Here is a 144179-nt window from a genome sequence, read left to right as displayed (position 1 = left end):
GTTGAGAGGAAACCCATAGTAGAACCAAGCACATCTACAGGTGAATTTATACCTACTAACATACAGAGGTTCTATTGGATTCTATCAAGAGGATAATAGATTGTAATGCCTTAGCATTTAAGGCTATTGATAACACAATACCTATCTTGAAAATGATTGCACCTACCTGTAAGATAGATCACATTAATGATTCTTTAAGTAAATTGGACACATTGTCCAAATTCATTACTAGAAAAGGGCATAACTAGAGATAAGGTGAATGAGGATACTATAAAGGAAAGAGTAGATAAAGAGAAAGGAGAATTCTTTGAGAAAACCATCAAAAACTGTAATGAGCATATGGATTCATTACTACCGGTACTCAACTCAACAATTTTGGAGTATAAGGAGCTATATAGAGAAGCAGGTAAACCTCACTGTTTGACAGAGGATATAGATGAGGAAATCAAGAAGACACATAAAGAAATCGATGATATTGCAGATAATTTGATAGGTTCTTCAGAATTTATCTCAGGTTTTGAGCAGGAAATGGCGGTCTTTGAGGAGAAGTTAGAGAAACTTGAGAAAGAGAAAGTAAGGATAAGGTCAAAAGCCCAGGAATTCAAAAGTAAACTTGGTACAAAATTGGATTGTCTCATTACTCAGCAGGTTGAGCTATCAAAGGCAACAATTCAAGGAGAACGATCACCGAAGCAGCAAATGCACTATCTAACCGACATGATCCAACAGATTGAGACCATTCTCTCCGAGAATAACAAATTCATGCAAAGCCTTAATCTAATTTTGGCAGACATTTTTCAAATTGTAACCAACTGGTTACAGCCGATGAGGTAGTATTTTTGTATTCTTTGATTCTTTTTGACATCCTTTGCCATTGATGTCAAAGGGGGAGTAGTATAAAGAAAAATAAGGAATAATATGGAGAAAATAAATGCACAAAGGAGATCACTTGCTCAGGGGGAGCACACTTCTTTTTGGATTCCATTTTTGGATAATAGGTTTTGATTTTTCTCATGAGTGTTGCCATCAATGCCAAAGGGGGGATTGTTGGCATTCTAAACTCTAATGAGAATAGTTGATGTTGTCATTGATGGCAACCAAGTGGAAACCAACTGACAACGGGTTTCTACACATATACCAGCATCACAGACATCATACACTGGTAGGCACTTTCATCGACATCCAGATCACACTGGAAATGAAGTATACCGACACTTAGACCGACATGGGATAAAGTTTTGCTTATATGAATTATATTGTAAATGTAATTAATTATTTGTAAGCCGACTTGGTATATTGTAAAGACTCATATATATGAGATCTCATAGGTCATTTTGTATGATGGGAACATAGTAATGAATAGGAAATTATTGTATGAGATGATATAGTAGACATCGAAGGTTTTGGTTAAGGTATCTGACCGAGCTTAAACCGGTACTGAACCAGGAATTTGAGATGCTATTTTGAGCAGTACATTGTATTAGATTTAATTATCCATGTTGTAGTCAGTGAGACTCTTTTGAGCAGCGCGCTCCAGGCAGTTGGCCTTCCTGCATGTGCAGGCCCCTATTGTAAGTAGTATTTATTCATATTGGCCAATGAGTAAATATTGTGGGTCACAAATCCCACCAAGGTTTTTCCCACATCGGGTTTCCTCGTTAAAATATCTTGTGTTATGGTGTGCATTTATGTCGTCTCTGTCATTTCTATTTACTACACTATTTATTGTTTACCGATACATTATTTTGGGTTGCAAAGTTATAAATAAGTTCAAATATTTAACTAACCGGTTAGACACTGATTCACCCCCCCTCTCAGTGTCTTTGGGACTATCATTGAATCTAACACATGTCTTTATTATTCATCAATCATGTGCTCTTTCAAAGATAATAAGTAAGCACACAATAAAATTAAGATGATGTTCTTTGCTAATTCTTTGATAAATGTTGCTATAATACTATTAGAAACTAGAACCTTACGATACTAGTCATTATAAATAAAATAAGAATTACATAGACATAGGTTCAACACATTAGATAACATGTTCACGAGGAAAACTCTTCTCAGTCAAAAAACTATAAAACACTTACAAAGTGTTTATAAAATTATGGAGAAAACATGAGATGTCACTTTTACATGGCTGATAATACCTCATGTGCATAGTAATAGAATTCACTATAAATTTTTGAATTACCTTGCATCTCAATGAGAGAGAAGCTCCTTGAGTATATGAGAAGGAATGGAAAAATATCTAAGAGGTATTAGTCACACATATTCAAAACTATCTTTTATAATTAATTAATAATATTATAAACTTTACTTAAATGGTATATCCTTTATAAAGCATAAGTTATATTAGAGGTTTTATAACCTTTTATAGAACAATATATAAATGTTATAAGGGTATGATCTCTAATATGATTATGCTCTAATAGATACTCATAAATATTTCATCAATAAAAAATTAGCATGCTCTTAGATGATATTTCTCCATTTTTTAAAATTAGAATGAATGTCCTATAGTACAACAACCAAATACATGAATCAACATAACATACTTTAAGCCAACTCACATTGACTAATGAAGTGGTTGTAGGGAAATAATTTGAATTTTGAATTTTCAAAGTTTGGGGATCGAGTTCACAACTATAGAAGTGACCTAGGTCGAAATTGTGACATCTATAATCTAGATTGATGAATAATATGTCTAGGGATTATGATCAAATATGCACGCCAAATATGTGTTGTCATGAATTGAAATTGCACAATAATATGTTACTTGTAAGTTAATTAATTTACTTCGGTCATTCTAATCATTTAGTAGACCTAAAACACAAGGAAAAGGACATGAATATGCAATTTTGACCATTGTAAAAAAATAAAGAGGATCTGAGACTATATAAGAGTAGTTTCTATTTAAAATTAATGAATGGCTTCACAATTAAAGGTTGATGAGATTATATATATATATATATATATATATATATATATATATATATATATATAAATATATATATATAAGTGTAGTCACACAAATCTGTCCATTTTAATTAAATGAATATTTCGTATTTATTTGATTAAAAATCCACTAGCCATCAATTAATTAAATAAATATTTAATTAATTCATCCCCAAACATTCTTCTATTAATTAAATAAATTACTCAATTTATTTTAATTAATTCATTAAATCAAATTTCAATCAATTAAATAAATAAAATCAATTTATTTAATTAAAATCCCCCTTTTAAATAAATTAACATTTATTTAAATCATTTTAAACCCCCCCCAACTTGCATTTTCCTACCAATGCAACTTGCACACATTTATTGAAATAAATGAATTTTTATTTTAAAATCCTACTTTCCCTCACCCACCAAATCCACTTGCAAACCTAATCCCCTTCTAGATTCTTCTAACCCCTTCCTAATTAGCCTAATCCATCCCCTAATTATTGTCACATTCCTAAGCAAAGTGGAGTCACTTCTCAAAGACTCCAAAGTCTTTGAAAAACATTTAATGCTTTGTGTGTTTAACAAATTAACCCCCAAAGTCTTCCAAGACCACTAATGGCTCTTACATGACCATTTATGTCTCTTACATAACCATTTATGGTTATTTCAATATTGTCTCCCCAAACATTTATTGTTTGACCATATTCATCCATTTCACATTTGCACAAGAATTTATCCATTGGATAAAAGCTTTATTCTTTGAATAAAGAGTTTATTCATTCAACCAACCTTGACTCAAAATCCCAAAGTCATGTCAGGCATTTAATGTTTATTCCCTCTCCTCTCAACCTATCTCACATTGACACTTGTCATCCTGGGATTGGGTTGAAAGCCCTCACATGGATTTGAAATCATTCAATCCTGACCCTTGTTGAGATTACTCAATCTCAACCATCCATTGCTCCATTTTTCCTATAAATAGAGCCCATTCCTTCATACTCCAGATCCTGAAAACTTGTAAGCATTTAGACTATAGCCATTTTAGAGAGCATTTAGCATAGCATAACTAAATCTTGTCTTTTTGGTTAAAATATATCATTTTAGCATAAAATAGCTTTTCATTTCATGTTTGGAGCTATACTACAATCTCAATCCTCCATAAGCATCCATAGTGCAAAAAGCTGCTGAGAGCTACACTATTTTGGAACTTGGAGAGGAGAGGAACAAGGGAGAAAGGAGCTAATATCATGTTAAGAGATAGTTGGAGATATCTCATTGTCTTACTTCTTTAGTTAGATTCATTAGCATGTTTTTAGTGTCTCCTTTGGAATGCCTTCATAGATTTAGTTTTTGATTGACTAACTCTAACGTTTTGTATGTTTTTGTGTTATTTGATCTTAGACTAACCTTGTGCCATTTAGGAGGGCATCATTTGGTGAACCCGACGTGAATCGAACACGCAACCTTCTGATCATTTTTTTTGAAATTAACATTTTGCTTGTTGAAATTGCCACACAGGTCGCGCTTCGGCGCTATTGAACGCATTTTAGCGTTGTTGCAATGATTTCTTTTAGCGCTATTGACCCTAAGATAGCGCTATTGAAAAGGTTTCAGCGCTATTGACAACATTCCAGCGCTATTGTCACAGTTTCAGCGCTATTGACACACTTCCAGCGCCTTTGTCTTCTCGGATTTTTCTCTTCTTTCAGCGCTACCGTTTAAATTAGCGCTTCTGCTCACGCAGACTAGCGCTATTGTATGAATCAGCGCTTCTGCAAAAACACAGAATAGCGCTATTGCGACAGAGTGTCGCCCAAATTGACTTGTAACCAAAAAATCAGAATTTAGGCTTGTGGAAGCCCCCCCTTTGAGCATTGATTTTATTAACTTGTTTCTTTTCTTTGTGCAGGTTAACAACCCAACAAAAATCACAAAAATTTTCATTTAAAGTGCTTAAAAAGAACTTAAAAACACAAAAACAGTTTTTCATTGTTTTCTAGTTAGGCCTCATTTTCTTTGGTGCTTAAAATTAACAAACACAAAATTTGATTTCATTGCATCAATTGGGACCTAAAATTTACAATCCACATTTCAAAAATTTGGTGCAAATAAAACTAACAAACCACTTGTTTTTGATTTATTTTTGACAAACAAATTTTCCTTCAAAGCAAAACGTGTTTTTCATTAAGTTGACCAGGATTTTCAAAATTCTAGATTACAAAACACATTGCCTTTGAAGTTAAAAAGAACACCATGGCTGTTGGAGCAACATCTCCAAATAGTTAGATCATCTTTACAAATGTTGGATTAAAAAGAACAAGTGAATTTCGTGTTTGGCACGCTTGTGCACAAAAGTCAGTCGAGTGGACCTACTTCTAACACACACTATCCTCTCCCTTGGCTCTCGTGGTCCTAGGTGCAAGAGAAAAGTGTTAGTAACGCTCACATTTTATCTTTTTAAGAGAGGCCTGCCAAGGGATCGATACTCTTGGGAATGACCTCGAGCGGTAAATCCTTCGAGCCGCTATAGAAATCAGGTGAGAGCGAAAGCTGTAGCCTTGGGTATAGCTGTTCCTACAGTGTAACTGGCTGAAAGGACAAATGGGCCCCACCACCAGTTACAAGGCTCTTAAGTGAGTCACTGCAGAATGAACTTATGTCCAAAGCCATCGAACATGACTAAACACCTTTAAGTAGTAGCCTATCTGTTCTATTGATTGAGGATATTTGAGGTATAATTTAGTGCAAGAGCATAGAAGGTTTTGCTCCCAAGATACTCACCATACATATTTCCTTGAGTAGAAACATAGCTTTTTGAAAGGTCACTTGTGGCTTGATAAAAGTGGTGACTCCCCCATCATAGGGATCATCTATTTGTTATGCTCGTGCAAGACTTAGTATATCACATCCTTACCTGCCACGACGGGATTCATAAGGTATGTAGTACCAAAGTCGAAGAAATATCAAGATGTGGGCTAAATTTATCACAACTGGCCATTTGACCATAGGGATAAAGAGTGTTTGAAGTGTGTTCGTTTTACAGACCTAGTGCAAATTGAGCCGACTTCAGGCTTTGAAAATACACCTTAAAATAAATCTAAAGGGAGGGTCAAAAACAAGTCCAAGGATTGGGTTAATCTAGACCCATACTCATTTGTGCCTTTGAGGCTACAATCTTGTGTTTGTGTGCTTGCTTTGTTTTCTTGTCAAAAGAAAAATCAGAAAATCAATCCCAAAAACAAAGTATTCATCCAACATCTGTCAACACAACCAAAAATACCAAAAACAAAGTGCAAACAACACAGAGTCACAACTTTTATGACCATTCTTCACATCTTGCGAAAGAAGAAGTGTCATCAGAATATTACCTTGAAAAGAAGACCATTAAGCTCAAAGGCTTTAATCAAAAGGAGGAAATTCTTCTATATCAATCGACAAATCTTTGTCTCCCATAGAGTCTTTCTACATCGCATGCGTCTATACCTTCAAGGTAAAACAAACGAGTTTGATTCAGAATCATTGAACAACAGAGCTTTTATGCAATATAGAGCTCTGAGTTATCACAAAAATCAAGGAGGGAAGATTAATCCCAACTTCTTCCCAAACATCTGTATCACCTACAACACAGCTCGAGAAGTGCCACCAACGCCTGAAAGGGAAGAGATAGAGTTTGTCCCATTTGTAACACAAAGTTTTTATTGAAGTTGAAAACATTTTCATCCATCATCTCACTCATACATCATCACTTCATCATCAATCCATCCCAAAACTCTCAAAACACTAAGAGGTTCTTGTCCCAAGATTCCTTTTTAGATATTGCTTGAAATCAAACACATCACATCACTTTTTAGATTGTTTCTACATCTAGGATAAGCTCATCCTAAGAGACACATCTACGCAGGTTAAAACTAGTTCATGAGTGAATCCTCTCATTACTAGGTAGTTAAATCTGTAACACATCTCAGATTTCTCTGCACCTTATCACATCCAATCTTATCAAAACAAGCAAGCAATTTAAAGAAAGAATTTTGGTTACATCTACCTTAGAGTGCTAGAGACCTACATACCACCAATCCACTAAATCATCCATCCTTCATCAAACAACTCATCATCATCTTCAATCAACTTCAAAAACAAACTTGCAAACAAAATGGCTCAAACCCGATCACGATCAAGGCAACGAGAAATAGAAATTGAGGAAGAAGAGGACAACCTCAATGAATTTCAAGAAGCACTTGGAGGAAATGGGAATGATGAAAACCCAGGTACACCCACTCCTTCAACAATCGAAAGGGTTCAGCATAATCCTCATTTTAACAGATTATTTGATGAAATACTAAGGAGCAACGCAGATGCTCACTTCTTAAAACTCGCTCAAGAAGGAGCCAAACTCCCCTCAGACTTTGATCTTGCCCAATTAAGACAAGCATCAGAAAGACAAAGTCGCCATGAGGAGGAAAGGCGTAGAGATCCCATCAGATATAACATCCCTCGAGGTAACCCACCGCCTCCTCCTCCTAATGAAATGGAGATGTTGCGGCAACAAGTTGAGAATCTCGCCCAACAACTTCATAGTGGTGTTAAGACCAATCAATTCTCACTTAACGACATCTGTCCCTATCCATTTGATAGGAATCTTTATATGCCACCCTTTCCACGCGGGTTCGAAACACCAAAATTCAAAAAATATAGAGGAAAGGGAGATCCCCGCGATCATGTCCGAGAATTTCATTCCGCTTGTCTTGAAGTCGCATATGAAGACACATACCTAATGCGCCTTTTTCCCCAAAGTTTGTGAGGAACAACCACATCATGGTTTTCCCGACTACCAGGTGGCATAAGAACATTTGAGGAACTCATCCAGAAGTTCCTATCTCATTACTCTTATAATATTGAACGCGACATCACCATGGCTGATCTATGCAACACCAAACAAAAACCAGGTGAATTATTCTCAGTATTCCTGCAACGATGGCGCCAAATGTCTAGCAGACGTTCTCTTCAGTTACCTGAACGAGAACTAGTGGAAATTTTCATTTCCAACTTAAACGAAGAAATGGAATTTCACCTGGATGTCAAAGATACAGATTCTTTTAACGATATGATCACCAAAGGTATAAAATGTGAAAGGGCACTCATCAAAAAAGGACTCATCAAAATCTTTAATGAACCCAAAGATGGTCCTCGCCCGCGCTTCAATAGCGATAAACCGAACTTCTGGAACAAGAATAAGAATATTGTCAACGATGGAGTTGTGGATGCTCGGACTGTCCAAAATGCACAACCTGTGGTTCGGTTTGCAGGACAAAATCCTCCACCTCAAAATAACACAAATGTTCTTCCTAATCAAGGTCGCATCACATCTCATGATGAACCAAGACCCCATCCACAAAAACAAAAACGCACATACACTCCCTTAGGGGAACCCATTGAAACAGTGATGCGACAACTCATTTCTCAGAATTTGATCACTCTACCTAAGTTATCAAATTATGAGCCCCAAGTCAAACCAGCATGGTGGAAGGATACTGAACATTGTGAGTTCCATCAAGGAAGAGGACACAAGACAAGTAATTGTCACCGATTGAAAGATCTCATTCAGGATCTTATTGACCGAGGAGAAATTGAAATTGAAGGGCATGACCCAAAAACAACCAATAATGATCATCAGATGTTCAAAAATCCACTTCCATCGCAAGATCAAAGGGGTCCTTCCACGTCCAGACGAGGTCCTGATACCACTGATTATACGCAAGCTACGTATAATTACACTGTCAATCACCTGTATGATGCCAGTGAACAAATTGCAACCATAACCTTCAAAAATCCCACCTCAAATTGCAATGTTGTTACACGTCGTGGCAAGGTCACCATAAAGGCAGCTCCACAAGGCACCACCTCCATCCCAAAGCAGTACAATCTTGTGGAACAATTAGACAAAACGCCTGCGCTTATATCCATTTTAGAGCTATTGCGCCTATCACCATCTCATAAAACTATCTTGGATCAAGCACTCCAAGAGGCGTCAGTCCCTGCAAACTTGAATACAGACCAATTTCAAGCCATGGTTGGAACTCTAAAGTCATCACCTTGTCTCACTTTTTCCGAAAGTGACAACTCTTCTTTCCAACAACCTCATAATGCTTCGTTACACATTGAAGGCTTTATCAACCAACACAGGATCAAGCGAGTCTTGATAGATAATGGAGCAGGCCTAAACATTTGCACACTACAGTTGGTCACAGCATTGGGATATGCAATAGAATCAGTGGATCCTCGCAAGAAGATCACCATCAAGGCCTATGATGATGCAGAGCGTTCATCCAAAGGAGCTGTGGTACTACCAATCCGAGTAGGCCCCGTGGTAAAGCACATCATTTGTCAGGTTCTAGACCTTCCTCTGCCATATAATCTATTATTAGGGAGACCTTGGATACATGCCATGCAAGCTGTTCCATCTACCTACCATCAATGTATCAAGTTCCCACATAACGGTGTAGAGATCACAATCCTGGGCGATGCAAATCCCTTTGCATTTTGCCATAATATCAGCCATCAACCAGAAATTACTGTTCCTAATAATAGGGAAGCCATTTCCTCCACATCATATGTAAGTCTCGCCTCTCTTGCCAGTTCGAACACCCCTATACCCAAGCAATAAAAGCTAAAAATGAAAGTAGCAGAGGAAGGTCCTGGAGAATACAACTTGAGTCAGCTCTTTTGTGTGGGACAAATGCCCACTTCTCCTCGAACACATGGTAAGCCACAGCAGTTACTCCAGCAACCACTAATCATACCAGCATGTGCCTTGACACCATTCGTCCTTGGAAAGAGTCAAGAGGAAGAGACACAAGATGAGGACCTAGCGGACTGGATCTATAAAGATCCCATCACCACTGATAAACCGCGAGTTACACTTCCTACAGAACAGTATGGCAAAGGCCTCCTCATTATGCAAAGAATGGGATATGATGGTTAGAGTGCTTTGGGATACTGCAAACAAGGACGACATGAACCTCTGCTACCAGAATTTAAGCCCAAAGGTAATACAGGCCTTGGCTTTGAAAAAGAGATCCTTCCTAAACTCAGACTCAAAGGAAAACCCAGCAAACCATTTTGCCCACCTACTGCAAAGAGGACACCTTTCATAATCAAAGCACCATCAAGCACTATCCCCACTGCCCCATCGAGGCTCACAACTCCACCATCTACAATACCAATCATCCCACCAATCAAACCAGTAATCCCATTCGCAACAACCATTACATCCATAGTACCATTAGCAGCAGCAACTGTATCAGAATCCGCAGCAGCATCTATGGTACCAGCAGTTCCTACAGAAGCCACTGAGTCAACACTGCCGATACTTCCTGTGCCAAATTCTTTTATCCCCATCAAACTTCCTGAAGCACCGATCACTACAAAGATACATAAACCAATCACACCTGCCGTGTTTAATTCTAAAGACATCCCAGTATGGTATAGCAATCGGATGCTGGAGAGTGATTCAGAGACCGACTCACATGAGTGGGAATTTGATTCTGTACAGCTTAACACTTCAGATGAGGAAGACACATCACCACCTCTGCCACGCAAAGACATTCCTGTTTACGGAGAAGCACAGATAAAGACCACTTGGGTACCTGAGCTGGAAACATCTTCCACAGACCCTACGTCTCATCCTACGCCTGATTCTGACAGGGAGAGTACCAGCAACGACCTTCACCACACTGTCTTAACCCTCACTGATACCTCTAACGAACTTAATCTAATCGATGAAGTAATGCCCATTATCCACCCTGAACTCATCGAATGGAACCAACCAAATCCCCCATGTCTTGACCTCTTCCAAAACGATGAGTCTATCATTGACTTTTTGGAATTACGGGATAATCTACCAAGCGGGGATCACAAAGTTGGATTCGCCATTGAACTTAATAGCGCAGCATACTTCGGGGCGGATGCCAAACCTTTCAGCTGCAAAAATATAACAATGAAACATGGATCTTCCAGTGAAAACCACACTGTGGCACTGTTTGATCCCACAAAAGTAAAAAGAAAGAGCGTATCCAAAGGTGAAAACTTCTTTGAGGCACCTGAGGATGAAGGGTTTGACATTCTCCCTGCTAATGCACAACAGGAACGATCAACGATTCTCATCGAGGAAACCAAAGAATACAATGTGGGGACTCCTGAAAACCCTCGTATCATACATCTGGCATCTCTTCTCACTCCAGCGGAACAGCCTCAATTCATAGAATTCTTCCAGAAGCGTCAGATCAACTTCGCATGGTCATATGCGGACATGCCTGGGCTTGATCCTGATTTAGTCATGCATCACCTCACCGTCGCAGAAGGAGCCAAACCTGTCAAGCAAAAGCTTCGTAAGATGCATCCTCAGATTGCAGTGCTAGTCAAAACAGAACTCAAGAAACTCCTAGATGTTGGTTTCATTAGACCAATTGATTATGCAGAATGGATCTCCAATATTGTGCTTGTCGGCAAGCCAAAAGGGGGCATCCGCATTTGTACAGACTTCAGAGACCTGAATAAGGCATGTCCTAAGGATGACTTCCCCCTTCCAAATATCGACATCATAGTGGATCTAACAACAGGACATGCGATGCTTTCACTCATGGATGGCTTTTCCGGCTACAATCAGATAAAGATCGCACCAGAGGATCAACATAAGACAACCTTCACATGTCCATGGGGCACATACTGCTGGAATGTAATGCCTTTTGGTCTAAAGAATGCAGGAGCGACCTATCAGAGAGCAATGACCACCATCTTCCATGACATGATGCATACTATGATGGAAGATTATGTGGATGATTTACTAGCAAAATCACTTACTAGAGAAGGACATCTCCGCATCTTAGATAAAATCTTTGATAGACTGGAACAATACCATGTTCGACTCAACCCAAAGAAATGTGTCTTTGGAGTGACCTCCGGGAAGCTTCTAGGATACATTGTCTCAAGCAAAGGCATTGAGGTCGATCCAGCAAAGGTAAAAGCTATCATGGACATGCCACCTCCAAAGAATATCAGTCAGCTAAGGACACTACAAGGACGACTTCAATCCATCCGAAGATTCATTGCACAATTGGCTGATAAGTGTCACCCATTCACACACCTGCTACACAAGAACATACGCTTTCAATGGGATGACAGATGCCAGCAAGCATTTCAGGCACTTAAAGACTATCTCATGAATCCACCCTTGTTGATGCCACCAGATCCAAGTAGACCGTTGTTACTTTATATCTCAGCAACAAGTACAGCACTGGGTGTGCTACTGGCACAACATAATGCAGAAGGTAAAGAGTGTGTTGTATACTACATCTCTCGCACACTAGTTGGCTATGAACTCAGTTACACACCTATCGAGCGAGCTTGCCTAGCAGTAATCTTAGTAGCCACTAAATTGCGACACTATCTGTTGACACACAAGGTACAACTCATTGCAAAGATTGATCCACTCAAGTACTTACTCAGCAAAGCAGCATTGACAGGTCGCTTGGCCAAATGGGTAATGATTCTAAGTGAATTTGACATCGAGTATGTGGATCGTAAAGCTATCAAAGGTCAGGTTATTGCAGATCAGTTGGCCGATGCACCACTCATAGGCGATCATCCCCTCATTTCTAATTTTCCAGATGAAGAGATATTCATGATCACAGAAGTACAACCATGGAAACTATATTTTGATGGTTCATACACTAGGCACGGCTCAGGGGCAGGCATTTTGTTTATCACACCTCAAGGTGATAGCATCCCAAAGTCTTACAGGCTCACATTTCCATGCACCAACAATATAGCAGAGTATGAGGCCTTGATCATAGGACTCAGATTAGCCATACAATGGAAATTACAAGAACTACAAGTATATGGCGACTCACAACTGGTCATTCGACAAGCAACTGATGAATATCAGACCAAAGATGATAAACTCATGCCATACAAGCAAATGGTGGACACTCTAAAGACATCATTTACTACTATCACTTTTGAGTAGATACCCAGAGATCAGAATCGAGCTGCTGACGCTATGGCTACCATCGCATCTCTCCTAGATCTTCCACAAAATTCAACACACTACGAGTTCTTGGTAGAACAGCTTTGGATCCCCGCTTATGATATCCCTGAATCTGAAATGATATGTCGCCTTGTTGGTTCCGAATCCCCATGGTACGGTGAGTTCTACACCTATCTCCGTGATCATACCCTTCCTCCCAACCAATCAAATAACCAACGAAAAACCTTCATTCGCCAAACTGCTCGATATACCATTATTGCCGAAACCCTATACCGACGCGGTCTTGATGGTACTCTCCTTCGATGTCTGGAACAGGATGAGATAACAAAGGTTTTGGAAGAGGTACATGAAGGAATTTGCGGGACTCACTCAAGTGGTCCATCACTAGCCAAGAAGATCATGCGAGCTGGATACTATTGGCCATCTATGGAAAAGGATTCCTACTACTTTGTCAGGAAATGCAAGAAATGTCAAGTTCATGGTGACCTGATACATGCACCAGCACAGGAACTACAACCAATCACAACACCATGGCCTTTTTGTCAATGGGGCCTCGACCTTGTGGGTAAAATCCATCCATCTTCATCCAATGGCCATAAATTCATTATTACCGCCACTGAATATTTCACAAAGTGGATCGAAGCTGTTCCACTTACCCACGTCACCGGCAAGCAGATCGCCTCATTCATCCTCAACTACATCATCTGCCGGTATGGTGTGCCCATGTCCATCATCACAGATAACGGTCTTCCTTTCAAAAATCAGGATGTTCGCGAACTTTGTGAGAAATTTCATATCCAACACCGCTTTTCCACTCCCTATTACCCACAAGGCAATGGTCAGGCCGAAGCATCCAATAAAAACATATTAAGGATCCTCAAGAAAATAGTCAATGATGCCGGTCGTGATTGGAATGTTCAACTAAATCCAGCATTATGGGCATATCGAACTAGCATTCGAACCCCTACAGGTGCAACTCCTTATTCATTGGTCTATGGTGCAGAAGCTATCTTACCTATTGAGGTTGAGATACCATCATTACGATTTTCCTTGCATAATCTCATCGATGATGAAGCATACAGAGTCTCACGTCTTCAGGACTTGGAGTTACTTGATGAGAAGTGGCAAGCTGCATACAATCATCTCAAAGCCTATCAGCAGCGCATGAGTAGAAGCTACAATCACCGAGTTAGATCTCGTACATTTGAGGTAGGTGATCTTGTTCTATGAGAGAATCCTCGCAACCAACCAAACAGAGAACATCAAGGCAAGTTTGAATCAAACTGGCTAGGCCCATATGTTGTCACTGCTGTATTCAGGTCCGGGGCATATCAGTTGGCTACATCAGAAGGCGAACCGCTTGCAGATCCAATCAATAGCATGCACCTCAAACGGTTTTATACCTAAGCTGTACAAAGCATCAGGCTCCCCTACATATCAGAAAAATACCAAAAACATTCAGAAAATGTCCTGAAGAAAATACAAAAACATTCAAAAAAGTAAAGAAAAATCATGCATCCAAACGGTGAACAAACACTCCGGTGGCACCTTGGGTAAGTACGATGGTGAAAACCTGGCAAACAGGCACCACTCGTAAAGGCAATGGCTCCAGTATCTTTCAGGCTCGTTGCGATCACATTCATGCACACATACATCCATCCATCCCAACCATGGCTTGATATTTGATCTGCAATTAAGAAAGCACTCCATGCGTCTAACATCCCACCTTTTCATAAATCATGTCCAACTTGGGGGCAATGCCCTTACAATCTAGATGATGGAAGTGGATTCTACATTACTGGTGATTCATTGGCAAAAACATTCAAAAATGTCTCGCAAAATACAAAAACATTCAAAAATGTCTCGCAAAATACAAAAACATTCAAAAATGTCTCGCAAAATCCAAAAACATTCAAAAATGACTCACAAAATACCAAAAACATTCAAAACAATTCAAAATCCAAAAACATCGACAAAACCATTGAAAAATCACACAAAAACATGGCAACCCCTTGTACATACTCATCCATGCAGATACCAAAAACAAGCATTGACAAAATACTCACACGACGACCATTTATCAAATCAAACCACACATTCAACATCAACACTCAAAACTATCTTCAACAAGGATGCATCCTTCCTTACCAAAACAAAGACAAGATGACGTTTTCTTTGACAAGAAAATTATGTTAAGCTATCAAATACTTGGTTGATTTGTGAGTACAATCGTTCGTTTATCTGTATCGGGATCTTTTAGCATTGTTTTGTATCGTTTGCGCATTACTTCCGATGAAGTTCTGGGGCATGTACTAATGGTGTCTACGTGGGAAGTTCACTAAGCTACTTGATCTTATGCCAAATGCAGTCATAGATCACTACGGCTTGCTGACTACAGCGTATACCTCGACCATATGGACATGAACCATTACCAAGGATCCTTATTCTTTATTCTTTATATATATATACTGTTTGGTTGCAGGTACAATGCTCATTATTTGGTTCCTCTTCCTCCAGATTGGATAAAGGTTTTTATTTCTTAGTACGGTATGTACTTGTCTCAGGATCTGATCAAGTCTAAGATCAAGGAGGACGATCCAAGTCATGCATGAAAGGAGATGATCCTTGTCTGTTCCGCAAGCAATACTCTGGTTGACTTGACCCTTATATCAAGTCGTTTGTATTAACTTGCTATATTAAAATCCATGAAAGAAATACTCAGGTCATCTTGAATCATTGTGTCAAGATGCTTGTATTCTCTTCCAACATTTTAAAGCTCAATGATGAAAATAGAGCACTATGGATCGTCATTTCATCTCATCTGTTTATATATTGCATTCCGTTGCATATCACCCATCCGTTCACTTATTCATATAGAGGTTTTATATGCAAAAATGAGAAAATTAAGCTAGTCTTGGATACAATCATGACCGAGTACTCTGATACATCATCAGTGCATCATGCAAAGTCTTAAAAACCTTGCATTCCTCATGGCAATATCATCATTGCATTTAGGTGCATCTTGCATTATGTCCATTCATGTCATTTTTAAACTTAAAACATTGCATATAGTTCATTATTGACATTAGTTTTCATTAAAAATCTTTTTCATCATTGCATCAATCATAAATAATTAGATTCATTCATGGGATCAAATTGTCTTTGGTTGTTTTAAATCATTTACTAAACATTTCATCCAGTATAAATTATCCATTATCATCTTATCAACTTATTATTATTACACACATCCATTTATCCATTTAGTTACAAAGTGCATTCATTCATTCATTAATAAGCATCTTATTATGTTCATTTTAGGATTCATTTCACATTACATTCATTATCATTACATTTAAGGTGCAGTTATTATATCCATTAGTTATTGTATCATCCCATTTATCATTTGTACTTACAAAACATATTTAAAAGCATTTAGATTCATAAGACCATCTGTTTACAAAACATTGATTCATTTACCACATTATCATATAAACATTTGTACTTTACATTTGTTTATCCATTTACATTCATTTACCACATTATCATATACACATGTGCACTTTACATTTTGTTTATCCATATTACATTCATCTAAAAACACATCTAGATGCATATTCATACATAACATCATTCATTCAAACATCATCACATAAATCATCTTATCATTGCATCGCAATAGGAAACATCAAAAATCCTGTTCATACATCATAGCATAAGCATATATCATCATGGCATTCCATACATAAAGCATTACATCACAAATCAAATACATCATATATATGTAAACCTGCATTCATATGTCAGTATCTCACATCATAAATCATCATAAAAACATGCATAAAAGAAACATCTCGTATACATCTAAGCAATAAATCATCATCATGCATAAACATCCATCCATCATCACATGCATAATCATCACAATATGGGATCTCCTCATATATATCATCTCATATATCAGAGTACAATGAAGTCTACAAAATCGGCTACCAAAGAGCCATCCAAGATACAGTCCAAAAAAATAGACAATGATACAATACATGTATGCAAAAATGCTCTCTCAAATGCCACTCTGGCCAGATGCTGTACCACCACCACCCCTACCTACTCCACCACTGGTACCTGCACCACCTGATCCATCTCTCCGTGGAGGCCTCATCGAACCCCCACTCCCTCCTGCATCCCCTGATCTCTCCTGCCGTAGAGGACCCATCACACCTCCACTGCTCTGCATCCTCTGTGATCGCTCGGATCTGGCCTGCCGCATCTGTGAATAGCTGAGAGCTCGCTGGCTAATCGGTACCACCTGCTCATATAACCCCCGCCAGTACTCTATCTCCGCCTGAGCTCGCCGCATCTCCCTCATAATCTCCCCTGAAGGCCCTTGTGCACCAGTCTGCACTCTCTCCTGCAGCTTCGCCAATCTCTCCACCGCAGTATCTCTCTCCCGCAGCACCACTGTCAGCTCTGACTCACGTGCAAATAGCTGCACATCCCTAGCTGCTATCTCCTCCTCTAATCTCTCCACCCGGGTCTGCAAATAACCTATCATATACTCCCGCAGATCCCCAGTAGCTCCCTCCCCCATGTCCATGGTTGCCGCACCTGTATCACCCCCTCCACTAGCTCCCTCCCCTGCACCACCCTCCCCTGCACCTGTAGCCATCGGGATCTCTCTCTCCATCACCCGTCCCGGCACCTGTCTCTCCACATGATAAGAGGTCCTCCCAATGAGGAATCGGGTCATGAAGCAATACGGTAGTGCCTCCGCATCATCCTCCCATGGCTCACACTCCAAGTATGGCCGCCAGATCACCGCATCCAGGTCATCCAATGCCCGCCGCCACCACTCTAACTTCCCCAAGTGGGGCTGGCTCATCATACCACTATACATAAACATATAGGGCTGGTCCACGGCTCGGAATCTCAGACTCACTGGTCGAGTCACTGGTAAGTGCTCCCATGCCCACACATGCAGCATCGTCATGCCCACTGCTAGAGACCCCCACCCTCTGTACACTACCTCGTGTAACTCCTGATACATGTGCGCTAACACGCATGGCCCCCAGGCATATCGGGTCCCCTCAGTCACCATCATCTCTATCACCTGTCCCCATCCCACCGCCAATCCATGTGACCGCCTGTCGGGACACAGAAGTCCTCCGACAATCCCTGACAATACTGCTGGAAGGGGCTCATATAGTGCCGCTATATCCTCCCATGCGATCGAGCCATCATCGATGTATACATCCTCATCAAATATCCGCTGACAAGACACCATCCCCCAGGATCTATCATATGTCACCAGCTGCCCCCGAATCGGAATCTGAAGGATACGCCACACGTCCTCCAATGTCACCGTCATCTCTCCCTAGGCCAGATGGAACGTGCACGTCTCACTGTGCCATCGCTCTGCCAATGCTGTGATCAGGCCGTGATTCGTAGAGGCCAGTAGCCGCAATACAATCAATCTCTATCTGCGTCAATCGATCCCGCAATCCCTGTGTCGCGGGGTGGCGCTCGCGTAACTGCAACACGCGCAGATTCTCCTGCACATCAACATTCATCTAACCACCATCAGTTGTTTTGTTATCAAACTTTCTTAAAGTTTAAACCTAGACTATCATCAGATACTTTGATCAAGTATCTTCGGGTCTCAACAGGTAAGCAATCATGGCCGCCTAGACTTCAACGGGCATTTATTCTAACAAATGACCTAAGTCTCATCGGGCTGCTATGGTTCAAAACAACTCCCACTGCACCTCGCCATCCATCAATCGTTAGTCATCCGGAGATTTATTTTGTCCGAAACTGGGGCATCTCGTTATCCTAAGGCAAAAGCGTTATTTTATCTACAATAGCGCTAGTTATATACAATAGCGCTACAACAACATCAATAGCGCTCAAACCTCTCTACAATAGCGCTAAAAAACCAAAAGCGCTAAAAACGCTATACAATAGCGCTATTAAGGGCCAATAGCGCTCAATTAACCCTACGATAGCGCTAATTTGCCAAATGCGCTAAAACTTGCCTACAAAAGCGCTAATTAATAGCAAAAGCGCTCAAACTAGCTTACAAAAGCGCTATTGCGGCACAATAGCGCTAATTCATGGAGCAAAAGCGCTAAAAACCTAGTTCCAGCGCTCTTGCTCCGACTTGACTTGGACCCAGCTAAAAACATATTAAAAATGCATGAAAAGAAAGTTTTCGAATTTGCGTACCGCTGGTCCATAGTCGGCTGGGCGCTGGAATCGTCGCACTCACTCAAATCGGTGCTCGGTGATCGGAAACGGCATCGTAGCTCCTCCTTGCTCCTCCAAATGTCGCTGTCAGAGCTCAAGTTTTCAACTGATCGCGGTCACAAATGATCCTATTTTCACCCCTTTCACCCCATTTATACCCCCCGCTGTCACCGTAACTTCGCCCCGCTCATAGCCGTGGTCCCCGTGAACTTCCCGAGCCCTCCATTTCTCTATGTTTCCCCCGTTTTCTTCTATTTTTCCCCAGTATGCCTAACTTCTTCTCTTCTACCACCCTGCCAATTTTCATTCTTTTTCGAGAGATCGCCCGATTTTTCGAAATTTATCGGCCCATCTCTCGAGGGGGCATACCACCCATAAAAATAACATTTTATGGGGCATTTCTTCACACCTATTTTTTTTTCTTTGAAACGATGCGATAAACCGTACCGTCTCAAAGAGGGGCAAATGTAGTCACACAAATCTGTCCATTTTAATTAAATGAATATTTCGTATTTATTTGATTAAAAATCCACTAGCCATCAATTAATTAAATAAATATTTAATTAATTCATCCCCAAACATTCTTCTATTAATTAAATAAATTACTCAATTTATTTTAATTAATTCATTAAATCAAATTTCAATCAATTAAATAAATAAAATAAATTTATTTAATTAAAATCCCCCTTTTAAATAAATTAACATTTATTTAAATCATTTTAAACCCCCCCCCACTTGCATTTTCCTACCAATGCAACTTGCACACATTTATTGAAATAAATGAATTTTTATTTTAAAATCCTACTTTCCCTCACCCACCAAATCCACTTGCAAACCTAATCCCCTTCTAGATTCTTCTAACCCCTTCCTAATTAGCCTAATCCATCCCCTAATTATTGTCACATTCCTAAGCAAAGTGGAGTCACTTCTCAAAGACTCCAAAGTCTTTGAAAAACATTTAATGCTTTGTGTGTTCAACAAATTAACCCCCAAAGTCTTCCAAGACCACTAATGGCTCTTACATGACCATTTATGTCTCTTACATAACCATTTATGGTTATTTCAATCTTGTCTCCCCAAACATTTATTGTTTGACCATATTCATCCATTTCACATTTGCACAAGAATTTATCCATTGGATAAAAGCTTTATTCTTTGAATAAAGAGTTTATTCATTCAACCAACCTTGACTCAAAATCCCAAAGTCATGTCAGGCATTTAATGTTTATTCCCTCTCCTCTCAACCTATCTCACATTGACACTTGTCATCCTGGGATTGGGTTGAAAGCCCTCACATGGATTTGAAATCATTCAATCCTGACCCTTGTTGAGATTACTCAATCTCAACCATCCATTGCTCCATTTTTCCTATAAATAGAGCCCATTCCTTCATACTCCAGATCCTGAAAACTTGTAAGCATTTAGACTATAGCCATTTTAGAGAGCATTTAGCATAGCATAACTAAATCTTGTCTTTTTGGTTAAAATATATCATTTTAGCATAAAATAGCTTTTCATTTCATGTTTGGAGCTATACTACAATCTCAATCCTCCATAAGCATTCATAGTGCAAAAAGCTGCTGAGAGCTACACTATTTTGGAACTTGGAGAGGAGAGGAACAAGGGAGAAAGGAGCTAATATCATGTTAAGAGATAGTTGGAGATATCTCATTGTCTTACTTCTTTAGTTAGATTCATTAGCATGTTTTTAGTGTCTCCTTTGGAATGCCTTCATAGATTTAGTTTTTGATTGACTAACTCTAACGTTTTGTATGTTTTTGTGTTATTTGATCTTAGACTAACCTTGTGCCATTTAGGAGGGCATCAATAAGTAATCTTTTCTTGTTATCGATTAATGGGTCTTTTTCCCTCGCTTTTGACTAAAGTTTTGAACCAGTGAGATCATATTAGGGGACCCCATACTCGTTATTACAATTTTGTTGAAGCATTAACACTTCTTAAATTTGACTCTTACTAAAGTATACATACTCCTTATGCTTGCCTACCCATGCAACCCTTATCTCTCTAGTTTCTCCTTATCTCTCCACTTCAACAAACATATCACCTTATATCTCCAATTATGGACCTCCACTGCACCTTGTCTCCTTATCACTTTGTTTTTGCTCCCTTGTCACTTCATTGTTCTCACCTTATCACTCCATATTTGTTCTGACTCAACATCTGACATTGCAAGGCCACATTGATCTCTTTGCAATCTGCTTGAAGCCTTAACACTTTGTTGTCCTCCTTAGTTCGTGGTGGAAGTCAACCTCAAAGATCTACAAGGTCCGAACCCATTTTTTTATGCATCGAGCATGATATAAATGTGAGACAACTGAGTGGAATATCCTAAAATAAAAGTTGGAAGAGAAAATGTATCTTTTTTTATGCATCGAGCATGATATAAATGAAATGACATTATATTATGGAAGCATTACACTTGAACTAGCTACTTAAACTATAGTAGTTGCCTATGTCTACTATAATCAAAGAATAAAATGCTCGAAAAAGAGAGTTTTTAAAATCAAAATCCATATAAGGACAATAAACCTTTAGAAGTATAAAAAATAATTGATATTTAATTTAAAACTAAAATGTACTAATTTTTTTTTCAACAATATCTCACTTCTTTACTATGTTTTTAACTCTTAAAATCCCATATCATATTTTGATCTAATGAATATATTTTATTTTTTTGTTCTCTTTAATTGAAATATTTTTTTTTTTGGTTTAAGGTAAGTAGTTCCAATGGGGGAACTCCCATCATATAAGAATTCAAAAAATAATAATGCATGCCCTTACCAACAAGGGTGCAACACAGAAGATGCACAAAGTTGTGAAAACCACTCTTAAATATCTATTTTAAACTATGACATTACATAACAAAAGAACTAGCTACAACTCAAAATTGAGTTTCCACCAAATCACCAAATACTAGATTTAATCCCCCATCTTAACATATCTCAATGTCATTGGATGTTCAAATCTAGAGGGAATCAATTTTTTCCTCTTTACCTTTGTCCATCCCTTAGTTGTGTGAGATAGTTTTTGATCATTATTGTTATCCTTCTTTGTAGAAACTCCATTGGAAACTCTAATTGAAGTCATTGATGACTTTGGTCACACGATATCTAATTTCTCCGACAATGATGGGTTTGAAGAGTTTGTGGGAAAAGGAGAGGACACAACAACCTCAGAACCTGAAACATGCAAACTCTTATGAATAGGACCAAATGATTCTATAGGAGAGGGAGATAAGGGAGTAGGATTCCCATCCAACTAAACATGCGAGGAAGAAGATTTTTTTGACGTAGTTAGAGTGATGGCATAATGGTTAGACTTAGCTCCCATCCACCAAAAGGGTTGAGTTGGAACATCATTACCTCACTCTAAACTTTGTCTCTCATTTCATTTGGATGTGACATGGGAAGTTGAGAAACACTTTCTATATCTAAATGTGATTTTTTCATAATATACACACTCTCTCCAACATCTATTACCAGCATTTAGTGAATTCTCAATTAGCAGGCCTTGGGATAAATTGAATTCCACATATAGCCAAGCACAAATAGAGATTTCATAGTTGATAGTTTCTTTGGAAGTGCTATGATACTTCCAAAGTACATTAGTAATAGCCTATAAAAAATCAATTTTCCAAAATTGTAGGGGGAAGTAGGGGAGTCTTACCTAGAGGTATGTTTAAGAAAAATTCTTTGTTTGGGGATCAAAGGAGGGGAACCAAGGCTTGATGCATACAAAAATCCCTTCAAAAAACCAAGGGCCAGTATTGAAAATTAGTTCCTTATCTTCCAGATATTCAAACTCAAAGATGAAAACCCCCTTTGCATAGGGATAGATGCTAATTTGATCTTCCATATATTACTTCCAATTGTTGCTTATCCAAGTGTGTAGATCACACAGTTTTGGCCAAACCTTAAGAAATGTGTGAATTAATGCATGATCCTATTGGTACTATTCTTTGTCACAGGAAACCCCATGTAAACTAATTTTTGGAACAAAATTTTAATGACAGATAGAGAAAGGAGGACTTCATGGATTGTTGGTGTAAACAAATGAGGAATTAGAGGGGGAAGCACATGACATCATCCTCCAACCATTAGCATGAGAACCTAAACCAAGCACAACTTTAAAATCTAGCCTAGAAGAAATCTACCATTTTGACAGATTCATATTGATGTTAGGGCATGAAACAAAGGGAACTATGCCCACCTCCACAACCCCATCCAAATAGAGAGTAGAAGACGATCCTTGGAAACCCTTTTACGAAACCATAATAGTAGATGAATTCCAGATGAGAGCAACTTAATCAACATATTGTGACCCCAAAGAAAAAGCATTATCATTAATCAAATCGTGCAATAAACCCTTGTTGTCACCACCGAAATTCACAATACCCTACAAAGGCAATGAGAGAGAGGGGACACAATCTCCATCCCATGTATCTGAGCCATCACAAGTATCACTTTGGATCACATTGTTTAAATTATTTGAAACCCTATTTTTCATTATCATAAAGAGCGAAAAGAAAAGAAATTTCTAGATTATTTAGTAATAAATTCAATCAACCTTTGTACAACATTAATTGAAACAATTCTAACAACATAATAATATTTGGTTTTTACATAAAACTATTTTTCAAAATATAAACTAACTCTTATCAACTAACACTTATCAAGGTTCTAAATGAGCCCACCAAGGGTCAAGTATTGCTAAGAACAAGACCCCGACACTATAAGGGATGAGGCCAAGATCGTTCCGCGAGCGGATTTTGGTGGAATGGATACCCCTAAGACCTTAATGGCTCTTAGCTGAAGGGGACCCCCTATGGGATATCTCCAAAAAAAAAGAACAAAAACTCTCTAAATGAGCCCACCAAAGATCAAGTCTCATTGAGTGCAAGGCCCAATACCATTAGGGATGAGGTCGAGACTGTGTCTCAGATGAATTTTGGTGGAATGGATACCCCTTAGACCTTGACTCTTTGATGAAGGGGACCCCCTATGGAATATATTTAAAAAAACAAAAAACCCAAAAATGCTTGTACTCATAAAAAAAAACACACACCTTTATACTCTTAAAAATTAAATAAATTTACTATTTAAAATTGTTTTATTAAAAAAAATTTATTAGTCGATAAGCTATATTATGTAAGAAACTTTGATCGGAAAGTTGTCTCATGCTTGCAAATGATTTCAGATCCACTGATAAACCATTTTCAATTTCATCTTTGTCGTGCCTAAAAGAAAACACAATTCCTTGAAATTGAAGCCTTGAATTTTAATCTACACACTTTTTGAGAGGTTTCTCATTTTTTACGCTAGTTTTTTGTCATGTTGGAGCATGTACAGTTTGCACTATTGGTAGTTTTATAGAGAGGATCCAACTCATAGATAAGAAAGGAAAGAAATCGCACAGAGGTGCAACTAGAAATTGCACCTTGGTGTGCAATGGGAACATTGAAGAGGTGTGGAATGCCAGCTATGAAAAAAAATAGTTCATTTTTTGCATACATGTGTGCAATACACGAGCTCAATTGGTAGGTCATTTAGTATATAATATTGTTTGTGCAGTATAGGTCTCAATGGAGAAGTGATAGCTTAAAAACAACTATGCATCCACGTACAAGTATCCTGAAGCAGGGGCATCAAATAATGCATATTGCTATTTTTGTCATTTTTGAGTGTTTAGGAGTGTTTGGGTCTAATAAGGTTGTAAAAGGTCATTTAGGGTAATTTCATTCTAGTTTGGAAGGATTTTAGGTCTAAATGGTCCAACTTTGTTAATATGCAAAACTTGTTAATGTTACTCAAAAAAGTTGACAAGCAACTTTGGCAAAAAGTGTCAAAACAGTGTTTTGTTAACAAACTAATCCAAAAGTGGTTGGGAATAGTTGGAATGATTGAAAATTTATAAATTTGGATCCCAAACTCATTTGGAGGGTTTGGTGGACATTTGAATGAAGATTTTAAATCATTTTGGAGCAAATTCTTTGTGTTTTCCTATAATAGTCCTATTCTTATATGTTGTACAAAATTGTTACGACATATATCAGTCTGAAATTGATTGATTAAGATTTCCCTTTGTCTTAACTTTCAGATGCAATTTATTTAAGTAATTTTCATTTTTATTTGTAGAAGTTATGATATTTTTTGTAAAAAATAGTTAGAAACCCTAGCTAGGGTTAACTATGAGAAAAAATAAGCCATAACTCCAACATCCACTAGTGAAAAATAATGAAACTTGGTGGTTTGGACTGTTTTGGAATAATCTTTTATGTCTCCAATTTTCAAGTTTAGAAAATAATTCTTTCATTGTGATTCGATTGATAGTCTCCTTGACTATGTGACTAGTTGGACACAAAAAGAGCTCAGTGAGGACAGTTTGACAATAAGACTCAAGAGTTTGGTTCATGGGCATTGTGGAGTGATCTATGGGGTGGACATATAATCATAAAAAAATGTTCAAATATCCTCAATGATGGTTGGGTTTGGTGTGTCCCTTTGGCCCTTAAGAGGACAGTCATAATGCTAGACAAGGGTGTGTGAGCAGTCATGCTATTGGGTGTTGTTTGGGCATTGAAATTTTTTTTGTTCGAAACAAACAGTGTTGGGAGATGTTCTTGATATTAATCTCAATGGTTGTGTGTCAACCTATCAAAAGGTTTTTCCTCCTTCATGAGTCAAGTGAACAAAAAGACATCAACTTACCTTGTTGTCCCTATCCTTAGGCGTTGAACAATTGGAGATCCCTTTGAAGTGCCTTGTGTGAGGGTGTTTTGGAACAACCTGAGATCCATTTGTGAGGTGTGGCATAAGGGTGTGTTCAAAAGTGCCCAATTCTCAAATAGGTCCATTGATAGTAGCCTAAAGATGGAAGCTTGGAGGTGTCTTGAGGGGTTAATTGGCCAAATGAAGAACACTTTCATAATGATCAGACCTTGAAACCACACCCGTCCATCAAATTGGTATTAGAGTAGGGAAGATTCGACAGAGTTAATAAAATAATACAAAGTAAGTTAAGTGGATACAAGTTGAAATGCATCCAAGGGTAAATGTTGAAAGATCAATGGATAGGATAGCTAGGGAGATGAGAGAATCTCTTTCCCAAGAGTTGAGGGTGATGAGAGAAAGCCTTGATGCAAGGCTTATAATAGTGGAGATTAATCAGAGAAGAGGAGTGGTCACAAGAGATTTGAGTGATCAGGAAGAAGGAGTGGGTGAAAACAATCCACCACAAGAAGCACCTTAGGAAGAGAGAGATGTTGAAGGGGAAATGATGGAAAGATCGCTAAAGGCAGTCAAGAGTGAGGGTTCCAAGGTGAAGATGGAACTTCCAGTGTATGTAGGTAGTTTGAACAATGAAGAACTTCTTGATTGGATAAAAGAGTTGGATAAATACTTTGAATTTGAGGAGGTACTTAAAGATCAATAGGTGAAGTTGGCAAGAACAAAGTTGAAAGGCCATGCATCCCTTTGGTAGGGTTATGTGCAAGAAGAGAGAAGGAAGAAAGGCAAAACAAATATCACCTCTTGGGACATGATGGTTGTAAAGTTGAAAAGTAAATTTCTACCTAGTGACTATGTCATTCAATTGTATAGGCAACTATAAAACTTGAAAAAAAAGGACATGGATGTAAAGACCTATACAGAAGAATTTTACAAATTGATTATTAGATCAGGCCACATGGAGGATGACGTTGATAAGGTTGCAAGATACCTTAATAGACTGAAATATAGCCTACAAGATGAGTTGAGTCTTACAAGCCCTATGACTCTTGAATAATGCTATCAATTAACCATGAAGGCAGAAGAAAAGTTAGAAACCCTGACTAGGGTTAACAATGAGAAAAAATAAGCCATAACTCCAACATCCAGTGGTGAAAAATCATGAAACTTGGTGGTTTGGATTGTTTTAGCATAATCTTTGATGTCTCCAATTTGTAGGTTTAGAAAATAAGACTTTCATTGTGATTTCCTTGATAGACTCCTTGACTATGTGACTGGGTAGACACAAAAAGAGTAATGAGGACAGTTTGACAACAAGACTCAAGAGTTTGGTTCTTGGGCATTATGGAGCGATCTAGAGGGTGGACATATGATCATACAAACATGTTCGAAAAACATGTAGACACTCCAAATTTGATGCAATATGGAGTGGCATGTATGTCATCACCAGCTGCAAGGAGGCTAACTCTTTCCATCTATCCAGACTTAGTGGTGAAGCCCTTCCCATTGTAGTCAATGGAATCCACCTAAAAGCTTGGTCTTAGGGCATTTTCAAGCCCTTGTAATTAGTTATTCTAGTTTTTAGCTTTCCGAGAAGTGCATGAGCATAGGCTATTCCTCCCTAGAGTGGAATTTTTTTTTATCTTTTGCAGATTGTAGAGGAAAGTTATCCATCTTGTTGCAAACCTTTTTGACTCTATGCCCTATGGATGCTCAAGGCCACTAATCTATATGCTAAGCAGGCTTGCATCCCCCTGAGCCGCCAAAAATGTTGACATTTTTTGTGTCAACTTAGCCATGCAAACAACCTTTTTGAGATACCCTTTAATGGCTAAACCATCATGCTATTTCTAGTGGCTTAAACCCTAAGCTCTTAAGGCTTCTTTCCATAGTCATTTTTTAGCCTAGCTTCTAATCTTGCATTAACCAGCTCAGGTATTCATATCACTTAAACGCCACTAACTGGAGTGTTCGTTGTTCATCCCAGAATCAACCCCACCCTATCTTACCTACTACCTACATAGATCACAAGTTCACAGTGGTCAAGGTTAACCGTCACCTAACCTTGATATGATGTGATGGACCACTAAGGATTATCGTTAGTTTTTGGCCACAAGGTTTGTAGTGGTCAAGAACAAAAGCTATTTCAGGTTGTGACGCTATGATGATTGTTGGTGGTTAGGTCAGATTCTAGGGTGCATAGTTTGCAGTGGTTAGGAACGAAGGTTGTTCCAAGTTGTGATATTGTGATGGGATTAGTGATGGTCGCTAGATGCTTAATCATAGTTTCACAACGGTCAGTGACGTGGATTATTTTGGGATATGATCTTGCGATTAGTGACTAATGGTTAAATGGATGTCAAGTTGCATCATCACGACTTCTATGTAGTCATTTGGAATGGGTTGTGAACCTGCAATGATGGGTTCAACTAAGGTGGTGGGGCTGATAGAATTTCACATGCAATGACAGTTGTCTGATTTCACTTAAGGGCGAGATCGACGACTATGTTTTAATCTCTCATTTAGGGCTTTTGGGGGGTCTTCTAGGCACATCTCAACCATCTGATTTCCTGTGAGGGGAGGATCCAACAATTATAATTCAAACTTGAGAGTGATCGTTGACATTCAAATAGGTGCCCATGGTGGTTGTCGACTTAAGGGTCGAAAATTAGTTTCTAACTTGGTAGATGACCTAATTCTGATAGGATTGCACTCCAACCACTTTTGGATACTGCAGGACGATCACCATTACTGTTTCTAGCCATTTTAGACGTTTCCTAAGGTCGCCTATGCCCATTTATTGCATACAATTGATATTCTTGCTTGCAAAGTGCATTTTGACGCATCATGGTTCAGATTGTGGGGATTTTTTGTGATTTTCTATCTCCATTGATTGTAGTCCCCGCTTGGGAATTTACTCTAGCATGCAACAATCATATCCAATCTAATTTCTTTTCCTCTATAACCTAACCCTAGTCAGTTAGGTTTTTGAACCCAATGTTCTATCTAGTTATGCTTGATCTATAAAGGCAATTTTGTAACATATTGTAGGGGTCTTCTCCCTTTTCTCTTATAAAATTATATGATTTCTACAACTATAATTGCCTTTCCTTCATGTTAATAAATTATATGTTTTACCTTATATTTGTTGTCAAATACATTGTGTGTTATTCACCTTTTTATTTACCTTATCTATTTTTTTCAAAATTACAAATTGTGTTAAATGTGCTTATGTGTGTTGTCTAAGGATATCTCTCCATCCCTCTCAACATCATATTAGGATTTGTTTGGAGATAACTAATAGATTGGGATTTGTGTATGTCCTTGTGTGGTTTATTGACGTCTTGTGCATTAATAGGCGGGGAAAGAAACATATTTAAATAAAACATTCAATTTTTTTTTTGTATTATTCACATAGACTAAAAACTAACTTAGAAAGCAACATTTATTTAATTTTTTTATAATGATAATAAAAATTTAAACATTAAATATTGATCTATAACTTAAATAATAAGTAACAATTTTAAACATTTATATATAGTCACATAATATTTAAAAAAAATAAAATAAAATCATGTTTTTATTCAAATACATTAGAGAGCCTCGTATAAATTTAAATTAAAAGAAAAACTTGACATATAGTTTAAAAATATCTCTCAATTTTTAAAAATAAATATATTTGAAATTAATCTATATATGAGTTCTCGCAACTAACTCGTTGCCATCCCCTCTTACAAATGTTTTTATTATTTCTCAATTTTATCAATATAATTTTAAGACATAATTATTTTATATTCTAAACAATAGTATAATTATACAAACAATCTATCCATATAAATTTTCAACCCTTCTTTTTGTTTATTGAATATTTTATGAATTATTAATAAATATTAAATTCACTCTTTTTATTATTTTAAAATTTTATCCAGTAAAATTACATACATTTTAACTAAACATTTAAAAATATAAATAATCCTTTCCTAATGCCTATAGAAATTCACTTTGCAAAATTGAGGGATACATATTTCCAAAATAAATTACTTAATAAAATAATTTTAGGAATGATAACTATTGTGAAGGCAGCTTCGAAAATGCCACGGTAAAAAATAAATATTCTTAAATAAATGTCAACAGTTAATGCAAAATCGATTTTTAAACACAGCGTGCCAAAGCCACAAAGAGAAAGAACGAAGCCTGGAGATTTCTACTTTTCCTCAAGACATTACCCACTTGTTTGCTACCAATACCAGTGCTCAAAACATGTGTAATGTAAGTTCCCCTATTTTCTACTTACCCTCTTTGGCTTTTCTGTGCTATGTTGTTTGAATCTGTTGGCTGATAAATATTATGTGTCTTTTTTCATGTAAGAAGAATTTGACTTTATAATTGCATCTCTTTGAAATTTTCTAAAGCCTTTTCAACACATCCATTTTCTCTGTAAATCTTGTGATCATTGGGCAAGAATATCAGGTCCTGGAGATTTGAAACCCATTTCCGTTGAGTTCATTCCCATTTTTTAATTTGTTCATATTCTGGTTCTTTAAGTGCAGGAGACAATGACTGAGATTTGTGAGGGCATCACAGAATTGAAGCATTTAGTGTTAGTGGATTCACTCACAAAATAATTTTATTCTATAGGCTATTAATAACATGTACGATTTTTTGCCGATAGGCTATATATTGTGGGCTTTGCTCACTGGAATTGTCTCACGCCTGAGAAAAATCCCTGCCCTGAAAAAATTTCCGAGCGATCGCCTCACGTCTGATAACAAATTTTGAATAGCCTTTAATACACGTCTGAATGTAGCCCCAAATCTTGTTAACTGTCAATCCATTGAAGAAACAACTGCAGGGAGATTTCTTTTCGTTCATCTGATTTCAGGAAAAAATTGCTATGGTTGGGTTTCCTAAAATTTCCCAGCAAACTACATATTTATTTTTATCTACATCATTGGCACAAATCTTAAGGTAAATCACTTGCCATGATTTTAGTGACTATAATTTTTTCATAATATGTACATGGTTAGATTATGCAGCCCTAAAATCTCATTTTGGTTATTGCTCATCTCAATTTATTTATTTATTGCTGCGGTAGTGTTTCGTAATTTTTCCTGCACACTGCCCATTAATTCTCTTCAACATCAGCCTATTACAATTTGTGCAGAGTCTTTAGGTAAGTTACTCACCATCATCTCAGTGAATTATTTTTTCAGAATTTGTATGATTTTTTAACTATTTTTCAGATTCTGAAGCGCAGTTGATTTTAGCGCCTTTTACAAATAAATCCGATCATGGCCTTGTTAGAATTTTGAGATTTTTTCCACAGGTTCTTATTTTCCGAACCTTTATTTGGAAGCATAGACAAGCCCTGTCAACTGTTTGACATGATACCTTGAAGAGATGTGTTCTCATGGACTGCAATGATTGAAGGATAGGCACATAATGGATTTGCGAAAAAAGCTTTAGAGACTTTCACACAAGTGCAATTGGCAGATATAAAGCCAACTTCCATTACCTTTGACAGCGTCCTCCCTGCATGTGCCAAAATGGGAGCTTTGGAACAGGGCATGTACATCCATCAAAGTGTATGGTCTAGAAGAATTTTATCAGCTGTTGTAGTTGGAGTTGCCCTGATATGCATGTACGCAAAATGTGGAAGCATTGGCCTGTGAATTGTTTGACAAAATGCCTCACTGAAATTTTGATAAGGCACATGAATTGTTTAACAAAATGCCTCAAAGAAATGTGATTATATGGAATGTCATAAATGTGTGAAATGCACAAAATGGGTTTGGTGAAAAAGCTCTAGAAACTTTCAAGCAAATGCCATTGGCAGTTGTAAATCCAAATTCCACAACCTTTGCCAGCATCCTCTTTGCCTGCTCCCAAAATGGGAGCTTTAGAACAGGGTATGGACATCCATAAAAGCTCAAAGAAACATCATAAGCCAGCTACCCATATCCCTAGCATATAAACAATACATATCAGCTTGGGGTAAAATGTCTGCGATCACCTTTTTATCTCCTGAGAAAGAACACAACCTTTTCTAGCATCCTACCCGCCTTCGCCAAAATGGCAGCTTAGGGACAGGGTATGGACATCCATCAAAGCATAAAGGATAGAGGACTTTTGTCAGATGTACTTGCCACTGCCCCGGTTGACATGCTTTCAAAATATGAAAGCGTAGAAAAAGCACATGACCTGTTTGAGAAAATGCCTCAAAGAAATGTTGTCTCCTGGAATGCCAGGATCGAAGGATATGTACATCACTATATTTCTGGTTTCTACTTACACTATGTATTTGTGGTGCAGCCATGGAGAATGAGAGCCAGGAGGATGCTGTTGTCATGAAATGTTGGAAAGTTGTGTGTATAGTATTTCTTTCTCGCAATGAAAACACAAACAAGTGTCGGATTTGGTGGATTCCTTGCAACCTCTCTGCCTCTTTTCCTTTGTCACACTATTTGCTCTTCTTTACCTGCTAAAACATCTGTATCACATTGGAATACAAAAGCTTCTCTTCACTGCTTTTTCTTCATACCTTTTTCGGTCATTGTTATAGGGGTCTTTCTACTTTCGGTCTGCTGAAACTCTCATCTGTCACATTCCTTTGGTTTCTGAGAGATGTGATTTTCAGAACAGCATTTAGAATAAGAATCATAACTGAGCACTCTCAGTGGTGTGATTGCCTGGTTTAGTATGTGTTAACTAATTATAATTTTGCTATTGCGATATGAAGTTTATAAAATTGGTAAGCAGTCTGGGGATTAAATTTGGAAAACATTAAAAGCAATAATGTTATTTATATTTAATTTGGTTTTTAATATTTTTAATGCCCAAAATAATAATTAGAAGTAGTTGACAGATTGATAGGTTCATAAATGTTAAACAGTGACATAATTTCTCAGGTTTGAAAAGGTTCCTTGCTGTTTGAGCATCTTTTCTTGTAGGTCTGACTTCTTTTGAGCAAAAAAACAAGCTGTGATCAATGTATAGCTTCCTGCATGTTTGTGTCTTATTTCACTTAGAATTTTACCTGTATCCTCTTCTTTATCTAGAACACAATTGCCATTTGATGTTTATTATTGTGACCTACATCTTTGGACATTCCACATTCATTTTCTGGAATGTGCTAATTTATTAACTGTTAGAACCTGTCAACATTGCTTTTATATCTCTGTCATGGTAATGGTGTTTGTTTTGTAGCTACATATTTGTCTAAATTTCACATTACTTGTCAAAAGTATTTGAGATAGATCATAAGGTGATGTGTTTCAAGTGCTTAGGTATCACGGATTTTTTAATTTAATTTTCAATATGTGGGGCTTGGGAGGGATTGCGTTGTACTTTTTCATCTAAATGGTATTGAAACATTAATTATATTCACAAGCAAATCTGCAACGATAATGTCTACAGTAGCACTTTCGCAAAATCCGTGCCAGCTCTCTTTTTCAGTATTAATTATCTTTGTTCACCCAAGAGTGTTAAGAGGGAGGCTGTAGGATTCATGATTTTGAAGAATAGCAAAGCTCCCCAGTCTTGTTCTTTGGACATTGTTTCTATCTCGTTTATGATTGTAGACGATTCTCTATATCTCACTCCCCAAGTAGATGTAATAAATGCTTAAAAGAGAAGCTATTTCATGTGTTGTTCTTCTGTGAAGAGAGTAGGATAATTATGTGCTTTTGCCGATTGAATAAGAAAGGCTGTCAGTAGTGAATACATCCATGGTATCACCTTTATTGTCTAAAGCAGATTGTGAACCTGCCCAACATTTTAATTAATGGCATCTCATTTGCATTACCAGCTCCAGTGACGCAAGCAGGTCCAGGGAAAAATTAAATATCAATTTCACAACCACTTCCCATTGTACAACAATTTATGCCAGCTATTTTTGCTATTGCAAATTCAAATATTCCATTGAAAAGTGTATACAAAGGATACTTATATTTGGTTTCAATAATGACTACTTCATACAGAAGATGTGGGATGTAAATTTTGTAAAGGAAGTCAGATACAATATTGCGGTTCATTGTTTCAGAATAAAATTAATGTTCACAATTACTAATATATGCTTGCTATACAGTATGAGCTCTCATTTTGCACTGGTAAAATTTTACCAAAATGTCTTTATAAATGAAACTCATTTTTGGCCAGGTTTTGTTGAATGTTCCTTACAGATGAGTATAAACCTCCAATGGTATTGTTGAGAAACAATCGCTATTGGGCCTCTACAACTAGTGACCCATTAAGTGTTAAAGTTGTCGACTCAAATCCTTTTCAACTTAACGTTAAGATAAAGACCATAATATTATTTATCTAGATGCTAGATACAATATCCTTTTGTGGGAAACCAATTTTGATTTTACTTGATGTTTTTCAGGCTATCACATGGAGGTGATATAAGGATTTAAATATGGATGTCTTCCAAACATTCTAATTATGTAATTATAATGCAAAGAATAATAATATTTTCACATGGACAATTGCAAAATTACTTATTTGTAAGTGGTCAATTTGAACATGACAAATTCAGTTTTCATAACTTTCTTTTAATGTAAATTATACGTTCGAATTTTAATTGTGATAATTGGAAATAAGATATTTTGTATAATTTAGTGTAATTATTTAGAGAAGATTGTACCCTCCTATATATTATTTAGAGTATTATCAAACTTTTTCATTTTCTCTTTAGTTTTAGTAGAAAATCTGGAATTTTCTGGCAAACTTTCAAAATTTATACATCATTGGTGTGAGGTTTTATAAAGATAGTGATTCTTATGGTATCATTCACAATTTTATTTTTAGATCCTATTATTTTAAAAGTATATTGTAATTTATTCCTTGTATTTTTAATTTGTTTATATTATTTAAATTTTTTTTTTAAATAGAAAAAGGAATTAAAGAAAAATACTATAATCCTGAATGAACATAATTACTTTGATGGTTTTGAATTAGAATCAATTATATTAATTTGTTTTCAAATGGAAAAAAGAATTAAAGAAAAAATTAGCATAATTCTAAATGAAAATAATTACTTTGATGGTTTTGAGATAGAATCATGTTTTATTTGACCTAGACAATATAAGGGATAAGGTTAGACAAAAATAGATATTCCTAGATCCTTTAACTCTGTCAAAAATTTCAACCTAGATCAATTTAATTATTTAATTTGAAAAGGAAAAATCAATTTCACTACTTGTAATAGTTCTCATACAAAACTTAATTTTTTTTTTATATTATTTAATTTTTTTTTTTTTTCCTCTATAAGATGCATACAAAGAGGTAAAACTAATGCAAGAAGAGGGAGATCTATTCTCAAAATTGAATATAAGCTTCCCACCATAATGTGTTTTAATCTATCATAAGTACTTATGAAACTCATTTAGTGAACATCATTTCTAGATTTTATTTTATTATCCAACTTGTTTTTACTATTATTTATTAATGATTATTTTAAAGAAAAAAGGACATGGAGGATGTTGGCAAAGGTTGTAGAATTTGTCTTTATGAGCACCAATTGCAATTGCTTGAGAGTTTCTAAAGTCTTTTTATCAAATATTTAAAATCATTGATTCCTTTATGTTATACAATATTTTTTAAGTTTTTTTACAAATTTTATCCAAAACTTACCATTGCCAATCATGCAAGCCAATATGTCTTTCGTATATCTTTCAATTTTTAAACGATATTAGAAAAAATGTTTAATTGAATTATCTTATTTTATTAAACAAAAATATTTTTCTTAATAAAATAATGCACTTTTACTTAGTATTTGTTTATTTATGCTAAAATATGTATAACTATCATATATGAATATATATTAATGTATAATAATATTAATATATAACAAATTTTATTACCTTACAAGACAAAAATATTTTTCTTAATAAAATAATGCACTTTTACTTAGTATTTGTTTATTTATGCTAAAATATGTATAACTATCATATATGAATATATATTAATGTATAATAATATTAATATATAACAAATTTTATTACCTTACAAGATTTATTTGAGCATATTATTTGATAGCTCAAAATGATAGTTGTATGTATTAATATAATATGTATACATTTTCTATTTTTTATTGATATATCATGTACAATAACTCAACAACACTTTGCCGAAATATATATTATTATAAACTTAACCATTACACCTCTTATTAGTGCAAGTGCTAGTCATATTAAAAAAAAATATAATATTTTACCGCGTGAGGCAACTTTTCCAGCAGACTGATTATCCATGGTATACCTATTTTATCTACAAACAATTTTAACGATAACTAATTTCCTTCCACCATCAATCTAAACGAACTACCTAGCAATTCCGAGATAGAAGCAAAGTATCTGTAAAGTCCCATGCTAATCACTGTAACGAATGAGGTGCCTTGGTGTGTCATTCAAGCTCGAGGTCAATTAGGAAAGCCCTTTTAACTGAAGGAATTTCAAACCCTCTGAGTTGATCGCTGAATTTTATTTAACTTCGATCTCTATTGATTTAAAGATTCAAATTATCATGCAGCTTGATGGGATTGAATCACGGCTTTTGGATTCCAATTTTACCATCTTTATTGTGATGAATAGGTGTTGGAGTTAGGGGTTGTTGCTGAAACTATAAGCTAATGATAGCAATTTAAAGATGGCAGCCGCACGGGAAAAAATATTTTATGAGATTTGCCACCATGCTCAGAAGTCTCCTCAAGTTCTCGACGCTGATATTCAACAGGTTTGTTGGTTTTAATGCCTTGCCATAGTTTATTTTGCTAATTTAAGTAATTATGCTGTAGGGATTTCTTTCTCATCGAAATAAATTTGTTGAAATCTCGAAAAGTTTTGTGATTACATAGTTTCAGGGAAGAAGTGCATCGAAGCAGATTTCATATGAATTTTTAGAAACATCATAAGTTTGATGAGTGCAAAGCCTTAGTAAAAATGTAATGTAGAAGCAGATTCCTTTTGCATCAAATAAATTTCTGGAAACATCATAAAGTCTGGTGACTAAAAAGCTTTAGGGAAAAATAAACTAGAAGTACTTTTTTTTTGTAACAAAATAAATTTCTAGAAACATAAATTTTGGTGAGGAGAAAGCTTTAGGAAAAAACAATCATTCGCTTCCAAATAAATTTCTGGAAACATTATAAAGTTTGATGAGTATAAAGCTTTAGGAAAAACAATGCAGAAGCAGATTTCTTTTGCATTGATCAATTTCTAGAAACATCATTAAGTTTGATGAGTGCAAAGCTTTAGAAAAGAACAATGTAGAAGCAGATCTCATTTGCCTCGATATAAATATCTAGAAGTATCATAAAGTTTGATGAGTACAAAGCTTTAGGGAAAAACAATGTAGAAGCAGAATTCTTCTGCCTAAAAATAATTTTTTAGAAACATCGTCAAATTTGATGATAATAATGCTTCAGGGAAAAACTATGTAGAAGCAGATTTCTTTTATATCAAAATAAATTTCTAGAAGCATCATAAAGTTTGATGAGAACAAAGTTCTTGGTAAAATCTGTGTAAAATATTTTTGCTTTAACAATTTGGATCTCGGTGATCCATCTTCTTTGTACTCATTGTTTCATAGACTGAAAGTTGGATGTTCTTAAAACATAAAGTTTGTTATTTTGACAAGGACTTTCTGTTCGCTTTCTATGGTGCTTGCTTCAGTCCATTTCTGGTCTATAGTGTGAATTGCTGTTCTAACAATGGTTTGTATCTTCTCTTTTAACTTAGAATTTGCTTGGATTTGTGGAAACAGGATGAAGAAATTAGGCGCAACTGGAGGAGTGGATTTTCTTGGTTTTCAATTAGGAGTAAGTTCTCTCTTCAAATTCTCATTGAAATTGAGTATATAATTTTGGCTAACATAATGTTGAATGCATACAGTTGCTGCATCATGGAGGTAAATAATTACATTTTTCCCCTGTTTGAAATTTGATTTTATTTGATTATTGAAAAATTATTATTTTGGTCATAATATTGAGACTTGAACTTGTGAGCTCCATTTTGGGCTCTGAGTCAAACTGAGCGAAAAGAAATTGCAATAGTTGGAAAATTAAATTTGTTAAAATTCAAGCATAATATATAACCCAAAAATTGACCAAGATCCCCCAAAATTGCTGAAAATCAGTCCTTTATACTTCAAATCATGTTTTTTCTTCTTCTGGGTGCTGTAGGACAGAAATTTAGATGTTAGAATGAGCAAGGGAGGGAGTTGGGACTATTTTACAGCTTTAAATATTTTTTTCCTCCTTTTTTTTCTTGTGTTTTTTATTGAGTTCTGAGTTTCGGTGATTGAATCAGCTGCGCTTGTTTGGGCCGACTTAAATCACAATTAAGCTTTGTGTGTTTTTATGAAATTGGACTTCAAAATAGTACTGGTTCAAGATTTATGTTAGGAAATTTTAATTATATTAGGTTCTTGGTTGCTAAGTCCATGCTTCAATATGCCATCTAAGTGATGTTATGTTTTATTGTACATTTCACTAGGTAAGATGTTTAGATTACAGTTTTTTGATCTGCAAACTAAACATGAAATTTTAACCTTTTGGAGATCTTCCTGTTTTACTATCCTTGAACTGTTCTCAGTTTCTTTCTAACTATCTGCTCTCTAGGATCTTAGTTACGAAATTTCAGATATTTATGTGAGCTCACTAGATGCAACAATTCCATGAATACTGATTCACATGTACTGACAACCAAAATGATGGAAAACATGAATAATATAGTTGCCCATGGCATAGATTGTGAAGAACCTGACACGTTACAAATCAACTGCAATATCTCTTGCAATCTCAAAGTCTAGGAGAAGGTCTATTGGGGCCCTTTCCCATGCTAGAGAAAAAACAAGGATACAAAGAAGAACATTAAAGGATAGCAACACCTGAGCATACATCAACAGAACGTTGAACCCCAAACAAGGGTTCTTACATGATGAAACAACCAACAAGAGGACTAACTGGATAAAATCCCAAGACCAGAGTTTAGTAGCAACGAGAAGCACAAGAAACCTAAATAGACAAGCATAAAAGAGAAGGGTCAGGCCTGCGCTTCCACAAACCTCTTGCTGTGCTGAGAAAGGACACTCTTCAAAGTCTGTTGTGATCCTTCTCTAATTGTATCATAAGCCTCCATCTGAAGTTTCTCTGCCTCTGATTTCCTACCCTACCAGTTTCTGGATTTTTCCACCAGATTGGTGCTTCCTGACAAGATGCCACTTGTCCATCTGAGACCCCTTTGAACTGGAATAGAAAGTTCCGGATTGTCCACCTGTTTCAAACTTTCAAGGCCTCTGGCACACCTGCTGTAGAATTGCTCTCACCATTTTGCATTTGAGGATCCTCTTGACTATGATCCTTCATTGCTTCCAAGGATCCATTGGATGCAAAAGCAACAACCATGATTGCTCCAAAGGAATTCCTCACTAGGCTTTTCTTTCTAGGTCCAATGCATAGCTGAACCCCATTGCCTTTTACCACAAGAACAGTCTGCTTGCCTATGCCTCAAAAGATTGCATAGGCTCTGACATAGCTCTCAGGAAAACCCAAAAATTAATTCAGTATTAAATTATAGAGGTCCATATTTGATTCAGTTTCAGGATCCTGTTTTATAGAGGCCTTTTATCACTATCAGGATCCAGTTTTATAGAGGTCCATATTTGATTTAGTGTTAAATGAATCACTTCCTCTGATCTGCCTATCAAAGGGAGGTGGTAGAGGTGAACCCAAAAGGGAACCTCTCTGAAAACCACCTTTTCAGGGCCAAAAAAGGACTGACAAGGACATAGGAAAGCCTTACTCTGCTTTGAGGCACTTGACTTCAAATGCATTCCTTATCCACAGATGAGGTGAATTGTATAAGGAAGAAATCATTCAGAAGAGCAGACAGGGTGGGAAGGGGGATATCAGCCTGCAATTCTGCCACTGAATTCCTGTTTGTTCATTAACAACTTTTCCCATGAATCAGCTTTCTAGCAGAGATAACATTTGAACTGAGAGCATATCAGTATTTTCAACAGACAAATAGAGCTCCTAGGGTGTAGGCTCTAAGGACACAAGAGAGAGACTCCTTTGAAGGGAACTTTAGGCTGCAAATTTGGCCACTTCTTCAAATAATTCTTTGAGCTTATAGTCTTGAACTGATGTGATTTTCTGGGCCCAAAATATGGTCACATATTTCCTCAACCAAAAATCCTAGCTATATATGAAATGATAATTGATTGTTCGATATAAGCAAAGGAGAGGAATACTCCTTATATAAGCAATTACACAAGATCTTTACATGACATAAATGATCAAAAACTAAAGACAAAAATGGAAGTTACTAAAACTTACTAATTGACATACAAAATAGAAAGTTACTAACTAAACTACTTAAATGACTTAAATGACCATTATAAGCTAAATATTACAATATTACTTTAATACCCTCCCTTAATGGTCATTCTATTAACTACCCCACAAAAGACTTGACATAATCTGCAGGTCATTTGGCCACAAATGCATAGAAGGCTAACTCCTCTTTAGAACGCTCTGCGACATGAGCCTGTTGTTGAGAGTTGAGACCCTCCCTGGGTGGACTTCTGATCAGCCATCTGCTTATTGTAGATTTTCTTCATATGACCATGTTAACTAGTTACCATTGAACCTCTGAGTGCCTTCCAACATGATGTTGGGTAACGAAGCCATCCCTCTAGTTATCCAGAGACACAAAAACTAAGATTAGTCTCTCAAAAACCTTCGATTTTTGTTGATAAAAAATCGGCAAAAAACCGGCAAAAATGCTGAAACCTACAATTGTCCAAAAATCGTCAAAAAAGCTGTTGTGAGCAACACCACGATTTTGTGGAAAATTGTCAAGTCCACAACGCGATGCTGAAATCACACATGTTTTTGTGAAAAAGTCAGCAAAAACCTTCATTTTGTGGAGAAACGGTAAAAAACCTTCGTTTTGTGGAAAAACGGTAAAAAGCCTTCGTTTTGTGGAAAAACAGTAAAAACCCACAATTTACAAAAAATTGTTAAAACATAGCAAAAGAGGACCACGATTTTTAGGAAAAAACCACGAAAAGACTTGCCATGATTTTTGGGAAAAAATCATGCAAAAAATCCTACACGTTTTTTTGGAAAAAAATCATGTAAAACCCACTAGCAGAGAATTCTTCGTTTTTGCAAAAACCCTAGGTTGACAAGAAATAGAGAAGTCCCATGATTTTTACCAAAAAACGTGCAAAAAAATTTGCAAAACAACAGACTTTGTGCGAGAGAAGAATAACAACAGACTTTGCGCAGCTTAAAGAACCTTCAGTAGACCAAGTTTGCGTGATTAAGTAGAGGAACCCATGATTTGTTTTTACAAAAAAATCGTGCAAAAAGAAATCAGAGATGTTACAGCTACTTGCAAAACAACAAAGACTTTGCACGCAAGGGAAAAACGCGATTAGTAGAATCTTGTTGAACAATGATTTGCAGCAAACCTCATCGTGCTTGCAAGTTGAAACAAAGCCATATCGCGCTTGCAACAAAATCTCATCGCGCCTGCAACAAACCCTAGTTGCTCAGTATAAAACCAACAACCATCACGTGGGAAAGAAAAAAACCAGACCCTTAATGGAAGAGAAACAGTCCTGTTATGGAAGAAAAACTAGAACTTGCGTGCGAGCAAAAACAGACTGAAAATCATGTGAAATATGCCTAGTTGCGACCAGAAAATATGAACCAAAAACTCACAAAATGATAACAAATAGTGTTGCGATTTTTGCACTCAGGGACCGCAATTCGTAGCACTCAAAGATCCATGATTTTCCCTTAAAAAAATCCACTATTTTAAGAAAAAATCATCCAACAACTTCTGGAAAACAATTTCCAGGAAAGCCCCGAATTTTATTATCAAAAAATTAGCCAAAACATAAACCCTCGATTTTATTTAAAAAAATTGAGCAAAAAACTTCTAAAAATTTCCTCTAAATTCTCTAGGTAAGGACCATGAATTTTTATTAAAAAAATTGCCAAATAAGAACCTATGCTTTGATACCATGAAATGATAATTGATTGGTTGATATAAACAAAGGAAATGAATACTTCTTATATAAGCAATTATGGAAGATCTTTCCATAACAGAAACGATTGAGAACTAAAGACATAAAACGAAAGTTACTAAAAATTGACTAATTGACATGCAGAATAGAAAGTTACTAACTAAACTACATAAATGATTTGACCATTATAAGATTAATATTACAATGTTACTTTAATAATATATCCCCTTGTCGTAGTAAGCTTTTATTGACTTATCCATCACTACCATGATAACATCTTGCCTTTTAACTACCTTGGGTAGCCTTGTTTTAAAAATCCATAGTGACAATGTCCTTTTTCCATGGAGGATTTGGAAGTGGGTGCAATAAGATGCTGAGTGTCGATGCTCCAATTTCATCTTTTAACATTCAACATATTTGGCATTTTTATTGGCCACATCTTTGTCCATCCTGGTTCAAAGATCTCAAATCTTAGTGATGTGCTGATTTTCTAATCTCTAGGATGCCCTGGATATGTAATGCCGTTGAATTTTCTTCTTAATCAACATCCTCACATATTAAACTTTGGCGGGCAAGTTCTACTTTTTTGTATGCAAGGAGGTCATTGCCTTGAACTGCTACCCTGCAAACTTCTTTTCTTGTCAGCATTTTTCCATACAGTCCTTTGAGTTACTGATATAATTTATCTTCAAGGAGTCTTTTCTTTGTCTTCTCTTTAAGATCGGTCAACAGGAAATTAAAGCAGCTAGATGTTGCCAGCTGCATATGGTATCAACAATCTCGTTCTCTTTGCCTTTGGTGGGCTTGATTTTGAGATAAGAATTGTGAGTAATATCTTTCCATCTCCTTTGTCTCTCTTGATTGTGATTGAATGAGTGAACTTGGGGGGTTCAATGGGCCAGACTCTTACTACTCCTTATTTGTGGGGGCCCCTATAGATGATATGCTTGAGGTGATAATGAACACGACTCAGTCATCTATATCCCGACCACCCAGAATTCTTCATTCATTTAGTTTGCCATATTCAATTCAGTAAGGCAAAGTTAGAAATGGTTTGGAAATCCACGCATCTAGTATATTGAGTTTGGAGCTATTGAGTTTGGAAATTCAAGTGATTCAGTAGCAGGGTAGATAGGTAGGCCAGTAAATACCACAAGGAGAGCAAGTGTCTTTGGTATTCCCAAGCAAGCCAGGCCAGCAATACCTCTCTTACCTGAGACATCAACCACTCTTACATCCCCAGTCCCTAATAGAGCAGGGCCTAAATAGGGGCCCCAACTCCCTGCTGTGAACCCCTTACCCATACCCTATACTATCAATGATATTACTCATCAACATGTATCTTTAGCTGTTATACATTATTTGTAGTTCAAAATTTCATCATGGGAAACCAATTCACATTTGTAATGAGTGATTGCTGCCAACACCAAATCGTAAGTTTGATAATATGACTTTCAATCCTTCAACTTATGAGAAATCCCTTGATACTTGTGTCAATGGATACGAAAAAATGTTTATCAGAATTCAGAAAGTGTAGATTAGGGCTGAAGTGAGGACTTTCTTCATCTATATTGAACCTTTCTTCTTATACTCTTATCCATTTGAACACTTTCCCTTTTGTTTCTAGGGTTGCAATGTGGTGAGTGATTCTTGAGAATCCAATTATAAAGCACCAACAGTAATTGAGTAAATCCATATAAGCATTAACATCAGTAACATTTGTAAATGGTGGCCATTCAAGAATACATTTGATCTACAATTGGTCCACAACAACTTCTACTTAAGATATTATATTCTCTGTCTAGTATGTTTTCTTCTGATAAAACTGACGTTTGCTCAATTTAACGTATAACTCATTTTTTCATAACACCTGAAGTGCTTACCTTAGGCTCTTCATGTTCCTTTTATGCATTATCATATACCTGGTACATGGGTAAACTTTTTTGAACATGTTATCTTTCAGACTTGTAAATGCAGTTGAGAAATTGGTGAGTTCAAAGGGGAACACTAGAAATTCATAGGGCTTATATTTTGATTGAGGCATCGTCTTATGGATGTCCTGATAAATAGATCTGGTAAATGCAGACCTCAAATTAGCCTCTGAATTATTTTTTTCCCTCCCAGCTGGTTGGAGAGATCATCGTCCTTGTGAAAGAATACCAATTTTTTATTTTAACTTCATTGAGTCCAATATAGTTGTTGATGCACCATTTGACTGTGCCAAATTTCTTCTTTACGAACAATATTTGTGCAACCAAACATGAGGAACTTGGACAAACATAGCCCGTCTTTAGTAACTCTTGAAACTGAATCAAGTCTTGAGAGTTAAGAAGATACCTTAGATGCTGGTTTGTTGTAGGTACTATGTTTCTTGAAAAATCTACACCTCTTTTGTAAGGAAGTCCATTAATTTCTTTGGAAATACCTGAGTATATTCTTGAGGGATGACATAGTCTTCTAGCTTGGGGACCTTATGATTATGAACTTCTTTCATCTTATAGTCTCCTTCACTTATTAATCTGTTTTTCAGAATTTATTTTAAGAAATATGAGTCTTCTTATTCCTTGTATCATCCTTATGTCACTCTTATCATCCTTGGATTCAAAATTCTGCTCCAAGTAGTCTGTTTTGTCTGTATGTGCTTCCAGCTAATCCATTACTAAGATGCCAGTGTAAGAACATGAATAATCCAAATCGTTTCTGTTATATTCATTACAATTTGACAGCCATAATGGACAATTGCCTTGGCCTAAAGCTTAGGTCCTATCAACCAATCAGCAACACCTTTCATGAAGCTGTCTCCTAGGAAGAAAGCCAGATTTGTTAAGAGAGTCAAATCTATCATATCCCAGTATGCAGATGAAAGATTCCTAGTTGTGCATAAAGAAAAACAATATTTTAACTTTTCTATTTTGACATCATTAACAACAATTCTGAGCAAACTAACCTCAAAGCCAGACACTTAATAATTCCCAAATACCAAAATCAGATTGAACGAAGAGACCAAAATATGTTCAGCTTAGTATGCAGTTCAGACAATATTAAATTATAACCTTGTTCATACATAGGCTTCTAATTGTGCATACAGAAAAACAATATTTTAACTTTTCTAATTTGACATCATTATCAACAATTGTGAGCAAACTAACCTCAAAGCTAGACACTTAATAATTCCCAAATACCAAAATCAGATTGAACGAAGAGACCAAAATATGTTCAGCTTAGTATGCAGTTCAGACAATAGTAAATTATAACCTTGTTCATACATAGGCTTCTTGTGAGATTTCTGAGAACTGACAACTTAGGTGATTCCTTCAAAATGACTTACATGGGAATTTACAGGCTATCACCAGTTACACTTGCGTTGGAAGGCACAAGTGTCAGAATGTGCACCTGATCACAGTTGCAGAGTGTCAAATGTTCGCGCTGCCCAGATTGCGTTCAGTCCTTGTCTCTGGCCTTCTATCTTCTCTTTCACTTAGTGTAACCGAGCTTGAGTTATCACCAAGCCCTGTCGCAGACAAAGGTGAGGGCTATGGGTGTTTATCTCTAAGTACTGGTCGCTTCCTGAATCACGGTAGACTCCTCTTTCAAGTCACGCGATCATCTGTTTCCTCAGAGCCTGTGCGAGAAGCAAGAATATTGTAAATTAATCAGAAAAGGCTCATCGTTTGCTCAGTATAGAAAGATTAGGAGAGCAGAGGTATTGTCCCACCTCCAAGACTGCGTGGATGATCGTCCCACAGCCTTTGTGTGCACCACACTATCAGTTCTGATTCCAAGCATGTCCAAAACAACGATCTCAAGCCCCTTAAAAAGCTGCCTGTGCCGGTTTATTGAATAGCCGACCATAGGTCGGTTTTGGAAAAATCAAAATCAAAATAAAATTAAAACTAAAGCAAAATATTAAATATAAATATTGTTCCTTGGAGTGGGATGACCTTTAGAGAGAAGAAAAATTTATTAAAAATAATTTAATGGATTTTGGGGTCCAAAACTGGTACGGAGAGTTTTTATAAATAAATCCCTACCTCTCCAAGCATTATTATGTTGATTTATGCTATATCAGAATTCTCCATTTTCAGCTGGTATGTTCATGCCTAGCCAATTCTGAGGACGAAAACCTTCAGAATTTAGTGGGTTGGATGGAAACCCAACACCACCTTGCGAGAAGAATCCACCCAGGGTTCCTTATAGAGCATATTGTAGCAGGTTTCAGTTGGAGCAGCCAAGGAGAGGGTTTGTTATTCGCTGGTTTTCACATATCTTTGGCAGCTAGGATTTTGGGTGTTGATAGAAATTGAAGAAAATTGCAGATTTGATCATGACACATCTATGGCGTCCATTTGGCATCATTTTTAGGGTGCTTTGCCAAGAGTTTATGGACTGAAGTAATTTCATGATTGCTGAAGCTAGAGTTTCAACCCCATTTTGATGATTTATGCATTTTTGAAGGTGAAGACAATTTCTAATGACATTTCCAGTTAGAGGGACTTGATTTGGACTGATTTTGGAAGCTATTGGAGATGGAATAATATTTTTATCATTGCTGGAATATTTTATGCGATTTTGGCACAAGGGTTTGCATTTTTTGGGAGAGTTGGACAATGCTCAGCTAGGGTTTGAAGGTCAGCACTTTATATCAGATCTTCAGAGAACATTTGCTGCTATTATCAGTCATTTTGGTCACCATTTGAGGCAGCCGTACCTTCTGCTAGATGTTGGGCTTCTATACTTGCTTCTGGGTATGTGTGTAAGTTTGTAACCATTTCGATTGGTAATAAACTTCAAATCTGGAGACATTAGTCTTCTGTTTTAAGTGTATCAGACCTATATCAGATCTGATCTGAGGCTAATAATAAGAAACTTGTTCTTTATGATTTATGCATTTTAGTACTTGCATTTCTATATGTTCTTCATCATTTGGCATTGAAACAAACTTAAAAAAAAATAAAAATACAAAACAAGAACTCAGAAATCAGAAATCAGACCTTGCATGCAAAGTGTTTGACCAAATGTCAAACATCCAAAATTGAGAAAAAAAGATCAGATTGAGCAGGGGTTCTTACATCTGCAGGATCCACAAAGAAATTATTAGGGTGCCATTTGAAGAAACTGCCGTGAAAGATGTTGCATAACTTATTTTTTTCCCCTCCAAAGATAACAAACCAATCAGAAAGGATAAATTATTCATTGCTTGCCAGTTCTACAGAGGAGAAACTGGTGCTGAATGAATGAGCTCACACAGCATGGAATTAAGTTAGATAGGCAGTTGAAGCAAACAGAAGAGGTAAATGCTGGGTTAGGGTATAAATCGAATGCTGTGGCATATGTGAGTACATTTCAGATGCCATTTCACATTTTAAAAGATTGAGCAGGTAGATTCTTCCATCACTATCCTATTAATTCCTTAGATACATTTTTGACCTTCATTTACTTAATTTGGTCAGTACCGACTTGAATCAAATATTGGTTTCAAGGCTTACTAAGTCCTTGCTATTTGGACTTAGTACAGTGAAGATATTTCTATAACGTTAAAAAGTTTCTCTTGAGGATTTTATTGTTTATTTAAAGGTTTAACTTTCGTTTGAGTTATTGATATATTTGTAAGCTGAATTCAGTTGAATCTTTCCAGGAATGATCTGTAGAATTTCAAAATTTGCATTTTTCGTTCAATTTTTTCCTGATTGCCTTTGTTTATATTTATTATAAAATAACACCATGCATGCCAGTAACGTAGATATTGTGAGGATTCAATAGGTTTGTAATCTCTCTGACTTTCGAAAAATAATTTATAGCCTTTCTTATGTAGATATGCACAAGTTTTTTTGATTGATCACACACCTTGGGAATAATTTGCAAGAGGTTGGAAGATAATTTTTTGAGTTAAAGGTAAATACTTCCGAGGTATTGGTTTTATTTTTTTAATCTTGTTTTTTTGAACAGGGCTGAAACAACTTAGAATTGGTTGGCCAGCTCAGAGGGAAGCAACTGTCAAGGAGGGAAAATCAATAGTTTTTTCTGCCAATTCTGAATATATTGCAATCTTATTCCAGAATCAAGTTACAATTTTGAGTAAAGATGACAACTACACAGATGCCTGTGGAACCTTTACTGGTAATTGGTCTATAGCCATAACATATTTTATGCTTGTATGCTTATGCTAATATACCAAAATAAGCCATTAAAGTGAATGCTCATTGTTGGGAAAATAATTTTTTAATAAAAAATGGGAATCTTTCATTGCAAGAAGGAAATGTTAACAGATAAAGTGGCAAAAATTCACACTTATAAGATGTATTACAAATTAAATTTGCAGTTTTGGGCGAGCTATTGTAATGTTTGTATCTGTTGCAACACCTTGGAACTTTTAGTTCCATCAATGATAATAAACTGACATGTTTCGTGATTAAAAAAATGGAATAGTCTTATAGCATGAGAAATTTATTTTATAATTGTTTAACAGAGTTAATGTGTATATCATGGACCCTCTGTAGATTCAATAATATGGTGCCTAACTTAAATGCCATCTATTTGTGTTCTGTTTGTACTTGACTTCCATGGTATCGAAGCATTTTTTGTGAAATCATAACATGTGAAACCTTATGGAGTCCCATGTAAAAGTATAATCTTCTGGAATTTGTTAGGTTCTAAATAGAGATAAATACGAATACTAGGATGTTCACAAAAATGAAAGCAGCTCAAAGCCTTAAACAAAAAACAGAATTTCAGAAGGCCTGAAGCTATAGAATCCAAATCTGATTTCCCAACCAGATTTGCAAATTAACTTAGAACATTCCTTTGCACCACTTCATATGAACTGTTGTGACTAGCTGGAGGATGTTTGAAGCATATGAGAATTATTCTTGAAAATGACTATACAAAACTATATTACCTCACACTGCAAAATATGTGGCTTCTGACATGCATGTGTACCAAAGCAAGTTAGCACATATTCCGTACGGTGAGTACAAATATTTTCTCCCTCAACTTACCTATATATTTCTTAAGAATCATAGAGATTATATAAGATATCTGGGGTTGCTATTGCGCCCTAAATAATTTTTTAATCTTGAGCACTAAGGGGGATCATTTCCATATAATTTGTGATAGACGTTTTATAATTTGTTTAGAGCATTGGTTTTCTGACAGATCTAAATATTCTTCTTTAGCACAAAGCAACTTATTGTCAATATGCTTTTGCAGCCAGTCCATTTCTTTTAGCCGATTACAAAGAAATGTAGCTCCAATGTCATATTTGATCTCTGTGATGCCAGGTTCTGCTGCCTTAGGTCCTGTACCTAGATTGGGTCTGTTTGAGACAAACTTGGGGCAAACCTGGTCAGTGGACCTCACACCCTCCCAGTTACACCTAAAAGAAATAGTTTGTCCCATCCCTAAAAACTACACCAACTACATTAAAGATGCTTACAACATTAAACACAAAACTAAACAATTCTTTTCACCTTTCATTCATTACTCACCCAAAACTCCATTGCTACACTGCAACTTTTATAGTGTTCAAATGTTACTATCTTACTAGTCCTATAGTGTTAGATAACTGTGAGAAAGATCAAGCAGCTTGTAACAAGAAGGATTTTGTATTCAAGGTAAAATTTTTCAGTTATTTAAAGGTTTTTAAATTTTCTTTTTTCAATCTCTGCTAAAGTTTTTGTTTTGCTAAACTATTTTGTTATTTTTTTTTAATATTTTGATTTCCAACAAGTAACAAGCAATAGTAGTCCAGGGCTAGGCTTTTATAATCGATTATTTTAAAATTCTTTGATATTGTGTCTATTTTAAAATTGCTAGTTACATCTCCTTAAGAATGGGGGAATTTATAGCTTTGTGGAACAAGGGTTGACTAGGGCTTTCAAAATTGACACTTTTTGGCTGCTTTATGACTCATAACAATGATTGAGAAGCTTCCTAGAGGTGAGGGTTACGCTTGACACTGCAACAAGTGCTAGATTGAACATAAGAGCTTGTGGTGAAAGCCCATTTGTGTGAAATTCTAGATCAACAAACTAGAGCTTGTGGTGGACTGACCAAATTTATGCTGACAAAGGCAACAAAATCTTGCATGCATCAAAGAGCAAGAGAAAACGATCAATGTAGCTGAAAAATATTGATTTAAGTCTCATCTTGTGTCTAAGAATGGATCCAAATTGAGCGAGCCACTTATAGGGCCATCTTCTATTTTCTCCTATCTGTCCAACCATCAGTCATGATGGTGCAACCTTTAGTGCAACATATCTGGCGTTGTTCACCTAATTCCTTCTTCACATCATTTACCAATTGAGTCAAAATGGGTCCCCTCAAATCAAACTCAGAAGGGGCTCTGAACCCTGCCCCGCATATGGTAAGGGCATCAACCATTTCTTGCCAATAAGGAGACCTGTCACAAATAAATTAAATGAGATAAGTTAAGTATGTACTATGTAGTATGTATGAGAAAAAATAAAACGAAGAATCAAAGTATAAAAATTAAAACAATCAAACATAAAAACATTCACCTGGCTGTAAAGAATGGAACACTGTCGTGGACCCAAAACCTGGCAACTGCCATTTTAGCGGCATCATGGACCTCCTTGTTCCAACCCATGCTCTCAAGTGACTGTTGGGACCCAGGAGTAGTGCGAGGCACAAAGAAGGTATCCAACCTAGATTTACGAATCCTAGGTCCAATGCTAACATTCCCACTACAACTACCAGTGCTAGGAACATGAGAAGTGGCAGTGGCATTGGCACTTGCAGAAGCAGAATCGGAAACACCAGCACCAACAGTAGCAAACTGAGTGGGATGATATGGAGGTAAGGAAGAAGGGCCTCCAACACAACCTAACTGTATCCCTCTTCCTAAAGTTGTCTCTCTCCCAATGGCCGCTTGATCCTCCTTTTGCTTCTTTTTCCTTTCAATTTCCTCAACCATTACATAACAATCACGTACGGCCTCAGGGAGTGCTTTTAGGCATGGTTCGACATCATGTCCATGCACACCAGCAATATGGTATTTCAGTCTATATATACCTCCATGCAATATTGTTTTGCAAAATATACATTTTGTTTGCCCCTTTCCTTGCCTTGGAAAATCCTTGTGATATTTCCAATCTGGGTCCTTTCTAATGGGGGGTCTAGAAGCTGAAGTAGACATTGTAGGATAGTTTTGTGAAACTTGAAGTTGAGGCAAATAAGAAAGTGAAGTTTGTTGCAATAAAACATTACAAATACAAAATGAAATTAATACATACATTCCAAAAAACTAAGGTAGGGTTTGTAAATTTAAAAAAAATAAAAATTGTAGGGTTTGTCAAACCCTACTTTTAAATTTTTTTTTTTTTACAAACCCTACATACAACCCTTCATAGTACATAGTACATACAAACATACAAAAGATTTTGGAAGAAAATGTAAAACTTTCAAAATAAATGAATAAGAAATGGAATATTTGCATACAAGAAACAAAAAAATCTCCAAAAAAACAATCTCACCTCTTACAACAAGCTTGAAATAAGCTGCAAACTCTTCCTATCCAACTCTTGATACACCAAATCCAAACACAATGCAGCCCCAATGTGAAAAATTGAAGAAAACTTGAGCTTCCTCCTTGCTGGTTTTTCTTCTATGCACCCTTGTTTTTTTTTCCCAACTCACTTTACTCCTATTTTTGCAAGTGAATGAAATGAAGTTTACTTTCAGAGGTAGGAGATAATTAACCAAAAAAAATGGACTTTAAAATGCTATTAAAAATGTTGTTTTTTTGGTCTTTTTTGCCAGTAAACGTCAATCGAGTCCCAGGCACGAGACTCACCGAGTTTGGTGAGTTTTCTCTAAACTTGCCAACTCGGCGAGTTTGGCGAGCTCCAGAGACTTGGCGAGCATGTCTCGGGCTCGGACTCACTGAATTTGGCAAGTCTATGGCGATTTTCTAATCTTCGCAATAGAGCAACTGGTCCTCATGCAAGTTTGTTTCATATGCTCCATTAACACATTAACCTTGGAATACCTTTTGTATAAGAGAGTAGTCCCTAGCTTATGATCTCTATGGGGTGCCACATGAAATGGGATGGCATTAGCAAAAAAGAATCTACCAACGGAGGACTTTGTAGCTTCACGTCCTTTTATATTAAACAAAGATTCTACTGACCCTCCTTTCTCACTACTCACCTTCCTCTTTCCTCTTGTCTCAATTTGACTACTACTACCAATAGTGGATGCCATAGGCCCAGAGGTTTGTGAAGATGCAAAAGAAGGTGTCAGTATTGCCACACCTTGTTTCCACATTTCTGCCTCCATATGCAATCTATGACACTCTATCCTCTCCTCATCTGTTAACTTTGGACAAGCTATGACCCCATGGCCTGGAACACCCAAAAAGTAAGATTTTACCCTTATGTAGCTGCCCCAAGGCATTTCTCTCATAATATATCAGATGCTAAAAGATTCATTGAGAATAAAAATTAAAATACAATGGTAGCAATACATGCCTTAAATGCTAGAGATTAGAAAACTAGATTCTCAGAAATTACATAATGAATCATGATATAATCTGAGAATCTAGTTTTTTAATATCTAGCCTCTACGACATGTATTTTAAGTTTTATTAAAACTTAAATCTGTTTTATATCATGCAAAATTTAATGAACCATTTCGTTTTGCTGCCTAAACATATTAAAATGTATTTTTTGATGGTCTATTGACATATCATATGTGTCTACTATACATAAGCAGGAGCTCATGTATGGTATCTGAATGCTTGATTCATGCAGATGCAACTAAATTGTTTCGTGGAACTTTACCTTAAAAATGAGTGGACGCAAAATTTAAAAGCCTTAAAAAAAATCGCTTACCTTGCAGCCTAAAGACCAAACGAATTCGTTAGTTGCCAACTCTAGGCGATGATTTATTTCATCCAACATGCACAACAAGTTAATTCCATGATGCCAGCAGCCAGTGAAGTAAATACGAACCCTCCCTCCCTCAATCGCTAGTCAAAACTGTGCCAAAAGCCTGGAAATGAAGAAAATCTGACCTGTCGGGAATTTTTATCGCCGTATGGTAAGAGTGGAGAGATGAAACATTTATGTGATATAATCATATATCGTATGGTAAGACTTAAAAGTTAACTTAGTTAAGAGATGAAATATTTTATATTTATAATTTTATATGTTCCTTTTTAATTTTTTTAAATTTTTAAATATTTAAAATTTTAATATATCATATAGCCAAATATCGCCCGATATGAAACATGTTGATGTTATAGTAGCGGCAGGAGATTCTTTTCATATCTCTCTTTTCAAATAATATGCATTGCATATGAGGCCGACACAAGTCTGTGATGCCTCTATGTAATTTAAAAAAATTAAATGTGTGATCGCCAACTTGAGGGAAAAGTCACCTCAGTTTGTGTCTGAAAAGACGTCTCTCTTGAGACCGTCTATTCTTGAAAAGGCGCCTCGTTTTATCTATGTATTAATGCGATTCTCCTTCCTTTGTAAATCAAATACATTGTAGAAAGCCAACGATTAAAGGAAGAGTCGATATCTTCAGTCTAAACGATATCTTCAGCATAATAGATATCTTCTGCACATTGTCATATTACTTCTGATACTTAAGTTATAAAATCAGTGAAGAGTCTTCACATTATTATGACCTTGGGATTAAGGCAAATTCTCTATTATAAGTAAATTAAATCAGAGATATAATTCTCACAATTCTGTAATTTTTAATTTCTGACCCAAAACTTAACATGGTATCAGAGCAGGCTTAAGGAAAAGATCGTGATCAAAATTATTTAAACACCAAAATACTCTTCTCTTCTCCGTAGGACATCCATCTCAGCATCGAGAATGGTGAACGGACTCAAGGTCGAAGATAGACTTGATGGTGCCTCTAACTTCACCTCTTGGAAGTTTAGAGTTCTAATTGCATCGAGTTCGTAGAGAAAGAAGTGCTCGAGCCTTCCGATGAGACTGAGAAAACACAATGGAGAAAGAATGGCACTTAGGCCAAGAAGATATTGATTGATTCCGTAAAAACTCACCTTGTGCCCATTGTCTCCAAGTTAAAGACAGCCAAAGAAATGTTCAAAACTTTGGAAGGATTGTATGAGATCAATAACACCAACAAAGCTCTTGCTCTAAGGCAACAACTTCATCACATCAAGATGTCTAAAGGAGATCTAGTTGTCTCCTTCTTCACGAAGATTATTGAATTGAAGGATCAACTATGTGCCATTGGAGACATAGTTGAAGATAGGGACTTAGTCATGTTGGCACTTAATGGTCTTCCTCAATCTTGAGAGCCTTTTATCCAAAGTATCAGTGGAAGATCTAAGCTACGAAAGTTTGATCGCCTTAGAGAAGATTGCATTCAAGAAGAATCCAGGTTGGCAGCAAGAGGTATTGGTTGTAGCTCTCACAATGAAGACAATTATGTTCTTGCTACTCAAACATCAAAGAGGAAAAGAAGAGAAGGGAGAAAAGGAAATTTCAAGAGGAATAAAGACAAGAAATCAGATGCTGCTCCTGAATCAAAGAAGAAGAAGGATCTCTCCCATATTCAGTGCTTTAGATGTGACAAGTATGGTCACTATGCTAAAGATTGTCCAACAAGATCAAATCATCATGCCTCTATTGCGGATGTGGATGATGTCTCTCCTCTGAAAGAATCAAGAGATAATTCAAGTGGATTTCTATTAATTTCTGCCCTATCAAGCAATGTTCCAACCGATAGTACCACATGGTTGATTGATAGTGGTGCTTCACGTCACATTACATGATATAAAGAACATCTCTTAGATTTAGTAGAAAGAGAAACTCACACTTCAAGTGATAATTGGAGATGATGCTTGCTATTCAGTAAAAGGTGCTGGAAACACCTCCCTTCACCTAGATTCTAGGATCCCTCTTCATTTGAGTGATGTCTTATTCCTACTAGGAATCAAGAGGAATCTTATATCAATTTCAGCTTTAGAAGACAAAGGATATCAAGTTGCATTTTCCAAGGGAAAAGTCCTTGCTTGGCCAAAGAACTCTAGCATCAAAACAACCTGAGTTATTGGTGTTTGTCAAGAGAGTCTATATAGACTATCCACTCGTCCAATTCAAGCATTGATGCATGATTCCACCAGGTCAAGCGAGCTATGGCATAGGAGACTTGCTCACCTTCACTTCAGAGCTCTTCCATCCATGGAGAAGATGGTTACCGGCCTTCCAAAACTCAGCCAGCTTGTAGAGGATGCGCAATGGATAAGAATACTAAGGGTCCTTTTCATAGTAGTGAAAGTAGATCAAAATGTATTCTAGATCTTGTTCATTCTGATTTGTGTGGTCCAATGTCTGTGGCATCCTTAAGTGGTTTTTGGTATTATGTAACTTTCATTGATGACTACTCTAGAAAGACTTGGATTTATTTTTTGAAGTCTAAGGAATTTGAAGAAGTGCTTGAGAAATTCAAAGAATTTAAGGCTCAAGTAGAAAATTTGTCCAGGAAAAGGATCAAGATTCCGAGATCTGATAATGGTGGAGAATACACCTTTGGAAGCTTCCGTAATTTCTGTATTGAGGCAGGGATTCAGAGGGAGTTTTGTGTTGCAATCCCCAACAAAACGGAGTCGTGGAAAGGAAGAATAGATCCATAGTTGAGGCAGCCAAAGCTATGATCCATGATCTAGACTTACAAACCTTCCTTTGGGCAGAAGCATCCAGAACTGCAGTGTATGTTTAGAATCAGAGCCCTCATCGAATATTGGAAAGTATGACTCCTGAAGAAGCATTTACAGGTGTGAAACTTGAGGTTAGTCATTTGAGAATCTTTGGTTGTCCTATTTATGTTCATGTGCCTAAAGATAAGAGATCTAAGTTAGAACCATTTGGCAAGAAAGGGATATTTGTGGGTTATAGTCAAAAGCCTTCAGGATTTACATTCCAAGACAAAAACAAATAGAGATCAGCAGGGATGTCTCTTTTGAAGAAGATGTTGTAGTCAAAAGATCTAAAGGTTCATACATGGAAATAGATAATGAAGACCAGGAGACTCCTCAGGACATGGACATTGATCATACTCCCGAGATTCAGAGGGAGTCTACTGAACCTTAAGAGGCTATTGATCCAGTTGAGCCTTTGGAACCTACTGATGGTTCGAGAGATATTGCTATAGGACGAAAGAGATCTATGGGCAAGACAAACTATGCAAGACGCAGAAAAGTATGCAGCTCCTAGAGGCACATTCAGAGAAAGCAAAAGACCACAAAAGTTTCCAAGCTATGTGGCATCAATGAGCCACATCATTGAGTTTGAGCCTTCCAGTGTTGAGGAGGCATCAATTCAGCAAGTGTGGAAAGATGCTATGACAGAGGAGTATGAGTCCATTCTCAAGAATGATGTTTGGGATGTTGTACCTAGACCAGAAGGGAAATCAGTTGTATCTTCCAAGTGGCTTTTCAAGATCAAGCATGTAGCTGATGGGAGTATTGAAAAGTACAAAGCAAGATTTGTGGCTAGAGGATTCTCTCAGAAAGAGGGAATAGATTATGAGGAGACCTTTGCTCCCGTTGCTCGGTATACATCCATCAAGACTATTATTGCTATTGCATCAGCTAAAGGATGGAAGCTACACCAAATGGACGTAAAAACAACATTCCTTAATGGTGTAATTGAAGAAGAAGTGTACATTGAACGACCAGATGGGTTTGTGATTCATGGAAAGGAATCTCATGTATGTAGATTGAAAATGCATTGTATGGCCTTAAACAGGCACCTTGTGCTTGGTATGAGAGGATTGATCGATACTTGATGAGCTTGGGATTCTCCAAGAATGATGCAGATTCAAATCTCTACTTCAAGGTAATTGATGGTGAGACTCTAATATTGGTTCTTTATGTTGATGACTTATTTACCGGAGAAGAACATCTCATTGTCAAATGCAAGGAGTTAGCTTTTGAGTTTGAGATGAAGGATTTAGGTCTTATGCATTACTTTCTAGGATTGGAGGTGTGGCAAAGACCCAATGAGATTATTCTAAGTCAAGGAAAATACATCATAGATATCTTGAAGAGATTTGGGATGATGGATTGCAAATCTATGGCTACACCTATGGAAACAAATTTGAAGAAATTGAGTGAGTCTACAACTAGTTCAGATCTAGTAGATCCCACCATGTACAAATAGTTGATTGGATCCTTGATGTATCTAGTCAATACTAGACCCGACATTTGCTATGCAGTGAGTGCCCTCAGTCAGTTCATGTGTGAACCAAGGCAATTCATCTAGTTGCAGCAAAGCATATCTTGAGATACTTACATGGCACAGTAGGATATGGCTTGAGATATACTTCCAAGGTTGATTTGAAGTTACAAGGCTACTTTGATTCTGATTTGGCTGGGAGTGTAACTGACAGGAAGAGCACCTCTGGATGTTGCTTTAGTTTGGGGTCTGCCATGATTTCTTGGTGTAGCAGGAAGCAGTCTTCAGTGGCTCTAAGCACTACAGAAGCTGAATATATTGCAGCATGTGTAGCAGCTTGAGAAGCAGTGTGGCTTCGGAAGCTCCTTGCAGGGTTATTTGGACAATATTTGGAGCCTACTACTATTCATTGTGACAATCAAAGCTATGTGAAGCTATCTGTCAATCCCGTGTTCCATGACAGAACAAAACATGTTGAGATCAAATACCATTACATCAAAGATATGGTATTGAGGAAAGCTATTCTGTTGAGATATATTTGTACTGATGATCAGATAGCTGACATTCTCACCAAGCCTCTCTCCAGAGTGAAGTTTGTGCATTTTCGAGACAAGCTTAAAGTTGTGGAGAATGAAGCCCTTGCTGAGAGGGAGACTCAACATTAGCGATCCTTTGTGATTTGCTATAATGCATTTTTCTCTGAGATAGAGAAATTTGAGGTGAAAACCCTTGTCCATCTCTGAGACGGAGATGCGGTTCTTTCCACCCTCTGGGAGTAGCCATGGTGGATGTCATGTGAGAGACTCCATGACAACATCACGTTGAGAGACTCCGTGATGAATTCTTTGTACTTGTGTTTTTCCACACATGGGAGTAGTCATGGTGAACATCATGTTGAGATAACTTATATTAATAATTTAAGATCGTTGCCTTTTAAATTTTTGATAATTGGAATGATTTAGGGCAAATAATTTGGGGCCCACGTTAGGATTTTTTTTTGAAAATATGGAAATTTTTTAATGTTTTTAGCTAACCCCAGCCGTGGGGGACATCCAGCCATCCCCGAGACGGATTGGGGACGTCCCAGCCATCCCCCCCGTTCTTGGGATGTACGGACGCCCCCCACGGCTGGGGCAAACGTCTCCCCGTTTTCGAAATGTTCCCATCAAATTCCCACATTTTGGGGAGGGGGGAAATGTCCCTTGGTCATTCCCAAGTCCTTAAAATGCCCCCAGGTTTCGTAGGTTTGAAATCTTCATGTAGAAATTTGACTTTCAAATAAGCATATCAATAGCAATAAATGCATGGAAAACATCTGCTGTCATAAAGGTTTGAAAACTACATTTAATTGCTGATTACAACTGCTGGTCATAATTTTGGGAGATAATAATAAGTTTGAGACATCATTACATGAAGAAGATATGGATAAAAATTACAACATGAGTACCTTGGAAAATTAGGACCTTCCAATCGCAAATAGGGCTGTTTGATCAATGGGAGCTCAATCACAGATAGCTGCAACTACTGCAGAAGCAACGGTCCCAAACTTCATGAAATGACACCCCTAAACTCCAGAACTGCCTCTTACCTTCAAGGATACTCACTCAGCTTGCTCCAACTATTCAAATCAGTCTCACATAGGCATCAAAGGCTGCTCATTAAGGTCTGAACCATAGAGTAGGAAAGAACACATCTGAAAATTGCATGAAAACCTTCAGCTACAGCATAAATACTCCAGCTCTAACCTCCCAAACACTCCAAGGCAACATTCAAGTAATCACCAACATAGAAACTAAACCTTTTAACTGTTTTGTCATCTCCATAAGGCCTGAAATGAATTTATGTAGATCTGTAATTAAAACAGCAGCAGTCACTAATTCTGTTCAAGGGTCCCAAATAGGGATGGGTAGGCATGATTCCACATAGCACAGTCCAAACTGTTCACTGAGCCCTCAAGCTGATTTGACAATTCATAGCCTCATTCTGTCCACAATAAATTGCAAAAAAATCACCCAAAACTCAAAGGAACACCAAGAAGGTCACACGTGGGAATCCCAAACAATGGCAGCCTGCAAGGATGGGCAATTTTCTCTATAAAATCAAAGCTAACTGAAAACCCTTTGAAAGTACATGGAAAGGGGGTGCCTAGGGCTGAAGATCACTCAGCAACAATACCCACAAAAAGTTCATCAAACCCTAGTCTTCAATGTGCATTGACGGATTTGACCAGCATAATGAAGGGTACAGCTAGGTCTGGAATAAACTCTGCAAACAACTCTGAAAACCACAGCAAAAACTCCCGAAAACTAAAGCCTTTTAAAATCAACCAAAAATTTCACAATCAGCTCACGTCAAAGAAAATGAAGATTCATTTTCTTTGAAAACCTGAATCCAAACTTCATTATTGTAAGAATTTGTCAAATATAGCCAAGATCTTGAGCACAATGAATAGCACAAGAGAGAGACAAAAGATATGATAAGAATAAACTATATTCTAATCAAGATACAAAACTAGATCAACTGGATCATTACTGGATCATTACATACAATGTAGATGAGCCTGCTTATAAAGGCAAGGCCATATGGAAATGTGACCACACAATCATGACATGTGACTTAATGAGAAACAAGGGTAGGTGAGGGCAGGTAGGAGAAATATTAAAATATTCCACAAGAGGTGGATCACCCACCGAAGGGTGGAATGTAATAACAAGATAAGACCACAAAAGGTGAAATTTCTCCTACATGCGTCATCCCTATGTGCACACTTCCTAAGTGTCTCATATCCAAATTACTATGAGATGCATTATCCTAAGTCAACTTAAGTGTAATTATGAGGCATAATTTACACCATCAATTATAAACCTTTGTGTTTCTTGAGTGGAAACACTAGACCAACTAGGGTGGGTCTCTCACCACCAAAATCAGCAGATTGAAGAGGGTTTTCGTCTTCAACAATCCCAAGAAGAACTCTCAAGGTTCATTTCAACAGTTTTTCAATGTGTGCAAACTCAAAATGAGAGAATGAGAGCCCAAAACCCAATATATAGACTTCGAGGGAGAAATTAGGGCAAATTCAAATATTTGAAAAACAACTTATGTCTCCCATAGACCAAACATCACAATTGGAGACAAACTTTTTGAAATATTAGTTCACTTAAATATTAAAAAGTCACTTTTAAAAAATTTAAGTGAAAATATAAAATAAATTTCCATCACCTTACCAAAACATGGCAAGACATAAAAATTGAAGATGGAACATGCCAAAATCAATTGAAGCTGAAAGACCATAATTGATGCCTACACAAGCACATACTATAAATAGCAGTCTATTCGAGAACCAAAGAGAACAAACCTTAAAAAACCCAGAAAAATCTGTGCCATGCAAGAAGTTACTATAAACAGTAGTGTTCTTCGAGGACCAAAGAGAACAAACCCCCAAAAACCAAGAAAGATTGTGCTAGATGAGCACTTACTATAAATAGCAACTACTGTCAAAACTCACTGAAATTGAGATCTAAGCTCACCAAGAACTTTGGAACTCTCCCAGTGCATCAGGAAATCTATGGAAAACTTTGAAAATTGGCAACCGCTTGCAAAACAAGATGGTGTAAAAATGGGGACATTACATTTCAAGAAAAGCCTTCCTCACTCAACTGGTTTGATTTTGATATGTCAAATGGTGGAGAGAAGGCTTGTCCAAGCATTAGAGGAATTGCTAGAGGCTCTTTTGGTTAATTATCTCTACAGGTTTCTTGTGATGATGAAATCACTCAACCTTGACTGCTGGCAAAAGGCGGATTATAGCAAGATGATTATTAGTTGATCCTCTGCCCAGGCCAAATGTCTATCTTAGTTTTAGGTGTTTTCTTTTATGAAAATCTCTATGTTTTGGGTTGGTATATGTTCAATTTCTTCTGGCTGCTATGGTTAAGAACAAATACTGCATGATTACTACAAGATCTTTTGGTTGTTCCTGGGGATTAAAGTTGGATTTATCTCATCTTTTGTTGAAAAACTCACTGCTTTCCTGGTCAGCTTAAAAACTGATGATGATTTACTCATCCAGTGTTTATAATAACATATAATTGAATTTTATCAAAAAGTGTTGGTTGTCATAGGTCAACAATGCTGATCAAAAGTATGATTTACCTCTGCTGCATACCAAAGAATGAAATAATCATAATAATGTCTACTAATTACCAAGGTAGCTCAGCATAACTTGAAATTACAGAAAGAAGACGTCATAACAAAGAAATCCTAGAGCTGAAAATATAACTGACACTAAAAAGTATAAAAGATCCTAATTAGAGTTCCCAGTAGATGAATTCAAAATGAATATTGCCTTGGACAAGTCAAAAAAGATAAAGCCACATGATAGAAATATAAATAACCATGTGTAAAGAAGCTCCTGAATAATCTAAAGACGGCTTATATTTGTTGGTTAGACAACAAAAGCTCAATTGACTGTGAGGGCAAAGCCTTTCTAAGACAAGAGGGCATGATACATACCTAATTGTCATTAATTACCAAGGGTTGCTATGAAGTGTGTGATCTCACCTTAGAGAGATAATACCTAATATGTCTGTTGGCTCACATATACCCTATCAACTATTAGCTCTATTCTTAGCTTTCCTACTCACATTTCTACCTATGCAATTCCTTGCACATTTCTTCATGTATAACTGCTCAATATACTACACAATCTGTATTGTAATCTGGAGTAGAAGGGCCAGAAACTTCATTATCCATAACTGTGAATACCTTTCTGGGGGACTGAATAGAACTATGTAATGATTCATTGCCATCCAATCTGATTGAGGATGGCAGATAATACTGACTACAAATTGTATACATAGGCTCCTACTCAATCATATGTAACTCAAAATTCGATTGTAGCTTACAAAGACACTCCACGACTTTCAGAGCCAGTCCTGAGTGAACTCATCCAGGTGTATGTAATTGTATGAAGGTTGTATTGTGGCCTGCCTATTATATTCATATTCTCCGAGGAAAAACCCTTTCAGATACAAGTACATGTTATATACCTAATTAAGTGTCATTGACTATCAAAGGTTCCTGTGAAGTGTCTTATCCTATGATCATCTTAGAGAGACAAGACCTATCCACATGTCCCTTGACTTGTATGTATACCTTATTGAATTTTGATGATCAGAGATGTAAGCAATCAGATATGTTAATTGGGTGCTCACACACATATTGTCTATTCATCGATTGTATGTGTTCATCAATTCAATTATATATATAGTGGTGGTGTCCCTTCACTAGGGGTCACCACTTTTGTCCCAATAATTATATTATGTTATTATATAACATAATTATATTATTATATTATTGTATCATAGTAATATAATATAATCTTCAATAATATAAAATAACTATAATTATATTATTATATTATATAACCTCAATAATAATAATATAATTATTATGTCATAATAATTATATTATCACAAATATTATCCCTATATAATAATTATAATGCCTATCAATATAATTATTATATCACAATAATTATCACAATTAACAATATAATAATTATAATATAATTATATTATAACATAATATAATTATATTATCTTACAACTAATAATATTATATTATCAATATAATCACAAGCTTTGTGTTCTTTAAGTAGGTCTGTGGATTCCGACCCCAGCTACAATAAAATCAACACTCCCTCTTAGCTAGGGAGCAATCCTACTTGACATCTTCAATAAGTAATAACACCTTATAGTAAACACAATAGCTCCATTTATTGTGTGAGAGAAAGATATCACCTCACCTTGATATCAAAGGTCATGGCATATCCACAGATATCACGTCACATGATATCCACCATAACCACATAATGTAATATCCACCATAACCAAATAATGTAATATCCACCAGATATCCACGTCTTACATATCCACCATTATGGCATTTAAGGATATTACTTCATGGCATGTCCATGGATATTACGTCACATAATATCCACCATGAATATCTCTTTATGTAACATCAACCATCATGGCTTATCCACGGATATCATGTCTCATGATATCCACCATCAACAAATATTACTTCAAGAGATATCAACCATCATGGCTTATCCACGGATATCATGTCTCATGATATCCACCATCAACAAATATTACTTCAAGAGATATCAACCATCATGACATATCCACAGATATCATGTCTCATGATATCCATCATGATGGTAAAATCGATATTGTAAGATCGTCACCTTACAATAAAGATCACATATACAAGTGTTCATCATTGAGAGATCGTCACCTCCCAATGATGTTCACAGGGGCCCATCAAGCACTGAACCAATGAAGTCATGGAGTCACACACATGACGATAATCATGAACAATATCAGATTATACATTAAACATCTTAGAGAATATATTATTACTATTGAAAACAAATCAATATTGCTGAGACTCAATCTCAGCTAGGGCTACATTTTCTACCATACCAAGCTTACCTCAAAAGTATGCAAACTTTATTCTAGAGAGAGGCTTGGTGAGGGTATCTGTAGTTTGTTCATTTGTACTAATATATCTCAATTGAATAACATACCTTTCCGCTTGATCTCTGCATGCCTTGACCTTTCATGAAATACAAGGTTGGAGTTTGCATTACTCGTGGTGAATCCCAAGCTCACCAAGTATCCATCCATCCAGGGATATCACATGGAACTCTATCTCGTGAATCATAGATTCCTCTAACCGTTACAATTTCCTGATCACTAGAGAAACCATCTAGACATGGTCCACTCTCACTGAACCAATATGACCAAGATCCTTGGAAGTTAACTGAAGCAAATCCTCTAGCTGCTCTCTTTGAAGCTCCAAGTACTTGCATCAACCTCCTGACCTCCTCATCCAAGGTTGCCTTTGTTGGTTTGTCAGACTCCCTCTGAATCTCCAAGTATTTGCATCAACCTTTAGACCTCCTCGTCCAAGGTTGCCATCATTGGTATCATATTTGTAGTGGCCTTGTAGTCCATGATAGTTGCAGCTGATGCAAGGACATTCACAAAACTTGATTCCTTTTTGTAGGCCTTGTGCGCAGAACCAACAACAGAAGCTAATGTATCATTACTGTCATTTGCATTTGAATCGGCTACATTCACAGTTTCTCCTTTATTTGAAGTGGAAATAGTATTCAAATCCATTCCTAATAGGATACTATTCTGTCGATTTAAATTAGCATCCTTTGCAACTGTGACTTCTGCACTTTTTCTGTTATGCTTGTCATTGTCTACAAGGGCACTAGATGTGACAACGACATCTATAGGACCCGACACTGGTGGACTACCAATCATCACACCAAAAGGAAGGGGTCCAAAGAAGATCACTCATGAATTAAGGAGCTTGAACATAATGGAACAGAGATAGTCACATTCACCAACGAAATCACCAATGCTCACCAACGACGAAAATAAATAACAAGTTAATACATTAATAGAATATACGACCACCATCAATATATCTATGTGTATGCGAGCCTCCAATAACTTAGTGAATCCACCACAAAGCACTATCGCCTCTTGCACAGATCTTCAATCGATGGCATTGAAGGACGATCATCAAACCATATAATTGAAAGATATCATGTGCCAATTATAGTACATACGAGCCACACAACAAGTCGACTCAAGAAGATTGCAGATTTGAAGCCCACTGTTACACAACACTTATTTTCTCTTACAATCTAAGAAGCTTTCATTTTTCTTGCCAAGGAATTATAGGATAAATTTGGGCATCTTCTAATAGAGTAGAATAAACATCAGCAGACAACTACACCCTTCAACTTTAATATGTGGAGTGATGGATAGCCGCTTCTGACATAGGCGTCGATCGACTCTATGAAATGACAGACATACACCGTCTTGGAATTGCAGTCACAAGATCTCAATGAACCTGACTGTAGCTTTGCCATGTAAGAAGCAAGTATAAATAGTTTTCTGGCCGCCTCTGCAATACAATCGATATCCACTGATGCAGTACGAGTATTATTTGTCATTAATGTTTCCTTTGCCTCTCATCGTCTCCTTGTCGGTGCCCCCACTGGTTCTAGGTTGATGCTGATTGTCAGTCAAAGCAATCAATGCCTGCTTGTCGCCGCTGCCATTAGTTATGTCGTCCATCATCGTCTCCTGGTCGCCGCCCCCACCAGTTCTGGGCTGCGTCTCATTCACGGTAATGTTTTTACCGTCTAACTCTTTGTTGTTCATAGCCTCGATGACAGCCATCATTGCCTCCTCATCGCTGAAGGTCACGGAGCCGAATCCGGACCTTCCAGTTTCGTCGTCATCTAAAATCTTGCACTCAAGGATCTAGCCAAACTGGCTGAAAGCGTCACGAAGGCTGTGATCATTGGTGGTCCGAGCAAGCGTTGCAATAGCACTCGAGGTCGCAGAATGGAGACTAGCAATGAGGCAATGAGCTAGAGGCTTCATCGTTTGATGGATATCGCCTGCCCACGCTCGAGTATGCCATCCATCCTTGACTTGTGCATTTACCAATGTTGGTGCATACGAGCCGTATTCATGAAGACTTGCCCAAAATAAAAGTAATGGAGGCTACGTTAAACTCCCAATCTTTAACAGATACATCCTTCACGTCAAAAAACAAGGCAATGATGCCATTCCTAGATGAACTTGGCCCAGGTGAATACAAGCGCTATTCATCTGTTATATCAATATATGCATCATCACAACACCAACAGGAAGTATCGATCGATAACAGAGTCCCAGATGGAATGAATATGGAAGCGACTTCCTTTTCTTCTCTAAACACCCCCAATAAATATAGTGATGCCAGTAATGGGAGAGATGAGCCATCTCTGTGAATACATTACAAATGTGAAGGCAACAACGATAATGGAGAACCTCCAAAATTTGTAAACTCCCATTTACGAATGAATGAAATAACCCATATCCATACTGATAATGAAGCTTACAAATGTCCCCAACAAGATTGTTAACTCTGTCTGATATCGGGTCATCCTTCTACGATACTAGGTTGCTTGGCCATGTGGTGTTTTGTCTAGGCATGGTCAAGATTTCTGAGCGTTTTTGTTCTCTAGTGTGCGTTCAGACACTTCGCCCATCCATGATGCTCACATCTATGGCCAACTTTCTTCCGACCAGGGTTTCGACAAATACATGCTTGCCAACAGGAGATAATAGTTTCCATAAACCCTGGACTCCCAGGACTTCTGTTTTGTTTGCTTTCTTCCATTGCTATGAAGGAAACTTACATCTCCAATCAAATCTGGAACCCGCTCTAATACCATGTTGAATTTTGATGATCAGAGATGTAAGCAATCAGATATGTTGATTGGGTGCTCAGACACATATTGTCTATTCCTCGATTGTATGTGTTCATCAATTCAATTATATAAATGTTGGTGGTGTCCCTTCACTAGGGGTTACCACTTTTGGCCCAATAATTATATTATGTTATTATATAATATAATTATATTATTATATTATTGTATCATAGTAATATAATATAATCTTCAATAATATAAGATAATTGTAATTATATTATTATATTATATAACCTCAATAATAATAATAATACTAATAATACTAATATATTTATTATGTCATAATAATTATATTATCACAAATATTATCCCAATATAATAATTATAATGCCTATCAATATAATTATTATATCACATAATAATTATATTATCACAAATATTATCCCAATATAATAATTATAATGCCTATCAATATAATTATTATATCACAATAATTATCACAATTAATAATATAGTAATTATAATATAATTATATTATAACATAATATAATTATATTATAACATAATATAATTATATTATCTTACAACTAATAATATTATATTATCAATATAATCACAAGCTTTGTGTTATTTAAGTAGGCCTGTGGATTCCGACCACAGCTACAGAAAATCAACACTTATTACCTATCAACTATATTTGCAGCTTTCCTATTTCTTTTTTATACATATTTCTAACCATGTAATCCTTAACATATTATTTTGTAGTACACCCCCCTTGATATACTACATAATCTGTATTATTATTCACCATGAATAGCTTGGTGAGAGACTGAATAGGGCTATGGAATGATTCAATACTATCCAAGCTGATTGAGGAAGGTTGGAAGACAATAGTAACCACAATTTTTTTTTCACAGATGGTGAAGATTTGATTTTGTAAGGAATACCTTGTATATAAAGGATACAATTTAATGTGTAAAATAGTTTCAAGATGCAAACGGTTTTTCCCTCCGTAATAAAGAGCATGTTTGGGCATTGACCTCAAGGTACTTCCAGATGCAATTCCATTTATGAATACAATGTTAAAGGGAATAGAATAGTGCATCTATCTTGTTTGGTGGAGGGTGTGTGGTTGTTTGCAAATATAATATTGCATCTTTCACTCCTGGTTAGAATTTTCAGTGCTACCTGACGGCATCATTATTTGTAATGTTTCAACTGCCACAGCTCTACCTGAATCTGAGGCTTTCTTGTATGGAGTTTGGGTGGATAATCGGAATATCCTTGCAGTATCTGATAGCTTGGATACTATATACTTTCTAAAACCAAATGGAGAAGAGCTGACAAGGATTCCAAAAAACCATTTACAAGCAACGGGGGCAATTATTGGATTATTTGTATGGGAGGATCAGAGCGCTAATAAATATGATAGGTATTTTGTAAGTTATACTTTTTTTCTTTTCCATGATGTTTATAAATGAATATGGTATACAGAACTTTTCAGAAATAATTTTGAAACATTTATTTCACAATTTTCAAATTGTTAAGTTTGCCTTTTTTCATCTTAATGGGCAGCAATCTTGCAGGTATCATATCATTGTTATTACAGCAGATTGTATTCTTCATCAAGTTGTTGTTGATGGGGAAAATATTGCAATTGCTTCTTCCAGCAGCAAGCCAGTCCAACAGTCAAAACTGAGAAAGCAACACCCCTTTGGTATCTCATGTTCTTGCTTTCACCGAGGCCTTTCTATGCTTGTTTTGGCAGGGCCTATAAGAATGGATGAAAGAGATGAAGGTGTTGCAGGTGAGCTACACAATAGGATTGCAGTTTTCACATTAATTCTTCTATCTAGTTATATGCGTGACCATTTCTAGATTTTGTTCTGGAACATAATGTTCCTACAAGTTGGGGTTCTTTCCCAAAAGGTGAAAGAATATATATTTACTGAGCCATTAAGTGTTGTTTATTTATTACCATCTTACTTCCATGATGTAAAGAATACATCGTAACATACTTACAAAGCTTCTGATAAAACTTGTGTATATATTTGTTTAAATTAAAATTAAAATTTAAGAACCTACTTTAAATTTGTATTTTGCTTTCAGGAAAATCCTTATTTTACTCTATTGTTTTCATAACATTTTTCAATTCTTTTACCATTCAGGTATATATGGTCTATCTGTCTGGCGCTTAACAAAGACATCAGATCTAGAGCTGATCTGCTTTCATTCACAACTTAGAGGAGTACTCTGTTTTCCAAAGAGTCACTCAGGACCATTTTTTTCTCCAAAATTGATCATTGCATCTTGTGGAAGGCATCTTGCAGTCTTGGATTTGACAGAAAATTTGTGTGTCTTAACCCTGGAAGGGAGGCCACACTCAGATGAAATTTCCCTTAGTGAAAATATTGTGAAAAATTTAGATGAAGGAATAACTACTGCAAGTCTACATGGCATTAGAGATATTGCATGGTGGTCTAAGGGGAAACTTTTGGTTGTGAAAACAAATGGATCTGTTAATGTAGTTGATATCCCTAGTTTCAACAATATTCTAGAAGAGGTGCCACTGTTTTCTTCACCAGTAGTGGGAAAAAATCAGCAATCTGAAGGGCATATTTTTGTTTTAGAAACTTTATTTTCTGAGCATTTATCAGAAGAGATATCTGAATCAGTAGAGCCAAAAAGTTCTGAGGATGTGCTAGGTAGTACGAAGAATTCTTCCCAAACTTATCCTGAGAATGGAAGCAGAGGCGTAGGATGGAAGTTGATATCTCTATTGGAACAGTCAGCATCTCAAAAATATAAAATACTGATAAATGGTCAGAAATATGAGGCTGCACATCAGTTTGCTATCCAGCAAGGACTTGATAAAGATGAAGTGTTCAAGTCTCTATGGCTGCATTCTGATTATGGAAAAGAGTCAATCCAAAAATATTTGCCTAATATTGAAGACCGAAGTTGGGTGCTTTCAGAGTGCATTGATAAGGTAGGTTCAAGTGTAGATTCTATACATGCTATTCTCTCATATGGGCTTCTTGAGACAGAGAATAACAAATTTGAAGGAAAGCAGAAAGCTGATAGCAGTACAATGTGGAAATATTGTACAATGAGACTCCGCCTCCTGCAATACAATGACAGGCTTGAAACATTTTTAGGAGTCAACATGGGCAGGTAAACTTACACTTGGATTCTATGTATAATTGTATATTCAAATTATTAATTTGGAGCTGTATTTGGAAACAGTCTCAAGTATAGAATAATGTTTTAGGGTCAGCATTAATTAGTTTGGGGCTAAGAAGCAGTTTGTGGAGCCTTGTGTTCAGATCCTATCTTCTTAACAGGCATAAAACCTTATATTTTTTTTCTGTTGTTGCCAGACTTCTTTGCTTGGCCACCGAGATATGACATATGACATGATCCTTTTTCTTTGATAATTAGACTGTCTACTTTATGCCATATCCCCTTGTTTGTTCATGAGATTTGTCTTGAATTCTTTCTGTTGCAGTTGCTATCTTCTTCCCATTATGAGAGCTATTTTTCCTCTTACAATAGAAGGTAAATGACTAGGCTATCAATATAGTGAGTCCATCATCTGAACACGGAATATTTGTATTATGAAAATGGAAATAGAAACAAAGGAACCAAAACAATATATATACACACATGATACAATATTTATGTGGTGAAAACCCTTCTGGGGTAGGAAAAAGTCAAGGGAAAAATATACAACTTTATTCCATGTAAAAAATGGATGTATATATGCGTTATTGAGTCTTGTCCTTCTTGGAGTGGTCTCAGAGTCTTGATCTCCTTAGAGTTTGCATACACCCTAATTTGCAAAACCCTTGTTGTCAGCTCCAAATTGGTGGTAGTGTGTCCGTTGAATGATCCTCTTAACTATGGGAAGGTTGTAGTTGATGTAGTTTCTGTATCTCCTCTGCACCTTTGTCTATTTATGCTCATTTGGTTGTTTACTTGACTCTTTTATATCACTTGGCTACAATGGTGATAATCATTTTGACCTAAAGTTCCACACACTGCATGGCCACCATTTTATACAAGCTGAAGAATACACAGAAACTTCATTGTTACCTGAGATGGGCTCTTATTATAATTGAGTGGAGACCTGAAATAGAATTTTTGGGTGAAATTGTAACTTATTTCTTCCTATTCTTATACTTCAAAAACAGTTTAACTTCTCAAGGTAAAAACATTAGATATTGGATTACAATGCACATTATTCTTTGTGACTTTATAGGAAAATAGAATGGCTACATGGAATATTGTTCTATCTTTTAGATTGTCTAGTTTAGTCTGATTTGATAGAAAAATTGAGGGGATACATGGAGATATCATTCTCTTTTAGATTCTCTGGTTTAGCTGGCATGTTGCTTCAACACTGTTATTTACAATGTACATTGTCCACTTCCAATAGACATGTAAATGGTTGATAAGAGGGAATGCATCTTTGATACTATTTCAATGCATTTTTGTCGTGGGTTTTTTTCAGGCCATGCCTGAGTTACAAGATGAGGACAAAACCTTGATTTTTTAAACTGAAATTTATTCATTTTGGGCTTTTGTTTGATTATTGTTGCATGTTGAAGGAAATTTTGCAAAAGAATTATCGGTGTTAAACAGATTGTACCATATGCTGCAGATTTTATTCACAAGACTATGCGGACTTCCGCAGAATGCCTCTCAATAAAATAGCCATTGCTCTTGCAGAAAGTGGAAAAATTGGGGCTTTAAACTTATTATTCAATCGGCATAGCTATTCTTTAGCACCTTTCATCTTGCAAATTCTAAATGCATTTCCTGAAACCATTCCTGTCCACAACTATGATCAGTTGCTGCCTGGGTTATCTCCGCCAAAAAATGCAGGAACATTTAGGGATGAAGATTGGGTTGAGAATCAAGAAATGTTGTCCTTCATTGAGAGCCATTCACCAGAACAACATGATGACATTGATCTTAGAATGAGCACAGAAAATATGGTGAAACTACATCGTGGACTGGTCTGGCCATCTGCTTCGGAAATTGTTGAATGGTACAAAGAACGAGCAAGGGCTATAGACAAAGTGAGTGGGCAACTGGAGAATTCTCTTTCTTTGGTGGACATTGGTCAGCACAAAGGAATACTAGAGTTGAGAGGTCTTTTAGAAGATATCTCTGATTTATATCATGTTGTGTTTTCTGGTATTGATAACAGTCACAACACTTTAAAGGACATTGATTTAAGTCTTAGTACATGGGAACAGCTTAATGAGTATGAGAAGTTTAAGATAATGCTCGATGGATTCAGTGAAACCACAGTAGTAGAAAGGTTGAGGGAGCTGGCCATACCATTCATGCATCGGAAGCTCGGCACAAATAATATAATTGTGAAAGATGATTCTTTAAATGATCAATCAGTGAATTTGTCAGCCTCTGAATTGCATTCAGAGACATATCTAGTTAGATGGCTGAAAGAAATTGCAGAGGATAATCAACTGGAACTCTGCTCTGTGATTATAGAGGAAGGATGCAAGTGTGCAGATGTGAATTGGTTTTTTAAGGATGAAACTGAAATGATAGAGGTAGGCCTGCACTGTATCTATACTTGTACCCACACTGACAAGTGGAGTCTCATGGCTTCTTTGTTATCTAAGCTTCCAAGGAATGGATTGAGAAGCAAACATTCGTCTGTTGTTTATGATGATTTTAGTTCTAGACAGGGATTTAGAAAAGGCTTGGAAAGAGTGCTTGGACAGTCTTCTGGTAGTGTATCATCAAATTCAAAGGTTGTCATGAGTCCACTGTTTTTTGATGAAGAGGATTCTAGTCATCCAACCACAAGCAGAAATCGCGATGTCTGTGATAGGGAGGAGAAAGGGGTGGAGGTTCTTGAAAACTTGGAGAAGAGATTGAGAGTGGCTGAGGACCATGTTGAAGTAGGAAGGCTATTGACAAATTATCAGGTGTGTACTTGTGTTTCCTATGTAACCATAAATGGTTCCTTTAAATTGATGAAAATATTTATTTAGGAATAAGATTTTGAACCTCTACTTTATTAACCAGCTAGCCATATAATATTATAGACTGTGAAAAGGTGGATCCATATTGTTATATACCTTTGTAGATTAATTGAACATTGTTGATGGAAGATATTTAAACTTTTGATTAACTACAAAATCAATGGTTTAATATTTCACCTACAGTTTATTTTAACAGGTGCATTATCTCCTTCTGGGCTGTGACTTTTGGCTTAGATGCCATGACTGAGGGATATCTTTTTCATTAAACTGAACCAGCACTTATGCCTAGTCTTTTATATTGGGATATACTACACCCAAAATTAAATGTTTTTTATCTGATTCAGGATTTAACATTTGTACATCTATAAAAATGTAAGATGTTTCTTAGGGATTTGAACACAGTTTCCATTATGAAAGTGTTGCTGATTTACTACTTGAGCTCATCCCATCTGACAATTTACATACAACACTAGACACATGGGAAGCATAAGTGCATTGATCCGTTGGAATGTAAAAGCAGATCCAAACTGCATAAGAGTATACTGCATCTAAATTTGTTTATCTTAATATCTAATTTCCTTAAAAAGGTATGCGTAGATGAATTTCACAGTTGCCAGTACATTTGGATCTTAGACATCTAGTTCTGGTGATATGTTCTTTACATAAAAGCACATGCTCCAGAGAAAATGCTTACTATTACACCCACATCACTTTGATGAGTAAATGCTAAACTTACTGGATGCTAGTGTAAGCTTATGTATATATTTTTTGTTTACATCGTTAGATATTAGATTCCAAAAATGTTGTAAAAACCAATAGAAAGCAAAATATTATTATTTTATTAGATATTAGGTTACCAATTACAACGAGGTTCATCTCTTTGTATAGAGTTTGGAGGATGAAATCAAATAAATATGCAAAAGAGTAAACACTCATGACACACCCTAAATGCTAACAATAAAAGCAAACTAAAAATAGTAAACTCACTTAAGTCACTAAGGTTACTTTATCACAAAAGTAAGCCTTATCTTCTAGTAATCATTTAATCCATTCTAATAAAGAAAAATGAAGATAAAAATGTTGTTGCAATTATAACACTACATAGTGGTACTCAAATACATGATATTATGTCTGATTGTGAAAAGCTAAAATCTTTAAAATCTTATTTGCACTATCATATGCTACTTGAATAGTGTTTGTGCTCCCAGTCTCCCATTCCACAAGGAAAGTTTCTTGGTGAAGTAAAACAACATAATACATTAATATAACTCACAAATAACTGAATAAGCCAATAAATTGTGGATGTAATAATAACACTTAATTCCTAAAGCTATTGGTATTCTCTTATAGTCACAATTGGCTTGAGCTAACCTGCCTCCTCAAGTTGCCATATGAAGACCAAGAAGTAAGCACCTATTCAAATCAGTCACGAGGATAACCTCTTCTCCCAAGCCAAGAAACTAGGGAAGGAAAAGGCATAAAGATTAAATTCTTATTTTTATTATTTCTCAGTTGTTACTCTTTTATTTGAAAGCATACATAAGAGAAGAATTTATATAATCTAAATTCTACATCAAAACCTTTTCCTTTCTATTTTATCTCTCAAGTCTTTCCAAACTTACTCACATTTTCATTATTTCTCAGCATTTACTTTTTTATTTGAAAGCATACATAAGAGAAGAATTCTTATAATATAAATTCTACATCAAAACCTTTTCCTTTCTATTTTATCTCTCAAGTCTTTCCAAACTTCCTCACATTTTCATTATTTCTCAGCAGTTACTTTTTTATTTGAAAGCATACATAAGAGAAGAATTCTTATAATATAAATTCTGCGTTGAAATTTTTTCCTTTATATTTTATCTCTCAAGTCTCTTCAAACATCCTCCCATTTTCATAAATAGAAGGGATTTGGAAAAATGCAACAAAAGAGAAGGAAATAATGAAAAGAATTAAGTGCTTCTGTCATGTCCTCACCAAAAACTAGGTCACAACACAAACTACATCTTTAAATGGCCCTAGATCTGTCCTGAATAAACCCTAACTGACCTTAGAGAAGAGTTTTAAATCGTTTTCTAAATATTTTTTATATATATTCCCAAGGGGGACGACCCTCTAATAGCTAGTGCTCCCTTGGAAGAAGGAATAAAAGCAATAAAAATTTATAATCTGCCTTGGCCGATCTCTTAGGGAGAAGCGCCCATCCTTGGGCAAAGAAGTTTTGAAACTATAAAACCCTTTTTAATGCTAAATATTAAATAATTAAGCAATAATAAGGGTTGATCTCATGGGAAGAGACGCCCCTTGGTAAAGGGGTATGTTAGATAGGGTATAAATAAGGTTAAGTGGAGATATGAATGGAAAGTGGAAAGACAATACTCTTCTGCTCATTAGCAGGCCCGGAATTACAAAAATCAGAACAAACAAACAACAACTGGCCTAATATTGGACAGTGATGTGATTGTCTATAATTAACAGTGATCATCACCAATGTCTGTAGCAGCAGATCGATCAGAACCAGAAATAATCATATAAGCAGCAAGCCGATTTATTCAATATCATCTAAACCATTCTGGGCAAATTACGAGGTAATCCAGAAAAGGGACATTACAGCTTCTAGTTGAAACAAGAAGAGGGTTAGACATCTACAATAATGTAATTCCATCAAAGTTCATCAAAACCAGAAGAAATCCCACTGGTTGTTGTGATAAACACAAGAGTAAACTTAGAAAAATGTTGTAGCTTAGGATGGGAAGGTTTTAGGCATGAATAAGCCAAAATGAGAAAAATTTGACTCCAAGCCCTCAGCCAATCAACATAGCCTTGGATTATACCATTTGAGGTTTGAATTCCCCCCAATAGTGGATTCACAAATTTTCTTTAAACTTATGCTAGGATGGCAAGGGATGGGGGAATGTGTTTTCAGAATGGTTTGGATTGGAGGCCATTTTTTAGGGGGCGGTAGTGGACAACAATTAAAAAAGTATGGGAAATATAAAATATAGAAAATTTCAGATTTTCATATGATAGGGTTTTCGACATGTTCATTATATAACCATATTGATACAAGTCACTGCTATTGAAAATTCACGAGTCTAAATACAAATTTACATAATTTCAGTGTCTAATTGTTTGAGGTTTCATTACCAATGTGCATATACAAAAATTGAAGAGGCTGAAAGGATACAACTACAAAATGACAAAATGTAGACAACTAGATCTGTTGTTGCTATGGCTTAGCTTAAATCAAAATCAAACTTTTAATTAGAGTCATTGCGAATATGAGGGATTGCCTCATCCAGTGGAATTCCATCCAGTCCCCCTGATAACATCCCAATGTAATGTTAGAGCTTGTCAATCTTGAAGTGACAAGGTACTATGCATGGCCACCAAATCCTTTGCTTGTTGAGCTGTAAGCTTATTCCTCTTGACTAATTCATTGAAGTTGTAAGTGAACCAATTCCTCTAAGCAACGAAGAAATTGACAACTTGTGAAAGAAGACAAATGACGAGCATCCTCAACTTTGCTTCATCCTTGCCATTCTATATCCACATTCAATAGGGTTGGCTTGAGCTAATACAACCCTATTTGTCTGTCTTTGGTTTGTTAAATGTTGGACCCCAAAGATTGACAAAGTCTAGCCATAATGTTCGAAGTAAATTTGCCTCCATATTGTTTCACATCTTTTGAAGGGCCTTCATGAGCCCTTTCTTCACCTGTACATCATCAGAAGGAGGCATTCTCCCATGCCTTAATGCATACCATTTGGTATTTAGAGCATATGTTGCCATATGAAGCAAAGTGTTCATAGTGTTCCACCATTGTGTCACAATGGGCTTGATATTCTCTTTATATAATCCCAAATTAGAATACATGCTATGAATTGTTTGCTTCATCTGACCAAGTATGTTGTCAAATGTCTCATAATTTCACCAAGACTAGGAGAGTTGTACTGCAAGCATATTTGTAAATAAAAATTTCAAAAAAGAATAAAACTCAAATAATAAAGAGTGAATGTTATTACAAAAAATAGGAATAATTTACAAGTTACCTTAATAAATAAATGATTTAGTAATTCAATAATAAAATATAAAATCACTTACCTCATAATGGATCACCAATCATCATCAATGATATTTTGCTCCACACTTTTTCCTTAAGATTGTGTTAGCCTCTAGCTATCTTCCCCACTTTGGGTTAACCATCATTAATTCTAAAAGATTCTGCACCTCAAGCATCCTGTCTAATAGAATAAAATAGTTGGAATATTTAGTTTCCATGGGTTTGAATTGTTTAAGATGACACGTGAGGTTTGGTGGTTGCAAATGAACATTTGTATATCTCTCACTTCTGCCACCTCTCTTTTCACTAGTCTGTCTTTCCCATGTCTTTCAATGAGAATCAATGCATTGTTCAATGCTTGAATACATGGGGTACCAAAAATGTTCTTGTAAGAACCCTCCATCAGCATGCCAACTAACTCACACACGTGTTGAATTGGTGGCCTCTTGTACAACATTGAAGGCCTCAATCTCTCATTGAGTCCTTCAAAATTTGAAATCGTATTTTTGGATCCTTTTGCTTTAAATAAGAGCTAATCACATATGTGACAATTATTTTGATAAGTGGCTGATGTGTAATATTAGTCCACCCATCCATAATAATAGAGCAACCTGCCCTCAACCAAATTTGCCTCCTCTCTGCCATCACTAAACTTACCTTAGAATACTCTTTATCAAGAAGAGTGGTGCATAGTTTATGTTATCCAGGTCATAGTTTGAGGACTCGGACTTGGCGCAGACTTGGCAGCAATAGGACTTGGACTCGGGACTTGGCAGAAAACTCAGCTAGGACTCGACAAAGAAGAAAACTGTAGTTTTACAAAAAAAAAGAAAAGAAATTAAATGACTCAGAGAATATAGGAGTCTAATTTGATTATCAATTTGTCATAATTCAAACATTACACATGTTATATGATCTTCAAACACTCAATATTTGAAAGTTCTTCATTCAAATTTCATAATTTCATATACATAGTTTCAAATTCAAATTTATAACATCACGAGTTTATAAATGTTTACATATAATGATATGTCAAAATGAGAAAAACAACCAAATACAATCTACATATTTCTCTTTTCTCTCCTAATGTAACTCAATTTTTCAGACCTCAAATTAAAATATGAAGAAATGGACAAGAAAATGCAAAAAGAAGTGAAAAAAAAAAGTCAAAAGAAAAAAAGAATGTTTTAAAGCTGCCTCGATGTCTGACTGGATGCATGAGAGTCCTAGGTTGGGAGTTGTGAGTCCCTGCCTAGAACTTGCAAGAGTCCATGCTCAGGACTCGGCGAGTTTGTGCTTGGACTCTCCAGGGCATGGCTCGCAAATCTGTGGCACTTGGACTCAGCAAACTCCAAGACTTGTGAGTTTGACTAGTTTTGGTGATTTTTGGCAGTCTTGAAACTATGATCTAGGTCATATTAGGCACCAACAACATTTGTATCTTTGAACATGTCTTTGAACTAGAGAGGATATGCCATAGAAAATTGAGTGGCATGGGCCAAGAAAAAATTGGGAATTGAAGAATCTACCACTTTCTATGATTGCATATCAAACATCCCTACAACATGAGTAGCTCATCTTTTTCTCTTGGTAAAACCCTGTCCACTTTGAGTGTCAACATCCATAATTTGGGTAAGTAATGGCACAATAGATTGTGTGGTCTGTATTGACATTTGCTTATTTCTTGCCTCAACCTCCAAGAACAACCTAGACATCTCAACCATCTTAGCTAGGGCTATTTTTTCACTTTCTTTTATGCAAGATGACTGCAAATCCAAGTTTAGCTGCCCCTATAATCCTTGTTGCACAAATGACATAACCAAATTCTGCTTGCCCCTAAGTTGTAAAGGAGGTTTTTTAAGATTAAAGGAGTCCCTTGCATAAGTTTTTACTTTTTTAAGAGAGTGGAATCGCATTCAAATGGGTTTTTGAACCCATACTACTTGGACCACTCCCACACTTTGAAGAAACCCGTGTACCTTTACGGAGTCTTTATTGAATTTTAATCTTTTCACCTTCAATTTGAAAAGATTTGTGTAAAGAAACAATGGATAGTGAAGTTACCTCAATTGATGTAGTTTTGTTGCTCTTTTGTCTTATTCTTAGTGTTGTTCCCTTATCAATCTCCTTATTATTTTCTTTATTTGACTTCTCACAAAATGCAAAATTGCAAAATGAAGGAGTTTTTTTCGTTTTTATGTGTTATTGTCTTTGTTGTAGTGTTAGGGTTATTGTAAAGAGGTTTTGGGGTTTTGTGGTGCTAGCTGTCCTTGAGAAATTTGGTGGGATGTCTACAAATCCTTTAGCTGTCTTGGTGATGTCTAGTTGTCACCTGCAGCCTAGAGTACCAGGACTGCGTTTGAAAAGAACATAAAAATGAGAAAGGACATCTGACTAGGTCTGCTCTGTTTGCCTTGTTGTTTCTGAGGTATACTGGAAATGTTGTATAAATTTATTTTGTAGCAGTCAGTTGGGGACATTTCCTATCTGTCCTCGTGTCTCCAAAACATCTTGAGTGTGTGGATGAGTAGAAATACCCAAGGGGTTCATGCCCATGGAACATACCTTTAAAATCCATGAAGTCTTGCTAGTATGAATGGTGGAAGAATGATGGCGATTTTTTTCTCTATATCCTTTCAAATTCCAAGAATGGCAAATCCCCATTCTCCCAGCTGCTAAAATGTTGAATTTCCTCTTAATGTTGTAATTGCAATTTTCTTGAGTCTTAGTGTTTCTTATTAAAGGATGGCTTCTTCAATAGAGATAATTTTAGATGTCTCATTTCCAATATTTTGGGTGAAATCTGCATTAAAGATGTAGCTCCAGTGCTAAGATTAGGTTCTGAATTTTATCCTTTTTTTTGTAAAATGATGTTTGAATTCAGTAACTTCCCTGAAAGCTATTTTGGCGCAAGTGTGGGAATTTTTCTGCCATTGTTGCTCAAGCAACGGTGTAAATTGACTTCCAATGCATTTTCATGTTTTTTTTGAATTTGAATGTGGAACATTCTTGTGCACATTCTGTCATGTCTTTTGCACAGGCAGCCTGTTTGAATAGTCAGAAGAGGCCAAATTCCAGGTTCAGTTTTGCTGCCACTTTATAAATTGTTGGAAAGATCTTGACATATAGATCAAAATTTTGGCATTCCTATGGCTTAACTTTGCTTCTTGTTTCTATAGTAGCCTCTGCTCCCATCAACTCATTTCCCTGCAAGGTCTTATATATTCCTATCACTGTAATGTCCCCTGTTTAGCCTGTTGTTGTTTTTGGATGGTTTAGCCTATTCTTGGCCCTCGTAGGCTAAGGCAGTTGGTTAGAGGGACTCAGTTTATAGAGCAGAGGCTTATTCCCATCCATAGTTCAGCTTTGGCCTTCGTTGGACTCAATTCTACACACTTACTATTTATAGTAAGTCAATGGTTGATAGAGATGTACCCTTACTATTTTTAGTATGGCAGATGGATGCAGTGGTTGACTCCCTGGTTCAGACGGGATCGAGAAATAATGAGTATTTATGGAGTTATGTTATTTTAATTATTAATAAAGTAATACTTTATTAATAATTAATCATTAAAGGCATATTATAAAGTTATTAAAGTCACTTTATGTGCAATGGGGCCATGACCCTCAGTTAAGTGACTTAAAGACTTAAAGTGCAATTAATCATTTTTAATATTTGAGGCCTATTTATTGATGCGTTTGATAAAGTCAAATGATAAATATAAAATATCATTTTAAATGATATTAATGTGCATCTAATAATTCAAGTCTTGGGCACCCACATGAGGATATTAAATAAAGTAGTTATGCAAACCCTAAAGTGGATTTGAAAGTGGATTTAAATGCTATTAAGGAGATTGAGGTTATAAAAAGACTTAAAAATCAAATGCTTTTTCATTCTTGAAGATTACAAGCTTGTGCTTATTGATATGAGAGCTGTGTGTAGAAATACACAAGGGTTTCAGTCATTTTCAGCATTGGAGAATGAAAACTCTTCAGTGTTTGTACAATTTTGAGGCTGTGAGATACCAACTGAGATTATTGCCTGATTGTGGGCTTCATCTAGGAGTCCAATTTGTGCTAACAGGTGAAAGATTTCATCTAGGGTTTGAAGGATTGGAAGGTATATCTATAGCAGACCTGGAGATTCATATTGGCTGCCATTGCACATCATTTAATTGACAGATTATATACATTGTAGAGTGGAGACCATCATTTGCAGCAGGCATTTTACATAGCAGGTTCTCTAATTTTGTTGTCATAAGTTTTGGGAATTACATGCTATATCATTGTAACCATTTGGTGTGAGAATAATTGATAAAAGACTTCATTATGCTGCTGCCATACAATTTCTAGTTTGCATGCCAAGTGTTTGATGATTTGTCAAGCAGCTGTAGTTATTATTTTTAGTCACTTATATGCATGCTAATAGTCAAAACCAGTTGGCATATCATTTCTATGACATTGTTAGTCAATCTTTCATGGTTAGAGGCATTCAAAAACATCAATCGCAGCATACAAGAACGAAACAGTACAAACAGAAACTCATAACAGCAAGTTTAGACATTGTATGCAAAGTGTTCGACAATAGTCCTTGAGGGTTTAATCAGCAACTTGAGGTCAGATTAGTCAAGGGATATTACAATCACCTCAGCTGGTTCATTTAAGAACATATTATAATATACATTTAAAATTTTAAATTAAAAGCATTAGAATGTTCTCATATATTTATAAAATGATATATAAAAAGGTATAAATGCATCGTTTAAAATGAATTGCAGATTGATCAATTAAGCACGGGATAGTTTTGATTAGAATGTATCAAATACAATTTATGGTGTCTATCAAATGAGAATTCTCAACACTGCATCCATCTCATTTTAAATAATACTAATGTGCAAAATGTGTCTAGTAAAGTAGAACTAAAATGGTTAGTTTAAGGTGCTACTTAGTGGGGTACTACAATTGAGATGAGTTTGTGTGCTTCAAAATCTCATTCTTGGACAGGTTAAACTATCTGACAACTGCCTCTGAAAAAATTAACAATTATTTTTTTTGCATTTTCCATGCATTGTTTCTTTCTTGTGGTTTTGGTATTAAATTTGTTTTCCTACTTGCTAGTGATTGGGGAGTGCATTTTAATTTGTACTTTTTGGGAGAACATAAAACAGAACAGCATGTAAAGATAAACTTTTCTTCAAGTTAGAAGGGAAAGCTTCCTTGTAACTAAAAACTCAATTAAAACCCTAGAACTTTAGAAAATGACTTAGCTTTTTAGAATGTGTACAAGTTAGATCCCTGGGTTTTGAGCCCATGTTGCTAACAATCTGAAGAAATTGCCTATCTTTTTAGTTCTTGAGTAAGGGCACAATGCTTATCAACATTTCTACTCAATGTGAGAATTTTTAAATCTTTCATCATAAAGAAAACAACCTAAACAACTAAGAGACACATTCATTCGCCTAAAAGTAAAGATTAAAAACACGAGTAGAACATAAACGTTGAATCGGATTAAACACAAACAAGATATTATGAATTGAATATGGAGATTTGTTTATGAATCAACAAAGTCCAAATCATTAATTACTGCAATGCAAAGCCTGTATTAAATATCAGTAACTACTCAATTTTGAATTTACACAACCAAAAATCACAAAAAACACATATCAGGCTTGAACAACAGTTTCAGCTGCAGGTAGGCATATTCCATCAAATCTAAGTGTGTGAATAGTACTTGTTTATATGTGTTGACAATGTTTTGCATGATAGATAAATATAAAGTCCAATGAAGTTCCTTTGCTAGAAATGATTTGCTTGCACACAAAGCAAGCCTTCAAAACAAATTGTCTTATAATAAGAAATATTGAAAGAGAAAGTCTTTAAATAGATCTATAAAATCGTCTCAATATAGCTATCCTTTCAAAAATGGTAATAATTAAAAGTAGTTGCGCCCAAATATAGCCCAAGTTAAAATTAGTCAATATGGTGTGTGTTAGCTCCTCTCAGTACTTATGATGCAACACCTTTTTTAATGACCACTATGAATTCTTAGTAGAATCTTGAAAGTGATAACTTGCCAAACAATCTTGATGACTTGAATCATAAAACCTTTTCATTGTTTGTTCTCTTTGCAGTTTGGGAAACCTTGTTGTTTCAAAACCCTAAGCCCTATTACATATGACCATGATAGGTTATCCTTAAAATCACTGCATGATGATCTTGAAATCCTTCGAATGACAATTGAAGGAAATGATAACTTCTTTATGTTTGCTAATTTAAACCCTGATTGACTTATGCCAAATCTATGAACTTAGTGTCATGAAATTCTGCTCTAGGTGTTGAAAAGATGAATTCAATGTTTGGAAACTGCAACAAAACTTAAAGAACGTTCTGCAATGAAACTTCATTCATCTGCTGCTAACAATCAGCAAGATGTTGGGAAACTTTGTCAAATAGCATCCTTCCTTGCTACCTATGAAAGCCTTTCTGATCAATGATAAATATTACAGCGCTAAATGTTTTTTGGAGGATGAAGAAGCTTAAATGAATTTTTTTTCTGCTCTCTCACATAGGCATGCTATTTTGGTCCCAAATGTATGACTTCTATGTGTTTTCACTTAAAAATTGCACTCTTTTATGCAAAAGTGTGCTTTGGGCCTCTGTGGACGACTTTTTGTGTTTTGTCACTAAAATTTACCCCATCATTGCAAAGGGTGTGTGCTATCACTGTTTAACACTTTTCCTTGATGTTTTCATGTTATAACATGTTTCTTAGACAAACTGTAATGTCCCCAGTTTGAAATAGAATTTAGTAATAAATAATAATAAAATTTAAATATTAAAAATTAAATTAAAATATAAAAGAATATAATTAAATATAATTAATTAAAATTTAATTAAGTTAATGAATGGTCAAAAGACATGGAAGGAAAAGTTGTGACTCCCTCAACAATGAGATATAAAAGGGAGAAGAGAACCTCATTTGAGAGGGGAAATCGGAAGCGCACATCTGATTTAAACAAGAAGTGCAGATCTGATTATGAAAGGTTATGTCCCTTTCAAAGGGCAGAAATAATGAAGAGTTGCACTCTTTCAAAAGGTGCTAATGGTGAAAGGGGGCGTCTCTTGCCAAAGGGCATGCATGATGAAGAGGTGTGACCTCTCTCACATTGAGAGATATAAAGCTAAGGAATCAAAGCATCCAATAATATCTTATGTTACCCCAAGTTTCCGGGACGGGGGGACAGGGGGACGGGGAAACGGGTTTCCGGGATGTTTTTTTTTTCGCTCGGAATAGGGGGCGGCAGGGGACGGCTATATATATATATATATATATGAATACTGAAATTTAATAATAGCAAGTAGCAACATAATAACATTTATAAATTAGAGTCTTGATTCTAATTCTAATTATGTAATATAATATACTAATATCATTGATCATTCATTGAATCATCATAAAACTAAGAACATAGCATCAAACGAATAAGATTAAGAACATAGGATAGCATCATGAATCAAATAAGAGTTCAAATTTCAATTTCATGCATTCATAGATATAATTCATTGAAACAATGAGAAGTTACACTATCATCACTACCATCACCCCGACTGCCGTCACTCATGTTTAATGAGAATCAAATAAGAGTTCAAATTTCAATTTCATGCATTCATAGATATAATTCATTGAAACAATGAGAAGTTACACTATCATCACTACCATCACCCCGACTGCCGTCACTCATGTTTAATGAGTGGGTCTACTAATAATATATATAATGCAAGCTCAAAATTCTAAAATATAATGAAAAAAATTAAAAAAATAAATCAGATTTTTTTCTTTCAAACTGTGAAAAAAAAATAAAAAAATAAAAAATGGGAAGTATGGACTTACCTTCAATGCTCCAAATCTGATACAAATCCAAATAATCTTGCTGTTCAAATTTCAAACCCTAGCCACTTTCCAACTTTCCACTTCCCTTGGTATAATTTTTTTGTTATGTTCAAGCCCTAGTCTGCTTGAACTTGTCCTTCCGTCTGCAAACTGCTGTCCTTCTGTCTGCAGACTGTCGTGCGTTTGATTTTCTTTTTACTTATGCGTGACTGTCCCATATGATATGGCCGGTGATAATAATAAAGTTAATAAACCTATTAACTTTTCTTCAGACTATAGATTATAAATTATAATTTATTAAATTTATAATTTATTAATTTGTAATTTTTTTTAATAGTCCCTGGGGAAAATGTTGACCGTCCCTAAGTTTCTGGGACGGTTTCCGGAAATTTTTGGGGATCGGGGATGGCTGGGAAACGTTTCCGGCTGTCCCCAAGTCCTCGGGACGGTTTCTGAAACAGGTGCCTTGAAGCCAGAAACGCGTTTCCGGGTAACATAGGTAATATCACCATGGATTGGATCAGATCAGAACTGTTATTAAGTTGCAGGCAGTAACATCCTTGTCTTGGTGGTATGCATGGGGATGTGTTTAATAATTATGCTTAATATATGAAGCCTAATAATGTTCTTATGCAGAATTAATAGTAATATTAATATGGACTGCAATATGTATGATAGTCATACTTAATTTCATATATATTCATAATACATAAATAATTAGTACACTTATAGTCTAAATCATTTTATTACTATCAGTATTTAAGAAGATGGTAATGAGATGTTCCAAAGAGGGGCAGTCTAAATCCAAGCAATAGGTTAAGTCCCAAGATAGGGTGGGGATCAGCGACCCATAAGCCTTGAGGGTATAGACCCAAGATAGGTAAGGGCTTGGATCTGTAAACTTTGAGGGAACCTATTGTATTTGGTCTCTAAGCGCTTTGGTAATATACATAGACCCTTCTCCCTTAAACTGAAGTAGTAGCAGGGTCTGATAGCTATATTAAGAGCTATCAATAATGAAATTAATGATCTAATGAGGAAAATAAATAAGCACTTGTTAATAACTAATAAGCTGAAGAATATCAATGACTAGCTTCATGATTAGTCTTTCAATCAATTTTAGTATATTGAAATAGATTAATTATGTTAATTAGGTAGGGGACATTACACAAACTGCACTGTTTTTGAGTCCTTATGAAATTTATCATCTATTTTTATGGTTACCAAAGTGGTTAGGCACACTCCTAGGGTTTTCACACATTTTTTCTTCTAATTTGATGTTCACTTAATCTATTATTCAAGTGTGTTATTTCGAATCTCCATGCATGTTTGTTATGTTTTGATATTCATGTAAGTGAATGAGGTGTACTATTTGAGCCTTGGTCTCCACTTTTGCTATATATTGATGTTCATTTTTCTATCATAGTGAAAAATGCTCCCTATTGTGACTTAAGTGACTTTTTGTTGTAATTTGACATTGGACAACTCAGGCACTTTTTTTTAGCTTAAATGGCTTTTTGTTCTAATTTTAAGTTGACATTGTAGAACTTATGCACTTTTTCACTTAAGTTACGTTTTGTCTACTCTAATTTCATATTGACATTTTCACTTATGTCACTTTTAATTCTAATTTTAAGTTGATAGTGGACAACTTATGCACTTTTTCTACAGGTGACTTGAGTGTGCTTTTGAGATCCTTTTGCAAATTTCTGACAACTTAAAGCTCAAAGTGACTCCCCCTTGTCTAGGTGCACCCCAAGGAACTTTATGTACTGTTTCCTTCACTTTTTCCACTGAAATTGGATCACTCAGTGCATTGACTTGCTCTAATGGATTGAATGGAGCACTTTGATGCCTTAGACCATTTGGAATTTCCCTCCTTGTGCTAGTGTTGATCTTTTCCTTATGTGGTGCATTATTAAACTCCTTTTGTTAGCCTTGCAAAGACACTAGCTAGCAATGACAAAAACAACCTTCATGACTGTGGAAGGCAAGGACTGAATTGTGGTTTATAAAACGAAGAATGTCAAGCTTTTGATTCAAAAGATGACTCAATGTGAAAAAAATCCGTATGAGTGCAAGGAGATAAAATGACCCCATATAAAAAGGAACTGCTAACTGCGCACCTTAAAGGGAACTGAAGGAAAGCAAACTAACGAAGCATATTTTAGGAATTAGCTTTTGTTTTAGGTCATCCTACTATTAGAATATATGACAATTCCTCATTATCTTTTGTTTATTGTTGAACTGTTGTGCCATGTAAGTTGGATATACTGGTAGCTTATGGAAATTTAAAGCATATACTGTTTTGAGAATACCTTTTATTACCATGTTGAATGTATTTTCACATATTGATATTCTTTGATTTGCATGGTCTAGTTGAGGTTTTTAAACACTTGAAATTTATTTATAAAGGTTTCGCTGATTGATGATTTTATAATTAATCATGCTTAAATTTGTAGTTAGTGTAGTGCATATACTTAGAAATGTAAATGTAATTATTTTGAACTGTATGATGACTATTTTACTTATTTTGCATCTGATAATTATACTGATAATTTTTTCATCTTTTTTATGATTTCCTAATATATGTATCTCATCAATTTGTATGATTGTCTGCCCCTGTTTGGCATAGATCTATGCATTTATGTTCTGAATACCAACAAAGTAACCTAGTTTTGTGCTGGATATAATATGCATATTGAGATTCTAATGTTTTAAAGAATGTATTATTCAGGTTGCAAGACCAATTAAGTTTTTTCTTGAAGCTCATGGGGATGAAAAGGGAGTCAAACAGCTACTTCGTTTACTTCTTTCCAAGTTTGGGCGACGTCAACAGGGAAGAACAGATGGTGATTGGGCTCTCATGTGGCACGATATGCAGTGTTTTCAGGAAAAGGCGTTTCCGTTTCTAGACACTGAATATATGTTAATGGAATTTTGTAGAGGGTTACTAAAAGCTGGAAAGTTCTCCTTGGCAAGGAATTATTTAAACGGGATACCAAGTACGCCTTTAGCAATGGAAAAAGCAGAGAAACTTGTTCTTCAAGCAGCACGTGAATATTTTTACTCAGCTTCAACTTTGGATTGCCTTGAAGTATGCTTTTGGACCTTGCATCTACAACATAGTTTACTTTATAATATTATATTAGTGATCAGTCCTGTATGGCTTTCTTTTCATGCTTTAATTATATCAGGATTGTTTACTCTAAACTAGCGAGCAGTCATGTATTGCTTTCATTGCTTCTCAATGTTATCCAGTATATTCTCTTGTAACTACAGTTACTTTTGTCAAAAGCAGATGTTATTCATGTGCAGACTAAAATGGGTATGGAAGTGAGGAAGAATTGCTGCTACTGCTCCCCTCCGCTCTCTCCCTCCTCCACCCTTCCTCCTGCCCCTCCTCCTCTTGCCCCTCCCTCACCCACCCCTCTTTCTCTGCAGAAGGATATAGTAACATAGCATCTAAATATCTCATTTCGATTCTTACTTGCCTATTCAATCTAATAGGTCATTGAATTCTTTTCTTTTGTAATGTTTAAGATTTAATATTCTTACACGGTGGTTTAAGTCAAGGAAAAGTTTCTTGGAAGTATTTATTTGAATATGTTAATAGTTAAAAGTCCCGGAGTTCAGGGAATCTGTAATAATTATCATTTTTTATTGACTTCTCTTTATGATTTGTTCATGGAATCATTGTTATGCCCGATAAAGCTTTTCCCTGATATTTAAACAAAAGTACACAGTAAACATACTAAAGCTTTACATGGAAGTTTTCACTTGCATGTTCCAGAGAAAAAATTGTCAAATTTAAGACATCTTGTATGTAGCTCTTAAGATGTCTTTTGTAGACACTAAATTTTGGTTATGTTTAGAAGTTAACTGTTCTTAGAATTTGCAAAAGAAGATAAAATTGTCAAATTTAAGACATCTTGTATGGAGCTCTTAACATGTCTTTAGTAGACATTGAATTTTCGTTATATTTAAAAATTAACTGTTCTGGGTATTCATAAAGGGGTCACAAGATGGTACTAGGCCGGTCTACCATTTTCTTCTTGGTCATGTCAGTGTTATAAAGTATTCTCTGTAATGCGCTAGATACAATTTAAGCTTTTTTGGTACTTATTTTCCATGTCTTTATGTAGTGATAGATAAAGATGGTTTTAGTCTTTTAAGAACTCCCTAGTGGTGCATTGCACCCATCTCAGAATTCTTTGGCTTATTAGTTATTTGTGATTATTTTTAAACTTATTTTATTATACTCTCCTGGTAGTGTATTTGCTAAATCTTTGATTGAGGCAGATAGTCTTATACTTGTAAAGTATCATTCAGTTCAGTTTAAATAATGCTGTACATGTCAGGGCATTTATTGTCCTGTGGGAGGATTAATCGCAATTTTTGAAATATTCTGAAGCCTAAAAATTCTCAGACTTGGATTATAAATAAATTGTAAATGTTGCTTTAATGATCTTATGTTTGAGATATTTAATGTATTATATAGTTTATTACATACAGGGAAACAACTGCATAGCTAGCTGCTAGTATTTAGTCTCATCAAGGTTATGAGTACACCATATGAATAAATAGGAAACAATGTTGCTTATAATATGGACATTTTGTGTATCCTTGCGTAGTGTGAATAGTGCCTTAGTTTATTTCTACTTTATGTCATGATTTATTCAGTATTCTATAAGTATATCACTATGGGGATCTGAATGATTCTATTTTGTTTTGTTCAGTTTTCCTTTTGATTTTGGGTTCTCAGTCAAAAGAATTTCAATTCCAGAATGTATTCATTTGTTCTCTATATATGTATCAATAGATTCATAATGGTGTTATTATCTACAGATCTGGAAAGCTAAGGAGTGTTTGGATCTTTTGCCGAATAGTAAACAAGTCAAGGCTGAAGCTGATATGATGGATGCTATTACTGTTAAACTTCCAAAGTTAGGTGTATCTCTACTGCCCATGCAGTTTAGGCAGATTAGAGACCCAATGGACATAGTCAAAATGGCTGTTGTGAGTCAAACAGGGGACTATCTCAAAGTTGAAGAACTCATTGAGGTTGGAAGACTTTTAGGATTGACTTCCCCAGATGATATTGCAGTAGTAGAAGCAGCAATTGCAAGAGAAGCTGGAGCAACAGGAGATCTTCAGTTAGCTGTGGAACTTTGTCTTTCTTTGGTGAGGAAAGACCATGGGCCAATTTGGGATTTATGTGCTGCTTTAGGAAGAGGACCTGACCTTGATAAAATGGATTTCTATTCTCGCAAAGAACTTCTTGGTTTTGCTCTAGGCCACTGTGATGAAGAATCAATTGGTGAGTTACTTCATGCTTGGAAAGAAATCAACTTAGCAAATCAATGTGAGGACTTAGGAAAGGTCCTTGGGAAGAAAGTCTCGACATTATCTGATCAAGAAGCATTCATTGCATCCTTTCCTGTCACAAATGTGAAACAGATCATAGGTTTAATGGAGAGGACTGAAAGAGGGTACACTGAGAGCATTCAAGAAACTCAACATGAGGAAGCAGTTTTTAAGATTTTGAAAGATGCTCTTTCCAGTTGCACAGAAAAGTTCATTAGCAATGGGAAGTTTGATTGGGATGCACTTTTGCATGAGAATAAACGGTTTATGTCTTTTGCTGCTTTGCAACTTCCATGGCTTCTAGAACTAAACAAGACAAGTTTAGTTGACCTGAATGGACTGTCAGATAGTAGCTTTTCTATCTTTGCAAGGGATTGTTCTACCATGCGGGCACGTGCATTAGCTGCTATTCTGTACTGGCTTGGCTGTAATAACATTGTTCCGAAGGATAATCTTATTGCAAGTATTGCAAAAATGGTGATGGAGAGGTCAGATTTGAAAGATTCTGATTTGCTTGGGTGTTCCTATCTGTTAAACCTTTTAGATCCTCATTTTGGAGTGGAAGTTATTGAGGATGCTCTAAGAACAAGAAAAGAGTATGATGAGGTTCATAGTGCCATGAATATCGGATTGTTATACAGTTCTTTACATGGTTCTTCTTTTGGGACTGGTACTCCTGAACAGCGAAGGCGATTGCTGAGCAACAATTTTTGGGATTCTCATTCAACTGTTACAGGTTAAGGCTACACCCTCTGTTGTTTTTTATATTGTCAAATCCATTGTTTTCATTTTCTTTTGGTGATGGGTAAGGCTCAATGAGTTACAACATATAAGGTGGGGCCACATTTGGCTTCTGTGGAGCTGCTAAAAATTAAATTGATGCAAATTGAATGGTCCATGCTTGTAGGAGATGATACTAACCCATACTCCCAAGATATAGTTTCCATAAAGTTAAACATAAAACTAAACTACTGGTTTGGGTTTGGTACACATATTGGGAATTTTTTTGGTGGTTGGTTTTGTCCATACAGAAAACATAGAAAAATCATAAATATAGCCATTTTTGCAGCCTAAAAATAGGAATTAAATTCAGAATACCACATAAAATCATAATAGAGAAAACCACAATTAAAATTAAAATTACTTCTTCAATATCTGAAATAGCTAAAGAATTAAAATGCCAAAGAATCAAAATGTTTGGTTACTTGGGCTCCTTTAGTGAATGCCCAAAAAGAATTAAACAGAATTCCCTAAAGAAAATGATAATGTGGGACAGAGAATAATTGTGTTTGCTTTAATGATTTCTAGAACTAGATGTCCTCTATACAAGAATCATCAATGAAATGGGCTTGGTGACAAAAAGTGAGGAAAGAAAGGAAGCAGAGGAAGACATGGCTGTACACGTGATGATGCTGTTGTAATTATCTCGTCCCTTTCACAACTCTCCTTTGCACAAGAAAATGGAGGGCACCAATGTGGCTGGGATGTGTTGTGACCTAATCACACATCACCCCATTCCAGATAGGGACCCCCCTTTGCTTTTAGGCCCTTTTGGTCGTTTGGCTTTTGTTTTTGTGTGTGTTAGTGCAATCTCTTCAATCTCTCCGCGTTACGGGTGTTTGGGAGTCAGTTGGGGTTAATCTGCTTCTCTGCCAAGCGAATTCTGTGAGGTCTAGGGCCTGTTTCGTCCTTTTTTAGGGTTTTGCCTTTTGTCCTAGATTTTAGGGGTTCCTGTTAGGGTTTTGGAAAAAACTAAGCATACGACTGGAGTCGGGACCCTTTAGGGGACCTCCCAGCAAAATTTGAGCCCAAACGAAGTAACTTTCTATTTTTAGAAAGTCCCTATTTTTTAGGGATTTTTCCGAGTCCCAGAATGTTGCCATTTTGCCAAAAATCAAACTTACTATTTTTAGTAATTTCTATTTTTAGTAAATTTCTATTTTTAGTAAGTCATCTTGCGCCCTGTCTTGGGCTCTAACTCTAACATTTTGGAAAGTTTCTATTTCGAGAAAGTCTATTTGTGGCAGGATCAGGCTAGCAGGCAACAGAGAGTCAACATGCACAATCACCTCTAAATCTGGAAAGTTGAAAGCAGACAGGTAGGGGTCTAAAATGGCTAAATCTGAAGAATCATCCCTGAAGTGGAAGGTCAAAATATTCTAAGTCTGGAAGTCATTCACAAGCAAGAAATTCCGCCTCTCCATGGACATGGCCAAAATGCGCCCAAGTCAGGGCTGGGGCGCCAAAATCAAGAATGCATTCACAAGTGCAATTTTCCGCCTCTCCATGGACATGGCCAAAATGCGCCCAGGTCAGGTCTGGGGCGCTGAAACCAAGGAGTCATTCACAAGTGCAATTTTCTGCTTCTCCATGGACATGTGTAAAATGCGCCTAGGTTAGGTCTGGGGCGTTGAAATCAAGAATGCATTCACAACTGCAATTTTCCACCTCTCCATGGACAGAGTCAAAATGCGCCCAAGCCAGGTCTGGGGCGCTGAAACCAAGGATTCATTCACAAGCACAATTTTCTGCCTCTCCATGGACAGAGCAAAAATGCGCCCAAGTTTGGTTTGGGGCGCTGAAATCATGAAGGCATTCACAAGTGGAGAATTCATGAATCCCTGGCATGGTAAAATTTCACCCAAAAAGAAAAACTTGAAATTTTGCCTAAGGCACGAAATCCAAGGAGTCAGGAAAGAGAAAAAAGCAGAAATTCCCCTCGTACGAATTTTCAGTTATGCTATTTTTAGGCATCAAATCCCGACCAAATATGGAAATTTTTATGGATTCTGAATCGGGACGAAATTCCCCATCCAATGAACCTGACTCCTAAAATTTAGGAAGATCCCTAAAAAATAGGGATATGGAGAAAAGCCGGGAAAGTTCCTTCGACGGCACGAGATGACAAGTCAGAGTGGAATTGAGCAAATCCCGAGAAAGATCCTGCAATCTTCCTCCAAAATTGGAAAGTATGGAATCAACGAGTTGGCAGGAGGAATCTTCCAAAGCATGACGCATAACTGGGAGCATTTAAGGAAGGTTCTAAATTCGAACTCACATGCATGGGAAACTGCCTTGCATGTCATAGTAATTAAGGAAAGTATGACGTGCCATAAATGCAATTACTGATTTGATACCTCTTGGGAATTATATATAAGTTGGAAAAAACATTTCATTTTTCACGTGCAAGATTTAGGAAAGGAAGAGTGAAGAAGTGAAAAGTTATTTTATACTTAGTCTCTATTTCATCATTTTGAAGTATTCCCAAGATGGTAGAACCTAGCAGGACAGCTACTATCTCCAGGCAGACAATGATCAAAGCAGAGACGAAGGGTTTTATTCCCCATTCTCGGTTGAATTCTAGATTGGAAGAGATCAATGATACCAACTTCGGCACGTTCAACTGGGCTGCATTCAAGATAAGAATGTTCGGAATTGTAGGACACAATCCATCTTCGACAGCTGTCAAGATTGTGAGAAGCAGAATAGTTGCAGCAGCTGGCTTTCCTCCCGCCATTCAATGCCCAGATCTAGTCTTGGAATTTGCATCACGTTACAATCTGGAGCGGAAGACAATCTCAACGCCAGACGGCAAGTTACTGGCAACACCGACTCCAGAGGCGATTGGTGAAGCCTTCAGAATCCCTTCACATTACTCCATGACATACAAGACCAGCAGCGGAGCTCAAGCAGTCTATGAAGCAGGCCCCACCAGATGTGCTGATTTGATCAACAAGCAGTGGTTGTTGAAGCCTCAAGTACACGTTTCCAAGATGCCCAAAACTCACAATCTTCGAGTTCAAGCAGGAATACGTGGACATGATAAAAATGCTGAGCAGAGTAATGGGATGCTTGCACACAGTGAACTTCGAGCCTTGCATGTTCTTCTACATTGGCGAGATCATGAATTCTAATACATTGATTGACTGGGCTAGATTGATCAGCCACTACTTGCACGAACAATTGAAGAACCTGTAGGAGAAAAGGTCTCAATCCTTTTGCATGAGTTCTTACCTATTCTATATGCTGGCACGAAAGGGTGGATTCGACGGGCTGCCAGCAAGAGGAATCATGGGCTGCGGGCCAGCTCAGCTGAAGGTGCATGAATGTTATCCTCAGCTACATTTCCACAACGTGAATTCTTACAAGTTGGCGAATGACACCTTCACCATGTACCTGACACGACTTATGCAAAATAAGTTGCACATGAGGTTGTCTCCGCAAGCAAGTGTTTTGGTCCAGAAGTATGGCGCCGCATTCCTGTAGTTCCCCAAGTTCAACTACATTAGGACGCAGGGCTTCTCCTCCCAGTCTTACAAATTGCCTAGATATCTGTCAGATAAGCTTATAATGCTCGAGCTCATGAGGCAATTGATTGCCTACGATCAGCTGCAGAAGAAGAAGAAGAAGCAATCTATTGAATTTCCAATTGTCTTGGGGGATTTCATGGAGATATGCCCAGGATTGGAGGCTGCTGAAAGTGCAGCAAACGAATTGGTGTTCTACCGCCTACCATTTTTACACTTCCAAGGCCCAATATGATCCTTACAGCCAGATCAGGAAGGTTGCCGGTGTCAAATTCATACATAGATTTCACTTGGAGGATTACTGGGCAGGAGCCGAGGATGACTTTGAGGTCCGGAGAAGAATGTACTCCAGACTGCCCCTCGACACTGTTAGAATAAGTGAGATCCATCAAGTGCCAGACTAGGTGAAGGAAGACTCAGATTTGATGCAACCCGAATTCGAGAGGATAAAGGATCAACCTATCCTGTTGCCAGATTGGTCGGAGCCTGAGGTAGATGATTTGAACATTTTGGCTAGGCCAGTGCTAAAATTCACTAAGCACTGGATTGACAGACAGACAAGAAAGTTGGTTGAAAACCATGTCCCTTTGACATACCAGCTGATGGGAAATTTGGATTCTCACAGCGAGGCAACTGAAGACTCTTCACAAGGTCAGGTAGGAAAAAGTGCCCCAAAGAGGCCAAGGGTAACAAAGACAAAAGATACCCAACAGGAAATCCTGCGCGAGATTCAGCAGGAAGCCTAGCAGGAGGAGCCTCCACAAAAGAGAACGAGGACAGAAAGGGAACATTCACTAGTCAGCTCCGCAAGCGTACAAGAAGTAGAAATGTTCCCACATCCCGCAGGCCCACTTCCAGGAAACGTTTCAGCACCTGATATACTTAGCATCAATGCTTCACAGGGCCGTCATCAGCCAAGAAGTTAGAGGCAAGAGGTTTCCATGCACCTGGAAGAAGTTCGCCAGGATGATTTCATGGAGATTGTCCTTGGCGAAATGGAAGAGGAGTCTCAAGAACGGGAGCATGCAGAGGATTACAGCCATTCCATCCCCACACTAGACTAGTTGGTAGGTAGATTGGGAAATGAAGCAGGAAGGGAGCCCAATCCTGCTCAGGAATTGGAAGAATTATTGAAGAGGATGGAGCAGCCACCGGAAAGAAAAGTCCCCCGGAAGTTTTCCAAGGTAGTCAGGGAAGAATCCGGAGTCCGGACCTTGCACATTGCTGAACCTGCGGTGGATAAGGATAGGAGTGAGATTAGGCAAGAAGATTACGTCATTAGACAGGTGGATCTTGGCCATGCTTCCACCTGTCAAATAATGGGAGATTTCGACGATTCTTCCTTTGCTATGAAGGAGAAATTGCTGAAGTCAAAAGCAAAATGTAAGCGGCTGAAGGAGGAAAACGGACTTCTATGCGAGTATGTCAGGAGTTTCAAGAAACCCCTTAGGGAAGCAGGTCCTTCATCCACTCCCCCTCCCTTCCTTCCCAAGGAAGTAATTGATGATGCAGAACTTACAAAGGCAATGGCACAAAATTCCCGAGAATGGGTAGAAGATGTTTATGTTGAGGCAGGGAAATTTGTGGAAGATCTAGCTCAGCTCCATTCGAGATTCATGGCCCTCCTAAGTAGGTTGGAAACGAAGGAAGGACTATGGGAAGATGTTGATGTCTACCAAGACTTAACCATTTCCCGACTCAGGGTTCTGATGAGGACCCCAAGGCAAACACTGGTAGATGGGAAAGTAATCCAGGAGAATGAAGCCTACGACTTTCCCCGATGGTTCTACGCCATCTGTTCAGGGAAGAACACCCTTGATAAATTCAGCATTGATTCCGTCACCTTGAAGGAATCTATCAGAGGAATACAGGAAGAAATCCTCAGTGCCATGGAAGCTTTATTTTCAAGGAAACTCGGCAATGGGGGAATAACAGTGAATTCCTTGAAATCCCAGTTTAATGATTTCTTCTTCGTTGGTTCGTTTCCTAAGGAACATTTTGCAAATGTTTCTTCATTCTCCGGTATGATGAAGAAAACACAGGAGGCCATGGCAGATTGGGAAGGTTTCTTTTCCAGAAGCGAAGAGGAGATTGCCTTGATGGAATTCAACATCGAGAATGTGCCAAGTGTCTCCATCGGAGAATTGGAGGTTGTCGTCGGTAGATTCATTATTTACGCCATTAATGAGTGAGATAATGGTCGTTCGTTTTTGGACGAAAGTCTTTTGACTGAACCATGATGGCGTATTTATGGCTGAAGGGAACATTGACTAGGCGCGGGACCGGTCAACGCATGCCACCAAGGGAATCTTCTTGCATGTCGTCCTCTCATAACGGTTTTATGGCGGTTTCTTCTTGCATGTCGCCGTCGCTTGGAGAGTGGTGGACATTTATGACCACATTAGTTATATGCTTGGCATGATCATCATCATGGGCGCTATTTTAGGCCCTTTTAAATTTATTGTAAGCGGGCATAATGGGTTATTTAATGCAGATTCCCACCTTGTTGCATCATGTGTGGAGAATCTTTTGGGCAAACCCTAATTAGGGTTTTTGCATGTAATCTGGGCTTGAAGCCTATATAAGGGGGTGACCCCCCTCATTTGTAAGGAGGAGAGACTATCGTCAGAGATTGTTGCTAAGAGTTTTGAAGCAAACACTTAATACATTGTTCAATCGTTGGTGTGTTCTTGTGTTGTTTTGGAACTCGCATGGTCTTGTTCTCTTCATAGATTAGATTTGTTTTCATGCTGTTAGATGAATTGGATTTGATAGGATCGCTTGTTGCCAAATTCTTGCTCATACTTTTTGTGTGTAGCTGATTGTTGCATACCGTGCAAAGTTAGTCTGAGCCTCGTTATATGTGTATGTTCAACTTCGATTGTTAGAGGAGATTGTTCTATTTGATGGTTTCTTTTGACGATTTGAAAATCTTTGGCACTCCCCTTGAAGATTGCACCGCCTTCATGTAAGTTGTGCTTTGCTGGCGAAGCGAAGCGCGGTTGGATTTTGCACAAGTTATCCCGTCTCCTTGTTCCTAGGATTAGATTGCCCCTTTAGTTTAGTTTCCCTCTACCCTATTCCTATTTAATTTCTGCATATTCCAAAATCCGAAAATCTAAAACTTAGAGCTTCATTGCAAATCATCCATGTCAATAAATTCTCGAGCTTGCATACATTTCTTCGACATACGTAAGGCCCCCTTGGATTACCAGCAATCACATCAGCCAACTGAGTCACATCCGTAGCATAAAAGGAACCTTGGAGTCGGTTGTCTGATTTTCCAACTATATCAGCATACAATCGTACTTTGATCAAGAGAGAGTGAAGTGACCGTTGGGCAACTCTATTCTGTGTTGGACGCTGTGATTAAAAACTCGTCAACCGGATGGAACTCCACCTGCTTATAGATTCCCACAACCACTTAATGCTGGGCAAAGTGAACCGCAACAGATTTTATAAGTTACTAGAATTCAATTTGATCCGTAATTAGCTTGGCTAGATGAGACACAAGTACTATCTAGTCTTACAACCGATTTATGCAGGATTAGTATTATTTCTATCCATGATAGCTCACAGAGTGGCCATGTAGTATAAATTACAAGAACAATGGAAAAGTCAACGAACAAACATGGAATAGAAATTAGTGCCAACAAATAGACACACAAGAGTCCATACACAGATTTACTTCGGAGAAATACAGTGAGGGAAAACTCCTGCAATGTGGCTGTGTCTCCAAGTCACTATTAACTAGAAATGCAAGCTTAAAAGCTCATAATGCAATGGCATATGCCCAAACACACATCTCCCTTCTGCTTCTCAACCACCCTGTTCTTGGATGTCTTTGTCTTTATCTCTGATCTGCAACTAATTTCTGAACTCTTTGAATGTATGAATGTATGAAAACAAAATACTCCAATCAACCAAGTAAATAGTTGACAAGATCTCCACCTGTAATGTCCCCTTTTGGGAGGACACTAAATCTTGCTCACTATACTTGTAGAATTATTGCAGGTTATGTATTTTCAGTCTGCAGTGGTAATTTGGAGAGATTCAATTCGATGTTGTTTCCCTCTTTGAAAGCTGAACACTGCTTTCTTGGATGAGTGCTATTGCTGAATGGTTCGATCTGTATTTTATTGCCGAAAGTTCTTTGCTCTCTTAGAAGAATTGATTTTGATTTTGTTGATTTCCTCCATTGATTGATAAGTCTGCTTCAATGCTTGGAATGAATTCTCCTTTATACTTTATTGGTGGAAAGGTCACCAACTTTCAAAGAATTTAGTCACCACTTTTCATTGTTGCCCTTGAGAATAATATATTATTCCTCAAATTGATCTCCCCTTTTTTTTTTTTTTCTCTTAATCTAAAACTTCTCCCCTTTATATCCTCTAATGTGAGGGAGAGTCACACCTCTTCATAATGGTCACAACCTTTCACAATTACCACCCTTCATCATTGCTGCCCCTTTGAAAGAGCCACTTCCTTATCTTCTTCGCAATAATGCTCCCTTAATTCCTTTGCTCTCTTCTTTATTTTTTCATCTCTTTCCTCCCCAAATGAAGTTCTCCTCTCCCTTTTATATCTCATGTTTGAGGGAGTCACAACTTTTCATTTCATGCCTTTTGACCATTCATTAGACTTAACTAAATTTTAATTAAATTAAATGTCATTTTTATTCTTTTATATTTTAATTTATATTATTTATTAATAAATCTTATTTTAACAAGGGGACATTACATTTCACCCTTCCCAAGATTTCTTGTCCTCAAGCAATGTAGGTTTCTATGAATTGAATCACGAAGGTCCCAAACCAATCCTTGGAGATTTGTATTCTTTAATTAATTTGGTTGACCTAACATTTGCACAATATCATGGATATCTCTTTGTCTTAAAGCATGGTTGGTCTTAACATATATTAAGATGAGGATTAGAAGCATGGCATGTATCTAGTACCCTAAATAAATTCATATCTTTTTGGTTTGCTCTTGTTATTCTCATATTCTAAATCAACCCAAGGCAATTATCATAGGGATTCATGGAATAGACATGCTGGGAACGCATCAAGCATGAACTAAACATGAACCATACACACGAAAACACAGAGCATACACATGAATATATGTAGACATAGTGAATAAGCAGATTACAATAAACATTATGACTAGCTAATTAAGTTATAACTAATCATTGCTCAACCCAACTAAGCTTGAGAGTGCATCACATCCAAATCATGACCATTCGCCTCACATCCCACAAGCGGCCGGAATGCCCAACTATGACCAGTTCCATCCCTTGGGGTAATCAATACATCACTTGGCCCACAAGAGGTAGGAATTTTCAACTATGACCAATTCCATCCCTTGGGGTAATCAATTCATTACTTGGCCTGCAAGAGGCAGGAACGTCCAACTATGACTAGTTCCATCCCTTGGGGTAATTAATTCATCATTTGGCCCACAAGAGGCAGGAATGTCCAACTATGATTAGTTCCATCCCTTGGGTAATCAATTCACCACTTGGTGCACAAGAGACAAGAATGCCCAACTATGAACAATTCCATCCCTTGGATAATCAATTCATCACTTGGCCCACAAGAGGTAGGAACATCCAACTATGACCAGTTCCATCCCTTGGGGTAATCAATTCATCACTTGGTCCACAAGAGGTAGGAATGTCCAACTATGACCAGAGTTATCTCTTGGGGTAATTAATTCATCATTTGGCCCACAAGATGCAGGAACGTCCAACTATGATTGGTTCCATCACTTGGGTAATCAATTCATCATTTGGCCCACAAAAGGCAAGAACCTCCAACTATGACCAGTTCCATCCCTTAGGGTAATCTATTCATTACTTGGCCCACAAGAGGCAGAAACGTCCAACTATAACCAATTCCATCCCTTGGGGTAATCAATATTCCACAATTCACAATAAATCTCTTCCACAAATCTGCTAAAGGTTCCACGATTTTTGTTGTAAAGTCTTATAATATGATCATAGGACTCTCATAAAGTATCCACAATCTCTTCTCAGAACTCTATTACAAACTCTTTATATACTTCACCTTAGATCTTCATATAATATTCTTTCTTAATCTGGTCTATTGTAATGTCCCCCAAATGTATATAATAAATATGTCATAATAATGACATAATATTAATTACTTTTTATATTAATAGTCTAAATGGAGCATTAATATAAGTAATTAATATTGTTATCTTTTAATATATAAAAGTAGTTCAGAAAACTACTTCGATGAGGAATAAAAGGGACAGGGGCAGAAGTTTTTAGGTCTTGCTTGGAAGAAGGAATTCACAATGACAGAATCCGAGTTGGATTGTTGATACCAATTCCCCTTTTGTCAGGGAGAATCCTGGCCTATTGGTGGTTACGTATGGTGTGAACAGTAGGATAGAATTCGCCTGGAGATCCAATGTCGAGGAATGCAGCATGAGTGCCCGAAGGTTTGCGCAAACTTAAGTTTACGTCGAGGAGTATTGCCGATACATAGGGTATGACTTCTGCAAGCAGAGCCAAGATGATTGTCGGGTGCATCGGGAGCGAGAATGTGGTGTAACACGATCCGGTGAACTCCGGAGCAAAGACGGGAAGTTCAGAACACAAAGCGGTGGCCAGGACAAATTACGAACTGATAGATCAAGTGCAGTTGCGGAATACACTGTCGAAGCTTATTGTTTCGTGGTCGTGATCAAGATCAAGGATCTCGATATCGGGAGCCACGCTGTTAACACAACTAACCGCAATGGGCATACGAACCAGTGTGGATCATACCAAAAGGAGGTGGCGGACTTGCAGTGCTGGAGGAAGTAGTGGGACGTGCTGGTCTATTTGCCTACCGATGTGCTAGTCACACTTCCGGAGGACTTCTGCGGCAAGTGAACACTACACTATAGTGCAATATAGGTGCACTATGACAACATTAACCAAATTGCAAAATTGTATATTTGTGGAAATGATTGCTAAATTAATACAAGATGTTCAGTAAGTTAGAGGGTTAATTCCGGGGTTCAGTAAGTTAGAGGGTTAATTCCGGGATGCTCGATTTCCATTGCTAAACAAAAGTCATAGACAAACAATTAAATTCTGTGCTATTTATTTGCAAATCTGGGAATACACATCTATCTGCACTTAGTCCTAGACAAAATTTTTATAGTTTGCACAATTACCTACAATAGATCCCAGTCAAGAATTTTACAGTGGTATCAGAGCAAACAAATCCTGCCAGCCTGTAGGGTATTTTCAGAAAATTTAGTGCACGGCTGAGTATGCACCAAGGAAATTATAATTTCCGAAGTACTAGGGCCCCTCAAAACAGATTTACATACTCTCCTTTGACACAGAGTTGTACGTCTATTCCATTTGAAATTGAGGATAGCCACACAGAAACAGACGAAGAAATTATCTTTGACACCAACATGGGAGAACCAGATAACACTAGGGATTTATTGGCTGCACTGATCAGAAGTCAGCAAGATATGCAAAATAACGTGAATAGAATGACCAACCTGATGACCCAATTTATGGCCAATAATATAAATCAGCACCAAAATAATGGAAGACAGAATAATCAACATCACAATAATGTGGGAAACAATGGGGGTAGAGATGAACAGTCAGTTAATAATCAGCCAAAAAGAACGGGAACAACCAGACCATTTATGCCTACTTTTGCTGCTAGAAACCAACCTCCTGAAACTGAACCTACAATAAGAGAAATACAGGAAGAAATACATCAGGACTGGTTAGGTTCCGGTGAAGAATTCATATCATCAATGACATTTAGAGAATGTTTAGATGTCAGAATGAAACATAGGCCAAGAGGACATCGAGGAAATAACAATGAATTACAAAGAAAAATTGGGAAAATGTCGATTCCTTATTTTGATGGTTCAGATAAGACAACTGCTCGAGCGTGGGTGCAAAAATTAGATACATACTTCCAATTAAATCCTATGTTGGAAGTAGAGGCAATTAAATATGTTGCGTTACATCTTGACGGTGTAGCACATGAATGGTGGCATCATGGACAAATAACCTTGGGTCATAATTTGATTGGCACCTATGTTGAGTTCACTGAGAAACTCATTGATAGGTTTGATTCTAAAGATCCTGAATTACATCTTAAGGATTTGACTCAGCTTAAGCAAACCGAAACTATTGAACAATATATTTATGAATTTGAAAAATTGGCTGTCTTAGTTACTGAAATTTCAGAAAGACACAAGATTGTGATATTTATAGATGGATTGTTTGATTCCCTCAAAGGGTGGGTTAAATCTTTAAACCCCCTTACTCTACAAACAACTGTCAAAAGAGCAAGAGAATTAGAACCATCTTCAAAAGGAAAACTTTTTAACAAAGGATGTCCTCCTAAACCGGAAAAAGACAAACAACCTACAAAACCCGGGGACGCGTCCCCTACCTGAAAACCCCCGTCCCAGTCCCGGGGACGTTTCGGGGACTTGGGGACGGCCAGGGGACGTCCCCCCCCCCCCCGTCCCCAAATTGTCAAAATTTTGAGGGGACGTCCCCGAAACGGGGGGACGGCTTCCCTAGCTGTGGGGGACGTCCGTACGTCCCGGGGACGGCTGGGGACGGATTGGGGACGTCCCAGCCGTCCCGGGGACAGCCAGACGTCCCCCACATCTAGGGCTAGGGAAAAATATTAAAATAAAAAAAGTCGTATTTTCAAATTTTTTTTAATGATGTTTTTTGTGTAATTGAGGGAGTGAAATATCTCATGAAGGGTTTTTTGCCAATAGAAAAATAACACCCGATGCCTATATAAAATAATAAAAGTATTTTTGGCCCTTGACCCCAAGTTGGGGGCGCTGCCCCCAAACCCCCGTCAAAAAATATAGGGGGGAACTGCGCTGATGGAAGTAGTGAAAATTTAACCTCTGAGTCTGATTAGGCTCCATTATGTATTTTATTTCTTTAATATCTATTATGATATGCATATTGACAATGTGAATGAATTGAAATTCTGAATTATGAGTGCATATTGAGTATTGAGTCTATTGATAATGTTGTATGTTCGATGTTTGCATTCTAAAATGTTTTCATAGTATCATACACATGCTATATCCATGTTTTCATATGAATATAATGTATAGATGCATGCTTTATCCATGTTTTCATATGAACATTTAGAATTTTCCTATATATTTTAAATTTTCCCTATATTTTATACAGCCGTCCCCTTTGCCGTCCCCCCCGTCCCCAAATTTGGCAAAAAAATTTGCCGTCCCGGAAACTCGTCCCCCCGTCCCCCCGTCCCGGAAACTTGGGGTAACATAGCAAACAACCTTTCAACAAAGATGATTTCCCTAAAAACAGGTTAGATAAAGAGGAAAGAGAAGAGCTCAGAAGGAAAAAACTATGTTTCAGTTGTAGGGAAGCATGGCAGCCTAGACACAGATGTTTAGGGAAGGGGAAAATTCATTATATTGAGGTTATGTCTAACAGTGAGGATGAAGAGAATGTTGATCCTAACATAGAACGAGCACCACCGAACACTGAATCGGAAACTGGTACCAAACAAAGAGAAGGATTAATAGCATCCTTATTAGGAACCCCACACTATATTATTTTCAGAGTTAGGGTAGTTTTGAATGGACAACGTGTAATTGTTATGCTTGATAGTGGTTCTACACATAATTTTATAGATGCATCACTTGTGGAAAAACGTGGTTTGCAGACTGAAAAACATGACGGGTTTGATGTTAGAGTAGCAGGTGGAACTAATTTGTCTAGCACTCATAAAGTCCCTAAATTGAATATTACTCTTGGCAATTACACTGTTACTGATGATTTCTATGTGATTGATTTGGTTGACACTAATGTTGTCTTGGGCATACAATGGATGGAAACATTAGATGAATATACACAGAGCTTTAAAAGAATGGAATTCTCTTTTAAAATTGATGATAAGAAGGTCGTCCTTCGTGGTATGTCTAACAGTGGCCCCAGGATTGTCAGTGCGAAGAGAATGGAAGCTATTTTCAGACATGGAGATGTGGCATGGTCAGCACAATGTTTAATCTCCAACAAGGTATCAACTTTTGAATCCAAATCTTATGGAAATGATTTGTTAACAGTATTAGATTCACATCATGTGGTTTTTAGTGATATTCCTCCAGGAGTCCCACCTGATAGAGGTTTTGAACATACTATTGAATTAGAAGAAGGTGCTAAACCCGTGATTACTACTCCTTATAGACACCCCAAAACATTCAGGGATGAAATAGAAAAAGCCATTAAGGAGTTATTGGATATGGGACATATCAGACCTAGTTCTAGCCCTTTTGCTTCGTCAGTAGTGTTAGTCAAAAAGAAGGATGGAACTCTTCGAATGTGCATTGATTATAGAGCTCTTAATAAGAAAACAATCAAAAACTGATATCCAATTCCTCGAATTGATGAATTGTTAGATGAATTGCATGGTGCTGTATACTTTTCTGAAATTGACTTGAGATTTGGGTATCATCAGATTAAGTTAAGAGAACAAGACATTCATAAAACAGCTTTCCATTGTCATTATGGTCATTTTGAATGTTTGGTTATGCCATTTGGTTTAACAAATGCTCCGGCAACATTTCAGTCCTGTATGAATCATATTTTTAACAAACAATTAAGGAAATTTTTGCTAGTATTCTTCGATGATATATTGATTTATAGCAGAACTTGGGAAGAGCATTTGAAACATATTGATATAGTTCTTGGAATTATGGAATCACAATCACTGTACGCAAAGGCATCTAAATGTGAATTTGGAATGACTGAAATTCTGTATTTAGGGCGTATGATCAGTGCAACAGGGGTACAGGTTCATCAAGAGAAGATAAAGGCCATCTTGGATTGGCCACCGCCACGAAATCTTACAGAATTAAGAGGGTTCTTTGGTCTCTGCAGTTATTACAGGAGGTTTGTCAGAGGTTTTTCACAACTTGGGGCACCCTTGACAGATCTTTACCAAAAAGGGGGCTTTTCGGTGGTTTGAGGAAACACAACAGGTATTTGAGAAACTCAAAGATGTAATGAGTTCTTGCCCAGTCCTTGCTCTTCCAGATTTTAATCAACCTTTTGTGTTGGAATGTGATGCTTCGGGCGATGGAATAGGGGCAATTCTAATGCAAAACAAACACCCTATAGTGTATGAAAGCAGGAAACTTAATAACCATGAGAAATTGTATTCTATCTACGATAAGGAAATGTTGGCAATCATGCATGCATTGACAAAATTTAGACAATATTTGGTTGGCAGCAGATTTGTTGTGAAAACTGACCGTAACAGTTTGCGGTATTTCTTGGGTCAAAAAGATTTAAACGACCGACAACAGAAATGGGTCAGTAAGATCCAAGCTTATGACTTCGAGATTGAATATGTGAAAGGCAAAAGCAACGTTGTCACAGATGCACTATCTAGAAGGCCTGAAATAAATGCATTGTCTGTAATAACAGCCAATTGGAAATCTTTATTGCTGGTGGAGTATTCTAAGGATTCTTTTACTTGTGATTTGTTAGATGGCAATATACAAGATGATAAATATAAGGTGGTTAATGATGTTATCTACTACAAAGACATAATTTATTTGATTCCAGGATCGAAGTTGAAAGAGAAAATCCTCCAATTAGTGCATGATGTTCTCTTAGCAGGACATCCAGGCTACTTCAAAACTTACCGACAGATAAGAGAAAGATTCACGTGGAAAGGACTGAAGAATGATGTCCTTCGCTATGTCAAAGAATGCATCACTTGTCAACAAAATAAAGCCGAGCATACTTATCCTGCAGGTCTATTGCAGCCTTTGCCTATACCGGAACAGAAATGGGAAAGTATATCTATGGATTTCATTACAGGTTTACCACGATCTCAAGGTAAAGATTGCATTTTTGTCGTGGTTGATAGATTAACTAAATTTGCACACTTATTATCTATTACTACAGAATTCACAGCTGTCCAGCTTGCAGAACTATTCTTTCGTGAGGTGTTCCGTCTACATGGTTTGCCAAAGAATATCATCAGTGACCGTGATAGCAGATTTTTGAGTATATTTTGGTGGGAACTTTTCAGATTGACAGGTATCGAGTTGAATCATAGCACGAGTTATCATCCACAAACCGATGGACAGACAAAAAAGTAAACAAATGGATTGAGGGTTACCTTCGTAACTATGTGTCTGGTCATCAAAAAGCATGGGTCCGTTGGCTATATTCGGGTGAATACTGCTATAACACTACATATCATATTTCTATCGGTATGACTCCTTTCAAAGCGCTTTACGGATATGATGCACTTTCTTTTATTGACCTGGCTTTTGATCAAAGTAATGTACCCAAATCTCATGACATGCTTCAGGAATGCCAAGATATATTGAGAGCACTTAAGGAAAATTTGCAGTGTGCTCAGAATCAACAGAAAATTTATGCAGATAAGAAGCGTGTTGAACGCCATTTTGAAATTGGTGACTTGGTGTACCTCAGATTACAACCTTATAGGCAGTCGTCTATCAAACGGAGCGGGGTTGAGAAATTGAAGCCTCGCTTTTATGGACCGTATCCGGTGAGTCGGAAAGTTGGCACAGTGGCATATGAATTGGATTTACCTGAAGATAGCAGAATACATAATGTATTCCATGTCTCTTGTCTCAAAAAGGCTCTGGGTCAGCAAGTGACAAGATCAGAAAAATTACCACCATTGAACGAAGAAGGGAAATTAGAGATGATTCCCGAAGTGATTTTAATGACATAATATTAATTACTTTTTATATTAATAGTCTAAATGGAGCGTTAATATAAGTAATTAATATTGTTATCTTTTAATAGATAAAAGTAGTTCAGAAAACTACTTCGATGAGGAATAAAAGGGACACGACGAAAGTTTTTTAGTCATGCTTGGAAGAAGGAATTCACAGTGACAGAATCCGAGTTGGATTGTTGATACCAATTCCCCTTTTGTTAGGGAGAGTCCTGGCCTATTGGTGGTGGTTACGTATGGTGTGAATAGTAGGATAGAATTCGCCTGGAGATCCAATGTCGAGGGATGCAGCATGAGTTCCCGAAGGTTCGCACAAACTTAAGTTCACGTCGAGGAGTATTGCCGATACATAGGGTATGACTTCCGCAAGCAGAGCCAAGATGATTGCCAGGTGCGTCGGGAGTGAGAATGCGGTGTAGCACGATCCGGTGAACTCTGGAGCAAAGACGGGAAGTTCAGAACACAAAGCGGTGGCCAGGACAAATTATGAACTGATAGATCAAGTGCAGTTGCGGAAGACACTGTCGAAGCTTATTGTTTCGTGGTCGTGATCAAGGGTCCCGATATCGGGAGCCACACTGTTAACACAACTAACCGCAACGGGCATACGAACCAGTGTGGACCATACCAGAAGGAGGTGGCGGACTTGCAGTGCTGGAGGAAGTAGCGGGACGTGCTGGTCTATCTGCCTACCGATGTGCCAGTCACACTTCCGGAGGACTTTTGCGGCAAGTGAACACTACACTATAGCGCAATACAGGTGCACTACGACAGCATTAACCAAATTGCAAAATTGTATATTTGTGGAAATGATTGCTAAATTAATACAAGATGTTCAGTAAGTTAGAGGGTTAATTCCGGGATGCCCGAATTCCATTGCTAAACAGAAGTCATAGACAAACAATTAAATTCTGTGCTATTTATCTGCAAATCTGGGAATACACATCTATCTGCACTTTGCAGTTTGCACAATTACCTACAGTAGATCCTCGTCAGGAATTTTACATCTATATATTACATACTTGATTGTCTTCTTCGTACACGATACACCCCCGAATATTCACTCACAAGTTTTTATCTCATTTATACCCCATTGTATGTCTTTAAGACCTTTCAAAAAGAGGCAACTTTATGCAGTGACAACCTTTCAAGAGTTATGTCTTTTAGAGTAATTATTATTTTCTCTAAACAGATTGCATCTTTCCTTAATCGCTGCTTCTTCACTTTTTGATGTTTGCTAACATAAGACTTCCTTTCTTATAAAAGATTGCTGCTTATAGTCATTAAACAGATCTTCTAATGCTGCTTTGCATCCTTTCAAATTGTAACTCTTGTAAACATTATTGCATCTTTTCTTGCTTTAATGAAATTGTATGCTTTTTATGAGGTTACATTAATCATTATTTACTTATTGAAATCGCACCATGTGAGCATATAGAATCAATCATTATTTACTAAATGCTGTGTGAGTGTAATTACTGCCTTCAGTTATGTATATGCAAATTGCTGCCTTTAGCTGTTCCTTAATTATATCGCTGTCTATATTAATTAATATTTTCACCTTATATTTTTTCTTGGAGAATTGACTACATTGAAGAGTTGATCATATAAGAAATCAACTATTTATCCATTTGATCGTTCATTTTCAATTGTTTCTTGGTTCAAGATCACTGCATTATCTTTGCATTGGTAATACATTTCTTTAAACACTAATCCACTACTTTCCTGTGCATATTATATCACTGGTCATAACTGTGTATGGTGAAAATGGATAACAATAATAACAATATTGAAAGGCTAAATGAATTCAACCACCAAACCCTAGCCTAACAATCAACAAAGATCCACCATAACATATGAAGATTACCTAAGACAATGCAAATCACATGAAATCACAAAGATTATACCATCACATGTCCAATAGGGTTTGGATCTCCATTCTTCCTATCTCCATTGATCTTGCTTGATATATTTGCTCTCAGATTTTATATGCACAAGAGCTCAACAAAGAACGGAATGTGGTTGCAAGTAGGATCGTAGTGTAGTCGAGTCCTCCAAATTGTTGATTAGCGTGAGTGATTAGGGTGAGTCATTAGGGATGAATGATTAGGGTTTGATAATGAAGAAGGCATCTCCTTAAATAGAAGACACAATATGAAATGAAGGGATAAGATTGAGAGGTGTAAAAAGGAGGTCGGCTATGATTAGAGGGTAGGTAGAAGAAATAGTAAAATAATGAAAGGGGTAGGTAGTGTATGAATTAAGAGATGAATGACATGTGTCATGGGTAGAAAAGGTTAACGAATTAATTAAATAAATAAAGATTTATTTAATTAATAGAAGAAGTGGGATCAATTAAATAAATAAGATATTTATTTAATTTAGGAAAATGATAATTTAAATAAATAAATGTATTTATTTAAATGAGAAATAAGGCTAGAAGAGGATAAATGAATTAATTAAATAAATAAAGATTTATTTAATTAATAGAAGAATTAGGCTTAGATAATTAAATAAATAAAATATTTATTTAATTAGACTGGACAATTTTAGGTGTCTACAATAACCAAATCACATCTCCTGAACCATAATCAAGTCGGCTATCTGTCTCATAAAGTTGATCATATGTTTAGCATAACTATCTAGAATCGACCTTCCTAAAAGAGCCTTAAACTATTAATTATTGTATCATATTAACTGCTGTTGTATGTCTTCAAACTGTACACCATAAACTTGATCATTACTAATCACAATCTGCCTAGAAAGCTACTACTTTATGAAGCTAAGGAAGTCAGTTGTGTTCATTCTGATTTTTCTGTTTCATTAAGTCAATTTTCATACAAAACATGCCTTCTCCCCTTTATATCCTCCAATGTGAGGGAGAGTCACATCTCTTCATAATGGTCACAACCTTTCACAATTACCACCCTTCGAAAGGGTCACAACCCTTCATCATTGCTGCCCCTTTGAAAGAGTCACTTCCTTATCTTCTTCTCATTAATGCTTCCTTAATTCCTTTGCTCCCTTCTTTCTTCCTTCATCTCTTTCCTCTCCAAATGAAGTTCTCTTCTCTCCCTTTTATATATCATGTTTGAGGGAGTCACAACTTTTCATTCATACCTTTTGACCATTCATTAAACTTAACTAAATTTTAATTATATTAAATGTTATTTTTATTTTTTTATATTTTATTTTATTATTATTATTATTTATCAATAAATCCTCTTTCAACAAGGGGACATTACACCGCCAATCAACATTTCAACCTTGGAGGGTTGTTCCTTCTTGTCTCCTACAAGACAATATTATACCAGGATGAATATGTATGAGACAAGTTCATACCCGTTCAAGTCTGTTTCTGGGACTAGTTTATTCCAGCATGAGCATGACTGGACATCTCTGTAATTTGCTGAGACAAAATGGATTCTATAGAGAGCATTAACAAGCCACTTTAATTTCTCTACGGGCCATCTTGCTTTGGATTGCTCTATCTCACTCCACAAAGGTGCTGCTACTTGGTGGAAGGATGCTACTGATGATCACTTGACCATCAATGCTGCTGAATCTGATTTGGATGGTTCCTCTTAGGGGTTTGAGGTGCCTTGTACTATTGCTGATGCCGCTGTCGATTCTACCGTTTTGGCTCCTCCTGTCTTGACGGACCTGTTGTGACGTATTCACACATCGCCCCATTGCAAACGGGGACCCCGAATTTTTGCTTTCTAGGGTTTGTTTTCTTGGTCTTTTAGGTTCTGGGCTATTAGTCTTTGCATTGAAGGGTCGCCAGGGGGCTCATTAGGATAGCAGGCTCTGCTTGAGTCAGGTGGATCTCCTCAAGAGGTCAGGTCAATTGAGTGATTAGGGGTTATTTAGATCATTCCTAGGTTGTTTTTTTGTGTACTATCCGGTCGCACTTCAAGTTGCTAAATCAAACCTTGGTTGAATGCATAATGTCCTCCTAGGTTCCATCCCTTACATCAAGGACATAGGAAATCCGCCTTAAGGAGTTTGGAATGTCATCCTAATCCTCAAATGTCCTGAAATTTGGCTAAGTTTGGAATGTCATCTTGATCCTAAAATTTGACCAAGTCTGGAAAATTGAAGAATCCTCCAAAAACTAGATTTTGCATTATAACTCCTGGAGGTCCGAAACCACTCCCAAACATCCTGACAATATATATGGACGGAGAGACTAACATGTCAAATTTAGCTCCCGACCCTTCCAAAGGGTCCAAAGCGAATTCGCTTATATCTCCATTCTTGGTCTTAATTTGCCTCATAAACCTTGTCCTTATGGTGTAGTTGAGAGAGTATTGAGGTGTGAAACAAAGTGAAGTGATGAAAAGTAAGGAATTTGAGCATAATTGCAAATTTCGCTCCTGACCCTTCCAAAGGGTCCAAAGCGAAATGTTTTCAAGCTTCTGACCCTTCGAGAGGGTCCAGAGTGAAATTCCCCAAAAGACCTATTTCTTCACTAAGGACATCAAATAGTGGACATGCATGGGAAGGAAAGGATTCAAAAAGACAAGTCTAAAGCAAGATGAGTGAAAATGAGGAAGAATTGAGCCTAAAAGAGCAATTTCGCTCCTGACCCTTCCAAAGGGTCCAGAGCGAATTTCTAAAAAACATGTATTTTTCTCACGATTTTAAAGCAAATTGCCCTCAAGGTATTTTCCTAAGGTGGTTTGAAGCTAAGCAAGCAAGCTAGAAGAAAACTTTATCAAGGACGAGCCCTATTTTCCAAATTTCGCTCCTAACTCTTCCAAAGGGTTCAGAGTGAAATCCTTAGGATTGCTTATTTCCTCACCAAAAGCACCAAATAGACACCACTTTGAGAGAAAGTTGACTTGATGGTGATAGAGGGAAGTTTGACAAGTTAAATTCAAGGCAAAGAAAGGAGAAAAGAAGTGTGAATTGAGCCAAAAAGAGAATTTCGCTCCTGACCCTTCCAAAGGGTCCAGAGCAAATTTCTCCATGAAGCATTATACCTTGCTCCAACCTATGAAACTAACTCATTCCCAAGCATTTTTTTGAAGGCAAAAGACTTGTTGATAAGAAAAGGATAAAAAATGAAGATTCATGAGGGAAAATCAAGCAAAATACAAATTTCGCTCCTGACCCTTCCAGGGGGTCTAGAGCGAAATCCTTAGGAGGACTCCTTATTTCATCTAATGCACCAAAGAGATCTTGTTTTAGGCTAAATTGAGGGTGAATTCACTTGATGATGATGGAGGAAGATTTGAAAAGAAGAAGAATGGTGTCAAAATGCAAATTTCGCTCCTGACCATTGCAAAGGGTCCATAGCGAAATTTCCTAAAAACTATGTTTTGCTCCTTCTTGTTGCCTTGAGAAGTAAATGGTAGAATTGAGGCTACATCACAAATTTCACTCCTGACCCTTCCAAAGGGTCTAGAGCGAATTTTCTTGAAACCTCTTTTGCTCCCAATTTTGTGTCAAGCCTAGCGTTGATCGAGGCGGGTTGAGCTTAGAAGCATCCTTAGGCATGCATTTGAGTGAGTTTTGGTCACAAAATATAATTTATCCAAAAATGCCAATTTCGCTCCTGACCCTTCCAGAGGGTCCAGAGCAAAATTCCTTATAGGTCATGTCCTTGGCCAAGGTCCAAAGCGAAATCCTTCTTTAGGCCTTTTTGGGGGTCAAATCATTGATGTCTTCAGGAGAGAGGGATTGAAAGGTGAAAATCAAAGCAAATTGAAGTGAGAGGAAGGAAGAATTCAACCTAAAGGAAGAAATTTGCTCGTGGCCCTTCCAAAGGGTCCAGAGCGAAATTCTTCAATGGACCTTGTACCTTGCCTTAGCACTTGGATGACCCCATCCTAAGCAATTTTTGAGAGCAAATGCTTGTCTATACCTAGAAGGAGCACAATTATGAAGTTTAATGCCTTGAAAAATGAGTTATGAATAGAGAGTTAAGTGAGATTACCAATTTCGCTCCTGACCCTTCCAAAGGGTCCAGAGCGAATTTCATTATAGGTCCTGTCCCTGGAGAGGATCCTGAGCGAATTTCATTCTAATGCTTCTTGTTGATGATTTAAGGTGAGAAATATCATGTTAGAATGAATATATCTTGTATACTTAATCATCCTTTGTTTGTTTTGCAGATCAACAAGACCAGGCTAGAAGGAAGAGCAGACAAGGAGGACCTATTCAAGTTTCATCATCACTAAGGACGCCTTGGATGCATGAGAAGGTACTCAAGGTGCTACTAAATTGAAGGACTTCGAATGATCAACATTTGCAAGCAATGTGTTAGAACTATCCTTAAAGAAAGCACAAGATGACAGAGAAGAAGGATCTTGTAAACATTTCAAAGCACTATAAGCTACCAGAGGAGTGACTTGACCGCACAAGAGAGCCAAGGAAACGTACATCGTTTCTCAAATACATCAAGGACGAAGGAGGATCGACCAAAGGTCATCAACAAAGGAAGTACCAGACAAGGTGACATCCCAGTCACTATTCCTCCAGTCAGATAGGTCCACATCAGCATGTCCAGATTCAATGTACTCGACTCACCAGTAATGGCACAAATTTTGAGGCACCTACCCCTGTTTCCTATTGGTTCTCAAATTTTAAATGTAATTTTCTCATTGGCTAAGGAGGTTTTGTTGTAACAAACCCTAATTAGGGTTTCTATCTTGTAATCCTAGCCATTGATTGTAAATCACTTTGAGCCATTGAGATGTAAAGAGCTCTCTATATAAGGCTCTGGCTCTTCATTTGTAAAGGTTAATAGTTAAGAGTTAGCTAATAATAGTCAGAGATTAGTTAATAGTTAAAAGCTAAGAATTAGTAGCTAGAATGGTGAATAGAATAGCAATTAGAGTAGATGAGGAAGAGAAGGCAAGAAATTCCTGCCTTGATTGTAAATGAACTCCATTTTCATTGAAGTTATGGTGAAATGTGTCGTTTCTTTGCAATATGCATGGTCTCTTGTTGAATCTTCATTTTAGATGATGGTTAATTAGATTGAATGAAGTTACTGAATGCACTCGTGTGGAATCCGCCTAGTCCAAACCACTAGCCTCTTGTTGATTGTAAGTGCGCCCTGCGTGGTCAACTGACATAGAATGAGCTTAATCTCGAGTTGTTACACGTCTATTGTTCATGCATTATCTTGAATGGTGATTAGTGTCTGATGGTGTACGATTTGAACATATTCGAAGCATCCCTTAGAAGATCGCATTGAGTTGGTGTTGAATTGTTTAGCCTGATGGTGAGACCTAGCCCAGTAGGACTCCAACTAGTCATTCATCCATCTTCTCGCATTCTAGGTCTTAGAGTAGACTTTCTAAGCCCTGTATCTTTTGATGTTTCTTTATCTTCTAGCCAGTAAAGAGGATTCAAGTTCCAGCAGATTAAATGCTCATGCAGTCGAATGTAAGTCCCCTTGAGATTCCAGCATAATCACATCATACCACGAGCTTATCCACACATAGAGACCCTACATACCAGAACCTTGGAGTTGCCTCGATTGATCCTTAGGCGAAATCTTCAGCATTCTGGGAAACTTTGTTCAAGAGAGGATAAGATACTTTGGTATTTTATTCTGTGTTCACATGTGCATAAAAAACACATCAATGGGACTCTATTGCCTCTGATTTGCAGCTTTTCTCTACACCTACCGGTCCTGCTCCTGATGCTCTGTTGCAGCCTACTGTTCTGCAACCAACTCCTGTTCTGTAGCAGTCGGTTGCTGTCTCGCAGCAGCCTTTTGCTGGCTTTACTGATGGTTTACAAGCGGGATCCTTATAGCTTGGTCAATCCCTTGATGGCCTCGAGAGCAGTATCACTTGGACTGTTGTTTGTCGCAAGCGGAAGGGGAAGCCCTCCCCACCCCCCCCAAGGATTGGGTGTCCACACCCCTCCTTGAGTTGGGTCTAAGTTGTTGAAGGTTGGAAAAGTTCCCTTTGTTCGACCTATAAAAGATGTTCAATTTACATTCAATATGCAAGTTATATTCTATTATCTAATTCTATGATTGCCTTAATGTATATATTTGACTATCTTGTTATTTGTGGCAGGTGAGAGGAGCATTTAATATTTTTCTATGTCCTATCTCACGAATGCCACTTACTATAAGTATATGACAAACAAGGCACGGTCAAGCAATGCCTTGATCGGTCATGACCAATCAAGACATTACTTGATCGGTCATGACCGATCAAGACATTACTTGATCGTGTCTTATTGTTAATACTAATAAACTGCATGTTACGTAAATGTCAATTGGTGTGGAGTATTGTTGTGACGTTTTCACACATCGCCCCATTGCAAATGGGGACCCTTGCTTTTTTTTGCTTTTTAGGGTTTGTTTTCTAGGTCTTTAGGGTTTTGTTAGTTAGCCTTTGCATTTTGAGTGCTGTCGGGGAGATCAATAGGGTAGGCAAGTCCTACTTAAGTGATGCCTTTGTCCTGAAATTTGGCTAAGTCTGGAATGTCCTGAAATTTGGCTAAGTCTGAAGTCCTGATCCTGAAATTTGGCTAAGTCTGGAATGTCCTGATCCTGAATTTGACTAAGTCTGGAAACTGAAAAACCTCCAAAAACTAGATTTTGTAATATAACTCCTGGAGGCCTGAAACCACTCTCAAACATCCTGAAAGTATATATGGAATATAACTTAAAGTATAAGAACTTATACTTAAATGTTATATTCCATTAAAATTGTCCTGATAGAGAGTTCGAAAAGTCAAATTTCGCTCCTGACCTTCACTGAGGGTCCAAAGCGAAAAGCGCTCATGTCCCTCTCCAAGGGTCCAAGGCGAATCGCTCCTATCCCTCACCAAGGGTCCAGAGCGAAAAGGCTTAGTGGAGTCATTCCTGACCTTGTTTGGACAAATGAGCTCATAAAGGCCAGGGCGCTCCTGTCCCTCTCCAAGGGACCAGAGCGATTTTCCCTCAAGACAAGATTTTGGCAAAAGGAAGGCAAGTTTCGCGTTTGAGGTGGGTGAAGGAAGACGCAATCGATCCGTTGAAGATAATTTTCGAAGCTAGCAAAACACAAGTGAGCTTATAAATGCAAAATCGCTCCTGTCCCTCACCAAGGGACCAGGGCGAAAATGGTTCTAAGGAGCATTCGTTCCAAAAAATTGAATAGATCAAACTCAAGATTTCAAGTAAAATGCCATTTTGGACGTCCAGGATGAAGTGTTGAACGTGAAAAACAAGAGTTGCAAGGCTAAAGTGTAAGGGCGCTCCTGTCCCTCTCCCAGGGACCAGAGCGATCTTGTTGATGTCCATTATCTTGCCATGCCTAGGCGCCAATATCATCTATGACACATTAAATGCCAATTTCGATAAAACTTTGAAATATTTTTGAAATTAAATTGACATTTGATAAGTGCGCAAAACATTTAATAATTAATTCATGCCTTTAAAAAATCGAAATTTCAATTATAAAGGCATTTAAAATTAATTATTATTAATTTAAAAATAAAATTGGGGCGCTTGGGGTATTATTTAATGTTTTTATAAAGTCGGCCTTATTCTTTTATTAATCTTTGTTTATTTTTTCCACCAAGTCGGCCTATGGAGAGATGTAGAAGATGAGCGCTCTATATATTGGAGGTGTTGTTTCACAATTCAAATCATTCAATCATCCTCTCAAGTGCGATTTGGAGAAGCAAGGAAGGAGGTGCGAAATCTAGCTTGTGTGGAGCGAATTTCTACCAAGTGTGGAGACTAAGGAAGGCGAAATTCATCTTGAAGGCTATTGAAGAGGCAAATTTCTTGCTAGATTGGAGGATAATTTCCAGATTTTTGAAGACATTTGAAGGCGAATTTCCAGATCTTGAAGAAGCTAGTGGAAGATGGAGTTCTTTTCCAAGCTAAAGGGGGCGCATTTTGCTAAAGGGAGTCTTGATCTACATTTTGCCTAGCGAATTCTCCTATTTTTGCATCATTTTTTAGAATTAATTCCCAAGTGGAGGTATGGCGTAATCACCTTGGCACCATTTTTAAAGATTTAAATTTTGCTTTGAAAATCCTAAATTAGGAAATGATAACTCAAGATTTATCATGAAGTTTCCTAATTAAAATCTTGAATCTTCCTTTTAAAGTTTAATTTTTAGATTTCAAGATATATTACTAATTTTGAAATGTTGTGTAGGTATCAAGATGGCGACTCCCAAGCTCGAAAGATCCACAAGTCGGAAGACTCTCCTCAAGGAAATTCAAGCCAGATCAAGGACGAGCAAGGACAAGGACAACCTTCTTCGATCCAGCCTAGCATCAACAAGGGCGACCTCCTCCAGCCTAGCATCGACAAGGACGGCCTTCTTTGGACTAACGTCATCAAGGGCGACTTCTCCAATTCAGTATTCCAAGGCGAGGTACATCAGTCATCCTGCACATCAAGGACACGAAGTTAGAACAAGGGTTCGTTGAAGAAGCAGATAATTTCATAAGAGTTAATTAAAGCCAGCTTCTCAACAACATCAAGTTGAATATTTACCAAGTTACAAGTGTCAGACGAGGTGGCATCCTAGTCATCACTTCTCTAGTCAGTGTGGTCCACCTTAGCATGTCCAGATTCAATGTACCTAACTCATGGAAGGTGGCACAAACTCCGATGTACCTACCTCGGCTATCCATTGGTGGAATTTTCTAGAGAGGACATGTGTCCAAGCAATACAATTATTTCATTGGTCGAGCATTAAATGTTATGTAATGGTTGTAACAAACCCTAATTAGGGTTTTCATTGTAAAATCTTGGCCATTGATCTCGAATTGATCTAAGCCATCGAATTGTATTGAGGGCACTATATAAGCCCTGACATTTCATTTGTAAAGGCATTAGGCAGAGAGAGTTAGAAAATAGTTAGAATAGTTAGGAATAGTTGGAAGCAATTAGAGTAGAGTAGAGAGAGAAGGCAAAGATTGTTGCCAAGATGTTGTTGTAAAAGACTTGTAACTTCATTGAAGAAATGGTGAAATTTATGGGTCGATTCGACAATTTGCATGGTCTTTATACTTCTCATATTTGATTTCATGTTATTAGATGAGTGGAAGAAATGTGCTTGATTGATGGTGAAATTCGTATATCCATACTACTAGCAGTTTGTTGATTGCAGACTTGCCTTGCGTAGTCAACTGGAATCGTTCAGCTTAAGCCTAACTTCAATTGTCGCTTCTTCATCGATATGCATCAACCTGATGGTGTCTATGCTTGCAGTGATGATTTGAACATCATAAAGCTTTCCTTTGAAGATCGCACTAGCCTTGTGGAGATGGTCCTGCGATGTCAAAACAAGACTTAGCTAGAATTCCATCAAAGATCATTCATTGCTCTTACATTCTTAGTATTAAGATTAGATTCTTTCCTCGCCCTCGTCTTTTTTTTCTTTTTTTCAAGTCAAAGCTAGTGAGAGCCTGTGTTCCAGCAATATTCAAAGCAAATCAGAAGTTCAGGCATCAAATGTAAGTCCCCTTGTGATTCCAGCAAATCACATCGTACCACAGAGAGCTTATCCACACGTAGAGACCCTACATACAAGAACCTTGGAGTCATCCTGATTGATCCTTTTTCGCGATATCTTCAGCGATCAGAGGCTTTATTCAAGAGAGGATAAGGTACCCTTGGGTATTTTATTCTGTGTTAGGCAGTGTACAAAATACACGTCAACAAGTATAACCAAAGATTATCGGTGTTTACCAAGCGCTACCACCCGATAGTATATCGGTGGCTGTCAATGCTAATAGCCGATAGTTATCGGTGTGTTAGCTTTGACAACTGATAACTATCGGTGTAGACTAACACATCGATAACTATCGGTGACTAACATAATACTACCCGATATGCATTCGATATATACTATATGCACCTCGATATAATAAGCAACCCGATCTAATGCAATCCGATAATATATTAATTGGAGCCATCATTATGTTAGATCGATATTCATCTAGATACAAGATTCATTAGATAGATGAACATGAGGAAGATGCATAGTATGATTTAATCAATAGTTTGATCATATACAAATATAGAATGACTATCAAGGATGATTCAATTGCTTGATGGTTTTATCATAGTTATCGATATGATAAATGATTGAATGAGAGACTTCATTTATCTCTCATTCAATCATTTATCTTACCGAAGCTATTATGCATTAACACTCCCTCTTAGCTAGGTAAGATGAATGTAGACAATATATTCAAGCATCATAATTTATTTGATAGTAATCATTTTAGTCATTCATGAGAATCATACCATCTAATCATTTGGTATGTAGTATCACCTAAACACGTGATACTGAAGTTTATCACATCAATCTTGCGATTGATAGGATATCACCTAAGCATGTGATATCAGTATTGCCTACACGCAATACTTAAGGATAATCATATGAGAAAGCTTTAATTTCTCACCTTATCCTAGTTGTGATAAGTGCACTAACACTTTATACAAATGTTTTATCACAACACAATCATGGCACATCCATGACATACCAGAGATCCAACATGATAACTGGTTTGGACATTATAAGATCGTCACCTTATAATGTCCCCATACAAGTGTTCGCTATCTTGAGAGATCGTCACCTCTTAGATGTGAACCCAGGGGATAGAATCCAAAATTGTCCTAACATGACAAAGAGGTTTACACATTAAACATCTTATAGGTATGCAAAGATAGATTACAAAGTAAATTACCTTTCTATCATACCTAAGCCTTTTCTGAAGTGATCAACCTTTACTTTGGAAAGGGGTTTGGTCAGAAAATCTGCAGTTTGATCTCTAAGGGAAAACCCTCCTACTTGAGGGAGAAAAACCCAACATAAAGTGTTTTCTTTATATATCAAATATGTCTAGCAATAATGCAAGATACATGCTCAATATATGTTGCTTCACTCCTTGAAGTAAATTTCACAATAACAAATCTGATTGGCCTTCTTCACAGGATCGATCTGCTCTAACTAATATATAAACTGCTCTTCACATAAATTGAGTGGATCAGAGAATGAGTTTGCATCTTCTATGTATATGAGGGAGGCACCCTTTCACAAGGGGTTGGTCCTCAATGACACCATATGTCTCTTCACAAGGGTGGCCGCTACAACATCAACACTCCCTCTTAGCTAGGGAGGAATCCTTAATAATATAGTCATGAAATGACATCCACCATGGCTACTCCTAGAGGGTGGAACACGATTCATCACGGTACTCAACATGATGCCATCCATCATGGCTACTCCCATGTATGAGAATGCATATGAACACAAGTGCCCATCACGGAGTTGCTCAACGTGATGTTTTCATCTCATCATGATGTTCACCATGACTACTCCCAAAGGGTGGAACAAGGGCCTTCACCTCAAACTTCTCCCTCACAGAGAAGAGTGTATTAACTAGTGCTTGCTCCTCAAACTTATCTCTCACAGAGAAAAATGTATTAAGCATATTTTCGTGATGGTGTGGCTCCCTCTGAACCTGATATCAACCTTTTGACCTCCTTGTCTAAGGTTGCTTCTAATGAAATGTTAGACTCCCTCTGAATCTGATATCAACCATCTGACCTCCTTGTCTAAGGTTGCTTCTGATGAAATGTTAGACTCCCTCTGAATCTGATATCAACCATCTGATCTCTTTGTCTAAGGTTGCTTCTGATGGAATATTAGACTCCCTCTGAATCTGATATCAATCATCTGACCTCCTTGTCTAAGGTTGCTTCTGATGGAATATTAGACTCCCTCTGAATCTGATATCAATCATCTAACCTCCTTGTCTAAGGTTGCTTCTGATGAAATATTAGACTCCCTCTGAATCTGATATCAACCATTTGACCTCCTTGTCTAAGAATTAGACCGCAAGGACAAACTGTATGGGTTCTTTCTTCTTCAATAAATACTTACCGCCATCAACTCAGTCCTATGACTGCAAGCATCAAGTTCTTTCTCCCTTGAATGAAATCTCTGATGCTTCTTGGTCTGTCCTTTCTTTATCACGAAAGATCACCTGCAAAACATGACTTATAGAACTCTGGCATGTACTTAGCAAATTCACCACTAGTAGCATAAACAAGAGCCCCTATGGTCAACATTGCTTCCTCATGGACTGTTGCACTTCTTGCAGGCAAATACTTGTTTATAGATGGAAATGCGAAATCTCAGAATCTCCACTAAAGTCCCCTCCATATTCTTCCTAAATTCTTCATCACAAATAGTACTTCAAAACTCTATAGCCTAAGGAACAACAAGCTCTTCATCACTTTTAACTGCTTTTGCTGTGATTCTAAAGATGTCCTGCATGTAAGGGGCAAGTTTCTCATAGTACATTGAAGAAATTGAAACAAGATATTCAAATGTAGCTTGTCCTGTGCAGACACCTACTGACAATGTTGATTCACAAATAACACGCATAATGTAATTGCATGAATTAATAACTACATATGAAATTCATGATCATTAGTCAAACATGGATTACTTATCTCTTTGTTTATTAGTCTTCCTCGCAATCCAACAATTGTTCATTCCTGATTCTTTGCACTTGAAGATTTAGATCTCATTTGATGGTTGCTCTTTGATACGCATACTTTTAGTTGTTGTGTTCATCTGACATAACCAGGATCTGTGAGATGTTGAGCCCATATGCCACGCACAGGATACTCAACAGTATCAATGTGGCATCGATCTTCCTCAATAATCTTCCCAGCCATACATTCAAATGAAGACCCTTCTCTGCAAATCTGTACATGCTATGAAGGAGAGCATCGAATTGGTTTTGTCTATAGTAAGACCGTTGCTTCTTATGTCGCTCTCTGACTGGCAAATATATGAGTATTGTTTCCAATGTTGTTTGGCGCTAGCGCCACAACATTAAAGATAAACCTTAATGCCCAATTCAATAGATGGAACTACTAATCACAAAAACTTGCTAAGTGATTCGATACACAGACAATCCATCAGATTTATGTCAGATTGAGATCTTGCTGTCTCCCTTGAACTTTCGTTGTTGATCAAAATTTTATTTTTTATTTTTATTACTTTGGCAATTTGCTCTAGTTTCATAAAGACATTTGTGACTGTATCTTGTCTACATGTAATTGCATTGTCCAGAGGTGTCTATTTCCGGTCATCTTGAACGTCTACTTCAGCTCCCTTCTCAAAAGCAAATGAAACGTATTTGCGTGACCTTGCCGAGAAAACAAGATGAAGAGGAGTCTCTCCATCTTCATATTTGTTTGGAGTATTTTATCAATTGTTTTCCTCCATCGCATTCCTCCAACAAAAAATCCTACAACTTTTATAACATCATCATCTTCAATACACCTTACAACATCTAGGGTTGTCAATGCATTATCTATTAATTAGACTGATCCAACCCGAGCTCCGCAATCTAATAAATTCATTGCTGCCAATATAACATGTCCTGCCTTCTTTTCCCATCGACTAGGAGCATGGCCACCGGCTACAACGATTAGAAGCTTGTTTAGAAGATCATAATTTCCTATCTGGTTGTTGCTTTTCCACATTGCATTGCTTTGCAGTGTCTGCTTGGAACATGGAAGATCGTCTCTCCCGCATTTTGACACTACATACTCTATCATCTTTGTAGCACAACTGTATCCGTAACTGTGTTCATGGGGTGTGTGTACTATGTCATTGCCTTTGCAAAAACCAGCCTGCGATAATATCCATCAACTTATTACTCTATGAATGTGATAGACCTCTTCATGCGACATGTTCAAACCCATCCTCGTACAGAAAGGCACTTGACAAGATAATCTTGTCTCATGGTAGAAATGCCCGACAATTGATCACACAGTCGTTGTTGTCTGATAATAACAAGGCACTGCGAACAATTGTTCATCCAGAGTGCACTAGTTACTCCTGTGATCTTATGGACATTTGGAGACACATATCCGCCATCAAACTTTGACTTGCAACCTTCCTTATTGCCTTGTTCAATTCACATAGAATCGCTCCCTCGTGATTCCACAAAGAACTTGGCTCTTAATGTGCAAACTGCAGTTGATTTCTTGAGAGTAGAGTCGATCTCCTTTAATATCCAAATTGCATTAGAATAGGCAACCGGGATATCCAAATCACCACGCTCAAAGAAATTCCGACCTAGATGAGGAGTTGTTTGATTGCTTCAACAAATCTGATAGGATTTTCAAATCTGATGGCGCTACCCATTAGAAGAATTTTGATGTTGAATATATGCTTGATTGAATTTTCCACAAAATTGAACAGCCTAAGGTTCGATTTAACCTGTCTCTGATACCATGTAAAAGATGTTCAATTTACATTCAATATGCAAGTTATATTCTATTATCTAATTCTATGATTGTCTTAATGTATATATCTGACTATCTTGTTATTTGTGGCAGGTGAGAGGAGCATTTAATATTTTTCTCTGTCCTATCTAACGAATGCCACTTACTATAAGTATATGACAAACAAGGCACGGCCAAGCAATGCCTTGATCGGTCATGACCGATTAAGACATTACTTGATCGTGTCTTATTGTTAATGCTAATAAACTGCATGTTACGTAAATGTCAATCGGTGTGGAGTATAACCAAAGATTATCGGTGTTTACCAAGCGCTACCACCCGATAGTATATCGGTGGCTGTCAATGCTAACAGCCGATAGTTATCGGTGTGTTAGCCTTGACAACCAATAACTATTGGTGTAGACTAACACACCGATAACTATCGGTGACTAACATAATACTACCCGATATGCATTCGATATATACTATATGCACCCCGATATAATATGCAACCCGATCTAATGCAATCCGATAATATATTAATCGGAGCCATCATTATGTTAGATCAATATTCATCTAGATACAAGATTCATTAGATAGATGAACATGAGGAAGATGCATAGTATGATTTAATCAATAGTTTGATCATATACAAATATAGAATGACTATCAAGGATGATTCAATTGCTTGATGGTTTTATCATAGTTATCGATATGATAAATGATTGAATGAGAGACTTCATTTATCTCTCATTCAATCATTTATCTTACCGAAGCTATTATGCATTAACACGACCTTGTTGGTCCCAGGCTTGCTCCGATGTGCTGTTTTTCTTGCCTGTGGGCTTTTCTTTTTTTGATAGTCTCTATCTATGTTAAGGGTCAGTGCCCTAGTTAACGCTGCTTTTTTAATAAAAAACGAGCCACTTTAATCATCCTTTTACATCAGAGATACAATATAAATGATAGTGAATTACAACAATTCAATTTGGATCACAATTTAGCAAGGTTGCATGGGTAAATGATAGTGAATTACAACAATTCAATTTGGATCACAATTTAGCAAGGTTGCATGGGTACTCGTACCCAGCCCCTGGGTACTCGTACCGGAGACTTAAACGTGTATCCCGCACCGGAAACTTGGTTGGAAACGTCTCCATAGAGAGGAGATTTCCCACTAACGTATCCACCTGTCTCCCACTGTCTCCAAGCCAAACAAAAAAAAAAGAAACCTTAAAATTTAAAAAAACAAAAAAAACACGGGCAACAAAATAATCAAAATTTAGTACAAATGAAAAAAAAACAATGCTCAAAACAAATGCAGGTCAGAAGGATTTCTTATAATGTTGCAACAGCCATTACTAAATTATTATATTATATTTAATGTTAATGTCATTATATTTTCAGAATTTATATAAATTATTAAGTTATATTTAAAAGAAATTGGCGTCTCGAAGTACCCACGTCTCCTATTTTGAAAAAATAGCCGTACCAGTACCAGCACCAGTCTCCAAAGTCTCCAAGTACCCCCCGTACCCGTGCAACCTTGCAATTTAGTATAAACTAAATTATCATGCCCCACTGGTGTATTCAGTAATTCTGTGCTTAATGAATAATTGGAATCTTTATTCTATGAAGTTCGTTTTCATTTCTGTCCACTTACCTTCTAGCTGCAAAATTTTATGGTTCAGATTGCATGAATGAAAAGGAGGAGATAGAGACAACCTTCTGGAAAGAGTGGAGATTAAGAATTGCAGAACAACAAAGACTGGCTCAGCAGGCAAGGCTTTTAGAACAAATGATCCCTGGGGTGGAAACAAGAAGGTTTTTGTCTGGGGATACAGCATATGTACAAAACACAGTTTTTTCTTTGATCGAGTCTGTAAAGATTGAGAAAAAGAGCATTCTTTCGAAGGGATTAATGCTGGCAAACATGTATAGAGTTGACAGATCAGAGGTATCAATTATCTCAGTATTTTAAATTGTGCATATCCGATGTAGAGTTTGGCTGCATTACTTTATATAAGCTGTTGCATTCATTTCTTCCTTGGCACATGTGTGACATGTCCTAGATGATATATTGCTGTATTAACTTCTTAGTTTTTTCTCTACCCAGGTCCTTATAAGATATTTAAGTTCTGCACTTATATCAGAAGTATGGACAAATGAAGATATTGAAGAAGAAATTTCGGAGCACTGGAATGAACTATTTGAGCATGATGCAGAACTTCTTAAAGTCCTTAGCTCAACTGTGTACCCCACCCTTGATACTTCTAATAAGCGCCGATTAACTTTCTTGTACAAAATTCTTTCTTCTTGCTACGTGCATTTAAAAGAAAGATTGGATTTGGATCATTTGTTAGGGGCTGAAGACGAGGAAATTTTGAGTGGTCTAAAAAATGAGCTCTTGAATTTCATAAAAACAATGATTACTGCAGGCTGCTCCTTTAGAACTCTTACCCGTATTTGCTTTCAAGGAAGACCAATATTTATCTCAGATAGCAGATCAGATCTAGATAATTATACGACTCATCAGAAAGACATACATGAATCCAGGGAAAGGCTGGCATCCACAGGAAGGAAAGATGAGAATATACTTAAAGACATCATGGATGGATATGTGAGTGCTATTGATTCTGCATTGTCAGAGATATGTGGCCAGACATCTGATTCAGCAGTTGAAATTAATAAATTTAGCTCTAGAAATCTGTGCAAGGTATTGTCATCACTTGCTGGTGCAGATTATGATGACGATGATGTTGAAAGCTCTGACTCAAGGCAGCAACATTTTGTCATTTTACAAAGAATGAGACGTGTGGTTTGGTCGAAGTTGACTGCATTTGCTGAAGATTTGCAGCTACCTGGTCAAGTTCGAGTTTATTTGCTGGAAATTCTTCAATGTATTGCTGGAAGGGGCCATATGCATGCTTCTGGTGCACAGCATGACAGTTTATTACCCTGGGATCAGTGGGATGCCTTCCAGCATATGGATATTGAGAATCTTTCTGAGAAAGAAAATCAATCAAATGCCAATACTTTGAGAAGTACTTTGGTTGCCCTGAAGTCAAAAGAGTTGATATCTACTTTATGGCCAGGTGTAGAAGTAAATGGAAAGGATCTTGTGAGTGTTGATTCATCAGTGTCCTTATTTTGTGTATTAGCTGCTAATGCTGTATCTAAACAACATATATTAACTTTAATATCGCTTCTGAAAGAGTGGGAATGCTTGTTTGAGAATGTCAATGAAAGATCTGAGACTATGCAGACAGAAGACTCAAAGAGAACAACAGATGAACAAGATAATTGGAGCGAAGAAGCCATGTGGGATGATGGATGGGAAGCACTTGAAGATCTAAAAGTAGAGACAAATAGCAATGTGAACAAAGTTGTTTCAGTCCATACATATCATATGTGTTGGCATATAATTCTTGACAAACTTGTTGAACAGTGCGAACTGGAAGATGTTTTAATGAAGCTTGATGAGGCATGCTCAAACAAAGCTATAATATTACTCACTGAGGATGAGGCACGTAGGTTAACTGCAAAGTTGAGTAAGCTACAGCCTGCCATTGCACTGAAAAGTGCCTTGTTACTTCCCTATGATTCTCTTTGGTTTGAAACATTGGAGATGTTTGCGGACAAACTGAAGGAGATCAGGACATTTGACAGCAATGGACAAGAGAGTAATACCAGTGATGTACTAAATGAAAACAACATATCAGATGGCTTAATGGATAATGGACTATTAGCACTCATTTTATATGCAGGTCTTTTGCCATCCATTGCTGGTAACCCTAAATTTATTACTATTTTCTCTTACATGTGTGCTTTGCTGGGGCAACTGGTGTGCTTGCTGCAAGAAAATTATTTATCGTTACAAAGGAAGTCAATCCAAGTTCCCTTTTCAAGAGAAAATGAAAATGAATCCCTTTTCCTCTGCGATGTGGCTTTCCCTATTTTTATAGCAGAACTCACAAGGGGAAAGCATTATTTTCTAGCAGGAACAATGGTATTTCAATTTATGCACGTACATCCAACTTTTTATTCTATGGATGGTGTATATGTTGCTCTGAAAAGATACTTAGAAATGCAAATGAAAGTAGGTCAGGTAAAATATCAGAATGCTATAGGTGCTGTGGACTTTCCACACGGTATGAAGAACATTGCTAATGGCTTGAGAGAAAAACTTCCAAGCATGATCAAAACAGCTTTTTCTACACTTTCCAAGGATGTTAAGTAACAAGGCCCTTAATGATTTAATGTTGTTGAGATTCACATGAAATTATTTATAATCCAATTTTGTTGTCTTTTTCCCTATGCCTGCACGGGAGGGACAGTGGAGTAGCCTCATTTTGCTAACTCATCCTTTCTACATGCAATTGATCCTCATCATTACATGTAAAATTATTTTGTTTCTGGACGGGTGACTGCGTGTCCTATATTTTTTTGTGGAATGTGTAAAACATTTTTAATTTAATAGATTCTGACAAACGTATTCATCAAAAAAAGAAAAAAAATTGTTTTGGTGGTTGACTCGATCGGATTACACAATGGAAGACTTTCAGTTGACTTGTAGTCAAGGATATCATTCCACTTGAAAACAGCATTAAATCCATACCACAATAAATTTTATATTGCCTTATTGTTTGTTGTTCTCTCTTGATTGCAAATAGCCTTTTTTATTTTGTTTCTCCCTTGAGGAATCTCTAGTCTTTTTAACATTTTCATGACAGGTAAAGATATTGGAGTGCATAAACTATGACGTATCCTCATCTGATGCCTAGAAAAAGCTTGGGGATGTGTCTCCGTGTATCCCTGCTTTTTTTAAGCAGGAACTCACTCTTGAGATGTGTGCTATAAGTTCACATCTCAGATGGAATCATTTCGCATATATGCTGATGAGATATAGTTCACACAAAAATACATTACAATCCTACTAGTCTTAGGATTATTAAGAATTAAATGTAGAAGCTCACTGCCATATTTCTGGAGATTGTATTGTTATATTTAGATTGAGTTCACTAGTTAGGTGCTGCTAGTATGAAGATGCTATAATGGTGTTCTTAGTGGCCTTTATGAAGGGAGTAGCTTTGTAAACTGTGTTTTTTTTAATAGTGGATGGTGGGTTTGTTTGGAGTAAATATCTTGTGTTGCCTTTTTTAAATTCTCTTTTACTTTCTTAGCCTATTTTATGCTAGTTTTTAACAACTATGTGACAAGTAATATGTCAACATGCTCTATCTTATCTAATAGATTTCTAGTATTTAGTAATCAATCATAGAGTCACAAGGATATCATGATTTGCAATTTTATTTGTTTTTGATTAATAAGCAATGTTAACTAGGGTGCCAACCCTTTATCATAGTTAGAGACTATCAACAACACATTAATAATAACCAATAAACTTGTCTAACCTTCAACAACACAGACCCAACTCAAGGAGGGGTGAAGACACCCGAACCTTGACAAGGAGGGGTTTGAGGGGGGTGGGGAGAACTTCCCCTTTTGCCTGTGATAAACAATAGTCTAGGCGATACTATCATTGGGACCATCAAGAGAATGATCAGGTGGTAAGGACCTTGCTTGGATACCATCGGTAGACAGATTGTGACTGCAGGGTAGGGGCCAATTGTTGTAGAGTAGCAGGGGGTTGTTGTGGAACAAACTGCTGCAAAATAGCAGTATCAGGAGCAAAACCAGTAGGTGTGGAGTGGAGCTACAAGTCAGAGGCGAGAGGAGTTAAATCCAAAACAAGAGTAACAAGAGGTGAAACCATATGGACAACAACAACAACATCAACAACAACATTATTGGTGGAGGGCAGCTCATTAGCCGCGTCTGTATCATAGATAGTCAGGTGATCCAAGGTGGCATCCTTCCACCATGTGGTTGCACACTTGTGACATGGGAGGGAGCAATCCAACGCTAAATGACTCGTGGCAAAACATTTTCTGCATTGAAAGGGGAGGCCTTCAAAATCCAGCGGTTGAGTCCAAGGCCTATCCCCTACCATAAGGACCACATCTCCAGGGAGGGGCTAAGAGATGTCAATATCCACCAGGATACGAGCAAAGGTAGAGTGGCCCATGGAAGTCGTGACATCATCAACCATCAACAAATGACCAATAGAGTTGCTAATGGCCTCATAGCAAGAGTGTTCCCAAAAATGAAGAGGAAGATTCAGAAGTCGAACCCAAACTGGATGCACATTGAGTGGTTCAATACGGGGATTGTAAGTAGTCTAGGGCTGGGTAGCACACCTGGCGACACGAGCAAAACTACGCTTCCTAGAAAAGGAAGGTCTAGGTAAAACATTAGCACCAACAACAGGGTTGCCATCAACATCACTAGACCGAGAATCCCCTTTAACTTGAGTATCTCCAACAACCACCCTAGGAAGGGCATCCACACCCAAAATCAGAGTAGAGACAACCTCCACAGGGGAATCAACTGAGGGACGAACACCCAAAACAAAGGACATGGGTGCAGAAGGGACCTTTGCATCAACGCCGACAAGAGGAACTTCACCGGCGCAGGACAGGGCAAGCGATCACGAAAACAAACTTACAACATCAACCGGGCTAAGGCAATTTTATTTGTTGTTCAAGTAATTTGTGAGCAATAAATTATGAATGTAAGGTCCCTGTTAATGAATTATTGTATAGAGTATCAACGTTGATTATTTACAAATAGAGATATCTTAAAATATGTTAAAATTTTAAGAAATATAGTTTCTAGCTATTTTTTTCTTTAGAATGATTTATTTACTATAATATATATGGACCAAAATAATATAATTTTTAGTTAAAATTATTTTATATTATCTACTTTGTTTGCTTTATTTTTATTTGAAAAGTTTTTTAATTTTTGAGCATATTTTTTTAAAACTTAAAACAACCACAAATGGGTGAGCTCATACAAAATTTATACAGATAGTCCAAACCTACAAGCACAATTGTTTAATAGGAACACAATGCTGTTTTTATTTTCTTAGAGTTAATTTAAAGTTATTTTTAATTTTTTTTTTATTAATTTAATTGATCATGCCATGAGACTCGTTGATGCCACTATCGAACATCTCACAATGTAATTAGATTGATAGAAAAACTTTTCTCTTGTGTCAATAGGGTTTGCTTAACACATCAATTTGGATGTGTTTTTCCATGGTTTTTGATTAGGGAAAAAACAGGTTTTGAAGGGACCCGAAACCCTTTACAACCGGAAAAAGATAGGATCTAGAATCCTCAACCAGAAAGTTGTCCGAATAAAAGGAACAAGAAAGCATCAGACAACCATGGGTAAAAAGGACACCCATAACCAACAACAACAAAGCTGCAGAGAGAACAACCTGCAACCAACCAAAAACCAACCCCAACCCAAGAACCATCAAGGTTTACATTTAGAATTGCTCTTATGGGATCAGAGAGTCATATCGAAGGAAGGCTTAAAGGACTTAACTTTTTTGCCTTTAACAGAAATCCATCCCTCTTCCACTTGTGCTGCCTTAACATGCCAATCCAGCGCACCAAAAACCTGAGAGTGAGAGCCAACAACCGCTGTCTTAGCCTCACTAGAACCAACGGACAGGAAAGACAAAACCCCAGCATCACCAGTCCACCTCAGTCCGACAAACACAACCTCACTAGAACCAACATACAGAAAAATCCCAGCATCAACAGTCAAGTCACCAAATTTGGTAAAAACATGAGTATTACCCAAATCAATATCACCAAAAGAAGCCTCCCGAGTCTCCTTCACACGGGAGAAATCAGGAGACACATGCACAATATCAACAACCCCACCAAGAGAGAGAACCAAAGGGGATGCCTCAAGATCATGTGGTTCCAAAGCAACCACCTCGGAAAAACTCCTAGGTTGATTAGGTAACTTTGACACTGTATAATGTTGTACCGATGTGCCTTTCCACCATGTAGCCTTAGTTGCCATTTTCTCAAACCCACAATGCTCAGCAACATGCCTAGTTTTAAAACATCTTCTGCAGCGAAAGGGAATCCCTTCATAGTCCAAAGATTGGACTCAAGAACCCTTTGAAGAATTAAGTAAAATTTCAGCAGGCAACCCATTTGAGATATCCAGGTCAACAAGTATGCGGGCAAATGTGGAGTGGAAAATATCAGAGGATTCAATATCCAACATAAAAAAATCACCAAGGGCAAGTTCCACTTCCTCTAAAAGAGAATCATTCCATAAATGAAGTGGGAGATTAGGAAGCCGAACCCAAGTCAGAATCTTATTAAACATTTCAGTAGAAGGGTTAAAATCAAAGTGCCAAGGCTTAATCATCAACAAAAATTTATCCTCCTAGATAAAGAAGCGATCACATAAAATTTTGTCTTTGACCTGGGCATTATCAAACTTTGCAACGGAACACCCCTTAGCCATGGGGAAAATATGAACTTTACCTGTGATAAGAGGCTCACAGTGTTAAGATATCCAAGCGCGCAACTGAGGAAGAGAAGGCCAAAACTCCCCAAAGCGGCATATCGCACCATGTAAAGAGAGGATAGAAGCATTATAAATAATTTCCTTCACCGTATCATCTTTCAGATTGACAGATATGGCCTTAGTAACCAAAACGAACCCACCAAATGGCCTAGGTTGTGGCTTCCGAGTCACACTAGGCCGTGTAATGCCCCGCCAGGAAACCCCGAAGGGATTAAGCTATAACACAAGAATAGAGTGCAATTTTTTTTTTTTTTTTAAAGTTACAACACATATGATGCAACAAGATATCAAAGATTCAGATTACAAAGCGGAAGACTTCAACAAACACCTAAAGAGTTTCCCAACGAGATTACTTAAATTTCACAATTCACTTACTCACACAATTAATCCAAAAGCTGAATATCTTAACAACGAGATAATTCAAAATCAGGATAATTTCTTTCAAAGGACGGAAATATAAATCACAACAAAGATTCATCCATTAAGATCCATTCATAATCTTCATTCAATCTTTTCATTTAAAATTAACAAGTCATACATCTAACATTCTAATACACTAGGATTTCATCATAACAAAAGAGATCTTTCCAAGCATATTTAAATTCCTTAACAACAACTGAGTATAATTCATTACTCTAAGTTACATTCTTTCATATTCCAACTTATTGCATTTCAAAAGACGATTACATACATGTATCTACGACACATCTCATCTAAACCACTTACGCATTCGATCTACACGGCATTCAAGAAAGAACTAAATATAAGCATTTATAGTTAATTTCATTCATCCACTTATCCATTCTAACATAAGCTATTCATACATGCTAAAGCTGAATAAAGGAAACATAAGAGTATACATCACATAACACCATAATGATTTCGGAGTTCACCCCTAAAGGGCTACATCTCCGGGTCTGCTCAACTGCAAGACCCCTCTGATAAATAATAAAGTTAAGAGTACAAGAGGTTACACCATTACAATCCGGCCATCAAGGTGATACATAGACAATATACAAACGACCACATTGGTCAATTAATACATAAACGATCCTTGAAAAGAACAGGATCCAGCTGATCATAATCAAAGCTAAAAACATAAGTCCAGAAGAGCATCCATAAGACTGAGCCATCACCACCCAAGGTCTAACATGAAACCGACACTCACAAGGGCAGAGACAAAAGGACGACTCACAAGGGTACTCCTAACAGGACAAAACGACACACACTAGCGAACGTAGGGACAAGTGTCATCACACAACCTGGTATGGATACCATGGCAAGTCTTCATAGGTCCCGGCCCCGTACACTGGGTTACCCTGGCAACCTAATCCGAGCTTCCGGCCCATCCAAGCCTCGTGTGGACCCACACATCCTCTCGCGAAGACAAGGAAGATGGTTTGCCATTTCAGGCCTTCTCACAGCATGTCGAATCTATGATAGCACTCGTCCCATGTGTGAGGCACATTATCTTATTTAGAGATTACATTCTAATCTACTTAGGTTATCACTTATTAGACTCAATTTCGACGGGTTACCCAGCAGCCACTTTGGGCGTGGCCCCCAATCGAAAGCCACTTTCCCATACGACACTAGACTAAACTCAGACGAACTCAAAACCAAGGAATACACATGGTCAGACGAACGAAGTTCAAGAAGGGATACACAATCATCAGGTCATACATGACTCAAAAGTAATCACTTACTGACGGTACTCTAACTAGAGACCCGACCAACAACGGTCAACCACAATCATCATTCAACTCACACACAAGGAGGATATGATCAAAACGACACTACCACAATACAACAGTCAACTCGGAATCGAGGACTGAAACAAGCACCCCAAGTCAATCCATACGACAGGGTCCTACTAAACAAGCAAAAACATGCCATTTCATAATTAAAAGCGAATACAGAAATTAAACTCGCAAGGCAATAATCAGAAAAGACAATATTTCCTCAAATTGAATTAATCATTACAAGTCGATCAAGTTTTCTACAAGATCTAATCAGCTTACAGTTATCTACCTCATCAAGGGATAATTTGTTCTTGGTTTTCTAACTCTTGAAGGTTCAAAGCGTCGAACAGGCAATTAAGCCATAATGAGTTTTTAACCAATTCATAATAATAAAATTCAGGCCACCATTAATCAATTAAACAAGGTATTTAATCTCCAATCAAAACGTCATTAACATACTGGTCTAAAATCAATCTCTACAGATTCATAATTTTCAATGCATATCGTTAAATTTCTAATGCCCAACGATAATTATTTCACTACTTTACAATTACTCAAATGATATGTTCTACGATAAAATTTAACATCATCAAGCAGTAATTACATCGTATTTCAACGATCAAGATCTAGATTCATTAATCCAAGATCGATCAGAATATATTCAAAGATATTTAGTTGCGAAGTTAACAGTTTTAGAACTTAATCAGGAAAGGAGCATAAGTCAAGAAATGGGATTGAATAATTAATTCACTTATAAACTTCATTATAAGATTACTCCATATCCAATTAACTTTTACCACTATATGCCACCTTAATCAAGATTAAAAACTAATTAAACTTAACATTAAAAATACTTCCATTAAAATGATTTAAATTATCATATGCATTTTTTTTTTTTTTACATACTAAAAAAAATACATTAAAAAAAAAAACGATTTTAAAATCTATGTTTAAACAAAACGCATTAAACAAACTCTGATATTTTTTTTTTAAACAAAAAAACGCACCTAAAGCGCAGGCCAGGGTGGGCCGTGCCCTAACCCTAGCCGCAGGCGCGGGGAGCACGAGCGGTGCCCACGGTGGTGCCCGCAGGTGCCGCGGCGCCCTGCGGCCACCGCCGTGAGCCGCAGGCTCTGCGTAGGCAAGCGGAGGTGAAAGGGGGACGCGCGGAGGAAGTACATGCGGGGTGCGAGCGGGGGAGAGGGGAGGAGGAGCGGGGGAGCTCCGCTCCCCGCCTCCAACCCCCAAACACAGTCCAAATCAATAAAAACAAACGCCCAGATCCGTAAAACACGATACGCACAGTCCGAACTAAGTTGAACGCACAGTTCAATAATAAAAATAATCATATATATTTTCTTTAACACAGTTCGGATTAAAACAGCCAATAGACCCACTCAAAAATTTGAAATAACAATTTCGGTTTGATATGAAAATAATGTTTTCTTGATGGTTTTTCATTCTTTTACAACCACCCAAGGTTTCAAACGCCCAAAAACAAAGAGGAATTGACAATACCTCAAAAACACTTCCAGCCAAGCTGGTTAATTTACTAAATCCATCAAAAGCATGGCATTCAATGGAGAATCCAAAGCCAAGATTAAACCCCCATTTCCATTTCAACAAAAAAAAAAGAAACTAAAATTGAGAGTTGGATCCTACCTTAACACGCAATCCTGGAGTAGCTGAAGGAGAGCCCAATCCTGCCAGGTTCAGCAAAAAGCCTCTTCTCCAAAACCCCCAAAAATCTTTTCAACCAAAATCTCCTCCAAAATGTCCATCCTTCCAAATTTCCCCAAATTTGGGTTATATGGAAGAGTTGACCCAAAAATTCCATTTTTGGAATAAAAATTCTTATTTAAAAATAATTCACAAAATTAATCCTTTTCTAATTATAACGACAAATTGACTTGCCTTATCAATTCAAAATCGTTTTCCTCATTTAATCAAATTTAGCCATTCTAATTTCAGAAGCCAACAGAATACAATTTAAGTCTATTGCGAAAAAAATACAAAGCTTTCCTTTCAACAGCATAAACAAAATGCATTAAATATTCAAAATCAGACATTAAATCAAATTCACTCCCAATTTAAAATAAGCAATCCAATATCAACGAAGATCGCATAACGGAAACCAAATTAATTTAACCCATTAATCTTCAATGCACAAATGCATAAATACTCAAAATAATCACTAAGGACTAATTAATCAATTTAACCAAACACACCAGGCACGCAAACCGAGAAGGTCAACCAAACAGACGACTCGCAACCCAAACAAAAGGGGATTACCGGCGACGACTGGTGATGCTCACTGGAGCACGACTAAGGTCGACTAGGTTCTTACGACCACCTAATCCAACTCTAAGGATTAACAGAGATACAATCAAACCTGCACATCCAGGTGAAGACGAACCTCGCACTCATGCGACTTCGTACCTGAAATCTCCTGCAACCAAAGATCATACATGCATACATATATAATAACTTAATGAAAGCGTTAGTCCGATGCTAATATCACGAAATAGGAACACTGAATAACTTGCATATAACTAGTGTGAAACCTCATCAATAGCTATGCGTTAAATCAACATCTGACTTTAACATTATATTAAGATAAACTAATCAAGATTAAACCAAGGTTAGAGATCGATTACGGTAGGGGTACTACACCGCACACCAGCAACACTGGAATGGGAGGACATCGGGGAGGAGCCCATCACACCCAAAACCCCAGCAGGAGCGTCTAAAGGCCGAGAGGCATTGGACTCCCCCTGGACATGAGGATCCACACCAAGCATCGTCTGAGCATCACCCTGCACAACCAACACAGCAACAGAGGAGACGCGAGTAGAGGAGGAAGAGTGTGAATTTTTTTGGGCAGGAGACGTCATCCAAAGGCAAAGGAGACATGAGTGTATGTTGTAAACAACACTAGAAGTTGACTTGTGTTTCACAAGAAAGTGTAGGCTTTTGGTGACAAAGAACACGGGAAAATCTGAAAAAAAGAAACAAGGCTTAATCTTTAAAAAAAACCAAGGCTACAAGGGCTGCATGAAACAAACCAACAAACTGAAAGGGAAAACAAATAATTGAAGATGTAGTTAAGTGTTTGGAAGAAGAAATCAAGAGTTACAAGTTAGATTGGAAGCTGATGTCATGGAAATGGGGACAAGGCAACAACAAAGTTCAATGTTAATAAGTTAGTTTCAACCATAAAACCAAAACAAAGAACTAAAAACCATTCCAAACATATCAAAAGAGATTTCAAAAAACATGAAAGAAGTTTAATAAAACAAAAGAAATGAGAAGAGCCTCCCTAAGATGCTTCCATGATGCCTTTTGATGCTTCTCCCTTGTTTCTCCCCTCTCCAAGTCCCAAATGAGTGTAGCTCTCAGCATTTAGCACTAGCCATGGATGGCATATGGAGATTCAAGATGGTTGAAAATGATAAACAAATGCTATGCAAGTGTAGATAGTGATGCTATGAAAAACTCTATGCTAATACCAGTATAACAACAATACTCTAATGCTTCCTCCTTTGCTTGAGGATAAGGGTTCTATTTATAAAAGAAATGGGGAAATGAAGGGTTAAGATTGAGAAATCTTAACAAGGGTTAGGATTGAAAAATATTCAATCCATGTGAGACTTTCAACCCAATCCCATGTTGACAAGTGTCACCATGAGGAGGCTTGAGAGGAGAGATAAGGAGCATTAAATGCTTGAGGGGACATGATGGTTACCCTGGGGGTTGGGTTAGGGTTAGGTTAATGGATATTCCTTTTATCCAAGGGATAAATGAATGTGCACGGGTTAAATGGTTACCTTAGTCAAAGAAATAAATGCTTTGAAGAAACCCATGAGTCAAAAGGATGGTTAAGTTAGAAGAAAGTCTCTAACCAAAGGTAAACGGTGAGTTAACCATAAATGGTTATGTAAGAGCCTTTAATGGTTTGGAAGACTTTAGAGGTTAACCATTTGAAGACATAAAGCCTTTAATGGTTATTGAAGACTTTGAAGGTTTTTGAGAAGTGACTTAGGCTAATTAGAAGGAGTTAGAAAAATTTAGAAGGGATTTAGGCATGCAAGTGGATTTTGTAGGAGAATACAAGTGGGAGGAATTTCGGGATTTTCAATTAAAATAAAATCATTTATTTCAATTAAATGGTGTAATTTGCATTTGGATAGATATTTAAATAAATATTAATTTATTTAAATGTGAATGTGAATTTTGGATTTTATTTAAATAAATCTTAATTTATTTACATGAGAAAAAGGAAGATAAAGCATTAAATGCTTGAAGACTTTAAGGGAAACTTTTAAAGGCTTAAGAATACTCTAGAAGGAAGCCATTAAGTTTGAGGACTTTAAGGGAAACCATTAAAGGCTTAAGGAGACTCTAGAAGGAAGCCATTGAGTTTGAAGACTTTAAGGGAAACCATTAAAGGCTTGAGAAGACTCTAAAAGGAAACCATTAAGTTTGAAGACTTTAAGGGAAACCATTAATGGTTTCAAGTGGGTGAAGATAAATAGGATTTTGAATAAATAATTTATTTATTTTAAATAGTTGTGCAACTTGCATTTGTAGGAAAATACAAGTGGGTGGAGGATAAAGGTGATTTAAATAAATGTTAATTTATTTAAATAAATGTTAATTTATTTAAATAAATGTTAATTTATTTAAATGTGAGAGATGAGATTTTGGGGGATTTAAATATGAGAGAAGATTTAATTAAACAAATATGATTTATTTATTTAATTAATGGTCTGAATTTGGTTAAGTGAATTAAATCAAATAAATTGAATAATTTATTTACTTAATAGGAGAAGAGGGTTAAGATGAATTAATTTAATTAATTCTTGATTGATGGTTAAATAATCAAATAAATACTAAATATTCATTTAATTAAGTGGACAGATTTATGTGTCTATAGAAGCCATAGCGAATTCTTTATGGGAATCATTGAGAGGTTGCAATAAAAAGTTGTATGAGAAAAGAGCAATTAACAAAGTTCAAAAAAAATAATGGTATAAAAAGGAGACTACCTTCTACTAGAGATGCTAGTAAAAGACCTAGGTACATACAAAAAAAAGTTTTTCACTACATGTTTTGTTTTCTAATCTAGAGGAGTCACTTGGCAGCTTTAAGAAACACGTAAAAGAATTGGTGCTAAGGTGATGCTTAGGATGGATTTTGATGGCAAGTGCCTTATAAGTAGCGGCCAAGGCATAATAAAGTTGAGGAATATCTTCCCTATGTTAGTTTGAAATAATGTAGTGGCAAACAAGAGACTTGAAAATTCTCTAAGATAACTTAAGCATAGTCACTAGCCAAAGGAAGATAAATTAGGAAATGCAATGGAATATAATGGAGTTTTAAACCTATGATATAGGAGTTAGTTTTTAAGATGGTTCCCCATCATTTCCAAAGTAATGTAAATGAACATAAGTAGAGCTTAATAAGGTATTTGAAGAACAAAGTCCTCTAGTGTTTGGTTCTATTGCAAAGACCACAAGAGTCTTGGTACCTCATCCATGTTTGTTTTGTGGAATTATATTGTGCAAAGTTGTGTTGGAAGGAGATTCATCAAAAGGCAACCAACCACTTCATGAGTAAAACATGCATCACTCTCAAGGATGGGTTAAAGGTGAAAGAAGGAAAGATACATGACCATTCTTCAAGAGTAGGAGGTGCAAGAATTTTTTGTCTAAGATGGACAAGAACTTCTACATTCCTTGCTACATAAATGACTATTGGCATGCTAAACTTCACCCATAAAAAAAGAGCAAGGGGGTTCCCATGTATGAAGATCCATGCGCGATATGCCCCTTACGATAGGAGTAAACATTTAATGAATATAACATGCACCACTCTCGATATGACCAATCTTTTAAAGGGGAGAAGATGCAATAAGTTGTTGTCTATATTGGACAAGAATTATTGCACTCATTGCTGCATAAATAACCATTGGTATGCTAGACTTCACCGATAACAAAAGAGAAAAGTAGTTCCCAAGAAGTAGAACATTTTTCACATAGGTCTAGAATGAGGAATGTGGCAAATTATAGAACAGGAGCAATCTACGAAGTAGTCCCAACACAAACCAAAGGAAGTGGATATGGTGAGAAGTTTTTTATTTCTTTGATAGTGAGAGATGACCATTTTATATGTTGAAGGGACATGTAGAGATTGGAGAAAGTTGTAGAAGAGTAGAATCAAACATCAAAAGTCAAAATATAAAAAGCCACATGAAACTTTTAGTTGTAGATATAGTCAGAGATTTGGTTGAAGCCCAACTTGTTAAGACTTGTAAAGAATATAAAACAAATGTAAAATTGAAGAGGCCAAAACAATATCTATTTTTTAATATAAAATAGTAGATGTTGGTATCACATATTTTAGGAAGCCAAAATTTGAATCCCTACTTTAGGATTTGTGTCCATAGCATTTGTGGGACTAAAAGGCACCAACTTTGGAGAGTTATTATCCAAAAATGTTGAAATGATGATCATATTTGTTGGTTGAGAGATAAATCTTATGGTGTATGAATGCCTAAGTAGATCCAAGTGACTAAGACAAAGCTACGTTTATAGATCACACTTCCAACATCATACAAAACTATTTGAAGTTTGTAATTGTTGACAAACTTGTCATAATGAGAATATGGCGTGGGTGAAAATTTCATCAACTATAGATAATGTATCATGTAAGTAAAATAAGTAGAAATAAACACTCATCTAAAGAGTTTAATTTGTTCTCTTTTCTTCTCTTTACATGGAGATGTTTCATGAACTTTTGTATACTTGTGTACTTATCAAAGCAAAAATACTCTCTTTGGGTTATGTGCTATTTGTTTACAACTTGCATGTAATAGATGCATTTAGATTATAGAAGAGAGAAAAGTTTAAGCTTTAAAAATAATTTTCAATCATATAACTCTTATTGACAATTAAATTAACAAGTTCATTTTCATGTTTCTTAATATTGTAGGGTTGTATGTGGATTGATTCAATAGTTAAGCGTGAGTGTTGGGATGCTAGAGTAATGTTCTTAATGCCTTGCATGAAGGTGACAACTTATATAACCTATCTTGATAGTGGATGCTTTCTAGAATTTTATGAGATATTGGGTTTCTCTATGACAAACCTTGTCATCTTAGTTAAAAATGTTTGAGATGGTGGCACTTAGCTTACAAATCATGATGTTCCCATAGGTCTCTGATTCTAAGAATCTTGCATCTATTATATGAATCATGAAATGCTAACTACTTGGAAATGATGACATAATCAAAACAGAGTGGATAAGCTTAAGCTTATAAAAGAGACCTTGAGATAAAATACATCACCATGTGTATTACATGGACAACAACCACCTTAATAAATAAAGTAGAGGAAAAAATAGAGCCATACACATCAAAAGATGGGAAATGAATGTAGATAACCATGCTTGATATGTTGGGGAAGGAAGAAATGATTGACAGAGACAAAAAAATTCTTAGATTGAAGGCAACACTAACTTTTAATCAAAAAACTATAGATTACATTTTTCTTAAATTGAAGCTAACCATAAATTTTAAAATTGAGGTATATTGGTTGCAATAGATTCTACGAAATTAAGTCCTCAAACATAGCTCCCATGCATCCACATTGTTACTACCTACAACACTATACAAGACCACCACTAGGTCTAGGATTTGGTTATAGGATGAGAGAGAGGTCATGTTGATTGGATACTACTTTGGTGGAAAATTGGTGGCATTAGCTTAGATAAGTTATTGAGTGACGTAGATGTTTGATGCTAGGATAAATAATTATGTTGATGTGGATGACATGTTCTCTAATGCATGGGTAGGGACTACAAAAAAGAGTGTAATTGTTATGTTTTTTTATTAAGAAAGCAACAAGAACAAGGGTGCTGACCCTTAATACAACAACCTAAAGGCAGTCAGAGAGACAACAAAACTATGGAGCAATGCTCGAAAAAACAGTTGGACAGGCCCAAAGAAAAAACCTGTCAAACTAGCAAACACCCAAAACCCCACTCAAAGAAGGGGAGAGACACTCGTACCTTGACAAGGAGGGGGGTTTGGGGGACGAGAGAAGACTTCCCCTTCTGCTTGCGACAAACCAGAGTCTAGTAAATAATGTCATTAGGACCATCAAAGGAGAGATCAGGCAGAGAAGACCCCCCAAGAACACAATCAAAGGTTTTACATTTACAACAATTAAGTTAGGTTATATAAACAAGGAAAAATGAAATATAATACATATAAGTATAAGAATTGGCAATAGATCATATCATAACTAGGAATAAAAGATAATAAGAAATTAAGAAACGTATTGAAGTAACTCATTGGCGAAGATAACAATGTGGTAGTCTATGGTGCAATTTGTGTGTCATCATCTGGTACACACATTGCCATCCATAGTAGGTGCAAAAACCTACATTTCTAGAATTCAAATGACCTACACTAGGTTTATCTAGAAATGCATAAGAAGTTGAAACCATCAATTTTAAACAATATATTGAAGGTACAAAAGAAAGAGAAGGAACATGAAACCTTAAAGTATTTGAGAACCTTCAAATACCTAGAAGCTAAGATGAAAAGGAAGGGGTTGGCCACTTAGGAGATTACCTTAATCTCAAGTCTCTACTTTGGTCTTTTTACCTCTATAGGAAACCAACAAAATGAGAGAAAAATGATTTTTGTGCATTTAACCCAAGTTTATTTAGGACTAATAATGATAATAAGAAATTAAATAAATCCATAAGAACTAATCCTTAGCCTAGGGGGAGAAACAACATAATGTCTTTGGTAAGAGAAAGGAGGTGATGACTCCATAATGCCAAAAGAAAATAAGGAGAATACAAAACAATAAAGGAAAGAAAGACAAAACACAACAAATCAAAACTCACAATGACAATAGAGGAAGCTCATAAGGTGAAAGAGGGGTGGTAGAGTGTAGGAATGTTGCAACATGTCATGGAAGGCTACAAAATGCCATATGTTTCCTTTGGAGAGCTCAAGTTTTCATGAAGAATGAGGATCCATTCGTTAAAGAATGAAAGGAAAATTCAATACGTAGGAGTAGATAGGTGACTCCTCAACACCCTCAGAATCCCTGCAAGACAAACATAGCTTCCAAAAGAGAGAATGACAAGATAACTTACATAATAAGAATGCATTGGTTGAATATAAAATGTATAATGAGATGCCTTACTTGTATAGGCAAGGTATGATGAGGTATGACAACTACCCTTGATACAAACATTAAATGCTCAATTCAAATATTAAATGCCTAGATAACTAAAAGTAAATGAGGCGAACATGGCCCCATTATAACTAACTCCTAGAAATGACACCTAGAACCTAAGTAAACTTAACATGTAAATAGGTCCCCACTAATGTCTAGTTAGGAAATGACATTGTTCACACTAACACAATAGGCATTCAAAATGTAAAGGCAACTATTGGACTTCCAATAATTGGGTGAATGATAGTTACAAAGGAATATTTGGACATTGAAAGGTTGTTGTTTTGATAGGAAATAGATGTTGTATGATTGTATAGTTAGAGGATTACAATGTGTGACAAATATTAATGTCTCATGCTAGCATCCAAGTATATCATGCTTGAAGACTTCACAACATAACAAGAAAACATAAAGAAAACACCCGAGGACACATGACAACACTTAAAATAGGTCTAAGCATACAAAAACACAATGCTAACACTATGAGTGGGTAAAAGGATAGCATAGGCTTAATGATCCTAAGACATGCTATGACAAGTGGACACCAAAGCAAGCCCGAAACATAATGTGATAATTGAAGGGTATGCAATTTTTTGCATTATAGTGATAAGATGTGAAATGCATAGGGGAAGGTTGACATGAAATATATTGTATCTAGAATCAAAAGAAACAAGTATCTTGGTTACCTATTCTTGATTTATCCTTCATGTTTTCATGCATATGAAGAAACAAAAGTGGCGAGAACTCATTCAACTCTATATACCTCATGTTCAATAGCTAGGTATTCAATATCATTAAAGTGATTGTATTTAATTATCAGGTGATTTAATCTGGGTGTCTGCGAGGGAAAATTAGAATGTCAAGTAGATCAAGAAGCAACCCCAAAACCTGGAATCGAACTAACAAATACAATCACAAATAAATAGAGAAATATAATTTAAGTCAATAATAAAACAATATGAAATAACAAAATGATTAAATCTATGTTAACTCCAATATGTTTGTCCTCCATTGTCCTTCTTGTTCTTGTGGGAAAGTGGCACTCAAAGTTGCACTTTGGAAATACCTACAATATGTAAGCACAAGAATTACAAAGAGCGTGGTTGTCGAAAAGGGAGGATTGATGTTCAATTTATAGATTATGAAAGGTTTGATTTGATGGTTGAGATTGATTTGAAGACATGATTGATCAATGGTCGAGATTTGATGAGACAGGTTGGTGAGAGACTATTACACATTCTGACTGGATATGATTGAGAGATTAACTCACTTGACTGACTAGTCAAGTGACTTGATCCGTAGTGAAACTGAATTGATTGATAAGTTAAGAGAATTGATTGAATTGTTATCTGATTTGATTGATTCAAAGATTGTATTGATTGATTAGTTAGAAAAAGTTGATTTTCGAAAAGGGAGAAGTGTTTGACTAGTTAGAAAAAAGTGATTGAGAATTTATTGAGAGTCAGTGGCAGTTAAAAATTTCCACATGCGATGTAAGAAATTTAGATGAAATGTCATTTAGATTGAATTT

At 36.9% G+C, this 144179-nt stretch overlaps 1 protein-coding gene across 3 annotated transcripts; it reads left to right on the top strand.

The window, feature by feature from the left end:
* Nucleotides 1-30104: 30104 nt before the first annotated feature.
* Nucleotides 30105-127825, top strand: LOC131050748 (MAG2-interacting protein 2). Of its 3 annotated transcripts, none has more exons than XM_057984998.2 (12): nucleotides 30105-30252; nucleotides 36576-36717; nucleotides 37747-37801; nucleotides 47971-48141; nucleotides 67732-67936; nucleotides 68091-68311; nucleotides 68673-69678; nucleotides 71168-72467; nucleotides 87219-87578; nucleotides 89330-90584; nucleotides 124875-125140; nucleotides 125300-127825. In XM_057984998.2, the coding sequence occupies exons 2-12, from the start codon at nucleotides 36631-36633 to the stop codon at nucleotides 127421-127423; spliced, it is 7050 nt and encodes a 2349-aa protein (XP_057840981.2). In that variant the 5' UTR covers nucleotides 30105-30252; nucleotides 36576-36630; the 3' UTR covers nucleotides 127424-127825. The 3 variants fall into 3 exon arrangements, with proteins under 3 accessions (XP_057840981.2, XP_057840985.2, XP_057840984.2); XM_057985002.2 differs by lacking the exon at nucleotides 30105-30252 and adding an exon at nucleotides 36219-36237; XM_057985001.2 differs by lacking the exon at nucleotides 30105-30252 and adding an exon at nucleotides 36255-36402.
* Nucleotides 127826-144179: the final 16354 nt, after the last annotated feature.

Source organism: Cryptomeria japonica, chromosome 5 (assembly GCF_030272615.1).
Source record: "Cryptomeria japonica chromosome 5, Sugi_1.0, whole genome shotgun sequence".
Lineage (NCBI taxonomy): Eukaryota > Viridiplantae > Streptophyta > Pinopsida > Cupressales > Cupressaceae > Cryptomeria > Cryptomeria japonica.
Note: the sequence above shows the minus strand (reverse complement) of the source record. Positions and strands in the feature narration are given on the sequence as shown.

Coding starts and splice junctions, on each gene's coding strand:
- LOC131050748 (XM_057984998.2), top strand. CDS start 36,631: ATGGCAGCCGCACGGGAAAAAATATTTTATGAGATTTGCCACCATGCT. Junction 37,802..47,970: donor TTCTTGGTTTTCAATTAGGA/GTAAGTTCTCTC, acceptor TTTTTTGAACAG/GGCTGAAACAACTTAGAATT. Junction 67,937..68,090: donor AGCGCTAATAAATATGATAG/GTATTTTGTAAG, acceptor GCAATCTTGCAG/GTATCATATCATTGTTATTA.